The sequence below is a fragment of the Lissotriton helveticus genome, chromosome 10 (genome assembly GCF_964261635.1).
Source record: "Lissotriton helveticus chromosome 10, aLisHel1.1, whole genome shotgun sequence".
Taxonomy (NCBI): Eukaryota; Metazoa; Chordata; class Amphibia; order Caudata; family Salamandridae; genus Lissotriton; species Lissotriton helveticus.
The window spans coordinates 76,811,658-76,955,836 of record NC_136071.1 but is presented as its reverse complement, the minus strand read 5'-3'; positions in this window follow the sequence as shown (position 1 = coordinate 76,955,836).

The window sequence follows — 144,179 nt, the reverse complement described above, 5'->3', positions numbered from 1 at the left end:
CGAAATTGAGGGATTCTGACACTTTGCAACATTGGGGGGTGGTACACTGTCCCCAAACTGTATATCTACCCTGGGTTCACCTAGTGAACCGTCCGACTTGTCTGGTTTAGCTGACCTGTCACTGACCCAACGCACTCAATAGGTGACTGAAGATACAGAGCGCTGCGGAGCTCTCTGTCCGAATTTGACCATAGACTAAGGTTCTACTGAACCTTAAAGTGCTGGCGAAGCACTTTGCTGGGAGTTTGCTGACCCAATTGGGGTCTTGATCGATAGCTGCAGAGCGGGTGGAGCGCAGGCGTTGCTTCCGAACTGTGGGTTCCGGTCCTGTCCTGAAGAGGGTCCTGTCCTGAGGGTTTGCTGTCCTGTCCTGAGGGTCCTGTCCTGATTCCTATTCCGAGGGTATCCTGTCCTATCCTGGGTGTCCATTCTGCACCTGCTGTCCTTTGAGGGGTATCCTTCCTTGAGGGTTTCCTGTCCTTAACTGACCCGTGGCCAGGGTTTGGTTTCCACACCTTTCTAGGTAAATATTGCTCTGAACCTCTTGAAAATCTTGCACCTTCTGAATTTCTAACTTTTGCTTTAATAAAGTTCAACATTGCATATGTGATATTTTCCATGCCTTTCTGCAACTATTGAAAAGTCATTTATAATTTTTTCGCAAAGTTATTCCTATGCCTTCTCATTTGTTAGAAATTATATTTTGCATAGCAGTGTGTCATTTCCTGATATGGTCTAGAACTTCGTTGCCTAGATTGTTCAAAGGCCCCTTCACCTTAAGTGAAGCGTGTTATTCATTATAAGCTCTCCTATAGTCACCCACACTTAGCCTATCCCTGTTTAGATAATACTGACTTGCATAGTAATTTCTCGCTACATTTTATTAGTACCTTGATGATTACTCTGTCATTATTTCTTCATGCTTATGTGATTTACGTTATCTTGGTTATTGATTGCCTTATTTTACTGTACCTCATGCAAGAAAATATTGAACTTTAGATAAACATTTTAAAACTTCCAGTTGTCCGTGGTCATTTAAACAGTATTTGAATTATTATTGGTTGGGTTTGTATTTTGCTGCCTTTCCTTTACAGCTAGCTCCCTGATTCATTGTGGTCATTAGGCACCCGCATCGGCGGATGGTAAGTCGGGTGCACCGAAAATTGGTAGCAGGGAACACACACACACCAACCTGGTAGAGCTCGTGAAGTCACCTGATCGATGTATATGGTGATTTGAAAAGTATATGGGCCCTGAAGCCGGAAACGGCGAAAACTATTGGCCGGGTGGCCTCGCGCGCTCTATCAACACTACATGTGTTTTGAAATATTTAACTAGAATATCAAGTTTTATCTTCTCCGTGATAGCCAGTGCAAGTTGTCTAAAATAATTCACAAGGTTGACAAGTGAAAAATCTCTGAAATATCTGACTATAATGGCAACAAACTCTCATTTCTAAAGGATTTTACTAGGAGAGCAAGGGCTCAAATAATTTCAAATATTTAGCTAGGAAAATAAGTAACAAAAATTCTAAGATACTTGATTAGCGAAGCATCAGTGTAATGTTTCCCTTGCAGACCTAAGTAGGCTCCTACAGGTTTGGGGGATGCTTAAGCTCCCATCTGTAGTGTACCTGGCTTGATAGTCCGGGCTGGACTGTTCCCATTGGAGCAGGATCAAGTCTGATTTGCATATGCCTGGTCTCTATCTGGAGTGGCATGGTGGAGTGATAAACAATGCACTGTGATGTGGCCCAAGTGATGGCTGAGATTAATATATTCCTTTCACCACCTTGTTATCTGTCTCAGTAGACGCCCTAAGTGCGATGGGTAGGCCCGGACGCGGGTCCTGTGATTAACCACTTCCAGGCGCCGCGAATTTCGACGCACGTGGGGCGGTCTAGGGGGTGAGCGATGCGCTTTGGCGCTCATGACGGCCCCACACCACATGAGTCATGGGCGGCGTGTGCTCATGACAGCGTGGTTCCGTCATGACCACGCCCGCTCATTAATTAGCCTGCACAGGCGGGGAATTAGTGCCACGTGGGTGTAGCAGCAGCGGCATGACAGCTCCACGTCGTCATCAGCACACACCGTCCGTGGCTCATGACGGCGTGGAGCCGTGATGAGCACGCAATGGGTTAATGTGCTGTAAGACTGAATCTATAATTCACGGAAGAGGCTCAAGTAGGCTGAAACTGCTCTGGGTGTGTTTATATGCCTGTTTTGTGGAAACTGGACTGACGATGTGGGCTCCAGTGTTTAATTTGTAGAATAAAAAGTGCTGGGGCTCTCCGCAGGAGGCAGCGCTAACAGGAGAAGTGTGCTGGAGCAAACTGCCTCCCAAGAGCCCCGCCACTTATTAACCTGGAGAGGACTTGGCCTAATGGGAAGAGCTGCCGATATCGGAGCTGGAGAACCTGGTTCGAGTCTCGGGGTATCTCAACATCCTGTGAGTCGGGGGAAAGTCATGTGCGTTCTAAATAAGTGTATCCTTAACTGGTGGTAAAAGCACAGTTGCTGATTATTAGATGCCTGTGCTGAGCACCGGAAAGCACCGGCTCAAATTAAGCACTCAATAATTCCTATTGGAACAAAACCAAAACTGATTTGTATGTGCCTGGCTTCTGTCCTGATATGCAAAGTGGATGAAAAACGATAGCCGAGAGTCATTGCCATTGGCTAAGATTATGTATGCACTTCATCCCCTTGTTATTGGGTGCACCAGACCTCCTTGCAGTCTGAGCAGCAGCTGTGCAAGCTTCCTTTCCGCACATAAAAGACTGGTAGAGGACAGGCTTCAGCAGTACTAAAAACATGCCACTAGAAAAGGCAAGCTTCTGACAGCAGCCTGTCAAGCAGTCCTTCCAAACACACTACCGTAAACCTCTATTTATAAGCGCAGAGGCTTTGTGTGCGGAAACTGTGACGCCCTGAGAACAGGATACAATTAAGCCTCATGTTTTTTCCCTGAGCAGGCAAACGCGCTGCCATTTCCAAGTTAGGAGGCTGACAGCTTTAAACGAGCTTATAGTTCACTAAAAGCCTATCACACAGACAGTTCAAAAGTTTTAATTTCGCTAATTAGGTGAAAGTTTCTTCTCGTTACAAATGGGAGGACGGGGGTGTAGAGAATCTAATCATGGGTGGCAGTGAGCTCAAAAACCTCCCACCTCAGAGGAGCCCCCTTACCCCACACCACCCCCAACACTCCCCACCGCCCTCCCACACTCCAGCCCCTCCCCAACCCCAACGCAAGCCAGGAGGTAACAGGATAATGAGCCCTGATGATTTGCCTGTATGCAAATCCGCAGCTGCTGTTTCCTAATTAAAAAAATATCCATCCTGAAAAATCAATTGAATTGAGTGAATCAAGGAGGGGGAGTCTCACCGGGGGTGGGGGGCCAATCCCAAGGAATCTGCAATTACTGCGCCGCTCTTTGATGACTGCACCAAATTACACTCTTCTACCGAACTTCTGACCTCCCCGCTCCCAAGCAGAGATTTTCAAGGAGCATCTCATTAAAAGGGATTATGATATGATTTTCAGATATCTCCAACAGCAGCCTCATGAATATGCAAATGAGGTCAGTATGGGCTCCCGCCTCTCTTTGGATGCGGGTCCCAGATAGAGTTGATGGAGGAGATGACCATGGAATGTTGTGGAGCATGGGTGGTGCACCGGTGGTGGGGCATGGGTGGTGGCTCATATGTGGTGGCACATGGCTGGTGGCACTTGGGTCGTGGTGCTTTAGTGTGGGCGCATGTGTCGTGATGCTTGGGTGGTGGTGCTTTAGTGTTGATGCACCAGTTGTTGTGCTTGGGTGTTGGTGTATTAGTGGTGAAGCATCGGTCATGGGGATTGAGTGGTTGCACCAGGGTGGTGGCCCATGTGTGGCGGCGCATAGATGTTGGCGCTAGGGTGGTGGCACATGGGTGAAGGCACTGGGTCATTGTGCTTGGATGGTGGAGAATGGGTCGTGGCGCATTGGTTATGGTGCTTGGATGGTGGCGCATTCGTGGTGGTGCATGGGTTGTGGCCCAAGGGTTTTGGTGCTTGGGTGGTGGCGCATGGGTGGTGGCGCATTAATCATGGGGCTTGGGTGGTGGCACATTGGTTTTGGTGCATGGGTGGTGGTGCTTGGTTGGTGGTGCATGGGTCATGGCACATTGGTTACGGTGCTTAGGCCGTGGTGCTTGGGGCGTGTGCATGTGTTAGCCCTGCACAACCTCTAGCGTAAGGTGAGACCTCACAAGTGGAGTTATGTAATAGTCAGGTGGTCAGGTCCGTTCCCTAGAGAGATAAAATAAAGGTCAGAAATAGACTACTAATGAAGAGAGTCAATAATATAAACATTACTGGACTGAAGGAGATGATGGTGTTGTAATGCGGGTATGCGCATTCCTCAGTGGAATAAAATGATACAAGATCAAGCAAACATCAATGAGAGAATCACCAGTGGTAGCAATAGGGCATAAAAGGGACTGTTGCAGGAACATGTGTTGTTGATCTCAAACAGAATATTAATCCTCACATTTATCTCCCCTTTTTCATCACCTTTTTCCCCTCTCTTTCTTGGTTATCGAGTCCTCCGTGTACCTTTCTTATGCCCTCTCCCGATACCATCTCACTCTTGCCACCTTTTCACTTTTCGTCGTATGTTCTGTTCTTGCCCTCATCAGCCCTCCATCCTGACTTGCTCCATAGGACATAGCTATTTGTTTAGTTGGCATTTGTTTAATATTTTGTCATTTCTGTCTCATTGTGAAGTGATCACCCTTCTGTGTAGTTTTTCTCGGTAAAGAGTGCTTTTAAACTGGGGTAAAGGTGCTCTAGAAAAAAAAGCAAAATAAATATCATACGGTGGGGCACTTTCGGTGATAGAGAGGTACATGAATTTGGCTTCCTCCAAGCTCAAAGAGGTGTCAATGAAACTCAAAAGACACATGACACAAATAGTAAAACTGTGGCCAACAATTACCCAGTAGCGGCTGGCATCGGCCGAGCACTTTGCCAGGGCCGGTTTTGGTTCCCAGTCCGGCCCTGATTTCTAATTTTCCAGCCTGATTCATCCTACTGTTGCCAATGGGTGTCTCCCGCCCCCCCTTTTTCGTCCTGATGAAGACCCCAGGCTAAGGAACAATTAACCTTTATCTTACATAGGGATCGAAACATTGACGGTCCTTCACAACCTTTCAAGCACAGACAACAGAAATTAACTACTTGTGTCAGAATAATGCAATGTTTGTTTTGTATTGATTTGCCTTCACAAGGCAGGATAGGTTTCAGCGATCTTTGACGTATATATTGCACATTGCCTCTCCTTTTCTACAACCCTCACAAGCACACATTCCTTACTAAGCACTCTCTCCCCCTTCTTCGAGCACCGTTTTTAGAAATGTACAGACAATCATACTGTCCTCTATAATCATGACATGATTAGAGAATAAATTGCTTTTATTTGATTTGTCATGGTGATGCTCTAATTTCTTTTCGTGTAAAATTTATTCCACTGTGACTATTTTTTGCTGTACTTTACCCGGGTCCAGTGGTATTTCGGGTTAACCCATTGTTGTATAAACCCTAAACCCTATCAGCTGTGGGCATCTGAGAAATGTAAAATAGCTTACAAGCATTCATAGTGTCCATTAAAAAATGAAGTTACACCTTTGAATACCTCATCAATATGTAGTTAAGGTCCCCTCAAAACTATACATTTATGGTGGTGCAGAATTGCATGTCCAATTAAATCAGAAATGTCAGTTAAAGCATAGGATTTGGCTTGGGAGTACTGTAGATTAATAAAAATTATATGGTGGATTCTGAAGAGATTGAACATTCACATGTTAATGTTTCTAAATCATCCCGACTTGTGAGTCAATCAGGGAGCAGTAGTTTAAAGGTCTCTATAGACCAAGGCCATCTCCCATTTCTTCAAGAAACTGTGTTAATTGGCAAAATTTTACAGCCTTTTGGGATGACTAGTTCCAAGGGTGGTGCTAAAAATTCATTTAGACAGGTTTCTCTTAAGAACAACAGATCCCAAGCCTGTTCCTGCAACAGTTCCTGCATTTGCACACCATGGGCAGGAAGAAAGTGCACGTTTAGTAAACCAGCTCTCAGAGATTGGGGATTAGAATGTTTTATATTTCCCTTTCGATTATTCCATGTAATCAGGAAAAGTTTGGGTTTTAATGCATTCTAATGGAAAGAGTCACTAGCAAGTGATATATATTTAACATAAATCAACGGAGCAGCACTTGCAAAACTGATACTGTCGCAGTATAATGGATAGAGATGGAGGTCACTGGCTTGTATCCCCTGGAGTCAGAGAAGAGAGTGAGATTTTACCCCAAGATCTGTGTATGTGTTGCTATGATCACCATGCAAGACAGAATTGTGTGTATATGCCGACACAAAGCTCAGGTCCAGCATTGGGCACATTTGATATTGTTGGACGCTACTGTCTGTTAGGCATTTCCCAACCTGGTAATATCACCTTTCTTTAAATCTAAAAAGCAGGTTAATTGTTAGTATATTAACCCGTTTGCTCCTTCGAACGTTCAGCGCCAGTGCTGAACGTTCGAAGAAACGGGTGCAGCCGCGTCGGCCGTTGGACGTGCGCAGCACCAGGGAGGTAGCTCACGTGACGTCCAACGGCCGACGGCAGCAGCAAAGTTAAAACATAAACTCAGATTCCTGAAATGTAATCTGGGCGGTCACTTCATTTATGTATTGACACTTCCGAGTAGCCGTGCGCGCTATAAATGGAGGATAACATAACATAACATAACCCCTTCATCGTGGATCTCTTTGCCGCATAGGGGCCTTAAACATAAACTGCATTTTGTAGTATGTTTTGTAGTACTACAATAATGCTACTCACTAACCTACATGGAGAGGTCCCCACCTTCACCTCTCCTATCTGACCTGTGCAGTGATCTTCTCCCTGACTGAGGAGATCTCTGCACAAGTATGCCTATGTTTTGATAGAAAATGTGGAAGGGATAGGAAGAGTGGCTAGGTAATGGACACTGCATACTACTAAAAATTAAAGTATTTTGGGATGAGTAAGAAAGGGTTAGTGGAGGGCTAGTGATGGGTTTAGGGAGGGACATGCACCCATCCATAAAAGAGTAAGCATGTTACTATTCACAACCTACACTTAAGTTGCTAAAGCCAAAACCAAATAAAACTGTAGAGATACACTCCACATCAGGCCTGGAGTACGTCCAGCACTACACTAGGCCAACCACTGGTATTCCAACATCAAACCAAGGTACTTAAAATAAAACCCCATAGGAAATAATGTTACAATTAAATATTTAGAATTCTTAAACAATATATATATATACGTTTAATTAAATGATATATATCTTTAGAAATAATTTATTTATTTGAAGGTACTATAACAACCTTTTTTAAATTTACAAATACATTTAAGTTTAATAAAAATAATGAATTTCAATTAAGTGCATACATAACTTAATACTTTAAATACAAAATACATAAAATATCAACATTTTACTTTAGGTGTTTTTTCAATTAATTCTTTAAAAAAAAGTTATATTAATTTAATATATTTAAATTAATTACATTTTTTATTCAAAATTAGGTTTATAGTGATGTAGCATTTATTTTTTCTACTTTTAAACAAATATATAACATTAATTTATATTATTATTTATCTTAAAATATTTTGGCTAAATGTATATAAACTTTAAAGACGTTTTAAGCTTTTCCCTATACCATAGGGGGATCTTTGCCCTGGTGGTTTAAGCAGATGGAGACATGTAAGTATTCACTTCGTAGTAAATCTACATTTACCAATGGCTTAAAGAAGTAACTTTACTGCAAAGTGTAAGAGTAATCTTACGTTTGTAGATTAACTCACATATAAATTCACCTCATTAATAACATATTACAACATAATATGTTTGATAGGTTTTCTGGATTTCTCTCCAGAACTCACCCTAGGAATGAGTTTTCTAGACCCTACGCCTTAGGGCCAGATTATGAGTTCGCCCATCAATGGACCACCAAACTCTTGGTGCAGCAACTGTGGTGGTCCTACCACTGTATTGCAACTTTGGTGGTCGGACCGCCATTGGACCACCACAACCAGTAGGGAGCCATGTTCCCTGGCTGTGGCGTGGCGGTCAGGGGCTCACAATATGCTGGTGGTGCCACTGCGGCACCACCCACATACTACGAGTTTCCTGACCTCTAGCGGTCTCATGTAGGTTCTTACTCCATTAAATTGCTGGGGGTCAGAAAACAAAGGGGGCCCTACAGGGCCCCCTTTGCCCCATGCATTTTGGTGCATGCAGCGGGGCACATTTTGTGCCCCCCTGTGGGCTCGCACCTCCAGTTCCAGCATGACATGGACTTCACAGTCCATGCTGTGCTGAAACGCGCTGTGGCGGTCCCGCGGCAATGCAGCATTAAGGGTCACATTCAAGTCTTTTTCAGGCACCACCACCACCATGCTAGACCACGATTTCATTTGTAATCTGCAGGCGGCAGTCCTGTTTGGCTGTCCTGGAGCAGGGTGGCGGCATGGGGGCCCGCTCCAGGACCACCAAGCTCTTCATCGGGCTCTTAGTCTATGTGCAATATGAGACAGAGAACCTGGTTGACCGCAACCTCCCACAACCCACTGAACATTGCTTAAGTAAAGTGCTTATTAGGTAACAATCAGTCGCGTGAGACTCATCGAAGTAGTTAGTGGAACCCAAACTCTCTTTCATCATGAATAGACACATTTAAAAACACTAGGAAACTAGGAATATATTTTCAAGATTTATTATATTTAAAATCCTGCCTTATTGCACTAAATATGAACAGTATGACAATAAACAACATAGTGACAATGATATTTGATAATAAACGGAACAACATAAAATACTGTACCCTTACGGCTGTATTTTAGCAATTCTCATACAGCCAGATTCATGAAGCAAAATTGCGATCTCAATAGCTGCGAATTAGCTATTGCGATCGCAATTAACAGAAACGCAATTCATCATTTGAAAAACACAGTATTTGCGAGTTCGCCAAAAAGAATTTGCGAAATCGCAAAATAAATCGCAGAATTTAGGAGGAACCCCAATAGCGAATCGGAAATAGCGAGAACCCATAGATTCTGCGATTTAGTTAGCGAATCTGCAAAATATTCTCAAACGCTATTCATGAAAACTCGCAAATAGCGAAAAACCCGAAAATCGCTATTTGGGACCCGCAATTTAACCACATCGCTGCTACAGTAATTCCCCCCCTGTGCTGAACAACTCTGACTCCCATTGTTCATGACGAGCTCAGCTCATCATGAGCACACAAGCAGTGTACTGCATGACGAGCTGAGCTCGTCATGAGCATGGAAGGGGTTAAGGAGAACCAAAAGCAGGTGGTAACCATTAAGGGAAAAAAAACGCTAATGAGCCACAGGTGCAGTCCTGAACAAACACACTTAAGGAAACACAGTAGTAGCATGAGGACTCTCACAATGCCAGGACTCTACATGGTGGTCAGGCGGCGCAGGCTCCAGGCTGCAGCACGGAACAGACGCAGGATCGAGGAGAGAATATTCCACTTGCCGGTCACCCTGCTGGGCCAAACAAGGGAGCAAATTTACACAAAGTACCGCCTGAATGGGCCAATGATACTAAAGCTGATCCGGGACCTAGACCCCCTGATGCAGCACCAAACAAGGAGGACCATTGCCGTGCCTACACATGTCCAGGTCTTGTGCTGCCTGCACCTACTGGCCTCCGGAAGCTTCCAGGGGATAGTCTCTGTTGCAGGGGGGATATCCGAGAGCACCATGTCCCGCTGCCTAAAGAGTTTCCTTGAGGCAATGCTGAGCCGCCTTCACCACTACATCTCATTCCCGACCACCCAACAGGACTTGAATAACACCAAGCTACAGTTCTACAACGTTGCCCAATTCCCACAGGTCATTGGATGCATTGACTGTACCCACATCCACATCTGCCCACCTGCACAAACGGAGTACATGTACCGCAACCGCAAAAGCTACCACTCCCTCAATATCCAGATGGTGTGCAACACAAAGACTTACATCACGGACAAAGTGGCACAATATCCGGGGAGCACACATGACTCCTTCATATTCCGGCACAGCGGCATTCACACACGACTGGACAGGGGAGACTTTGGCGAAGGACACCTACTAGGTAAGTACAAATGCCCCCATATAATACACTGTGATCATGTAGCTGCGCAGAACATGCACTCACCCTCTGCTCCTTACATTCAGGTGACAGCGCCTACGGTGTCCGTGAGTACCTCCTCACCCCTTACCTCAACCCTGCAACATCACAGCAACGGCGTTAGAATGCAGCACACATCCGCACTAGGAATTGCATTGAGAGGACATTTGTGCTTTTGAAGAGCCGCTCCCGCATACTGCATAAGACTGGTGGGGCCCTCAAATACTTGCCTGAGGTCTGCTGTCGCATTGTTGCCGTGTGTGCAATACTCCACAACATCGCTACCAAGCGCAGGATACCTGTTGAGATATCTGGCAGTGAGTCGGAAGGGGACAACCGGCCACCTCCACATGCGCGTCATGCACGCGGGGAAAATCCAGCTGAAGGACACAGACGCCGCAACCAAATCACTAATAACTTTTTCTAGTCCACCCACTCCCCTCACCGAACACTTCACTCATGCATGACAATTGAAATAATGACATGAGTCTGATGTACTGTTATTGAATAAATATTATTGTTGTATTCACAATAATATTGCATTTTTTCAAAAGATACATTTTAGGTGTATTGCGTCATTCATCTCCTGATTTTTAGAGGGCATGCTTTTCTCATCAGCATGTCCCTGCATGATGAGCAAAAATGTCAATGGCGCCTACGGCCCGAGGCTCCAATTCGCCTCTCCACATCTTAATCCGAAATCGCCCGTGATGCCGCAGTAGGCCTGCTGCTGCGGCGGGGAACCCTAACCGGTGGCAAAGACAGGCTGCTGTGGCTAGATGTTCCCTCACTACCGTCCTCCTCTCCTGCCTGGCCGTGGCCAGTTGCCTGCAGAGCCTGAACTGCAGTGGTTGCCTGCTCAAGGGCCCGTGCCACGTCCTGGCAGCATTGGACCATCTGAATTTGCATGGCAAATGATCTTCGGGACATCTGTGATGTTGCGTTTCCAATGATATAATTTTGAGCGCGTGTACGCCGAGAGGCGTGTTAGGAGCTGGCGGTGGCGGCGCCGGGTGAGGTCCCACTGGGTCAGCATGGCCTCAGTGTTTGCCTCAACTGCTGTGGTCATGCGCTCCATCTGGTCGGACCGCTGGCCAACATTCCTGGCTGTATTATGCAGCTGCAGATGTATTGCTGCAAGGTGTCGTGCCTGTGTTGGTGGACGCGCAGCATGCTGCGCTCTATTGACAGACCCGGCACACGCACAGTCACACCCCTCCTGTCGACGCTTGGTGTAGTTTGGCGCCGCTCCCTGACCTGTCCGCTGGACTGGGTGCGCACAGTAGGTGTGCGTTGTGTTGGTGGCCTGGAGGCAGCGGGTGTTGGCGATGCCACTGGCATGGGTCTCACAGATGACGGTTGTGGAGCGCCTGTTGTCGCTGGCATTGCAGGTGGTGGTAAGGCTGCTGGCGCTGGTGTTGCAGGTGGTGGTTTAGCTGCTGGCGCTGGCGTTGCAGGTGGTGGTAAGGCTGCTGGCGCAGGTGCTCGGCCTGATGGCCCTGGTTTTGGGGTTGGATGTGCATCACCCTCAGAATCCCCAGGATTCTCGTCAATTTGCAGCCCCTCACTGTCGCTGCTGGTATCTTCAGCGCCACCTGTGATGTAAAGTGGACGTTGATTAATAACATGTATCTTGCACATGGAAGGTTGCTACATGCATGCAGGCTAGCATTCCCTGACTGACTGTTGGATTGACTCTATTAGGACGTATCTGGCTGTAAGGGGCTGAATGTAAATTGTGGTCAGACTACATGTCCCACAATGCATTATGGATTTTCTGGTGTGCATGGGCTGCATGACTGGGGTTTCTAATGGGTAGCTCTAGGGTCATGGCCATTGTTAGGGGACAGGGTCGCAGTCGCATGGCACTTACCATGGCTTTCTTGTGTGGGTCGGGAGGAGTCCAGCCGGGTTACCCCCACGCATGCCTCAGGTTGCAAGGTGTCCTCAACGTGGTCCTCCAATGGGGTGTTGGGAGGGAATGTTGGATCTCCCCCTCCTGTTGCAGCACGCTCAGCCAGCCTCTCGGCGATCTTCTCCTTGGCCCGACCTCGGAGGTTGTACCACCTCTTCTTGAGATCGTCGATTGATCGCTGGGTGACTCCAACAGAATTGACTTTTGTGCGGATGCGCGACCAAATTCGCCGTTTGTCGGCCTCTGGCACCCTCCTGGAGTCCTTCCCAAACAGTCTGTCATGATCTCGACTGACTCCCTCAATCAAATGTTCTAGCTCCTGTTCTGAGAATTTTATTTTTCTCTTTCTCCCAGTAGAACTGCTCCCTGCTGCATCCTGTGACATTGCTGCAGTGGGGTGTGTCCTGAATCAAAGCTGGAGGTGGTTTAGAGTGGAGCTCTGGGCAGTGCTGCTTCCAAATCAGCCTCAGTATTCAGAATGAGGGAGGGAACTGCCTACTTTCTGGTTGTGATGTCATCACTGTGCTCAAGATGCGACTTCCCGTGTTTGCGATCTGCTATTAGCGAGATCGCAATTTGCGATTTCGCTAGTAGCGAGATCGCAATTTCAACACGGAAATTGACCGATTTAGCGATTATTCTGCGATTTAGGGAAAATCGCAATCGGTGTTTGCGGCCGAATGCAAATCGCTATTTTTTATCGCATTATTTCATGAATCCCATTGTGCGAATTCTAAATTGCGATTCGGTATTTTTCGTAATTTAGAATACGCAGAAAATGGGTTTCATGAATCCTGGGGTTAATCATTAGCCCTATACTACGAGTTTCCTGACCTCTAGCGGTCTCATGTAGTTTCTTACTCCATTAAATTGCTGGGGGTCAGAAAACAAAGGGGGCCCTACAGAGCCCCCCTTGCCCCATGCATTTTGGTGCATGCAGCGGGGCACATGTTGTGCCCCCCCTGTGGGCTCGTACCTCCAGTTCCAGCATGGCATGGACTTCACAGCCTAACACCTCTCTTCTCCATTCTTTCAGCAAACTAAGCTGACCTTACCACCAAAGGGGGGCAACTAAAGTGTCATATAGGTGACCTACACCTGCATACCTTTTCTGACTCTCAGATGCAGTGAGCAACAAGGAGCCTGCTGCCGGCCTAGTCTCTCCTCCTCAGAGACCATCTTGTCCTCGAGCCGAGACAGAGTCAGTCCTCTCTGACGACTTGATGTGCCTTTCCTGTAGCCTTCAGCAAGGAAAGTTGTTAACAGCTATTGTGCAATCCTCAATCTGGACTCCCTGGATCAAAGTTCCTCTGTATCTAATAATGTATTTGTTCCAGTTTACATACTCTGTCTGCACATTGTTGAACATTTTCAGAATAGAAAATCAAAAACAAAACCCCTCTAGCATTTTACCTTCTTATATCTTGGGAAATATTGTTTACTGTTTCAAAACAATACAGCAAAATCAAAATATTAATTTGTATGAAGCCTTGTTCATTATCTAAAAACATTAAACATAAAAGTAATTCAAACCTAGTGAAAATAAACATGAATATAATCCGGTGAGCTGAATTATCACATTGCAATGACTCAAATACCTCAACAACATTGGCATTTTAAAATGTACACCTAAACACATATATTTCAAAAGGGATATACCTAAACCCAAAACTATATGCATTGATCATGTTGAATACACAGAAAAGCACTTTTGACATACTCAGAATAATACTATACACCTTTCCTATACACTATGAATGACCCTGTATACATTATATTATAAAGATAAGTTACTACCCCATCAGAACCTCATGGCATGGAGAAGCTTATAAAACATAGTCCCATGCTTAAACAAATCACAAGTGACTATATGCATGGAGGAGCTCCTGGGAACTAGCCGATCTGAAAAGACGTGACTTCCCCACCACGCCTAAGCATCCTGAATGTATGTCGTATCGCAAGGTGATAATTGTCGTGAATAACAAGACAGTCTCATTCTGGTTGATCGCATTGTTCCTCTATTCACGTGCTACATTTTTTCTGTGAATGGTGGTGCAATTGCATGACTGGTTTAATGGCATAATTTGAGGAATTTTGCATAACAATTGTAGCACGAAATTCCCAAATTTATGTGGATTACCCCGGGTCTTATACATTATTCAATAGGCTGTGCATGGTTTTTTTCAGACAGTAAGCAGTATATGCTTTTTTGGGCTACAGTCAAAATATGACCCTATTTCATTAGCCTCAATATTGCTCTTAAAGTTGCATTACTAAGCATCTTGAGTAACCCCAGGTAGCTTCCATTCACAAACCCCACTTTTGTCTGTTCCTAAGGGAGCAGGTGTTCAATTTGGACAGGTGCCTGCAGGTGGTGGATACCAACACTCGTTTTTGGGGAACAGGGCTTAGTTTTCATCATCAGAGTCTGACTAGAGTGAAAGATAAAAGGAGGACAAGAAGGAGGAATAAATGGAAAGGAAAATCATCGGAAAGGGGAAAAATATAGCTTAAAAAGAAGTTGCCGGAGTGAGATAACAAGATTGAAAGCGGAGGGTTGTAGAAGAAAAACGCATGATGTGGAACCAAGATTCATAGTCCTGGCATTCAGCATCCCAGTCACTCAGAAATGCTGGTGGCAGTATCATATTAACATCTTTGGGGCCTCTGAATATTTTTCTTTTACTTATGAAACACTGGGGCCCGGTTTCACAAAGGGCCTCCACACTTGTGACAGAGGCTTTGCAGTTGTACCAGAGGTCCTGCACTAGTTGTGCGACCTCCCTATTGCAGATACCCATTGTAGAGGTCCCACCACAAGTGCGCACCCCCTCCACAACTGCGGGGCCACCGCCACGAGTGGGGAGGCCCTTTGTAAATCGGGTCCTGGGTCCCTGACAGCTTGGCACTAGTAAACACTGTCATGGAAGCTGCCATTAGCTCCCAAGGGCAGCATTTTTCAGGTGTCTATGGCCTAAGACTTGAGTGGGTTTAGTTCATGGATGTCCTTTTAACACCACTATGAAAGAGAAAACACCCACTAGACCTATATTTCTTTTCGTATGCCTGCCAAGTGCTGTTGTCTGTTCACCAAATGAAATTGTGCCACATATACAATGCTTTTTTTTTACAAAAACTTTTTTTTTTTTTTTAAATATCTCATGTTTGTTTATCTTAAACAACACATATCATTAGGGAGTCTATAAGTACATTCTAACAATTCCTCCTATGTACTGGGACACAACCATTATATCACAGAGAGAGATATGTTTTTGTCATTTCTGTAAAAACAAAAATCAAGCAATGCAGAGATATCCCCCACATGACAGTCCACTCACTCTGACATGCATCCAGAAGAATAAACTACCATACTCAACTTTCATACCAAATCCCAGCATGCTGCACATACATTAGACAAACAACAACAGAAGAAGGTATTGGCTTTTTGTCCTTTGAGATGTTGTGCGCTGGGATCACTTTTCCAAAAACGGTCGGTCGCACATTTTGGCGTGGGCAAGAAAATCAACCAACCACGTTCTTCAAGACCACACAACATTAGAATTGCTTTCAAAGGTAGTAATATGGGGGAAATTAGTGTTTAAAAAATCCAGCTACTTAGTATGTACAATTCACCAAACTAGTATCTGGTAGGTGAGGCATTACCTCACTACTACTTTGGTAATGTAATACTCAGTGGTGCACGCTGTGAGGGTTGTTATACGTCTGATTCCTCAAATAAGTTCTTTCTTGGCCAAGCCTCCACAAATGATTTGAATTCTGTGATTGATGATATCCACACATATGTTTTTGTGGCCCAAGAAAGAACTTATTTGAGGAATCAGACGTATAACAACCCTCGCAGCGTGCAGCACTGAGTATACATTTACCAAAGTAGTAGTGCGGTAATGCCTCACCTACTAGATATTCGTTTGGCGGATTGCCATTACTAAATAGCTGGGTTTTTGAAATATTAATTTCCCCCATATTACAACATTTGGAAGCAATTGTATTGTTATTTGGTCCTGAAGAAGGTGGGTGGTCAATTTTCATGCCCACACCGAAACGTATGTTGACTGTTTTTCGAAAATTGATCCCAGTCCACAATTCAACAGACAAAAATACAATCTGTTCTTCCATTGTAGTTTGTCTAATGTATGTGCAGCATGCTGGGATTTGTATGACTTTTGAGTATGGTCGTTTATGGTTCTGGATGCATGTAAGAGCGAGTGGACTGTCATGTGGGGGATATCTCTGCATTGTTGCATTTTTGTTTTTATAGAAATGGCAAAAACATATCTCTCTTTGTGATATAATGGTTGTGTCACAGTACATGTAAGGAATTGTTTAAATGTACCTGTAGACTCTCTAATGATATGTGTTGTTTGAGATTAACAAATGAGATATTTTGGAAAATAGAATAAACTGTGTTTCTAAAAAAATATTGTATATGTAGCACAATTTCAAAACCAACTGCACTTGGCAGGCATATGAGAATAAATACATGTCTGGTGGGTATTTTCTTTTCATAGGGGTGTTTTTCCGCCCTCAGCCCGGACCTAAAAGTATTAATATGGGGGTACCTTTGTATATTATGCTTGTCCTTTTAACACAAGTTGTGTGTTGCAGCATACATTTATATTCTGAAGTCTATAGAGTTGATTTACTTAATAAGTGTTAATCACATAAATATTTAACAACTTAAATGCCAGTCCAGATCCATTTGATACACCAGATTTCAGTTGTCATCGGGATGATCAAAATAGTGCAGGGCATCTATGTAAAGAGCAGACAACAAGCTTTTCCAAGTATCTGGAGAACTATATATTATTTCGCATCACCAGTTCCTTTCTAATATTATATTGTCAAATTGGTGGTTATAGAAAGGATGTGTTTAATGTATTTTTCTACAGCACAAGTTTATGGAAATTTCTACCAAAAGTAGCATTTTTCCTTTGGTTATTCCTAAATAGCTAAGCGGGAAACCTTGCTCTTGGCTGTGGATAACAAAAGTGTCAATTGAATATATGGGGGTAATTTCCTGGACTCATCATCCATGAATGATTTAGCCCAGAGAGGGGTAAAATATCTTGAGTCATTATGACAGTGGCGTGTAGGAGACTTGTGGTTTCAGTGCTGAATGATGCATGCAGTCCCATTGTGGTGAATTACTGTTTTCAAGGCCAGACCCCCCCTACCCCTAGCTCTGTCTTTGTTAGCTTGCTGAATAGCATGTCTACCTCTCTTATAGCTGCAGCATCTAGGGTGATGGAGCAAAGAAGCAGAAGGGGCACAGTGACATCAGAACATGGTACAGTTTTGTGAAGAGGCTGCCTGCTCAGAATACATTTTGCGAGTTCCCTCTTGGGGGGGATTCTGTGTCGATTTGTAGTTTTTTTGGCGGGAGAGACAGGTGCACACATTTCTCATCATGAGGAAGACGAAAGGAAGGAAGAGGATGGAGAGGACATGAAGTGTAAAGGAAGCAGGGTTGAATATTTAAAGACAAGAAGGCAGATTTACATGCCCCTTGCGCCACCAGTTCACCACTTTTCGTGACGCAACGGCGGCATATTTCACTGCCCCACATTTACAAGGACAGGAAAAGCCACCCTGCGTAACTTTTCCTCTCCTTGTAAATATGATCCCTTTACATGCAACACTTTGGGTGAAAGGGGCGTTCCATGGGTTTTGCTGTGGGTGTTCCCACGCAACACCCATGGAACCTGACACATTTCCAGATTTACGAGAAATCGTAAACCTGGAAATGAGTCAGAATGCGTGCTGCATTCTACAGCACGCATTGAAAGAGGAAAATGCCTGTAGTGATTGTTTTTGTGCACAAAGGTGCCCCTTCTTGCACAAAAAAAATCTCTCCATGACGCAGGCATCCTTGCACCATGGTGCTAGGGTGGCTGTTCCCGTGCATGGCAGCTGTTTGTGCGCCAGTGCAGGGGAGAGCACAGGAATGCAACATATTATTGTAAATATGTCACATTGATGTGCTTTGAAAGTGCCACAGTGTGGTGCAGCCAAAGTGCATTTTCTTGTAAATCTGCCCCAAGATTTTTAGGGGAAGTGGAAGAGTGAGAGCACAGATAAAAAGAAAGAGAGGAGATGATAAATGAAAGTAGAAGAAAAAATAAAGGGAAGAAGAAGATAGGTGAGAAAAATGGGGAAGAGGCAGAGTGGAAGCTAAAAGGGTAGAGGGAAAGAGATGAGAGTATGCAGGAAAAAGGAAGTATGAGAAACTGGATTATTACTTGGGGTTAATGGTACTCCACCACAAGTAATAATGTCACTATTCTTGTTAGGTCAAATCAAGGTTTCACTGATTTAAACCTGATCTTTACCCGTCTTAGCCATGACACAGAGTAGACATGCTTAGCTTAAGAAAATGTGTCAAGCATTTAGAAGTAACAAAACAGTTATTCCATCTTTCACAGATGCAGCAGTGCTTTGCAGAGGGTACTGTTGGCTCCACATTTAAGCCAAGTGTCAACCTGAGGGAGGGGGAAACTCCTGGCCACTCCTTAGTCAATGGAGTAAAGGTTCACAGGAATGGACCTGCATACTTTTGCAGCACTTTCTGTTGGGTTTATTGTATACCACCCCACAGTATGTTCAGCAGTTTTCCTAACACCAACATGGCAAAATATTTCTTCTTTCCCGAAGTCCCTGTACCCACCAGAGGTTTGACTATGATACTGGTCAAACCCTCCCTTGTGGTTACTTCAAACCAGTTCTGGGGTGGCTTACCCTCCACCTGCGTTGGAGATAAACTGACTATGAAGACAAAAGGGAGAGGGACCTAGGTCTGACGTACATCTGTCAGTAACAGACTAGGTATCCTTTGAAGCACAGGAATGGGCTAGGCCCAGCCCCCGGGTCAGGGTCATCCTGCTCATGAAGGAAACCATTTCCGCAAACCTGTGCCCTTGGTCAACTGTCTGGGAGTGTAAGACATTGAGTCCCTGGTTGCGGGGACAAAACCCCACTCAGGTAGCAACTAAAATCTCTTTCACAGTGAAACACAAGCAAACCCCAAATTAACCTATGCTTAACCCTCTGGTAGCTTGGTGCAAAAACAGTCAGGCTTAACATAGAAGCAATGTCTTCAGTATTTACATAGCACTTCAAACAGTAATGATGTGAAACACAACACAAGAAAAATCCCACTTCAATTTAGATAACTAGAGTAAAATGAATAAATAATTTAAGACCTAACCAACGAAAATCTAATGAGTCGAACCGGAGATATACATTTTCAAAGATTTAAGTGAAAGTAGCGTCAGAAAGCACAAGGAGACAGGTGTGGTTATCGCACCAGACAAGGATAAACTCACAAGTTTACGCCGACTGCGAAGGAGCACAGGCCAGCTACCAGGACCCAGTTAGGCTTGCTGAACAAAAGTACCTTAAATTCTGTGTGCATCGATGCAGAGGTCAATGTCAAGGATGCGTTGCGGAGCTTTGATGCAAGACCCTGCATCGTCATTGTGGATGCCGTTGACGAGGGGCTTGCACAGCGAAGTGCTATGTCAAGATGCATCACACACCAGCTGGCTCTGAAGAAACGGCAGGACTTGCTATGCAGAGTCCTGCGTCATCATCAACGAGGAGCTTGCGATGCGAAGGCCTGCATTGAGGAAGCGTTGCTCAGTGGCAGTTCTTGGAATGCTACGGATGGTGATGGGAAGTCCGGCACTAGGGATGCATCATGCAGCGGTCCTTATACAGAGTTTAGTGAGGCAGCTCAGTGACACTGCGGCTCCCATGTGGAGTTTTTGTTAGGTCATGTGTCTCATTGTGATGGCTTCGCTGAGACCACAGTTGAGCTGACAGAGAACCTTCAGGCTAACTTCTAAGGGTCCTGGACTGGGGTGGAGCCATATGGGGGGGAGTCAGCTGGCAGAGTCCAGGTGGTGAGCTCAAGATTTTGGAATCTGTTTTGTCCCGGAAGCTTCTGATCAGGAAGCCAGCTAACTAGCCCTTGGAGTCACTCTGGTGGTCCTAGGCTCAAGATGTAGGTCCAGTCCTTTTCACTTAGGCAGGAGAGCCACATGGCAACAGAGCAGAAGAGCAGGGCAGCAAAGTGGCAGTCCTGCTTGCAGCAAGCAGCATGGCAGTCCTTCTGAGTCTTCCACTGGTCTAGATATATACTGAAAAGTTAGGGTCTGATGTCCAATATATATACCCGGTGCCCACTTTGAAGTAGGAGAAGCTTCTAGAGCATTCCACCCCCAGAGATGCTTGGAATCTCCGGCCTCTCTGCCCTGGCCCCAGGTTCTCTGGGGCCACAATAGAGTACTGTCAAACCCCTTTGTGAGAGTGCTCAGGAAGGGCCTTTGTGATGCGCAAGTGTGGTAGGGGGAAACTCCTTAACTCAGAGTGGCCCATTCTGCCAGTACCAGGTTTCTCTTTGTCTCACTGTCTGGGAGCATTAGACAAAGACTGACTGCCAGCTACACCTAATCATGTGACCCAAGATACAGGCAGCAGATTTGGGACATGAAAATGCCAACCTTCTAAAAGTGGAATTTTCAGAATTGTGAAAACAAATCTGACTTCACCATTGAAGGGGGCTTTTAGTTAGAATTCTTTAGACTGTAAACTTGATCTGTCTAACTACTTTCAATTGAAAGTTATCACTTATTAAATGTAAAAAGGTAACCCAATGTTTTCCTATGAGAGAGGTAGGCCTTACAGTAGTGAAAAACAAATTTAGGAGTTGTTCACTCCCAGCACAAGTAAAACTTAAAAGCACATATTTAACTTTTTAAATACACTGTACCCAGGGCCGGACTGGCTGTACCGGGCACTGGGCGTTTTACTGGTCATCCGGAAGAGTGGGGTGCAGTTTTGGACCAGTGATGGGGCGCTTTTGCTACTGGGGGCTGGTTTTTTCGACCCCTTATAACAAAAGTGCAGCTGCCGCATTTCTGTGTTTCCCACCAGCACCCCCTGCTCCCCCTACGTAATTGCAAGGGCTGGTTTGTAGTCTCAGTCTGGCCCTGACTGTACCCTACCCTCTGGCTGTTTAGGGCCTACCCTAGGTGTGACTGATATGTATCAAATGGAAGGTTTGGTCCTGGCAAAAGGTTTATTTTGCCAGGTCAAAATGGCAGTTTAAAACTGCAGTTACAGCAAACAAGTAGTCCCTAGTTGGCCTATAGATAAGGCAAAGAGAGATTCCTCAGTTAGATTAACATTGGGGTAGGGGGAAGGGAGGGGGAAGCCAATCGGCCAGGGGATGCCATCACCACATGAAAAATAAATCACAAAATATGAGGGAAAAATTTTAAAGACACACTTCAAAACACAAGGTGTATATATTTGCATACATTTTTAATACACAGTATACAAATATTGATATAAAATGTCAGTTAAAAAAAAACATAAAAATGTACAATGAAATGTACATGGGTACCACGCAATATTTTAAAAACACAAGAACACAATGATTGTCAACGCAGCGTTTCGGTTTCTAGGATTTGACCTTCATCAGGACAGGGTTTCTAAAAGAAGAAACATCTTATTAAGAAATTGATCTATTGCATATTGATCTGCATTTTATTCACATCTTCACATCATTTAAAGAAGGACCCACGTTATCAAACATAATTCACTGACAAGTACAGTGTCAAGATTTTCATTTAACATAGATGGGCACATTTCCGCCTCTTTTATTAAGCATGTGGTATGGACTTGGGGAGGGGGAGGGATAGCCAAATGGGCTGGGGTTTCTACGATTTGCACAAGCCCAGGGATTGGGGTAGCCCATCTTTACAGGATCTTTCGGTCAGTTTTTTGGAATTACTGGACCACGTGAGCGATTCTTAATTTCTTGTCACTATGGAGCCCGTTAGGATGGAATTGTACAAATACCTTGAAAAGGAGAAGACGAGATCCTCTCTGTTGGGTTCTATGATTGAGTTGTGACATCCAATGTTGTGGTGGCACGTTCTTTTGGGTGATATAGTGATTCTAAAAGATTATTAGAGAATTTGTAAATTATTCGTATGGAATCATCATGGGAATTGTTACTAAGACCTGAATGCATTGTGTACAGTTACCTTAATACATAGTATTCGTGGTGTAACCGTTAATTTTCACACCGATAGACTGGTTCGAATACGAACTCTATGGAGGCTACCTTCTTCAATTGGTAAGTCTCTATGAGGGTCCTGTACTCTGGAAAGACAGTACATTCAATATGTGAAATCTCTACTTATATAGTCAGAGTGTCTGATGGAAATGGTTTGGGCAGTTACCTTAAAATCAATTTGGTATTCTTGGTGTACGCTTAAATCTTAAAACACCACTGGGGTTGATGAAATGGGTCTCTTTAGAGGTTACTTTAATCAATTGGTAGCTCTCTGTGGGAGTCCTCGGGCGTCCTGTATAGTAGGAAAGGCAGTAAAATATTTCATATCCTTTGTTGGGAATACATAGGCATCTTAATAGTCCTGTGTTATTTTTGGTAGTTACCTTATGTCATTCGTAAGCAAGGTAGGGGAGAGCAGGTAGCCACCGTTTGTTCAATGTTCACTGGTCAGCTCTAGGAAAAATTTGATGGACCCTGTTTAATTTTTTATCCTCCATTACATTTTCATACGGGTAAAATCCTGGTTGATTAAATACTTACCCAGGTGCATCTAATTTTAATATATTCCTTAGAGTCATACTGTTGTACCGTCGCAGGGAATAACTTGCTGCGGGGGACTGTGTAATCTCCACGCTGGGTATGTTGTATCACCAGGCTAAAGAGAGAGGTGCATACTGTTAATTACCGCTTTTTAGAGGTGCTGGTGATCCCTACAAATTAGGTCTCTTTTTGGCGTCTTGATACTGCCCTATTTGTCATTGTAATTCCTCGCTTGCCATTCTTGGTAAGTGTTTTACAACTGTTTACACTGCTTTGCGGGTCCTGTTAGGTTAAGCCCAACATGGATTGTTTACTTTGCGTCAGGCTTCTAGAGGGAACATAACCCTTACTGCTTCAATTGATTCTGCTGTCACTTTAACTAGGGCGCTCATGCTAGCCTTGCTTTTAAAAGTTTTGCACTTTTTAGTTGCGCTTTATTTTGGGGCAGCTGATCAAAGCTTAAGATATCTAGCCTTCGCGGGATGACAAGTTTAACTCTATCGGCGTGATTGCTTACCTCATGAATGTAGTTCGGCCTCCCTGCTACCTCGCGTCTCTCTGGTCACGGATGCAGCAGTGCGGCAACAGGCTCTTTTTATATAATGCCGCGGTTGTTAAATCAGCCGGCGCTGGTTACAGCTAATTAATTGGCGCGCGATTTACGTCACGCCTAAAGCTACTAGAGTAGTTCAAAGTAAAGAACTACTCGTGTAGTTTGCACAGTTTTCCTCCATCCGGTACTGCCTCACTTCCTGTCAGGCTGGATAACCTGGCTTCCTATAGGGAAATGAATTCCCGCGCCCCTCCTTTCTGAGAAGAAGGAACTACTCGTGTAGTATGTATTTTCTCGCTTCCTGAGAGGAAGGCTCCCTTCCTATCGATATTAAAAGTCCAAAACGAGGACAATGCAACACGTGCTAATGTTTATTCTAGCTCTTTGGCCATATTTAATTCAACATTTTAGTTTCGGGGAAATTAAAGGAGTTATGCATTTTACCCAGATGGGCACAAATAACTACCCGAGTAGTCCTGGTTACAGCTAAATGCATAAGACGTTTACCTTCCTCATGTTTTAAAAGTCCAAAACGAGGGCAATGCAACACGTGCTGATGTTTATTCTAGCTCTTTGGCCATATTTAATTCAACATTTTAGTTTCGGGGAAATGAAAGGAGTTATGCATTTCACCCAGATGAGCACAAATACCTACCCGAGTAGTCCTGGTTACAGCTACATGCATAAGTCATTTACCTTCCTCATGTTATGTAGGGAGAATCTTATTTCAATAAATCATTATGGACTTACTCAGACGTTTCAGAAATTGCAAGTTATTGTTTCAATAAGTCATTATAGACTTACTCAAACGTTTCAGAAATTGCAGGTTGCTATATTTTGGCAACCCCTGGTGAGACTAGTGGTTAATCCGCCTATCTATTGTTTACACGTTGCGTGGTACTATATCCAGCGTGTGCCTTAGTCAAGGATTTTTAGCATACGATCTTGAACTACAGTTAGTGGCATGTGCCCAGTGTGTCACTTGAGTAAGAATGACTTAAAAAAGCATCTTGATGAAGCATAGTGGGCTGTCTGCAATACACAATTAATTAAATCAATAGTGCTATTTATAAATTCTTATTATAACCACTTTGCCTATGTCTAAAAGGCAAACAGAGTTGGTTCCTGTAGATTGATTATTCTGATCTCCTTGTGCACAGGAAACCGTGTGTGTGTCTGGGGGCAAAACTAAATTAAGATTCGCTCCCAGTCCTCTTTGTTATTTAGTCCCTCTTTCACTGTTTTAAATTTAGACATAAAGAATTGTTCTCTTTTCTTGCGTTTGGTATCAATGTCACCACCTCTGGCGTTCATGTGTATTAGTTCCAACACACACCAGGATAGGTCCTCTAGTCCATGGTTGGCTTCCTGCCAGTGTTCAGTCAGGGGTGCTCCTTTCTTTTTAGTTCTTATGGCAGACCTATGCTCATTTAGTCTCAGGCGAACCTCTCTAAAGGTTTCGCCGATGTAAGGCAAGTTGCAGGGACATTTGATAAGGTAAATTAAATTTTTAGACCTGCAGTTCATCATTGACTGTATTCTGTGGGAGTTTTTGTTTACATTTATACAGGCACCTTTGATTATTGACTTACAATTGCCACAGTTGCTACATGGAAAGGTCCCTGTTGGGAGAGGGGCATTATTAATGCTTAATTGTAGGTCAATTTTAGTTTCCCTGTAAGTGTGAACCAAGCTATTTCTTATTGTTTTGTTACGTCTAAACGCGAACATGGGTTTGGGAAATTTCTCTTTCTTATTGTTGGTCACTAAGTGCCAATTTCGGTTTATTATATTCTTTATTTTATTGCTCACAGTGCCTTAATTAGTCACAAAAATGAGTGGTTTCGATGCTTCGGTTATTTTTATTTTGTTCTGCAGGAGGTTGTCCCTGTTATAGTATTTTGCTCTTTTGTAGGCGTGTCTGATCATACGTTTCGGATAACCTCGATTAACAAATTTCTCAGTGAGAATGTTAGCGTGTTTATCGAAATCTTGCATTTTTGTGCAGTTTCGTCTGAGCCTAAGGAATTGGCCGAAAGGTATGTTGTCTTTCTGGCATGGGGGGTGGAAGCTATCATAATGCAGCATGGTATTGCGATCAGTTTTTTTAGTAAACAACTCAACTATTAATTTGTTCTCCTCGTTTTTAATCAAGATGTCTAAGAATTCGCACTGCTGTCTGTCATGATTAGAAGTGAATTTGAGGTTTCTGTCACCTAAGTTCAGCCATGAAATGAATTCTTCCAATGTTTCTACCGGGCCTGTCTATATGAAAAAAACATCATCTATATACCTAGACCAGTTAGATATATTCTCATAAAATGGTGCCATAGGGTTAAATATGTGAATATCCTCGAACCTGGCAACGTATAAGCATGCCAGGCTCGGCGCACATGTGGCTCCCATGCTGGTCCCTTTGATTTGTTTAAAGAAATCATTTTGAAACATAAAAATGTTGTTTTTCAATACTAGTGTGACACAGTCAACTATGAAGATTTCTTGTGCGTTGAGGTCCCTCTCGTGGCTGGTAAAAAGGCTTTCTATCATTTCGATAGTGCTGTCTTGGGGTATATTTGTATATAACGCCTCTATATCAAGGGTTACTAAAATTTGGGTGTCACTATTGAATGAAATTCCCTCAAGTTTCTGAATGATATCTCTTGTGTCCTTAACATAAGCTTTTTGGTTGGTGACATGGGGTTGGATAAAGATATCTGCGTATTGGCTTAACGGCTCTGTAAGGGAACCGATGCTAGAGACAATAGGCCTCATGGGTGGATTTCAAATATCTTTGTGGACTTTCGGTAACCCGTAGAGAGCCGGAATTACTGGGTTCTCATTAAAAAGGAATTTGTATTCTTCATTACAGATCACCTCATCTTCTAATGCTAGGTCTAGTGTTCTTTTGACTGTGGCTTTTAGTTGTGACCAGTCTTCTCTTTTGACCTGTTTATAGTGATCCTGATTGTTAAGTAGAGCATGCATTTTTACATTGTACTGTTCTGTTGACATTATCACAATGCTACCGCCTTTATCTGCGGGTTTCACAGTAAGTGTCTGGCAGTTCTGTAGGGTTTGTAGAGCCTGTCTTTCTTCCTTTTCCAAATTTAAATTAGTCCAATTATTTTGGTCTAAGAGATCCGAAATACCCTTCTCAACTACTATCTCAAAAGCTTCTATATCTTTGTTTATTTGACCTATATTAGGGGTCCATGAGGATTTTGGTTTCAGGCCAGATTTATTGGAAGAGGGTATTTTTTCTTTACCATCAAAGAAAGTTAATAATCTAACTTTCCTGAAAAAAGCCTGAAGATCCCTCTCTAAGTTGAACCTATCTACGGGGGATGCAATGGCAAAGCCTAATCCCTTTTCTAAAAGTTTTATTTCTATCTCTGTTAAAATGGTATCTGAAAGATTAATTACAGGTGCTTTTTTTAGGTTTCCCAAGTTTTCTGGCTCCTTGTCTGATACCGGTGGTTGTATTGAGGTCGAGGGATGTAGTTGCTCTTGCCTCTCGATCTCCCTCGGTTCTGGGAAAAATTTTGACGCTGCTCTAAAAAAGAGAGAGTGTCTCTAGATTGAATTCCAGTCATGTCCTTATCTTTTAGGGAGGAGTGTTGTCCGTTTTCAGTTGTTTCTGGTTCTGAGTCGGAGCTAGTATACGAGGTATCAAAGAACCTCACTTTTTTACGTTGAAAGTTTTGTCTTTGATTTTGTTGTCCTGGTTTGCGATACTGGGGATATTCCCGTGGTCGCTCGTAATAATCTTTCTGGAGATAGGGATACACATGTTCTGGATTGAATTTTTCTATATCTTTCTTCAATTTGTTACTCTTTTTGTTTATCAGGTAGTCCCTGTAGCCGTTAACATCATTTTGGATGTCCTCTAATTTTTTTCGGGCTTCTTCCAGACCAGTGCATTCTTCTAATTTTTTCTCTAGTTCTTTTAGTTCCTCCCTTTCTATAATTAGGATGTCGGTTGCCGTTTCAATTATTAACAGCATCCAGTCCCGACTACATCTGTTTGCTATAAGTGTCCAGTTTTTAATGAATTTTTGATTATTTATAAAGATCCCAGGTTCATTTGACACCTGGAGGCCTTTGGGGATGGTCCCGTGTCTACAGTAATCTATTAAAAAATCTGAGTGTAATTCTGTTCTTATTATCCTCTTTTTGTTGTTCCACAAGATACGCCATTCTTCCTCATCACTGTTGTTAGTATTGATAGTTGTTACATTTTTAATAGTGCTGTTTATGATCTTATTGAATTGATCCTCACTATAACTCAGTGTTTTCAGGCCTTCCATAGTGGCCTAAGGAGCAGGATTAGCTCTGAGGTATGTTACAAAACACCTCCCCGGTTAACAAACCGTGATAGACAAGAAAATGAAAAGGGAGGTCTCCTCACAATCCGTTAGGGGACGAGGAGAGACACAGTAGTTACAGCAAACAAGTAGTCCCTAGTTGGCCTATAGATAAGGCAAAGAGAGATTCCTCAGTTAGATTAACATTGGGGTAGGGGGAAGGGAGGGGGAAGCCAATCGGCCAGGGGATGCCATCACCACATGAAAAATAAATCACAAAATATGAGGGAAAAATTTTAAAGACACACTTCAAAACACAAGGTGTATATATTTGCATAAATTTTTAATACACAGTATACGAATATTGATATAAAATGTCAGCTTAAAAAAAACATAAAAATGTACAATGAAATGTACATGGGTACCACGCAATATTTTAAAAACACAAGAACACAATGAATGTCCATACCACATGCTTAACAAAAGAGGCGGAAATGTGCCCATCTATGTTAAATGAAAATCTTGACACTGTACTTGTCAGTGAATTATGTTTGATAACGTGGGTCCTTCTTTAAATGATGTGAAGATGTGAATAAAATGCAGATCAATATGCAATAGATCAATTTCTTAATAAGATGTTTCTTCTTTTAGAAACCCTGTCCTGATGAAGGTCAAATCCTAGAAACCGAAACGCTGCGTCGACAATCATTGTGTTCTTGTGTTTTTAAAATATTGCGTGGTACCCATGTACATTTCATTGTACATTTTTATGTTTTTTTTAAACTGACATTTTATATCAATATTTGTATACTGTGTATTAAAAATTTATGCAAATATATACACCTTGTGTTTTGAAGTGTGTCTTTAAAAGCTTCCCCCTCCCTTCCCCCTACCCCAATGTTAATCTAACTGAGGAATCTCTCTTTGCCTTATCTATAGGCCAACTAGGGACTACTTGTTTGCTGTAACTACTGTGTCTCTCCTCGTCCCCTAACGGATTGTGAGGAGACCTCCCTTTTCATTTTCTTGTCTATACACGGTTTGTTAACCGGGGAGGTGTTTTGTAACATACCTCAGAGCTAATCCTGCTCCTTAGGCCACTATGGAAGGCCTGAAAACACTGAGTTATAGTGAGGATCAATTCAATAAGATCATAAACAGCACTATTAAAAATGTAACAACTATCAATACTAACAACAGTGATGAGGAAGAATGGCGTATCTTGTGGAACAACAAAAAGAGGATAATAAGAACAGAATTACACTCAGATTTTTTAATAGATTACTGTAGACACGGGACCATCCCCAAAGGCCTCCAGGTGTCAAATGAACCTGGGATCTTTATAAATAATCAAAAATTCATTAAAAACTGGACACTTATAGCAAACAGATGTAGTCGGGACTGGATGCTGTTAATAATTGAAACGGCAACCGACATCCTAATTATAGAAAGGGAGGAACTAAAAGAACTAGAGAAAAAATTAGAAGAATGCACTGGTCTGGAAGAAGCCCGAAAAAAATTAGAGGACATCCAAAATGATGTTAACGGCTACAGGGACTACCTGATAAACAAAAAGAGTAACAAATTGAAGAAAGATATAGAAAAATTCAATCCAGAACATGTGTATCCCTATCTCCAGAAAGATTATTACGAGCGACCACGGGAATATCCCCAGTATCGCAAACCAGGACAACAAAATCAAAGACAAAACTTTCAACGTAAAAAAGTGAGGTTCTTTGATACCTCGTATACTAGCTCCGACTCAGAACCAGAAACAACTGAAAACGGACAACACTCCTCCCTAAAAGATAAGGACATGACTGGAATTCAATCTAGAGACACTCTCTCTTTTTTAGAGCAGCGTCAAAATTTTTCCCAGAACCGAGGGAGATCGAGAGGCAAGAGCAACTACATCCCTCGACCTCAATACAACCACCGGTATCAGACAAGGAGCCAGAAAACTTGGGAAACCTAAAAAAAGCACCTGTAATTAATCTTTCAGATACCATTTTAACAGAGATAGAAATAAAACTTTTAGAAAAGGGATTAGGCTTTGCCATTGCATCCCCCGTAGATAGGTTCAACTTAGAGAGGGATCTTCAGGCTTTTTTCAGGAAAGTTAGATTATTAACTTTCTTTGATGGTAAAGAAAAAATACCCTCTTCCAATAAATCTGGCCTGAAACCAAAATCCTCATGGACCCCTAATATAGGTCAAATAAACAAAGATATAGAAGCTTTTGAGATAGTAGTTGAGAAGGGTATTTCGGATCTCTTAGACCAAAATAATTGGACTAATTTAAATTTGGAAAAGGAAGAAAGACAGGCTCTACAAACCCTACAGAACTGCCAGACACTTACTGTGAAACCCGCAGATAAAGGCGGTAGCATTGTGATAATGTCAACAGAACAGTACAATGTAAAAATGCATGCTCTACTTAACAATCAGGATCACTATAAACAGGTCAAAAGAGAAGACTGGTCACAACTAAAAGCCACAGTCAAAAGAACACTAGACCTAGCATTAGAAGATGAGGTGATCTGTAATGAAGAATACAAATTCCTTTTTAATGAGAACCCAGTAATTCCGGCTCTCTACGGGTTACCGAAAGTCCACAAAGATATTCGAAATCCACCCATGAGGCCTATTGTCTCTAGCATCGGTTCCCTTACAGAGCCGTTAAGCCAATACGCAGATATCTTTCTCCAACCCCATGTCACCAACCAAAAAGCTTATGTTAAGGACACAAGAGATATCATTCAGAAACTTGAGGGAATTTCATTCAATAGTGACACCCAAATTTTAGTAACCCTTGATATAGAGGCGTTATATACAAATATACCCCAAGACAGCACTATCGAAATGATAGAAAGCCTTTTTACCAGCCACGAGAGGGACCTCAACGCACAAGAAATCTTCATAGTTGACTGTGTCACACTAGTATTGAAAAACAACATTTTTATGTTTCAAAATGATTTCTTTAAACAAATCAAAGGGACCAGCATGGGAGCCACATGTGCGCAGAGCCTGGCATGCTTATACGTTGCCAGGTTCGAGGATATTCATATATTTAACCCTATGGCACCATTTTATGAGAATATATCTAATTGGTCTAGGTATATAGATGATGTTTTTTTCATATGGACAGGCCCGGTAGAAACATTGGAAGAATTCATTTCATGGCTGAACTTAGGTGACAGCAACCTCAAATTCACTTCTAATCATGACAGACAGCAGTGCGAATTCTTAGACATCTTGATTAAAAACGAGGAGAACAAATTAATAGTTGAGTTGTTTACTAAAAAAACTGATCGCAATACCATGCTGCATTATGATAGCTTCCACCCCCCATGCCAGAAAGACAACATACCTTTCGGCCAATTCCTTAGGCTCAGACGAAACTGCACAAAAATGCAAGATTTCGATAAACACGCTAACATTCTCACTGAGAAATTTGTTAATCGAGGTTATCCGAAACGTATGATCAGACACGCCTACAAAAGAGCAAAATACTATAACAGGGACAACCTCCTGCAGAACAAAATAAAAATAACCGAAGCATCGAAACCACTCATTTTTGTGACTAATTACAGCACTGTGAGCAATAAAATAAAGAATATAATAAACCGAAATTGGCACTTAGTGACCAACAATAAGAAAGAGAAATTTCCCAAACCCATGTTCGCGTTTAGACGTAACAAAACAATAAGAAATAGCTTGGTTCACACTTACAGGGAAACTAAAATTGACCTACAATTAAGCATTAATAATGCCCCTCTCCCAACAGGGACCTTTCCATGTAGCAACTGTGGCAATTGTAAGTCAATAATCAAAGGTGCCTGTATACATGTAAACAAAAACTCCCACAGAATACAGTCAATGATGAACTGCAGGTCTAAAAATTTAATTTACCTTATCAAATGTCCCTGCAACTTGCCTTACATCGGCGAAACCTCTAGAGAGGTTCGCCTGAGACTAAATGAGCATAGGTCTGCCATAAGAACTAAAAAGAAAGGAGCACCCCTGACTGAACACTGGCAGGAAGCCAACCATGGACTAGAGGACCTATCCTGGTGTGTGTTGGAACTAATACACATGAACGCCAGAGGTGGTGACATTGATACCAAACGCAAGAAAAGAGAACAATTCTTTATGTCTAAATTTAAAACAGTGAAAGAGGGACTAAATAACAAAGAGGACTGGGAGCGAATCTTAATTTAGTTTTGCCCCCAGACACACACACGGTTTCCTGTGCACAAGGAGATCAGAATAATCAATCTACAGGAACCAACTCTGTTTGCCTTTTGGACATAGGCAAAGTGGTTATAATACGAATTTATAAATAGCACTATTGATTTAATTAATTGTGTATTGCAGACAGCCCACTATGCTTCATCAAGATGCTTTTTTAAGTCATTCTTACTCAAGTGACACACTGGGCACATGCCACTAACTGTAGTTCAAGATCGTATGCTAAAAATCCTTGACTAAGGCACACGCTGGATATAGTACCACGCAACGTGTAAACAATAGATAGGCGGATTAACAACTAGTCTCACCAGGGGTTGCCAAAATATAGCAACCTGCAATTTCTGAAACGTTTGAGTAAGTCTATAATGACTTATTGAAACAATAACTTGCAATTTCTGAAACGTCTGAGTAAGTCCATAATGATTTATTGAAATAAGATTCTCCCTACATAACATGAGGAAGGTAAATGACTTATGCATGTAGCTGTAACCAGGACTACTCGGGTAGGTATTTGTGCTCATCTGGGTGAAATGCATAACTCCTTTCATTTCCCCGAAACTAAAATGTTGAATTAAATATGGCCAAAGAGCTAGAATAAACATCAGCACGTGTTGCATTGCCCTCGTTTTGGACTTTTAAAACATGAGGAAGGTAAACGACTTATGCATTTAGCTGTAACCAGGACTACTCGGGTAGTTATTTGTGCCCATCTGGGTGAAATGCATAACTCCTTTCATTTCCCCGAAACTAAAATGTTGAATTAAATATGGCCAAAGAGCTAGAATAAACATTAGCACGTGTTGCATTGTCCTCGTTTTGGACTTTTAATATCGATAGGAAGGGAGCCTTCCTCTCAGGAAGCGAGAAAATACATACTACACGAGTAGTTCCTTCTTCTCAGAAAGGAGGGGCGCGGGAATTCATTTCCCTATAGGAAGCCAGGTTATCCAGCCTGACAGGAAGTGAGGCAGTACCGGATGGAGGAAAACTGTGCAAACTACACGAGTAGTTCTTTACTTTGAACTACTCTAGTAGCTTTAGGCGTGACGTAAATCGCGCGCCAATTAATTAGCTGTAACCAGCGCCGGCTGATTTAACAACCGCGGCATTATATAAAAAGAGCCTGTTGCCGCACTGCTGCATCCGTGACCAGAGAGACGCGAGGTAGCAGGGAGGCCGAACTACATTCATGAGGTAAGCAATCACGCCGATAGAGTTAAACTTGTCATCCCGCGAAGGCTAGATATCTTAAGCTTTGATCAGCTGCCCCAAAATAAAGCGCAACTAAAAAGTGCAAAACTTTTAAAAGCAAGGCTAGCATGAGCGCCCTAGTTAAAGTGACAGCAGAATCAATTGAAGCAGTAAGGGTTATGTTCCCTCTAGAAGCCTGACGCAAAGTAAACAATCCATGTTGGGCTTAACCTAACAGGACCCGCAAAGCAGTGTAAACAGTTGTAAAACACTTACCAAGAATGGCAAGCGAGGAATTACAATGACAAATAGGGCAGTATCAAGACGCCAAAAAGAGACCTAATTTGTAGGGATCACCAGCACCTCTAAAAAGCGGTAATTAACAGTATGCACCTCTCTCTTTAGCCTGGTGATACAACATACCCAGCGTGGAGATTACACAGTCCCCCGCAGCAAGTTATTCCCTGCGACGGTACAACAGTATGACTCTAAGGAATATATTAAAATTAGATGCACCTGGGTAAGTATTTAATCAACCAGGATTTTACCCGTATGAAAATGTAATGGAGGATAAAAAATTAAACAGGGGCCATCAAATTTTTCCTAGAGCTGACCAGTGAACATTGAACAAACGGTGGCTACCTGCTCTCCCCTACCTTGCTTACGAATGACATAAGGTAACTACCAAAAATAACACAGGACTATTAAGATGCCTATGTATTCCCAACAAAGGATATGAAATATTTTACTGCCTTTCCTACTATACAGGACGCCCGAGGACTCCCACAGAGAGCTACCAATTGATTAAAGTAACCTCTAAAGAGACCCATTTCATCAACCCCAGTGGTGTTTTAAGATTTAAGCGTACACCAAGAATACCAAATTGATTTTAAGGTAACTGCCCAAACCATTTCCATCAGACACTCTGACTATATAAGTAGAGATTTCACATATTGAATGTACTGTCTTTCCAGAGTACAGGACCCTCATAGAGACTTACCAATTGAAGAAGGTAGCCTCCATAGAGTTCGTATTCGAACCAGTCTATCGGTGTGAAAATTAACGGTTACACCACGAATACTATGTATTAAGGTAACTGTACACAATGCATTCAGGTCTTAGTAACAATTCCCATGATGATTCCGTACGAATAATTTACAAATTCTCTAATAATCTTTTAGAATCACTATATCACCCAAAAGAACGTGCCACCACAACATTGGATGTCACAACTCAATCATAGAACCCAACAGAGAGGATCTCGTCTTCTCCTTTTCAAGGTATTTGTACAATTCCATCCTAACGGGCTCCATAGTGACAAGAAATTAAGAATCGCTCACGTGGTCCAGTAATTCCAAAAAACTGACCGAAAGATCCTGTAAAGATGGGCTACCCCAATCCCTGGGCTTGTGCAAATCGTAGAAACCCCAGCCCATTTGGCTATCCCCCCCCCCCTCCCCAAGTCCATACCACATGATTAATAAAAGAGGCGGAAATGTGCCCATCTATGTTAAATGAAAATCTTGACACTGTACTTGTCAGTGAATTATGTTTGATAACGTGGGTCCTTCTTTAAATGATGTGAAGATGTGAATAAAATGCAGATCAATATGCAATAGATCAATTTCTTAATAAGATGTTTCTTCTTTTAGAAACCCTGTCCTGATGAAGGTCAAATCCTAGAAACCGAAACGCTGCGTCGACAATCATTGTGTTCTTGTGTTTTTAAAATATTGCGTGGTACCCATGTACATTTCATTGTACATTTTTATGTTTTTTTTAAACTGACATTTGATATCAATATTTGTATACTGTGTATTAAAAATTTATGCAAATATATACACCTTGTGTTTTGAAGTGTGTCTTTAAAATTTTTCCCTCATATTTTGTGATTTATTTTTCATGTGGTGATGGCATCCCCTGGCCGATTGGCTTCCCCCTCCCTTCCCCCTACCCCAATGTTAATCTAACTGAGGAATCTCTCTTTGCCTTATCTATAGGCCAACTAGGGACTACTTGTTTGCTGTAACTACTGTGTCTCTCCTCGTCCCCTAACGGATTGTGAGGAGACCTCCCTTTTCATTTTCTAGTTTAAAACTGCACACACAGGCTGAAATAGCTGACCGGAGACATGTTTGCAGGGCTACTTAAGTGGGTGGCAAAATAAATGTTGCAGGCCCACTAGTGGCCCACTAGTAACATTTATTTTACAGGCCCTGGGTACGTGTAGTAACCATTTTCAAGGGACTTACAAGTAAATCAAATATGCCAGTTGGTGTAAGAAAATGTAACCATGTTTAAAGAAGAGAGCACAACATGTTTAGCACTGGTTAGAGTCCTAATGGCCAACAACAAGAGGTTCAGAAAAAAAAAACGGTGAAGGGGAAAAGTCTGGGTCCTATAGAAAGGACCAAGTCCAACAGGGAGCAATTTTCATCTCACCGCAGGGAAGCCATCAACAGTTAGTTGATAGTGAACACTGGCAGAAAGGCTCATTTGGCTTAAGAAGGAAAATGACAACTTTTAAATTACTATTAAAATGGGTCCCTGAATTATTTTCCTAACTACTCTCAAACTGAAGTTAAGCATTGTGAGGTGTTATACATTAACCCAGTGCTTCCTTATGGAAGAACCAGCCTTGCCACAGTGAAAAGCAACTTTGTAGGTTTTTCACTGCCAGGACATGTAAAACATAATATATATATTTCATAGTTTGTAAGTAGCATGCACTCTGCCTTATGGGTGTTTTGGGCATAACTGAGGGAAGATTTATGAGTGTTAAAAAGGAATATTTACGCAAGGCAAAAGGTTTATTTTATCATTGTTGAATTGGCAGTTTTAGAACTGCACACTCAGGCTGCCTGGTCATGCCTCGAGACATACTTTGCCCTCTCTCTTTAATGGTAGCACAATATATCCTGCAATCCACTACTGAAGTTTAACTTAGAGGCCTTTATTACACATTGATACCACATACTTGGACATTATATGGGCTTTTAGGTGCGCTAAATATGTCAATCAGTAATGTAGCCACTTTCAACATGTTTTAGGAGCCAGAACACATGCACTGGGGCCTGGTTAGCAGTGTCCCTGTGTGCAGATTAAATAAAAACTCTACAGTTTAAAACTGCACAAAGGCTGCAATGGCAGGCCTGAGGCATGTTTGAAGCGTTACTTAACTGGGAGGCAAAATACGTGCTGCAGGCTCACTTGTGGCATTTAATTTACAGGCCCTGGGTATATAGTATACCTCTTTACTAGGGACTTGTAAGTAAATTAAATATGCCAATCAGATGTAAGCCAATGTTACCACGGTTAGCAGTGGTGAAGTGCATTAAACCCTGAGGCCTACAAAAACAAATTTAGCAAAACTGGAGCGGAGAAGATAAAAGGTTTAGGGGAAAGACCACCCTAAGGCTGACAGATCTAACAAGATCAATCAATGTTGAATACTTTCAGTGTGCAGAGCCAAGAAAAATGATGGTCTTTGAGAACTCTATATTTTTATATAAGTTGGTGTTGATATTGCAAGAGGAGTTTACGTTTTAAATAAGTGTTTGTGGGACATGCGCAATAAGAAAGATATGAGTAATATGTACTATGTAAATTGGGCGGGTAATAATTAGAATAAACAAAAAGATAGGGCAAATCATTAGGGAGTTGGGCAGACTTTGGGGAAATCGGTTGGGACAATGTGTGCTTTGAAAAGAATTGTAGCAAGTGTAAAATGATGTTCTGCATACCAATGTTACCACTACTGCGTGTGTGAAGCACCTAATGCCCAGCAATATCTGCATTCAATTAAGACTGCTGAAAGTGTGAATAGAAAGGGTATTTTGCAGGGCTGGGCAGAAGTTTTATCCCACACAAGTAGAATTACAGAATTTAGGACTTCATGTTATCCTTGTGATTCGAAGTTCCCGCCAAAATCCACCAATCACCGTGTGGCAGAATTTTGTTTGCATTTGGGTCATGCAATGGCAACAGAAACAGTGCGAAGCTTTAGAATGCAAACTGGTGAGCGTGAGATTTGGCATCCCCTAGAGCGATTTCCTGTTGCTAGGAAGACTTCCGGTGAGATTTTTCGAATGCTTGTGGTCACAAGCGGTCACAGTGAGAGGGCTGTGTTCCGAGTAGATTTTCTACTCAAGTATTAGCACAATTACCTCAAAAATAGTGTGATGCCATTCACACTGATTTTTAGTGCTACTGGCACTAACATTGGAGCACGAGCTGTGCAACATTTATTTTCTGGCCATTGGCGCAACTCTGCTGAATCTTGCTGAGTTTTTATGTAATGCCACTTGATTCTGCTGGTTGAAGTTCTGCCCAGGACTGGTATTTTGCCACTTTCTAAAGGACACAATTTTGAGAAATCATCCACTGTGCATCAGTGGATGATGAAGATGGGCATTGAAGGGAACACATGTTGATGGTGTCTGGTGAGGAGGTCTTCCACCAAACCTTTGACTACAGCTACCCTAAATGTTCATGAAGTGATGATGTTGATGAATTCAGGCTCACTATGTACATGGATCAATCAGAGTTCTGTATAGTGAACTAATCAGCCGAGGGGTATCCAGGCGCTAGCGTGATGTGAGTCTTTTTGAACATGTGTAACCACAGAATCCCAGAACGTGTCTAGAACGAAGGAACTAGAGGCACGGGGTACCAAGAGCTAGCGGCCTCCAACAATAATGTTTAACACAACGGAGCTGCTCCCAGCGGGAAAAGAGGGTTAAGTGCAAAATGTTTCTTAGTTGGTGAGTGTAGGCATCTCACAAAAAGTGTAGGACTGGTCTTACACACCACCTGGTGTCATGCTTCATCATTAACCAGTCCTTGCCCTCCAAAAACTTGGTTTGATTAAGGGAGGGCATACACCTGACGACAGGGATGCACTTCTAAACTAAGTGGGGGCCCAAAGAAAGAAAAGGTGAATTAAAAATCCATTACAGGTGTCACATTAACTTTAATATTGCTGGCACCTGTATTGTGTTCTAAAAACGTGGTCGGGATATAATTGTCCCCCACCGATATCAAAAGGTCGACATGTTTCTGCCAGGTGGTCCAGTAGGGTCCGTGGCATTCATCAGGACCTAGCTGTAAGTGAAAAGGGGGCTCCACTCTTACCAAGCTGTGGCAGGAGGGTATCCACTGTGTGGGGAGAAGAAGAACACACTTCACTGTGAGATGGCCTTGGAATCTAAAGCCCTAATAGATGGAACTCAAGGCCCCATAGGAGGGTGAAGGACCATGGACCCCTTTGGTCCAAAGCTAAATGTGACTTAAGATGCTCTCCACTGCTCCATCTCTGTGCGTCCTCCTCCTCTCCTCAATGTAGGGACCACGTTTTTGGAGGGCGAGGACTGGTCAATGATGAAGCATGACACCAGGTGGTGTGTGAGACCAGTGCTACACTTTTGTGAGATGCCTACACTCACGAACTAAGAAACATTTTGCACTTAACCCTCTTTTCCCGCTGGGAGCAGCTCCGTTGTGTTGAACAGTCTTTTTGAACAGCCATGTCCTGAGTCCGCTCATGAACTTGTCGAGGGATGTTGATGTTCATGGGTGGATGGGGAGGTCATTCCAGGCTTTGGCTGTGAGGTGGGAGAGGGAGCGACCTCTGGTTCGGGTGAGATGGATACATGGAACAGTGGCGAGGGCCAGGACGGCATCAGTTGTTCAGGTATTCTGGTCTGGTGTTGTGGAGGGCTCTGTAGGCATGCATGAGCAGCTTGAAGTGGCATTTCTTCTTGATGGGGAGCCCCTTGGAGGTGGGGGGGTGACGTGGGCCCGTTTGGACAGGTCCAGGACGAATCTTGCAGCTGGATGGTTTAGAGGTGATTGAGGAGGTGGGTGGTGGTTTCGGCATAGAGAAGGTTTCCGTAATCAAGCCTACTGGTGATTAGGGTGTGGGTGACGGTTCAACTGGTGTCGGTAGGGATCCATCTGAAGACTTTCCTTAGCATTTTAAGGGTGTTGAAACAGGTGGAGGCAGTTGAGTTGACCTGGCGTCTCATGGAGAGTTCGCTGTTGATGATGATTCTGAGGTTGCCTGCGTGAGTGGTGGGGATGGGTGAGGGTCCGAGGGCGGAGGGCCAGCAGGAGTCATCCCACAGTGAGGGGGGTCGTCGGATGAGGAGAACTTCTGTTTTGTGGGTGTTAAGTGGGAGGCAGTGGGCTCTCATCCAGTAGGTGACGTCAGTCATGGCGCTCTAGAATCTCGATCTGGTGGAGTCAGTGTCTTCGGTGAGGGAGAGTATGAGCTTTGTGTCTTTGGCGTAGGGGACTATGCTGAGACCGTGGCAACAGGCGATGGGGCCAGAGGGGTCATGTAGACTTTGAACAGTGTTGGGCTGAGTGAGGAGCCCTGGGGTATGCTGCAGATGATGCTTTTGGGGTTGATGGTGTACAGTGGGGGGGCAGGTTCTTATGGCGCGTCCAGTGAGAAAAGAGGATAGCAGCTGTACGGCATTGCCTTGGATGCCAAAGTGGTGGAGTCTTTGGATGGGGAGATGGTAGGAGACGGTGTTGAAAGACACTGACGGGTCGAGAAGGACCAGGGCTGCTGATTTACCGTGGTCTAGGATGTCTCTGATGTCATCTGTGGCAGCTATGAGGGTGGTGTCTGTGCTGTGGTTCTGAGCGGAAGCCAGTTTGGGAGGAGTCGAGCAGGTGGTGGATGCCAGGTACTCTGTGAGTTGGCAGTTGATGGCTTCCTCCAGTTGATATCAAGAGAGAAGTTCTTTGGAAACCACAGTGCAAGGGTGTCTGCGTTACGGACAGTATTGCAAGGGTGTCTGCGTTGGCACTAGGCAGCATGCAGTATGCCAGTAAAGGGAGAGATCAGAAATGTCTTTCTAGTTTCCTTACTGCGGCACATTTTGTGAAGGAATAGTAAAAGTGCCCAGGGGTGGTTTTTTATAAATGGGGGGGGTCATCAGTAAGCAGGAATAATCTGTTGATTAAAGCACAGATGTTGGGTTCGATAAGCTGTGGTACCGGCCTCCTGTGGATACAAGTCATCCTTTAATAGGGCTAATGTACTCGGGCAGGTTCCAAGCATAGACTCAATAAATGGATGAACGTCAGTCCAGTGACACAGAACAGTGGTTCGATACCAGGTACTAATTCAATTTGTGCTAAATTTCCATTAAAAAAAGGACTAATGCTGAAACATCTAGGCACACTCACGAGGAAACAGTCAATTCTAGAGTCAGAATGTTTATTTTCGGGGCTGGTGAACCACGTCTAAATGAACCTTAAATTAAATAAAGGCAGGGCCAGCTAGCAACAGACAATGCTCCTCCATCTTCAGAATGCGACTAAAATTCCATGACTATCGGATGTAACGTGACATGGCATTCTCGAACCATCCATCGAGTATGCTGACGCCACAGGAAGTGACTTCACTGAAATCAATTGTTCTCTTCAGACAAAAAAAAGTTATTTTCCTTTTTTTTTCAAAAACACAATGGGGCAGATCTACTAGGAAGTGCTGCAGCAAAGCACCACAAGCCCTTTGGCTGCGCCACGCTGCGGCACTTCCGAAGCACAGGGATGCAACATATTTACAAGAATATGTTGCATTACGTGCTACGTGCTGGCGCACAAACTGCAGCCCTGCGCCGGCGCAGGCACCCTTGCACCAAGGTGCAAGAATTCCTGCGTCATGGGGAGATTGTTTTTGTGCAGGAAGGAGCACCTTCCCCCACAAAAGCAATCACTAGAGGCATTTTACTCTTTCAATGTGTGCTGTAGAAAGCAGCACACTTTGAAAGAGGAAAAAACAATGAGAAATGAAAACATTTTCCTCGTTGTGCCTCGCTACGGCATTGACACGCATTTCCAAATTTACGATTCCTCGTAAATCTGCAAATGTGTCTTGTTCCATGGGTGTTGCATGGGAACACCCACAGAAACACCCATGGAACACCCCTTTCACACAAAGTGCTGCGTGTAAAGGGGCCATATTTACAAGGAGAGGAAAAGTCACGCAGGGTGGCTTTTGCTCTCCTTGTAAATATGGAGAAGTGAAATGCGCCTTCAGTACGTCACTAAAAGAGACGTACTGGTGGCGCAGGGGGCTTGTAAATCTGCCCCACTGTTGGCAATCCAAGGCTGTAGCATCCTACTAAATAGAGTCTGGCAGCGAGCAGGAGCCGGTCATACCAAAAAAGAGGTAGGTTTATTTTGAAGTTTCATACATTGATGTTGTTACATCACGAAAGTTGCAGGGTTCAATCTTTGCCTTTTCTCACTCATAAAGACTGTTTTTAACCGCCTGTTGTACAGTACTTTAAAAGCTGAGAAGTGAATGATAATTGGACTGTGTGGGAGCATAGTATGTGCATTCGTAAAAAGTTGTAAGACATTTCGAACCAATATTAAAAAAAAATCTTATTTTAAATTATTGCAGATCAGACTCCAAAACAATTGTGGCCAGCTGGAACATGCATGTCCACTATCTTTGTTACAAACCCCTGAAATATTTGGAGTTCTGAAATAGCATTACAAATGTCTCTCTCACATGCTAGGAGTGCTTTCCTGCTACCCTGGAACCGGCCCCAAAAGAAGCCATACATCTCTTTCCTCCATGTACCACACATGTATGTTCAAGAGTAAAGCTCACGACAGACTGAGGCTGAAAGCGCAGCTGAAAACCTGGGACAAAGATGGCAGAGTGAGGAAGATTGTTTGCAAATAATCAAAGCATTACTTGTCTCAGGGCCAGATGTATCAAAGGGTTTTACCCATTCTGTGTCTATGGGAACATGTGTTCATACATTACATATGGCCCTCATTCCTTAGTTATCTGAGGATATGTCAACATTTTATGGCATTCCCCCGTTAATTCTTCGATTCACCCTAAATTGAAAAATTGAAGAAACTGGTATGAAAGAGCCTCCCGGTAGTCAATCTTCAAGAACGCCCGGTCTGCTCACTGTGCACCAACAGCAGTTGCGGCTCGCAAAGGTGTAACTTTGTGGGGCAGCACGGCGGCGGTGGGTGGGGGGGGGGGGGTAGTGGAGTCCGACATATGACGGCAAAGGTGAACGTAAATAAATAAATAAATATCTGCTGTCGTATGTCGGATTCCACTACCCCCACCCAATCCAGCCCCGCCTCACCGCCCCACAGCAGTACCTTTGTAAGCCACCACTGAAGGATGCTTTGCACTCGATACTGACTAAGATTTCGGAGTGGTTGCCAAAGGAGAGTGATTTATGTCTTTAAGGGATTGTGCAATTGTATCTGGTTAAGTGGTCGTTAATTTTCATAAGCTCGTTTCTCAATGTAACAGTTTAACAAATCATGATCTGACCAGGAAATAGACAGATATTTTAAAATTCTGTGATCAATGAAATAAAAAAAAATAGAGGAATGGGCTGTCAAGTGCTTTGATTTGATAAGTCCTATGCAGTCCATAGTATCAATGATTCCTTGAGCACCAGCATTCACATGTTTATCCATGCCTCATTCTGCGTTAACCATTGAATTTCACATTGGGCACTAATGGCTGTTTGCACCTAAATCGATTGTCTAAATCCTGCTTAGATATATCTTGGACTGTGATATTTCCACAGGTAAATTTAGTCAGGTAGTAGTTTGAATGGCAGATAAATTTAACGAATCTCGATTTTGCAGATAAATTTAACGATTCTCGATTTTGCAACTTAGGACAAGGAGAACCATGTTTTTACCTTGTGGGTAAATCAAAAAACATGCTATTATCCTGATCTCCAAAACATGGATATAGCAGGTGTAAATACAGAGTGAAAATCCTCAAGGTGAGTATTGCGTTTTCTTCAAGTGTTTTTGACTTCCAATATTTGTTTGGGATATGGAATGAAGGATCACGGACATAATATCAATGCATACAATATTGATACACAAAACGTTTGGAAGAAAACATTGTTTACAAAAATATTGCCTTCCTATACTTAACTATTAAAACAACAATAATCGACGACATAAATCTTGTGTTTGAAAATTAAAATGTTAACTTAAATTGAAAACACAAATATCAGAAACAAAAATATCATCACCTTAGAATAAACATATGTCAAAAATATTGATTCACACAAAACCATTACAATAATATCACTAAAATAATTACAGTATCACTAATAAATATTAACGCAACCACTTTTTATGTTAAATAAGTATCTTAAACAAACATTAAATACAGTATATACACATGTATGAGTGAAAAACAAATTATATAACATCACCAAAATATTTATAATTTACCCCAATAAAAATAAAGTAGTAAATTGATAACTATCTATCTATATATATACATATATATATATATATATATATATATATATATATATATATATATATATATCCGATAGCAAATGCCCTTGAGCTTACAAAGGGCTCACAAGGATGACCTTACCATCCGGTCTGCGCGCCACGTAACTGTTTGCCTTTCATGTCTCCTTAATTTTACTCCATGCCCGACGCGTTTCGAGGCCAACTCCGCCTCGTAATCATGGGCTGCTGTATGTAGAAACCGAAGACTCACCGTTATATATGACAATACTTTTATTTATTGACAAGACGCCTACAATGGGCGTGGCTCTCAGGAGATGCAAAGAGCATAATGGTAACTGTGGTCTTTGTAACGGTGAGAAAGAAATCCATTGAGTAGGCTCAGTGTTCATACACAATTTATCGAATGCTTCATTAAAACCTTGAGTAGGTCGGAGTTCTTGAAAGGCAGCAGTAGTTCAATACAGGTCAGGTGAATACAGGACAGGTGAATGAAGCATTCGATAAATTGTGTATGAACACTGAGCCTACTCAATGGATTTACTTTCTCACCGTTACAAGGACCACAGTTACCATCATGCTCTTTGCATCTCCTGTGAGCCACGCCCATTGTAGGCGTCTTGTCAATAAATAAAAGTATTGTCATATATAACAGTGAGTCTTCGGTTCTACACACAGCAGCCCATGATTACGAGGCGGAGTTGGCCTCGAAACGCGTCGGGCATGGAGTAAAATTAAGGAGACATGAAAGGCAATCAGTTACGAGGCGCGCAGACCGGATGGTGAGGTCAGCCTTGTGAGCCCTCTGTAAGCTCAAGGGCATTTGCTATCGGATTATACACACGGCAGCTCTGGCCGTGGCAGAGGGGCTCCATTTCCAGCAAGCTGTTAAGGCGGGGAGAGGCTGTGGAGGGAAACCTTTTCTCTCCTCGAAGCATTGCTGAGCTGTATTGAACTACTGCTGCCTTTCAAGAACTCCGACCTACTCAAGGTTTTAATGAAGCATTCGATAAATTGTGTATGAACACTGAGCCTACTCAATGGGTTTACTTTCTCACCGTTACAAGGACCACAGTTACCATCATGCTCTTTGCATCTCCTGTGAGCCACGCCCATTGTAGGCGTCTTGTCAATAAATAAAAGTATTGTCATATATAACGGTGAGTCTTCGGTTTCTACACACAGCAGCCCATGATTACGAGGCGGAGTTGGCCTCGAAACGCATCGGGCATGGAGTAAAATTAAGGAGACATGAAAGGCAAACAGTTACGAGGCGCGCAGACCGGATGGTGAGGTCAGCCTTGTGAGCCCTCTGTAAGCTCAAGGGCATTTGCTATCAGATATATATATATATATATATATATATATATATATATATATATATATATATATATATATATATATATACTATAATATAATAAAGAGAGAGCCCAAACCTTTGAGGCGGGTAATCTCAGGAACCACAGCACCAATCACAACACCCAATACAGCTTTGTAAAGGGCAGTTGCAGCAGAAGGACATAGGCTATGCAGACGCCCACCATATACATTTAAAAGGTAAAAGAACCGTGCCAGCAAAGTAGTCCCTTGTGGGCGTGCCTGCGTTGTGCTGTGGGTGTGTGCTGGGGGCCTGACAAACGCTGGGGGAGCTTGGTACGTTCCGCCCTTCATGCCATGTCTCATATCGTGTGCTGTGGGCGTGTGCTGGGGGCGTGGGCGTGTGCGGGGCGCGGGATTACGGAAAAAAAGCGAGCGTTGTGCATAATATTTCATTGTATTTTCTTCCCAGGTTCTGAACATTCCAGCTCCGGGTGTCCACCCTGCTCCCTTTAAATACCCCTGCACCCCATATTCATAACCCACCCTTACTCCTTAAAATACCCCAACACCCTTAAACACTAACCCATCTTAACCCTATAAATATACCCTGTACCCCAAAACCCAAACCTATCCCTAAACCCTAAAAATACCCCTGGACCACAAAACCCAAACCTAGCCCTGAACGCTATAAATACCCCTGTACCTCAAAACCCAAACCTACCCCTGAACCCTAAAAATACCCCTGTACACGAAAACCCAAACCTAGCCCTGAACCCTAAAAATACCCCTGTACCCCAAACCCAAACCTACCCCTGAACCCTAAAATACCCCTCTACCCCAAAACCCAAACCTAGCCCTGACCCTTAAAATACCCCTGTACCCCAAAACCCAAATCTGCCCCTGAACCCTAAAAATACTCCTGTACCCCAAAACCCAAACCTACCCCTGAACCCTAAAAATAACCCTGTACCCCAAAACCCAAACCTACCCCTGAACCCTAAAACACCCCTGTTCCCCAAAACCCAAACCTAGCCCTGAACCCTAAAAATACCTCTGTACCCCAAAACCCAAACCTTGTCCTGAACCCTTAAAATACCCCTGTACCCCAAAACCCAAACCTAGCCCTGAACCCTAAAAATACCCCTGTACCCCAAAACCCAAACCTAGCCCTGAACCCTAAAATACCCCTATACCTAAAACCCAAACCAAGCCCTGAACCCTAAAAATACCCCTGTACCCCAAAACCCATATTTATCCCTAAACCCTAAAACTACCCCTGTACCCCATAACCCAAAACTATATCTCAACCCTTAAAATACCCAAACACCCCAAAACATATACCTCAGTACCCCAAAACATATACCCCTATACCCATACTTACCTTATCCAAACATTAAAAAAAACATGCTTTTACCATTCATGCATTTACAACGAATTTTGTTGTAAATGTATGCGTGGTAAAAGCATATAAAATGTAATGCCATGCGTTATAATGGCATTGCGGAGTCATGGTACTTTCGTAATGAAAGTATGCGGAGTGATGGTATGCGGAAAGAAAGTTGCGGAATAATGGGTGTTTACCCTCCCCCGGTAAGTACATTGGTGGCACGGCGGCCCACATCCCCAGCAACATACTCATATTTTTTCACCACCGATTTGAAAAATGCACAGGTCTCTCTCATTGATGTCCAGCACCGACATACACTTTTAGACACACCTCCCGCCACAAGTTCTAGAATTGCGAACTTTAGAGCTGGGGAGCTACGTTCGAATCTCGGCATCAGCTCAACATCCTGTGATTCCAGGCAAATCGCTTTGTCTCCCGGTGCCTACCACAAATGTATGTGTTCTTCTGTAATGTAAATTGTGCTCATGCCATGTTGTCGAGTTCGCGCTATATAATATTGCAAGGAAAAATAAAGTAGGGAAACTCGAGTTCACACACTACTGAACGCGCACTCTTTTTTTATTTTTATTTTTTTTAAAAACCTTTATTTGCAAGAGATAAATAGAAACAAAGATGTGCCTACAACCCTCTGGGCCGGCCGGTGCAACATCTCAAAACAACGTTAAGGTACACAGCTCATCAGCCGACAACCAGGGGTCCGGCAGCCATGGTGCATGACATCGATCAATCACAAAACGACAGGATATAAAAAGGTTTCATTTTTTAAAACAACTAAACAAACGAAGAAGAAAAAGACAAGGCTATGCCCGAATTGGTACGTCCGTTTCATAAGATGCGGGGCGAGTCAGACCTAAAACAATAGGGAATGACAGGAGAATCTACAGAGGATAAAAGAAAAAGGGAGGGGGGGAGAAGGGGGACCCAGCGCCAGCGGTCTAACAAAAATACAGCACGGGAAAGAGCCGAAACACACAGCTAAGGGGAACAAGGAGTATCAGGGGGATCAGTGAAAGGGGGGTCGCAGACATCCCCACGGAACGAGTTCCATTGGCCCCATATCCTACCCCATTTTTTGGGCCTGCCACGGGAGACATACACAATCTTTTCCTTGAACATGCACCAGTCCATACTATCTTCCCACCCGGAGACCGATGGAGCCCTCCGAGATCCCCACAATTGTGCAATGTCCCTCTTTGCAACCATGTTCCCCAGCGTCACCCATTGAATCTGAGCAACATTACAATCAGTCGGCTCCCATACATTCAAAAGACAACGCCGGGCTTCAGGCAGCAACTGAACAAGCGTAACTTCACTCATCACCGCATACACTCCATTCCAAAAAGATACAACCTCCGGACACTCCCATATAATATGGAGGAAGGTAGCAAGCATACCACAGCCCCGCCGACACAATCCATCCTCTGAAAAACCCATATGCATCAGTCTGGGACCCGTGACATAGACCCGGTGTAGAATTTTCAGCTGAACGAGTCGCAGACGCGCCGGAATCGCAACCTCCTTAGGAGAGGATATCGCGGCCTGCCAATCCTCATCATTCAGCTCCAGTCCGTCATCAGTCCAGGAAGTACGCAGATGAAGAAGCAAATCCGACCGAGTATTAATAAGCTTCTTATATATAAGAGAGATAGTGCTGTCCGGCACATGTCCGTCCAGCACCCTGTCTTCCAAGGGGGAGCTCTCCGGGATGGCAGACCCAGCCGGAAAAACCGACCCAATGGCATGACGAACCTGAAGGTACCGGAAAAACTCCGAATCAGTCAAACCATATTCCTGTTGCAATTCAGCAAAGGACTTAACCCTGTCCTTAACCCAGACGTCATCCAACTTACTGATCCCGATGAGGTCCCATCTATCAAACCCCTTCGAGGTCCACAACTCACCCAGCCTCTCCGCGGCAAACAGAGGGGTCGCTCTGGTCAGCCTATCTGTCCATCCGGTAGCCGCGGTCGTGCTGCCCCATACCCGCACCGCCACTCCAGTGGGTCCCGTCAAGTTCTTCCTAGCACCCCGAGAATAGAACGCCCTGTAATAATTTCCCCCAGGCAAGAGCCACCGGTCCATTTCGTAAGCAGGGTTCGGAACTGGACCATACATAGCATGATTCACAGCACTCAGTTGAGATGCCCAATAATACCGTCGTATATCAGGTAACGCAATGCCCCCATCGTACCAGGGTAACGTGAGCTTAGCCAACGCAATACGAGGCCGGCCAGCCCATACCAACTTCCTTTGGATGCCCTCAATTTCGCGGAAATAGCTAGCCGGCACTAGATCAAGTGTATTTTGCACAGCATATAAGAACCGGGGAAGAGACATCATTTTAAACAGGGCCGCCCATCCCAGGGGGGATAAGGGCAGATTACACCAAGCCGCGACGTCCGACCGAAGTCGGGCGAGTGGAGGCAACAGATTCCGATCATAGCGCAACACAGGGTCAAGTGAAATATAAATACCCAAATACTTAAAACCCTCGGTGCGGACCGGGATCGGGCACACTCGGGGCAAAGAGAGAGGGTCACCGGTAAGCGGGAAAATACAGGATTTGGGCCAATTGATAACCAACCCGGAGTTACGTCCAAAGGAATGCAGGACATCAAAGAGGACTCCCAATGACTTACGGGGGGACGTCAAATACAACAAAATGTCGTCGGCATATAATGAAACACGGTCTTTAAAATCAGGGGACCACCGAATACCCTTCAAGGAGGGTTCCCACCGGAGCCAGGCGGCCAGCGGCTCGAGCGCGAGGGCGAACAACAGCGGTGACAAAGGACATCCCTGCCGCGTGCCTCGCCCAAGAGTGAAGGGCCTTGAAGCTCTACCATTTACCACCACCTGTGCCAACGGTTGCTCATACAGGAGTTTAACCCATGCAATAAATTTCGGGCCAAAACCAAACTTGGCGAGAGTAGCCCACAAATATGGCCACTCAACCGTATCAAAAGCCATCGAAGCATCAAGAGAAACCAAGATGGCCGGCTCACCAAGAGATCCCGCCCTCGCTATGACGCCATGCAGTCGACGAAGATTGAGTGCAGTATTACGCTGGGGGATAAAACCGGACTGATCAGGGTGAACCAGTCCGCTAATCACCGTGGCTAGTCGGTTTGCCAGCAGTTTCGCCAATATCTTGGGTTCCGCGTTCAAAAGCGAAATCGGGCGATAAGAGGAACAGCACTCACGGGGTTTGCCGTCTTTATGAATGACCACAATAGAGGCCAGCCTCTGGTCTCTAGGAAGACAGCCGAGGTCACGCGACGCAGCAAACATACGCAGCAGATACGGCGCCATTTTATCCGGGCATAGTTTATACAGCTCGACCGGTATGCCGTTAGGGCCCGAAGCCTTTCCTGAACGAAGAGAGCGAATAGCGAGGGCGACCTCATCGATGGAGAAATCAGACTCCATTAAAACCCCGTCCGATTCCGCGATACTGGGCAGCTTAAGATCACGAAGGAGCAAGCGCGAGTCCTCCTCCGGCAAGCCCGAAACCGGCGCATACACAACCCGAAAGTGCTGGGCAAACACCTCAACTATATCAACCGGGTCCACGACTCGCACTCCATCAACTCTCTCAACCACAGGCACCACACGATTCAGTCTGTCTCGCTTATCCAGCCATGCGATCAACTTCCCCGCTTTGTCACCCACGTCGTACAGACGCCCCTGTTGCATACGATGCAGTGCCTCAGCCGAGGTAGTAACCAAGGCTCTGTAATCAGATTGCTTAAGAGCCAAAACATGCAGCGTCTCAGGCGTAACCTCAGCCTCCAACCGCTCCTCCAACACAGTAATCTCAGACTCCAATCTCACCACCTCTTCTTGTGTGCGTCGCTTCTTGTCAGCAATTAGGGATAAAGTCTGACCACGGATAACAGTTTTATAGGCCTCCCATAAGGAGACTGGGGAAGACACCGATCCCTCATTTTCAGCAAAATAAAAATTCATGCATTTGACCACCTCTGCTCTGATCTTAGGGTCCTGAAAATGCCATGGATTTATCGGGGCAATTCGGCCCCCATTCCCCAAACAGATATCCAAGTGGAGCCATATCGGGGAGTGGTCTGAGATCCCTCTAGCCAAGTGTTTAATTTCACGCACAGAGAGCAACTGCACCACCGGCACGAGGAAATAGTCAATTCTCGAGAGACTGCCATGTGCCCCCGAGTGGAAAGTGTACTGAAGCCGGCCAGGGTGCAGCTGCCTCCAGCAGTCGGCCAAACCAAAGGCATCGAAGAATTTCCCCAACCACAACTGCGAGGCAGGGAGGAGCCTGGGGGGGCTACGATCACTCTCTCCATTTGCCACAGAGTTAAAGTCCCCACCCAACACCAGTAAGCCATCGGGCAAACCAAGGACAACCTCACCCAGGTCGGTGAATGTGGTAGATTGCAGCCCAGGCGGGACATAAATAGACAGTATGGAAATCAATTTCCCCTCCCATCTCCCCGTAATGCCAGCATAGCGGCCCCTGTCATCCAATACCGTGCTATCTATCTCCAGGGGAAGGGAATTCCTGACCAGGATACCAACCCCTCTCGATCCCGAAGTAAAGCCGGAATGTGCCACCAAACGATAGCCTCTTCTGTCCAATGCATGACATGTATTACCCACCAAATGGGTCTCCTGAAGCAAGACCATATCCGGGGCGTGTCTCTTCAAATATTGTAGCACAATCCCACGTTTTATCCTGTCCCCAAGACCGTTAACATTCCAGCTCAACACCCTGAGTCCCCTACCCCCCATCCCGGAAGAAGACCGACCGCCCCTCCCATCCCGAAACAGACACAAGAAAGCAATTGTAAAGCAAAGCACAGCCTCGAAACCAACAAAGAGAAAAGAACCCCACCACCACCCCAAGGAACCCATCAAATTCAAACCCCCCTCCCTGCACCCCTGCGGTAGACCTAATAGCCACCCCAACTTGCAGTGTGCCTGTCGCCCCAGTGAACTAACCTACAGAAAGAGAGAAAAAGTCCCCAGAGGAGGAAGATCCCCGAACCCCCCCCACCCCCGGGCATTCACACAATGCTTGAAACAAAGTCTCTAAGCCACTGCAGCGGATGATGGCTCGCCGATGTAGACTCACTGCTCCTGGCCCTCCACGCCTCCCTCAGCGCCTCTCGAGTCCTCCGGGCCCTCATGATGCGTCGACAAAGTGTCCAACCATTCACTAACCACCTCAGGGCGGTCAAAGAAGAATGCACGATCAGCATGTTCGATTCTCAGGCGGGCCGGGAAGAGCATAGCATATTTCAGTCCCAGGTCCCTGAGTCGTCTTTTCACACCCGTAAAGCCCATCCTCTGCTTCTGAACTGCCTGAGTAAAGTCAGGGTAAAAACTAATTGAAACGTTCTCAAATTTAGTGGGCCCATTGGTGCGCGAAGCTTGCAGGATAGCGTCCCTATCACGGAAGTTGAAAAGTCTAGCAATTATAGGCCGCGGAGCAGCTCCCGACTTTGGCTTGCCACCCGGAACACGGTGGGCGCGCTCCACAGCGAAGAATTTACTGAGGCCTTTCGGCACCAGATGCTTCAACACGAGGTCCTCCACCAGGATATCAACAGGCATGTCGGCAGAAGTCTCCGGGACGCCCACAATGCGGACGTTATTGCGCCTGGCCCGGCCCTCGAAATCTTCCAACCGATTGGCAAACAGGTCACAAGTAGTCCTAAGATGGCGGACCGTGGTCTGAAGGTCCGAGACATCCGTGGTCAAACTAGCAGTCTTGAGATCGAGAGATTTGACACGCTCATTCGTTTTCCCAAGGTCCGCTCTGATGAGGGTGACATCAATCGCCACTGTATCAATCTTAGCCGCTAGAGTTTCATATTGCTGACCCATGGCGGATTGGACACTCGCAATAGCGCCCATAACGTCCTTCAACGTTGGCTCCTCGTCATCAGGAGCACCATCCCCAGCTTCTTCCAGGGCACCACTCAATCCGCCCGGGGAGCCCCTTGGTCGAGTAAATCGATCAATGGTCTGAGATTGGGTGACCCCCCCTCGGGATGAGCCTCTAGTGCCGCGCCTCTCAACGACTGTTCTGCCCGTCATGTCGTGGAAGGAGCTCCAACGGGAATTGTAGAATCAAGGCAAAGCGAACTCCGTCGTGGCAGGCTCTGAACTGCGAGTGGAAAAGGGCTGGCAGCGATAGCAGAATCGGAACTCGGATCTGGAAGTGAGCGTTCACAACAAAGAGAAGAAACGAAACCGAAAGTACACCAGGGGCAGCGGGCGTGGCTTATCCGCCGTTGTTGTTCGATTGCCACCTGGGTACCTCGGGGACTCAAGCCCCCGGCTGGCATACGATATAGGCCTCAAAGTTCAAAGCGCAGCAGGTCCAGTATCCGACGGCCAAATCGATTTCTGAAAAGAACGCTGGCATCAGCAGGGCATCAATAAAGAGCACCCATCGTCAAAATCAGGATCTTGCACAGGATAGTCGCGGGAGGCGGAAGGGGTATCGGGAGCCCTTAGCTCACGCGTCCATCTTAGAATCGCGCGAAGCTCCTCCCCCTGAACGCGCACTCTTAGTGCATCAGCAGTGCTCCGTGAATCGGAGCATTTCCCAGGCCTGTCACAGATAAGAAATGCTATCAAAACGAAATCCTACAAAACAATATACTACTGGCTGGCAGCAATTCATACCCGGATAACGTCGGGACGGGCTGCTAGTATATATATATATCGGCTCCAAAGATTTCCCCAAACAATTGAAGAAATGGTCGCACTTGCGTGGTAAGTTTGAAATCTTCTGTTTTATTTCACAGACACATGACGCGTTTCGGCATACACGCCATATATATTACCCAGTGGAAGTTACCACTGGGTAGGTATAGTTAGGTCAGCTGTTCCATAGGAAAATCATTATTGTGTTGTTAATAATTTTGGCCCCATTTGACAAATTACCACAAAACTTTCCAAAAAGGTACTACTTTTTGACTAGTTTGTGCATGGAAAGTTTTGGGGTTATCTGTCAAGTCAGAGCTGAGAAAAAAAAGGGTGGTCCCAGCACGCAAAATCCCCATGCATTTTCCATTTTTCCATAGACTTTTTTAGGCAGGGCTAAATTAAAACATGTTGAACAGAATGACACCAAATTTGGCAGGAAGCTAGATGTTGGTCCCCAGAATGTGCTTTTTGTGATTTTGTTTAAATCTGTTCATTAGTTTTCGAGAAATTAAGGTTAAAAATAATTGTATATCTGGAAAGTTGGGTCTGCGAGAGGCGAGAGAGACTCTTGCAGGAACGCCAGTTAAAAAATGTAGCGTTCTTATTGTCTCAGGGATTTTTATTTCCCTTGAGCCATCTCGCTCCTGTAGAAATCAGACTCCCGCTTGAATGAGACCTCTCATTGGCTGCAACATGAGACAAATTTTGCAGGCAGACAGGACTCAGGGACCTAGTCCCCTGTCGTAAAGTAAAAAATATGAAAACTAATATGACGGCCAGGTAGGGATACCCGGCCCCTAAGACTCCATAGGGGGACGCAGAAGTCCTCCTCCCCCAACCCCGGGGCCAAAAACAAAAAAAGTCAACAAAAATAGCCAGGGCCACATTGTTCAATTACAGGCTCCGAAGAGCCCACACTCAGTGCCATATTCAATAAGTGGAGGGGGGCCATTTGGTGCCGCCTAGGTGTTGCCTGCCTGTGCACTGCTATAATATGCCCCCATTTATTGTTGACAATGAGCACCAGTGTCCTGCATTGGCACCACTAAAGCCAAGGCGAGGTCTTTAAAGTGATTCATTTTCTTCTTTGCATTCATGTTCTTCACTGCCAGACCCTGCAGAAAAGACACCCTGAGCCTGATGTCTGACCTCTCTGCAGCTCTGCTGCCATGCCAAGGGGCCAGCCACCGACACTCTGATGTCATCCAATGAACACTTTATTTTACCAACTATTTTTGTAAAGAGAATTGCTATTTTCACCTTCACATCTATTTAGTCATATGGTTGATAGATTTATTTTTAAAATCCCAAAAGAGCACATTCAGGAAGATTCACTCATCTTGACCATGTAATGGTATCTAGTTAATATATTTTACAATATGTTTCTATAAAAATTATTTGCCTGTACAATAGTTTGTTTTATTTCTTGTCTGGCTTGAGTTGTGATTGCTGATTTCTTCTGGCTCCAGATCATCTGGGGGTGTTAAGCCTTGAGCTCGACCAAGCAGGCAAAAGTACAGCTGCGTGTACCTCTGCCATCCTTCAATCCACCGTTGCTTGTGAAGTTATAGTAATCAAAACATTTTCTGGTAAATTCTGGAAGATTTGTACTTTGTCTAGAAGTATGCAATATCTTGAATTTGCCTCACATGGTGCAGTTAACATTCACATCTCTCTGCATCCTTGTGCTTGGTGTAACAATTATGGGGTAACAGGTTGTAGGGAATTGTTCTGCGGCACCACAATTCATCACTGTTCTCCAATCCCACAAGCTTAAGGGGTCGGTGAAAGAAGATAACAAGGCTGAGTGGCTGGCATTGTGCTTCTTCTCTGCCACTCACTGCAGTAACCACAATAGCTGCCACCAGCCACATCACTTACTTTCCCATATCCAGGAAGTGCCTGGAAGGACCTCTTGGGATCAGGCAACAGAGAAGGAACTCAGAAATAGTCTGGAGCATATTTACAATAAAATGTCAGAGCGTGGAGCTGCGCCAAATTTGGCATTGCCACGACCTAACTTTTTCAAAACGAAGGGATGCGCCATATTCACAAGAATACGGTGCACCCATGTGTTTCCCGTAGCGCTGGTGGCAAAACAGCTGCCTAGCACCAGTGCAGGCCCCTGATCTCCATGTTACAAGAGCTCCTGCGCTACAGAGACGATTATTTATGTGCAGGAAGGAACACCTTCCTGCACATAAACAATCAATGATGGTGATTTGCTCCTTCTGTTGCAGCAAAATGCATCACACATGGAAAGAGAAAAAAGCAAGGAGAAATTAATAGTTCTCCCCATTGAGCCATGCTAGCACCTGGTATTCCAAGGCATTCTTTTTTGAAGCTGCCTCGGCCTTGTAAATTTGGGGCAGCGTCAAAAAGCAATGGGTGTTGCAGTGGAATGCCCACAGCAACCCCATTGCACGCCCCTTTGCCGTAGACTGCGGCGGAAAGGAGCATATTTACAAGGTAGTGTTAAGTCAAGCAAAGTGACTTAGCACCACCTTGTAAATATGGAAAATGGAGCTGCGCCACCAGAGCGACAAACAAAGTGTCGCTCCGGTGGCTGTGAGGGCTTGTAACTATACCCCCCTGTACGCGTCTGGTACTCCTTGCCCTGTTCTGCAATAAGAGTTTTACAGCCAAATTGTAAGCATTTAAAATCTTTTTTTTAAAACCACAGGAGCGAGGCATCAGGCGGTGCATTTTTGCGCAGCCCTAATATTATTCCTCCAATCACTGTTCCACCTCTGCCAGGGCCATCTTCATAGGCTTCCTAAAAACGATGAAGAACCTCTATTGACTGTAAACAGAAAGGATAATAATTACAGCATCACTCTCTGAGACAACCACCAGAACGGGAGAGCCGAGATGGGCAGTTTGTCAAGAGGGGTAAAACTCTTTGCACCTGCGAGGTTACAGGGAATATGAGCGGGCCAAGACATTCGCATACTTTTTGTCACTATATCTGATTAAGGAATGGCGTGGCTTAAACTTTGTCAAAATATGGGCTGTTTCTTTGTGCTTATATTATAAGGAAATGTACAAAATATTACTCAAACAAATGTTATGGAAGGGCTACTACAGAGGAAACTAATGTGCTATTTATCAGGGATCACAATCATCCCCCCAATGTCACAGAAATTGAAATAAGAGATGCTTTAGAAAGTATAAAGACTGCTAGCACACAAAGTGATAGACCATCAACACAAATCCTTAAAGAGGAACTGTTAAAAGTCCCAGCCCATGCTTCAGGTCAACTACCCTCTATTGACTCCCTAAAGACGCACTTCCACAACCCCACCCAACCCTACTACTTTTGAGGAAATTATTATTTCACCAGAAATGTCCATCGCACACAATAAAGACAAATTTATCCTTTTTGACAATGAAAGCAGTACAAACAGAATCATAATGTTTGCAACTGCAAGTAATTTAAGAAAAATCCAACAGTGTCCCCAATGGATGATGGATGGAACATTTAAACCATGCCCAAAACCTTTTTATCAACTATATTCCATCCACGGGTTATACCATAACTATAACATCCCTTTCATTTACTGTTTGCTACCAAACAAACAGCAAAACACTTACACAGAAATATTAAATGTTCTCAAAAATGAAATCAATAATTATTTTCCAGAAAAAATAATTATTGATTTCGAATTAGCTATGATTAATAGCATTTTGAAATTATTTCCCCACACAGCAATCCAGGGTTGCTACTATCATTTCAATCAGAGCATATGGAGACATCTCCAAAAATCAACTATTTTGTACTCAACAGATAGCACCTTTGCCTATCAAATTAAAAAATTGATAGCACTGGCCTACGTTCCTGTTACCGATGTAGCGGAACACTATAATTTATTAATTGACAGCACATATTACAAGAGGAATGAAGATAAACAAACCCCATTACTGGATTATTTCGAAGATACTTGGGTGGGAAGGTTGCACAGATCTGGACATCGACGCCAACCCAAATTCCAAATCCCTTGGTGGAATGTCTATTTTAGTACTTTAAACCAAGAGTCTAAAACCAACAACAGTGTAGAAGGGTGGCATAATGCTTTCCAAGCTACCACAAGCAGAACAAGACCCACATTCCATAACCTACTAGAAGCTTTGATAAAAGAACAAAGCTATCAAGAACTAAGAATGGAACAATCTGTGACCCAAATTGGTCCAAAACTAAGTAAACCAACTAAACAAATGTTCCGACTACTGCAAAGTCAAGTCACACTATACCCTACAACTAGAGGATTAGAATATCTGGCAATAATAGCTAAAACTCTACTATAAAAATGTCGACTAAATATACTAATATCTTCTTACAATAATGATACATATAACAATCATAAACATTTCTAAACAATTATAAATAAGACATATTTGTTTTACAAACTTATCAAAATTTTGCACATTATTTCTGAACAAATATGCAATATTTATAATTACATCACACATACACATTACATAAAGATCGACATTTCCCACCCAATAAATAGAAATATAAAAATAATTACAATTTCTGTAGATGAAAGAGACGTAATGAAGCAAAATACAATCCATACAATCCATTACAAAGTACGAAAAATCCAATATGGGAAACCATCACAAACCCGAAAATTATGAAAAAATAAAATAAACGCTCCAGGAAATCCCAAAAACAGTAGTGTGGACACTTTAGTATTTAAAGTGATATACACACAACTTTTAAAAAAACGGTGACGTATACCAATGTATCAATCCAATACAAAACCCTCAAAAATCCCGAAAAAAGGTTACAATTATTAAAATCCGCTCCTGGCAAACACGAAAAATAGGAGATACACGTAAAAATATAACCATAATAAGTCATACATTAGTATCTCCGAAAAAAAACACGCTTCCTTCCATGTAGTTTTCATGCGAGGAACCGGAACCTGTAAAAAAACATACATAACGAAACCCACCCACAAATAGCCCATAAAATTTGTAAATACACTCACAATTTACATTAACCATGTAAGAAGACATTTCCTAAAAATTCAAATAACACTAGAACTAAAACATACACGACGCATCTATAACGACGACATTACACCTAAACGCTACATTAACAAATCATACATACACACAAAAACACTACACAGTTCGAATATACCCTCAAACATTACCACTCAGTCATAAATGGTATATAAAATTTACCTTACCTCTCTCCACACGAAGCAGCTCCCAACCGCAAGCTTCTCCAGTCTTGAATGAAGCGCAATAACCTTACGCGGTAAAAAAGTAGTCCCCTTAAACCAATTTTGAAAAGGTATCATAGAAAATACAATGTTATAGTATAAAAATATAATACATACACATTGTTATTGTAACAAATTAATAAAGTAGACTCATTATAATTTAAACTGTTAAAAAAAATTTAATTTCTTTAATATTAATTAATATATATTAATTAATATATATTAATAATATTAAATAATTATGTAACACTTGAAATGATATATGTAAAAAATTTATTTTTGTGTACATTTATAGGAATAAGTTTGTGTTTGTTTATAACTAAACATTATTAATTGTTTTGTAAATAATTAATAATAATAAATAATATAACTTATTTATTATTATTAATATAAAAATTATAACCATTTACTATATAACTAATGCCCTTAAATAATGTATTTTTCTTTCTCTGAATGTATGTATTTCTGAAAAGAAAAGATAAATGTTTAAGTTTATTAATTAATAATAATAATAATAAATATATTTGTTATTATTTTTATTAATATTTTTTTTTATAATAATGTCTAAGTATTATAAAAGTATATAATAGCATAAATAATCTTTTACCAATACCAGATATTATTATTAAACATATTATTCCCCTTTACAGTTATAAAGTTAACAACATAATATATTTATATGTATAATTTAAAAACAACATTGTCAGAAATATGTGGAAAAAAAAATCTTAATTAGTATTTCCATATCTTGAGCAAATATAATAATTGTCATGTTACTTTATAAAAATTTATATATTAAAATTAAATATTTAATAATATTAATATATAATATTAACATTATTAAATATAAATGGAAGAAACAGAAAAATAACTTGAATTTTATTTATTTCAATATAAATACTTGTTACAGAAAGTGATTGATAATAATATTTTGTTTTGACATAAAAAATGTTGTGAAAAAATTTTGTGTGACAAATTAAAACATGTACATAAATGATAATGTGTTATTCTGCAAATACAACATTTCCAAAAATGTTTATGTTATATTTGATAGTGATTGTATTGTATTACACATGAAAAAATTGGAAAATTGTGATAAAGTTTTTTGAAAACATCCATTTTGCATTGTCTTGTAATATAATAACACACTAATGTAAAATTATATGCAAATGTGCTGGACACTGACCAATTAATAATTGCTATTCCTACTCCAGTCAAAGTATTATCAGAGAAGTTGCTGGACACTGACCAATTATTATTTACTATTCCTACTCAAGTGAAAGTAATATCTGGAAAGGTGCTGAAGACTGACCATGTATAAATTAGAATAGCTACTTTAGTATAATGTTATAGTGTAAAATGTGTCAAATATTTATATATATTTTATAAATATTATTAACATATATTAGTAGTATATTTTTTGCGGAGTATTTAAAAAAATTATTAGCATAAAAAAGAGCAACATTTTTTCACAAAAATCTTTCAATTATTTGTAATATTTATAAAAAAAATTCTCACACTTTATATACACAAAACAGACCCTGAACCCTAAAAATACCCCTTTACCCTAAAACTGAAAAGTGTCCATGAACTCAAAAATATACTCCTTTACCCAAGAACTGGAAACTGACCCTGAACCCTAAAAATACCCCTTTACCCAAAAACTGAAAACTGACCCTGAACCCAAAAAATTCTCCTTTACCCAAAAACTGAAAACTGACCCTGAGCCCTAAAAAATACCCCTTTACCCAAAAACTGAAAACTGACCCTGAACCCAAAAAAATCTCCTTTACCCCAAAATTCAAAACTGACCCTGAACCCTAAAAAATACCCCTTTATCCAAAAACCCCAAACTGACCCTGAACCCTAAAAATTCCCCTTTACCCAAAAACTAAAAACTGACCCTGAACCCAAAAAATACCCCTTTACCCAAGAACTGAAAACTGACCCTGAACCCAAAAATATACCCCTTGACCCAAAAACTGAAAACTGACCCTTACCCATTAAATATACCCCTTTACCCAAAAACCTAAAACTGACCCTGAACCTAAAAATATACCCCTTTACCCAAAAACTGAAAACTGACCCTGAACATTAATTATACCCCTTTCACCAAAAACTGAAAAGTGACCCTGAACCCAAAAATATACCCCTTTACCCAAAAACTGAAAACTGACCCTTACCCATTAAATATACCCCTTTACCCAAAAACTTAAAACTGACCCTGAACCTAAAAATATACCCCTTTACCCACAAACTTAAAACTGACCCTGAAGCTTAAATAAACTCCTTTACCCAAAAACTGAAAACTGACCCTGAACCTTAAATATACCCCTTTACCCACAAACTGAAAACTGACCCTGAACCCTAAAAATACCCCTTTACCCAAAAACTGAAAACTGACCCTGAACCTTAAATAAACCCCTTTACCCAAAAACTGAAAACTGACCCTGAACCTTAAATATACCCCTTTACCCACAAACAGAAAACTGACCCTGAACCCTAAAAATACCCCTTTACCCAAAAACTGAAAACTGACCCTGAACATTAATTATACCCCTTTCCCCAAAAACTGAAAAGTGACCCTGAACCTTAAATATACCCCTTTACCCACAAACTAAAAACTGACCCTGAACCCTAAATATACCCCTTTACCCAAAAACTGAAAACTGACCCTGAACCTTAAATATACCCCTTTACCCACAAACTGAAAACTGACCCTGAATTCTAAAAATACCCCTTTACCCTAAAACTGAAAACTGACCTTGAAACATAAAAATACCCCTTTACCTAAAGAGAGAAAACTGACCCTGAACACTAAAATTCCTCCTGTACCCAAATTTAATTAATATTATTTAATTAACTATTAATGATTAATTAACTATAATTAATAAGTTAATATATTAGCAAAATAGCTGTAATTAATTAAATATAATTATTTATAATATTTATTCCCAAACAAATATTTAATATTAACAATATATAGGGAAAAAAGTATTTATTAATAATTAAATCAAGTAATTAATATTAATTAATTACTATTTATTTACTAATGATAAATATGTACCAAATTATATGAATTAATTAACAAATTAATATTTAATCTTTACCAATTAAATGATAATTTAAATTCCTCACAAACATATCATAATGAATTATTTCTTTTTAATTACTCCCCACCCTTATCCCCTATTAACCCAACATCCCGCTCCTAAACATTAACTACAATTTATACCAATAACAAATATGAATTTTTTTTAGCACATTAGCTGTAATTATTTTCATGTAATTATTAATAAATTGTTCACCAATTATTTAATGAACTATAAAAAAATATCATATATATAACAATTACTCTAAATAATGTAATTAACTAATTAATATTAATTATTTACCAATTAATTACTAATACAAAATGTATACCAAATTATATTAATTAATTAACTAATTTATATTATTTATTTTCCAATTAACTAATTAATAATAATTAATTACCAATTAATTACAACATAAAATTTTATTACTAATTATATTAATTAATTCAATAAATAATATTATTTAATTTCCAATTAACTAATTAATAATAATTAATTACCAATTAATTACTACATAAAATTTTATTACCAATTATATTAATTAATTAAATAATTAATATGATTTATTTTCCAATGAACTAATTAATATTATTTAATTACCAATTAATTACTAATAAAAATTTTATAGAAATTTATATAAATTCATTAACTAATTAATATTAATTATTTCCCAATTAATTAAAATATAAAAATATTTACAAACATATATTAATTAATTAATTATTTTAAATTACTCCCCACCCTTATCCCCTATTAACCCAACATCCCGCTCCTAAACATTAACTACAATTTATATTACTATTACACTTTATTTATATTTTTTACCTTTTTTCAACATAATATCGATATTTTTTACTTTGACTATTAATCGATATTTTGTCATGTCGATATTTTTGAGTCGATATTTTTGGACTCGATATTTTATTATCATTATTGTAATCGATATTTTTAACAACGATATTTTTGTTCTCGATATTTTATTATATTCGATATTTTTTACTCGATATTTTGTCCATTCGATATTGTGGAGTCGATATTATGTCTATGCACCGTATTTATTATTACGGAAGTCTACAATGCTGTATACCTACTGAGAGATGGATGTTGTTGAGCAATGGTCTGATGTACTCATTACTGTTGTTTATGTCTTGTTTGAAATGCAAAAAAAAAAAAAACTCAACAGTTTAAAACTGCACACAGACTGCAATGAGACATGTTTGAAGCACTACTTAACTGGGTGACACAATAAGTGTTGCAGGCTCATTGATGGCATTTAAGTTACAGGACCTGGGTATATATATGGTATACCTCTTTACTAGGGACTTGTAAGGAAATTAAATATGCCAATCAGATGTAAGCCAATGTTATCATGGGTAGCCGTGGTGAAGTGCACTGAGCCCTAAGGCCTACAAAAACGAATTCAGCAAAACTGGAGCGGAGAAGGTAAAATGTTTAGGGAAAGATCACCCTAAGGCTGACAGGTCTATCAAGATCAATCAAGGTGGAATACTTTCAGTGTACAGAGCCAAGAAAAATGATGGTCTTTGAGAACTCTATATTGTTGTATAAGTTGGTGTTGATATTGCACAAGGAGTTTACGTTTTAAATAACTGTTTGTGGGATATGCGAAAGATATGAGTAATATGTACTATGTAAATTGGGTGGGTAATAATTCGAATAAACAAAAAGAGAGGGCAAATCATTAGGGAGTTGGGCAGACTTTGGGGAAATCGGTTGGGACAATGTGTGTTTTGAAAAGAATTGTAGCAAGTGTAAAATGATGTTCTGCATACCAATGTTACCACTACTGCGTGTGTGAAGCACCTAATGCCCAGCAATATCTGCATTCAATTAAGACTGCTGAAAGTGTGAATAGAAAGGGTATTTTGCAGGGCTGGGCAGAACTTTTATCCCACACAAGTGGAATTACAGAATTTAAGGACTTCATGTTACTCTTGTGATTCGAAGTTCCCGCCAAAGTCCACCAATCGCCGCGTGGCAGAATTTAGTTTGCATTTGGGTCATGCAATGGCAACAGAAACAGTGCGAAGCTTTAGAATGCAAACTAGTGAGCGTGAGATTTGGCATCCCCTAGAGCGTTTTCCTGTTGCCAAGAAGACTTCCGGTGAGATTTTTCGAATGCTTGTGGTCACAAGCGGTCACAGTGAGAGGGCTGTGTTCCGAGTAGATTTTATACTCAAGTATCAGCACAATTACCTGAAAAATAGCGTGATGACATTCCCGCTGATTTTTAGTGCTACTGGCACTAAAATTGGAGCGCGAGCTGTGCAACATCCATTTTCTGGCCATTGGCGCAACTCTGCTGAATCTTGCGGAGTTTTTATGTAACGCCACTTGATTCTGCAGGTGGAAGTTCTGCCCAGGACTGGTATTTTGCCACATTCTAAAGGACACCATTTTGAGAAATCATCCACTATGCATCAGTGGATGCTGAAGATGGGCATTGAAGGGAACACATGTTGATGGTGTCTGGTGAGGAGGTCTTCCACCAAACCTTTGACTACAGCTACCCTAAATGTTCATGAAGTGATGATGTTGATGAATTCAGGCTCACTATGTACATGGATCAATCAGAGTTCTGTATAGTGAACTAATCAGCCGAGGGGTATCCAGGCGCTAGCGTGATGTGAGTCTTTTTGAACATGTGTAACCACAGAATCCCAGAACGTGTCTAGAACGAAGGAACTAGAGGCACGGGGTACCAAGAGCTAGCGGCCTCCAACAATAATGTTTAACACAACGGAGCTGCTCCCAGCGGGAAAAGAGGGTTAAGTGCAAAATGTTTCTTAGTTGGTGAGTGTAGGCATCTCACAAAAAGTGTAGGACTGGTCTTACACACCACCTGGTGTCATGCTTCATCATTAACCAGTCCTTGCCCTCCAAAAACTTGGTTTGATTAAGGGAGGGCATACACCTGACGACAGGGATGCACTTCTAAACTAAGTGGGGGCCCAAAGAAAGAAAAGGTGAATTAAAAATCCATTACAGGTGTCACATTAACTTTAATATTGCTGGCACCTGTATTGTGTTCTAAAAACGTGGTCGGGATATAATTGTCCCCCACCGATATCAAAAGGTCGACATGTTTCTGCCAGGTGGTCCAGTAGGGTCCGTGGCATTCATCAGGACCTAGCTGTAAGTGAAAAGGGGGCTCCACTCTTACCAAGCTGTGGCAGGAGGGTATCCACTGTGTGGGGAGAAGAAGAACACACTTCACTGTGAGATGGCCTTGGAATCTAAAGCCCTAATAGATGGAACTCAAGGCCCCATAGGAGGGTGAAGGACCATGGACCCCTTTGGTCCAAAGCTAAATGTGACTTAAGATGCTCTCCACTGCTCCATCTCTGTGCGTCCTCCTCCTCTCCTCAATGTAGGGACCACGTTTTTGGAGGGCGAGGACTGGTCAATGATGAAGCATGACACCAGGTGGTGTGTGAGACCAGTGCTACACTTTTGTGAGATGCCTACAATCACGAACTAAGAAACATTTTGCACTTAACCCTCTTTTCCCGCTGGGAGCAGCTCCGTTGTGTTGAACAGTCTTTTTGAACAGCCATGTCCTGAGTCCGCTCATGAACTTGTCGAGGGATGTTGATGTTCATGGGTGGATGGGGAGGTCATTCCAGGCTTTGGCTGTGAGGTGGGAGAGGGAGCGACCTCTGGTTCGGGTGAGATGGATACATGGAACAGTGGCGAGGGCCAGGACGGCATCAGTTGTTCAGGTATTCTGGTCTGGTGTTGTGGAGGGCTCTGTAGGCATGCATGAGCAGCTTGAAGTGGCATTTCTTCTTGATGGGGAGCCCCTTGGAGGTGGGGGGGTGACGTGGGCCCGTTTGGACAGGTCCAGGACGAATCTTGCAGCTGGATGGTTTAGAGGTGATTGAGGAGGTGGGTGGTGGTTTCGGCATAGAGAAGGTTTCCGTAATCAAGCCTACTGGTGATTAGGGTGTGGGTGACGGTTCAACTGGTGTCGGTAGGGATCCATCTGAAGACTTTCCTTAGCATTTTAAGGGTGTTGAAACAGGTGGAGGCAGTTGAGTTGACCTGGCGTCTCATGGAGAGTTCGCTGTTGATGATGATTCTGAGGTTGCCTGCGTGAGTGGTGGGGATGGGTGAGGGTCCGAGGGCGGAGGGCCAGCAGGAGTCATCCCACAGTGAGGGGGGTCGTCGGATGAGGAGAACTTCTGTTTTGTGGGTGTTAAGTGGGAGGCAGTGGGCTCTCATCCAGTAGGTGACGTCAGTCATGGCGCTCTAGAATCTCGATCTGGTGGAGTCAGTGTCTTCGGTGAGGGAGAGTATGAGCTTTGTGTCTTTGGCGTAGGGGACTATGCTGAGACCGTGGCAACAGGCGATGGGGCCAGAGGGGTCATGTAGACTTTGAACAGTGTTGGGCTGAGTGAGGAGCCCTGGGGTATGCTGCAGATGATGCTTTTGGGGTTGATGGTGTACAGTGGGGGGGCAGGTTCTTATGGCGCGTCCAGTGAGAAAAGAGGATAGCAGCTGTACGGCATTGCCTTGGATGCCAAAGTGGTGGAGTCTTTGGATGGGGAGATGGTAGGAGACGGTGTTGAAAGACACTGACGGGTCGAGAAGGACCAGGGCTGCTGATTTACCGTGGTCTAGGATGTCTCTGATGTCATCTGTGGCAGCTATGAGGGTGGTGTCTGTGCTGTGGTTCTGAGCGGAAGCCAGTTTGGGAGGAGTCGAGCAGGTGGTGGATGCCAGGTACTCTGTGAGTTGGCAGTTGATGGCTTCCTCCAGTTGATATCAAGAGAGAAGTTCTTTGGAAACCACAGTGCAAGGGTGTCTGCGTTACGGACAGTATTGCAAGGGTGTCTGCGTTGGCACTAGGCAGCATGCAGTATGCCAGTAAAGGGAGAGATCAGAAATGTCTTTCTAGTTTCCTTACTGCGGCACATTTTGTGAAGGAATAGTAAAAGTGCCCAGGGGTGGTTTTTTATAAATGGGGGGGGTCATCAGTAAGCAGGAATAATCTGTTGATTAAAGCACAGATGTTGGGTTCGATAAGCTGTGGTACCGGCCTCCTGTGGATACAAGTCATCCTTTAATAGGGCTAATGTACTCGGGCAGGTTCCAAGCATAGACTCAATAAATGGATGAACGTCAGTCCAGTGACACAGAACAGTGGTTCGATACCAGGTACTAATTCAATTTGTGCTAAATTTCCATTAAAAAAAGGACTAATGCTGAAACATCTAGGCACACTCACGAGGAAACAGTCAATTCTAGAGTCAGAATGTTTATTTTCGGGGCTGGTGAACCACGTCTAAATGAACCTTAAATTAAATAAAGGCAGGGCCAGCTAGCAACAGACAATGCTCCTCCATCTTCAGAATGCGACTAAAATTCCATGACTATCGGATGTAACGTGACATGGCATTCTCGAACCATCCATCGAGTATGCTGACGCCACAGGAAGTGACTTCACTGAAATCAATTGTTCTCTTCAGACAAAAAAAAGTTCACCTGACCTGTATTGAACTACTGCTGCCTTTCAAGAACTCCGACCTACTCAAGGTTTTAATGAAGCATTCGATAAATTGTGTATGAACACTGAGCCTACTCAATGGGTTTACTTTCTCACCGTTACAAGGACCACAGTTACCATCATGCTCTTTGCATCTCCTGTGAGCCACGCCCATTGTAGGCGTCTTGTCAATAAATAAAAGTATTGTCATATATAACGGTGAGTCTTCGGTTTCTACACACAGCAGCCCATGATTACGAGGCGGAGTTGGCCTCGAAACGCATCGGGCATGGAGTAAAATTAAGGAGACATGAAAGGCAAACAGTTACGAGGCGCGCAGACCGGATGGTGAGGTCAGCCTTGTGAGCCCTCTGTAAGCTCAAGGGCATTTGCTATCAGATATATATATATATATATATATATATATATATATATATATATATATATATACTATAATATAATAAAGAGAGAGCCCAAACCTTTGAGGCGGGTAATCTCAGGAACCACAGCACCAATCACAACACCCAATACAGCTTTGTAAAGGGCAGTTGCAGCAGAAGGACATAGGCTATGCAGACGCCCACCATATACATTTAAAAGGTAAAAGAACCGTGCCAGCAAAGTAGTCCCTTGTGGGCGTGCCTGCGTTGTGCTGTGGGTGTGTGCTGGGGGCCTGACAAACGCTGGGGGAGCTTGGTACGTTCCGCCCTTCATGCCATGTCTCATATCGTGTGCTGTGGGCGTGTGCTGGGGGCGTGGGCGTGTGCGGGGCGCGGGATTACGGAAAAAAAGCGAGCGTTGTGCATAATATTTCATTGTATTTTCTTCCCAGGTTCTGAACATTCCAGCTCCGGGTGTCCACCCTGCTCCCTTTAAATACCCCTGCACCCCATATTCATAACCCACCCTTACTCCTTAAAATACCCCAACACCCTTAAACACTAACCCATCTTAACCCTATAAATATACCCTGTACCCCAAAACCCAAACCTATCCCTAAACCCTAAAAATACCCCTGGACCACAAAACCCAAACCTAGCCCTGAACGCTATAAATACCCCTGTACCTCAAAACCCAAACCTACCCCTGAACCCTAAAAATACCCCTGTACACGAAAACCCAAACCTAGCCCTGAACCCTAAAAATACCCCTGTACCCCAAAACCCAAACCTACCCCTGAACCCTAAAATACCCCTCTACCCCAAAACCCAAACCTAGCCCTGACCCTTAAAATACCCCTGTACCCCAAAACCCAAATCTGCCCCTGAACCCTAAAAATACTCCTGTACCCCAAAACCCAAACCTACCCCTGAACCCTAAAAATAACCCTGTACCCCAAAACCCAAACCTACCCCTGAACCCTAAAACACCCCTGTTCCCCAAAACCCAAACCTAGCCCTGAACCCTAAAAATACCTCTGTACCCCAAAACCCAAACCTTGTCCTGAACCCTTAAAATACCCCTGTACCCCAAAACCCAAACCTAGCCCTGAACCCTAAAAATACCCCTGTACCCCAAAACCCAAACCTAGCCCTGAACCCTAAAATACCCCTATACCTAAAACCCAAACCAAGCCCTGAACCCTAAAAATACCCCTGTACCCCAAAACCCATACTTATCCCTAAACCCTAAAACTACCCCTGTACCCCATAACCCAAAACTATATCTCAACCCTTAAAATACCCAAACACCCCAAAACATATACCTCAGTACCCCAAAACATATACCCCTATACCCATACTTACCTTATCCAAACATTAAAAAAAACATGCTTTTACCATTCATGCATTTACAACGAATTTTGTTGTAAATGTATGCGTGGTAAAAGCATATAAAATGTAATGCCATGCGTTATAATGGCATTGCGGAGTCATGGTACTTTCGTAATGAAAGTATGCGGAGTGATGGTATGCGGAAAGAAAGTTGCGGAATAATGGGTGTTTACCCTCCCCCGGTAAGTACATTGGTGGCACGGCGGCCCACATCCCCAGCAACATACTCATATTTTTTCACCACCGATTTGAAAAATGCACAGGTCTCTCTCATTGATGTCCAGCACCGACATACACTTTTAGACACACCTCCCGCCACAAGTTCTAGAATTGCGAACTTTAGAGCTGGGGAGCTACGTTCGAATCTCGGCATCAGCTCAACATCCTGTGATTCCAGGCAAATCGCTTTGTCTCCCGGTGCCTACCACAAATGTATGTGTTCTTCTGTAATGTAAATTGTGCTCATGCCATGTTGTCGAGTTCGCGCTATATAATATTGCAAGGAAAAATAAAGTAGGGAAACTCGAGTTCACACACTACTGAACGCGCACTCTTTTTTTATTTTTATTTTTTTTAAAAACCTTTATTTGCAAGAGATAAATAGAAACAAAGATGTGCCTACAACCCTCTGGGCCGGCCGGTGCAACATCTCAAAACAACGTTAAGGTACACAGCTCATCAGCCGACAACCAGGGGTCCGGCAGCCATGGTGCATGACATCGATCAATCACAAAACGACAGGATATAAAAAGGTTTCATTTTTTAAAACAACTAAACAAACGAAGAAGAAAAAGACAAGGCTATGCCCGAATTGGTACGTCCGTTTCATAAGATGCGGGGCGAGTCAGACCTAAAACAATAGGGAAAGACAGGAGAATCTACAGAGGATAAAAGAAAAAGGGAGGGGGGGAGAAGGGGGACCCAGCGCCAGCGGTCTAACAAAAATACAGCACGGGAAAGAGCCGAAACACACAGCTAAAGGGAACAAGGAGTATCAGGGGGATCAGTGAAAGGGGGGTCGCAGACATCCCCACGGAACGAGTTCCATTGGCCCCATATCCTACCCCATTTTTTGGGCCTGCCACGGGAGACATACACAATCTTTTCCTTGAACATGCACCAGTCCATACTATCTTCCCACCCGGAGACCGATGGAGCCCTCCGAGATCCCCACAATTGTGCAATGTCCCTCTTTGCAACCATGTTCCCCAGCGTCACCCATTGAATCTGAGCAACATTACAATCAGTCGGCTCCCATACATTCAAAAGACAACGCCGGGCTTCAGGCAGCAACTGAACAAGCGTAACTTCACTCATCACCGCATACACTCCATTCCAAAAAGATACAACCTCCGGACACTCCCATATAATATGGAGGAAGGTAGCAAGCATACCACAGCCCCGCCGACACAATCCATCCTCTGAAAAACCCATATGCATCAGTCTGGGACCCGTGACATAGACCCGGTGTAGAATTTTCAGCTGAACGAGTCGCAGACGCGCCGGAATCGCAACCTCCTTAGGAGAGGATATCGCGGCCTGCCAATCCTCATCATTCAGCTCCAGTCCGTCATCAGTCCAGGAAGTACGCAGATGAAGAAGCAAATCCGACCGAGTATTAATAAGCTTCTTATATATAAGAGAGATAGTGCTGTCCGGCACATGTCCGTCCAGCACCCTGTCTTCCAAGGGGGAGCTCTCCGGGATGGCAGACCCAGCCGGAAAAACCGACCCAATGGCATGACGAACCTGAAGGTACCGGAAAAACTCCGAATCAGTCAAACCATATTCCTGTTGCAATTCAGCAAAGGACTTAACCCTGTCCTTAACCCAGAGGTCATCCAACTTACTGATCCCGATGAGGTCCCATCTATCAAACCCCTTCGAGGTCCACAACTCACCCAGCCTCTCCGCGGCAAACAGAGGGGTCGCTCTGGTCAGCCTATCTGTCCATCCGGTAGCCGCGGTCGTGCTGCCCCATACCCGCACCGCCACTCCAGTGGGTCCCGTCAAGTTCTTCCTAGCACCCCGAGAATAGAACGCCCTGTAATAATTTCCCCCGGGCAAGAGCCACCGGTCCATTTCGTAAGCAGGGTTCGGAACTGGACCATACATAGCATGATTCACAGCACTCAGTTGAGATGCCCAATAATACCGTCGTATATCAGGTAACGCAATGCCCCCATCGTACCAGGGTAACGTGAGCTTAGCCAACGCAATACGAGGCCGGCCAGCCCATACCAACTTCCTTTGGATGCCCTCAATTTCGCGGAAATAGCTAGCCGGCACTAGATCAAGTGTATTTTGCACAGCATATAAGAACCGGGGAAGAGACATCATTTTAAACAGGGCCGCCCATCCCAGGGGGGATAAGGGCAGATTACACCAAGCCGCGACGTCCGACCGAAGTCGGGCGAGTGGAGGCAACAGATTCCGATCATAGCGCAACACAGGGTCAAGTGAAATATAAATACCCAAATACTTAAAACCCTCGGTGCGGACCGGGATCGGGCACACTCGGGGCAAAGAGAGAGGGTCACCGGTAAGCGGGAAAATACAGGATTTGGGCCAATTGATAACCAACCCGGAGTTACGTCCAAAGGAACGCAGGACATCAAAGAGGACTCCCAATGACTTACGGGGGGACGTCAAATACAACAAAATGTCGTCGGCATATAATGAAACACGGTCTTTAAAATCAGGGGACCACCGAATACCCTTCAAGGAGGGTTCCCACCGGAGCCAGGCGGCCAGCGGCTCGAGCGCGAGGGCGAACAACAGCGGTGACAAAGGACATCCCTGCCGCGTGCCTCGCCCAAGAGTGAAGGGCCTTGAAGCTCTACCATTTACCACCACCTGTGCCAACGGTTGCTCATACAGGAGTTTAACCCATGCAATAAATTTCGGGCCAAAACCAAACTTGGCGAGAGTAGCCCACAAATATGGCCACTCAACCGTATCAAAAGCCATCGAAGCATCAAGAGAAACCAAGATGGCCGGCTCACCAAGAGATCCCGCCCTCGCTATGACGCCATGCAGTCGACGAAGATTGAGTGCAGTATTACGCTGGGGGATAAAACCGGACTGATCAGGGTGAACCAGTCCGCTAATCAACGTGGCTAGTCGGTTTGCCAGCAGTTTCGCCAATATCTTGGGTTCCGCGTTCAAAAGCGAAATCGGGCGATAAGAGGAACAGCACTCACGGGGTTTGCCGTCTTTATGAATGACCACAATAGAGGCCAGCCTCTGGTCTCTAGGAAGACAGCCGAGGTCACGCGACGCAGCAAACATACGCAGCAGATACGGCGCCATTTTATCCAGGCATAGTTTATACAGCTCGACCGGTATGCCGTTAGGGCCCGAAGCCTTTCCTGAACGAAGAGAGCGAATAGCGAGGGCGACCTCATCGATGGAGAAATCAGACTCCATTAAAACCCCGTCCGATTCCGCGAGACTGGGCAGCTCAAGATCACGAAGGAGCAAGCGCGAGTCCTCCTCCGGCAAGCCCGAAACCGGCGCATACACAACCCGAAAGTGCTGGGCAAACACCTCAACTATATCAACCGGGTCCACGACTCGCACTCCATCAACTCTCTCAACCACAGGCACCACACGATTCAGTCTGTCTCGCTTATCCAGCCATGCGATCAACTTCCCCGCTTTGTCACCCACGTCGTACAGACGCCCCTGTTGCATACGATGCAGTGCCTCAGCCGAGGTAGTAACCAAGGCTCTGTAATCAGATTGCTTAAGAGCCAAAACATGCAGCGTCTCAGGCGTAACCTCAGCCTCCAACCGCTCCTCCAACACAGTAATCTCAGACTCCAATCTCACCACCTCTTCTTGTGTGCGTCGCTTCTTGTCAGCAATTAGGGATAAAGTCTGACCACGGATAACAGTTTTATAGGCCTCCCATAAGGAGACTGGGGAAGACACCGATCCCTCATTTTCAGCAAAATAAAAATTCATGCATTTGACCACCTCTGCTCTGATCTTAGGGTCCTGAAAATGCCATGGATTTATCGGGGCAATTCGGCCCCCATTCCCCAAACAGATATCCAAGTGGAGCCATATCGGGGAGTGGTCTGAGATCCCTCTAGCCAAGTGTTTAATTTCACGCACAGAGAGCAACTGCACCACCGGCACGAGGAAATAGTCAATTCTCGAGAGACTGCCATGTGCCCCCGAGTGGAAAGTGTACTGAAGCCGGCCAGGGTGCAGCTGCCTCCAGCAGTCGGCCAAACCAAAGGCATCGAAGAATTTCCCCAACCACAACTGCGAGGCAGGGAGGAGCCTGGGGGGGCTACGATCACTCTCTCCATTTGCCACAGAGTTAAAGTCCCCACCCAACACCAGTAAGCCATCGGGCAAACCAAGGACAACCTCACCCAGGTCGGTGAATGTGGTAGATTGCAGCCCAGGCGGGACATAAATAGACAGTATGGAAATCAATTTCCCCTCCCATCTCCCCGTAATGCCAGCATAGCGGCCCCTGTCATCCAATACCGTGCTATCTATCTCCAGGGGAAGGGAATTCCTGACCAGGATACCAACCCCTCTCGATCCCGAAGTAAAGCCGGAATGTGCCACCAAACGATAGCCTCTTCTGTCCAATGCATGACATGTATTACCCACCAAATGGGTCTCCTGAAGCAAGACCATATCCGGGGCGTGTCTCTTCAAATATTGTAGCACAATCCCACGTTTTATCCTGTCCCCAAGACCGTTAACATTCCAGCTCAACACCCTGAGTCCCCTACCCCCCATCCCGGAAGAAGACCGACCGCCCCTCCCATCCCGAAACAGACACAAGAAAGCAATTGTAAAGCAAAGCACAGCCTCGAAACCAACAAAGAGAAAAGAACCCCACCACCACCCCAAGGAACCCATCAAATTCAAACCCCCCTCCCTGCACCCCTGCGGTAGACCTAATAGCCACCCCAACTTGCAGTGTGCCTGTCGCCCCAGTGAACTAACCTACAGAAAGAGAGAAAAAGTCCCCAGAGGAGGAAGATCCCCGAACCCCCCCCACCCCCGGGCATTCACACAATGCTTGAAACAAAGTCTCTAAGCCACTGCAGCGGATGATGGCTCGCCGATGTAGACTCACTGCTCCTGGCCCTCCACGCCTCCCTCAGCGCCTCTCGAGTCCTCCGGGCCCTCATGATGCGTCGACAAAGTGTCCAACCATTCACTAACCACCTCAGGGCGGTCAAAGAAGAATGCACGATCAGCATGTTCGATTCTCAGGCGGGCCGGGAAGAGCATAGCATATTTCAGTCCCAGGTCCCTGAGTCGTCTTTTCACACCCGTAAAGCCCATCCTCTGCTTCTGAACTGCCTGAGTAAAGTCAGGGTAAAAACTAATTGAAACGTTCTCAAATTTAGTGGGCCCATTGGTGCGCGAAGCTTGCAGGATAGCGTCCCTATCACGGAAGTTGAAAAGTCTAGCAATTATAGGCCGCGGAGCAGCTCCCGACTTTGGCTTGCCACCCGGAACACGGTGGGCGCGCTCCACAGCGAAGAATTTACTGAGGCCTTTCGGCACCAGATGCTTCAACACGAGGTCCTCCACCAGGATATCAACAGGCATGTCGGCAGAAGTCTCCGGGACGCCCACAATGCGGACGTTATTGCGCCTGGCCCGGCCCTCGAAATCTTTCAACCGATTGGCAAACAGGTCACAAGTAGTCCTAAGATGGCGGACCGTGGTCTGAAGGTCCGAGACATCCGTGGTCAAACTAGCAGTCTTGAGATCGAGAGATTTGACACGCTCATTCGTTTTCCCAAGGTCCGCTCTGATGAGGGTGACATCAATCGCCACTGTATCAATCTTAGCCGCTAGAGTTTCATATTGCTGACCCATGGCGGATTGGACACTCGCAATAGCGCCCATAACGTCCTTCAACGTTGGCTCCTCGTCATCAGGAGCACCATCCCCAGCTTCTTCCAGGGCACCACTCAATCCGCCCGGGGAGCCCCTTGGTCGAGTAAATCGATCAATGGTCTGAGATTGGGTGACCCCCCCTCGGGATGAGCCTCTAGTGCCGCGCCTCTCAACGACTGTTCTGCCCGTCATGTCGTGGAAGGAGCTCCAACGGGAATTGTAGAATCAAGGCAAAGCGAACTCCGTCGTGGCAGGCTCTGAACTGCGAGTGGAAAAGGGCTGGCAGCGATAGCAGAATCGGAACTCGGATCTGGAAGTGAGCGTTCACAACAAAGAGAAGAAACGAAACCGAAAGTACACCAGGGGCAGCGGGCGTGGCTTATCCGCCGTTGTTGTTCGATTGCCACCTGGGTACCTCGGGGACTCAAGCCCCCGGCTGGCATACGATATAGGCCTCAAAGTTCAAAGCGCAGCAGGTCCAGTATCCGACGGCCAAATCGATTTCTGAAAAGAACGCTGGCATCAGCAGGGCATCAATAAAGAGCACCCATCGTCAAAATCAGGATCTTGCACAGGATAGTCGCGGGAGGCGGAAGGGGTATCGGGAGCCCTTAGCTCACGCGTCCATCTTAGAATCGCGCGAAGCTCCTCCCCCTGAACGCGCACTCTTAGTGCATCAGCAGTGCTCCGTGAATCGGAGCATTTCCCAGGCCTGTCACAGATAAGAAATGCTATCAAAACGAAATCCTACAAAACAATATACTACTGGCTGGCAGCAATTCATACCCGGATAACGTCGGGACGGGCTGCTAGTATATATATATATCGGCTCCAAAGATTTCCCCAAACAATTGAAGAAATGGTCGCACTTGCGTGGTAAGTTTGAAATCTTCTGTTTTATTTCACAGACACATGACGCGTTTCGGCATACACGCCATATATATTACCCAGTGGAAGTTACCACTGGGTAGGTATAGTTAGGTCAGCTGTTCCATAGGAAAATCATTATTGTGTTGTTAATAATTTTGGCCCCATTTGACAAATTACCACAAAACTTTCCAAAAAGGTACTACTTTTTGACTAGTTTGTGCATGGAAAGTTTTGGGGTTATCTGTCAAGTCAGAGCTGAGAAAAAAAAGGGTGGTCCCAGCACGCAAAATCCCCATGCATTTTCCATTTTTCCATAGACTTTTTTAGGCAGGGCTAAATTAAAACATGTTGAACAGAATGACACCAAATTTGGCAGGAAGCTAGATGTTGGTCCCCAGAATGTGCTTTTTGTGATTTTGTTTAAATCTGTTCATTAGTTTTCGAGAAATTAAGGTTAAAAATAATTGTATATCTGGAAAGTTGGGTCTGCGAGAGGCGAGAGAGACTCTTGCAGGAACGCCAGTTAAAAAATGTAGCGTTCTTATTGTCTCAGGGATTTTTATTTCCCTTGAGCCATCTCGCTCCTGTAGAAATCAGACTCCCGCTTGAATGAGACCTCTCATTGGCTGCAACATGAGACAAATTTTGCAGGCAGACAGGACTCAGGGACCTAGTCCCCTGTCGTAAAGTAAAAAATATGAAAACTAATATGACGGCCAGGTAGGGATACCCGGCCCCTAAGACTCCATAGGGGGACGCAGAAGTCCTCCTCCCCCAACCCCGGGGCCAAAAACAAAAAAAGTCAACAAAAATAGCCAGGGCCACATTGTTCAATTACAGGCTCCGAAGAGCCCACACTCAGTGCCATATGCAATAAGTGGAGGGGGGCCATTTGGTGCCGCCTAGGTGTTGCCTGCCTGTGCACTGCTATAATATGCCCCCATTTATTGTTGACAATGAGCACCAGTGTCCTGCATTGGCACCACTAAAGCCAAGGCGAGGTCTTTAAAGTGATTCATTTTCTTCTTTGCATTCATGTTCTTCACTGCCAGACCCTGCAGAAAAGACACCCTGAGCCTGATGTCTGACCTCTCTGCAGCTCTGCTGCCATGCCAAGGGGCCAGCCACCGACACTCTGATGTCATCCAATGAACACTTTATTTTACCAACTATTTTTGTAAAGAGAATTGCTATTTTCACCTTCACATCTATTTAGTCATATGGTTGATAGATTTATTTTTAAAATCCCAAAAGAGCACATTCAGGAAGATTCACTCATCTTGACCATGTAATGGTATCTAGTTAATATATTTTACAATATGTTTCTATAAAAATTATTTGCCTGTACAATAGTTTGTTTTATTTCTTGTCTGGCTTGAGTTGTGATTGCTGATTTCTTCTGGCTCCAGATCATCTGGGGGTGTTAAGCCTTGAGCTCGACCAAGCAGGCAAAAGTACAGCTGCGTGTACCTCTGCCATCCTTCAATCCACCGTTGCTTGTGAAGTTATAGTAATCAAAACATTTTCTGGTAAATTCTGGAAGATTTGTACTTTGTCTAGAAGTATGCAATATCTTGAATTTGCCTCACATGGTGCAGTTAACATTCACATCTCTCTGCATCCTTGTGCTTGGTGTAACAATTATGGGGTAACAGGTTGTAGGGAATTGTTCTGCGGCACCACAATTCATCACTGTTCTCCAATCCCACAAGCTTAAGGGGTCGGTGAAAGAAGATAACAAGGCTGAGTGGCTGGCATTGTGCTTCTTCTCTGCCACTCACTGCAGTAACCACAATAGCTGCCACCAGCCACATCACTTACTTTCCCATATCCAGGAAGTGCCTGGAAGGACCTCTTGGGATCAGGCAACAGAGAAGGAACTCAGAAATAGTCTGGAGCATATTTACAATAAAATGTCAGAGCGTGGAGCTGCGCCAAATTTGGCATTGCCACGACCTAACTTTTTCAAAACGAAGGGATGCGCCATATTCACAAGAATACGGTGCACCCATGTGTTTCCCGTAGCGCTGGTGGCAAAACAGCTGCCTAGCACCAGTGCAGGCCCCTGATCTCCATGTTACAAGAGCTCCTGCGCTACAGAGACGATTATTTATGTGCAGGAAGGAACACCTTCCTGCACATAAACAATCAATGATGGTGATTTGCTCCTTCTGTTGCAGCAAAATGCATCACACATGGAAAGAGAAAAAAGCAAGGAGAAATTAATAGTTCTCCCCATTGAGCCATGCTAGCACCTGGTATTCCAAGGCATTCTTTTTTGAAGCTGCCTCGGCCTTGTAAATTTGGGGCAGCGTCAAAAAGCAATGGGTGTTGCAGTGGAATGCCCACAGCAACCCCATTGCACGCCCCTTTGCCGTAGACTGCGGCGGAAAGGAGCATATTTACAAGGTAGTGTTAAGTCAAGCAAAGTGACTTAGCACCACCTTGTAAATATGGAAAATGGAGCTGCGCCACCAGAGCGACAAACAAAGTGTCGCTCCGGTGGCTGTGAGGGCTTGTAACTATACCCCCCTGTACGCGTCTGGTACTCCTTGCCCTGTTCTGCAATAAGAGTTTTACAGCCAAATTGTAAGCATTTAAAATCTTTTTTTTAAAACCACAGGAGCGAGGCATCAGGCGGTGCATTTTTGCGCAGCCCTAATATTATTCCTCCAATCACTGTTCCACCTCTGCCAGGGCCATCTTCATAGGCTTCCTAAAAACGATGAAGAACCTCTATTGACTGTAAACAGAAAGGATAATAATTACAGCATCACTCTCTGAGACAACCACCAGAACGGGAGAGCCGAGATGGGCAGTTTGTCAAGAGGGGTAAAACTCTTTGCACCTGCGAGGTTACAGGGAATATGAGCGGGCCAAGACATTCGCATACTTTTTGTCACTATATCTGATTAAGGAATGGCGCGGCTTAAACTTTGTCAAAATATGGGCTGTTTCTTTGTGCTTATATTATAAGGAAATGTACAAAATATTACTCAAACAAATGTTATGGAAGGGCTACTACAGAGGAAACTAATGTGCTATTTATCAGGGATCACAATCATCCCCCCAATGTCACAGAAATTGAAATAAGAGATGCTTTAGAAAGTATAAAGACTGCTAGCACACAAAGTGATAGACCATCAACACAAATCCTTAAAGAGGAACTGTTAAAAGTCCCAGCCCATGCTTCAGGTCAACTACCCTCTATTGACTCCCTAAAGACGCACTTCCACAAACCCACCCAACCCTACTACTTTTGAGGAAATTATTATTTCACCAGAAATGTCCATCGCACACAATAAAGACAAATTTATCCTTTTTGACAATGAAAGCAGTACAAACAGAATCATAATGTTTGCAACTGCAAGTAATTTAAGAAAAATCCAACAGTGTCCCCAATGGATGATGGATGGAACATTTAAACCATGCCCAAAACCTTTTTATCAACTATATTCCATCCACGGGTTATACCATAACTATAACATCCCTTTCATTTACTGTTTGCTACCAAACAAACAGCAAAACACTTACACAGAAATATTAAATGTTCTCAAAAATGAAATCAATAATTATTTTCCAGAAAAAATAATTATTGATTTCGAATTAGCTATGATTAATAGCATTTTGAAATTATTTCCCCACACAGCAATCCAGGGTTGCTACTATCATTTCAATCAGAGCATATGGAGACATCTCCAAAAATCAACTTTAAGTATTTTGTACTCAACAGATAGCACCTTTGCCTATCAAATTAAAAAATTGATAGCACTGGCCTACGTTCCTGTTACCGATGTAGCGGAACACTATAATTTATTAATTGACAGCACATATTACAAGAGGAATGAAGATAAACAAACCCCATTACTGGATTATTTCGAAGATACTTGGGTGGGAAGGTTGCACAGATCTGGACATCGACGCCAACCCAAATTCCAAATCCCTTGGTGGAATGTCTATTTTAGTACTTTAAACCAAGAGTCTAAAACCAACAACAGTGTAGAAGGGTGGCAAAATGCTTTCCAAGCTACCACAAGCAGAACAAGACCCACATTCCATAACCTACTAGAAGCTTTGATAAAAGAACAAAGCTATCAAGAACTAAGAATGGAACAATCTGTGACCCAAATTGGTCCAAAACTAAGTAAACCAACTAAACAAATGTTCCGACTACTGCAAAGTCAAGTCACACTATACCCTACAACTAGAGGATTAGAATATCTGGCAATAATAGCTAAAACTCTACTATAAAAATGTCGACTAAATATACTAATATCTTCTTACAATAATGATACATATAACAATCATAAACATTTCTAAACAATTATAAATAAGATATATTTGTTTTACAAACTTATCAAAATTTTGCACATTATTTCTGAACAAATATGCAATATTTATAATTACATCACACATACACATTACATAAAGATCGACATTTCCCACCCAATAAATAGAAATATAAAAATAATTACAATTTCTGTAGATGAAAGAGACGTAATGAAGCAAAATACAATCCATACAATCCATTACAAAGTACGAAAAATCCAATATGGGAAACCATCAAAAACCCGAAAATTATGAAAAAATAAAATAAACGCTCCAGGAAATCCCAAAAACAGTAGTGTGGACACTTTAGTATTTAAAGTGATATACACACAACTTTTAAAAAAACGGTGACGTATACCAATGTATCAATCCAATACAAAACCCTCAAAAATCCCGAAAAAAGGTTACAATTATTAAAATCCGCTCCTGGCAAACACGAAAAATAGGAGATACACGTAAAAATATAACCATAATAAGTCATACATTAGTATCTCCGAAAAAAAACACGCTTCCTTCCATGTAGTTTTCATGCGAGGAACCGGAACCTGTAAAAAAACATACATAACGAAACCCACCCACAAATAGCCCATAAAATTTGTAAATACACTCACAATTTACATTAACCATGTAAGAAGACATTTCCTAAAAATTCAAATAACACTAGAACTAAAACATACACGACGCATCTATAACGACGACATTACACCTAAACGCTACATTAACAAATCATACATACACACAAAAACACTACACAGTTCGAATATACCCTCAAACATTACCACTCAGTCATAAATGGTATATAAAATTTACCTTACCTCTCTCCACACGAAGCAGCTCCCAACCGCAAGCTTCTCCAGTCTTGAATGAAGCGCAATAACCTTACGCGGTAAAAAAGTAGTCCCCTTAAACCAATTTTGAAAAGGTATCATAGAAAATACAATGTTATAGTATAAAAATATAATACATACACATTGTTATTGTAACAAATTAATAAAGTAGACTCATTATAATTTAAACTGTTAAAAAAAATTTAATTTCTTTAATATTAATTAATATATATTAATTAATATATATTAATAATATTAAATAATTATGTAACACTTGAAATGATATATGTAAAAAATTTATTTTTGTGTACATTTATAGGAATAAGTTTGTGTTTGTTTATAACTAAACATTATTAATTGTTTTGTAAATAATTAATAATAATAAATAATATAACTTATTTATTATTATTAATATAAAAATTATAACCATTTACTATATAACTAATGCCCTTAAATAATGTATTTTTCTTTCTCTGAATGTATGTATTTCTGAAAAGAAAAGATAAATGTTTAAGTTTATTAATTAATAATAATAATAATAAATATATTTGTTATTATTTTTATTAATATTTTTTTTTATAATAATGTCTAAGTATTATAAAAGTATATAATAGCATAAATAATCTTTTACCAATACCAGATATTATTATTAAACATATTATTCCCCTTTACAGTTATAAAGTTAACAACATAATATATTTATATGTATAATTTAAAAACAACATTGTCAGAAATATGTGGAAAAAAAAATCTTAATTAGTATTTCCATATCTTGAGCAAATATAATAATTGTCATGTTACTTTATAAAAATTTATATATTAAAATTAAATATTTAATAATATTAATATATAATATTAACATTATTAAATATAAATGGAAGAAACAGAAAAATAACTTGAATTTTATTTATTTCAATATAAATACTTGTTACAGAAAGTGATTGATAATAATATTTTGTTTTGACATAAAAAATGTTGTGAAAAAATTTTGTGTGACAAATTAAAACATGTACATAAATGATAATGTGTTATTCTGCAAATACAACATTTCCAAAAATGTTTATGTTATATTTGATAGTGATTGTATTGTATTACACATGAAAAAATTGGAAAATTGTGATAAAGTTTTTTGAAAACATCCATTTTGCATTGTCTTGTAATATAATAACACACTAATGTAAAATTATATGCAAATGTGCTGGACACTGACCAATTAATAATTGCTATTCCTACTCCAGTCAAAGTATTATCAGAGAAGTTGCTGGACACTGACCAATTATTATTTACTATTCCTACTCAAGTGAAAGTAATATCTGGAAAGGTGCTGAAGACTGACCATGTATAAATTAGAATAGCTACTTTAGTATAATGTTATAGTGTAAAATGTGTCAAATATTTATATATATTTTATAAATATTATTAACATATATTAGTAGTATATTTTTTGCGGAGTATTTAAAAAAATTATTAGCATAAAAAAGAGCAACATTTTTTCACAAAAATCTTTCAATTATTTGTAATATTTATAAAAAAAATTCTCACACTTTATATACACAAAACAGACCCTGAACCCTAAAAATACCCCTTTACCCTAAAACTGAAAAGTGTCCATGAACTCAAAAATATACTCCTTTACCCAAGAACTGGAAACTGACCCTGAACCCTAAAAATACCCCTTTACCCAAAAACTGAAAACTGACCCTGAACCCAAAAAATTCTCCTTTACCCAAAAACTGAAAACTGACCCTGAGCCCTAAAAAATACCCCTTTACCCAAAAACTGAAAACTGACCCTGAACCCAAAAAAATCTCCTTTACCCCAAAATTCAAAACTGACCCTGAACCCTAAAAAATACCCCTTTATCCAAAAACCCCAAACTGACCCTGAACCCTAAAAATTCCCCTTTACCCAAAAACTAAAAACTGACCCTGAACCCAAAAAATACCCCTTTACCCAAGAACTGAAAACTGACCCTGAACCCAAAAATATACCCCTTGACCCAAAAACTGAAAACTGACCCTTACCCATTAAATATACCCCTTTACCCAAAAACCTAAAACTGACCCTGAACCTAAAAATATACCCCTTTACCCAAAAACTGAAAACTGACCCTGAACATTAATTATACCCCTTTCACCAAAAACTGAAAAGTGACCCTGAACCCAAAAATATACCCCTTTACCCAAAAACTGAAAACTGACCCTTACCCATTAAATATACCCCTTTACCCAAAAACTTAAAACTGACCCTGAACCTAAAAATATACCCCTTTACCCACAAACTTAAAACTGACCCTGAAGCTTAAATAAACTCCTTTACCCAAAAACTGAAAACTGACCCTGAACCTTAAATATACCCCTTTACCCACAAACTGAAAACTAACCCTGAACCCTAAAAATACCCCTTTACCCAAAAACTGAAAACTGACCCTGAACCTTAAATAAACCCCTTTACCCAAAAACTGAAAACTGACCCTGAACCTTAAATATACCCCTTTACCCACAAACAGAAAACTGACCCTGAACCCTAAAAATACCCCTTTACCCAAAAACTGAAAACTGACCCTGAACATTAATTATACCCCTTTCCCCAAAAACTGAAAAGTGACCCTGAACCTTAAATATACCCCTTTACCCACAAACTAAAAACTGACCCTGAACCCTAAATATACCCCTTTACCCAAAAACTGAAAACTGACCCTGAACCTTAAATATACCCCTTTACCCACAAACTGAAAACTGACCCTGAATTCTAAAAATACCCCTTTACCCTAAAACTGAAAACTGACCTTGAAACATAAAAATACCCCTTTACCTAAAGAGAGAAAACTGACCCTGAACACTAAAATTCCTCCTGTACCCAAATTTAATTAATATTATTTAATTAACTATTAATGATTAATTAACTATAATTAATAAGTTAATATATTAGCAAAATAGCTGTAATTAATTAAATATAATTATTTATAATATTTATTCCCAAACAAATATTTAATATTAACAATATATAGGGAAAAAAGTATTTATTAATAATTAAATCAAGTAATTAATATTAATTAATTACTATTTATTTACTAATGATAAATATGTACCAAATTATATGAATTAATTAACAAATTAATATTTAATCTTTACCAATTAAATGATAATTTAAATTTCTCACAAACATATCATAATGAATAATTTCTTTTTAATTACTCCCCACCCTTATCCCCTATTAACCCAACATCCCGCTCCTAAACATTAACTACAATTTATACCAATAACAAAAAAGAATTTTTTTTAGCACATTAGCTGTAATTATTTTCATGTAATTATTAATAAATTGTTCACCAATTATTTAATGAACTATAAAAAAATATCATATATATAACAATTACTCTAAATAATGTAATTAACTAATTAATATTAATTATTTACCAATTAATTACTAATACAAAATGTATACCAAATTATATTAATTAATTAACTAATTTATATTATTTATTTTCCAATTAACTAATTAATAATAATTAATTACCAATTAATTACTACATAAAATTTTATTACTAATTATATTAATTAATTAAATAAATAATATTATTTAATTTCCAATTAACTAATTAATAATAATTAATTACCAATTAATTACTACATAAAATTTTATTACCAATTATATTAATTAATTAAATAATTAATATGATTTATTTTCCAATGAACTAATTAATATTATTTAATTACCAATTAATTACTAATAAAAATTTTATAGAAATTTATATAAATTCATTAACTAATTAATATTAATTATTTCCCAATTAATTAAAATATAAAAATATTTACAAACATATATTAATTAATTAATTATTTTAAATTACTCCCCACCCTTATCCCCTATTAACCCAACATCCCGCTCCTAAACATTAACTACAATTTATATTACTATTACACTTTATTTATATTTTTTACCTTTTTTCAACATAATATCGATATTTTTTACTTTGACTATTAATCGATATTTTGTCATGTCGATATTTTTGAGTCGATATTTTTGGACTCGATATTTTATTATCATTATTGTAATCGATATTTTTAACAACGATATTTTTGTTCTCGATATTTTATTATATTCGATATTTTTTACTCGATATTTTGTCCATTCGATATTGTGGAGTCGATATTATGTCTATGCACCGTATTTATTATTACGGAAGTCTACAATGCTGTATACCTACTGAGAGATGGATGTTGTTGAGCAATGGTCTGATGTACTCATTACTGTTGTTTATGTCTTGTTTGAAATGCAAAAAAAAAAAAACTCAACAGTTTAAAACTGCACACAGACTGCAATGAGACATGTTTGAAGCACTACTTAACTGGGTGACACAATAAGTGTTGCAGGCTCATTGGTGGCATTTAAGTTACAGGACCTGGGTATATATATGGTATACCTCTTTACTAGGGACTTGTAAGGAAATTAAATATGCCAATCAGATGTAAGCCAATGTTATCATGGGTAGCCGTGGTGAAGTGCACTGAGCCCTAAGGCCTACAAAAACGAATTCAGCAAAACTGGAGCGGAGAAGGTAAAATGTTTAGGGAAAGATCACCCTAAGGCTGACAGGTCTATCAAGATCAATCAAGGTGGAATACTTTCAGTGTACAGAGCCAAGAAAAATGATGGTCTTTGAGAACTCTATATTGTTGTATAAGTTGTTGTTGATATTGCACAAGGAGTTTACGTTTTAAATAACTGTTTGTGGGATATGCGAAAGATATGAGTAATATGTACTATGTAAATTGGGTGGGTAATAATTCGAATAAACAAAAAGAGAGGGCAAATCATTAGGGAGTTGGGCAGACTTTGGGGAAATCGGTTGGGACAATGTGTGTTTTGAAAAGAATTGTAGCAAGTGTAAAATGATGTCCTGCATACCAATGTTACCACTACTGCGTGTGTGAAGCACCTAATGCCCAGCAATATCTGCATTCAATTAAGACTGCTGAAAGTGTGAATAGAAAGGGTATTTTGCAGGGCTGGGCAGAACTTTTATCCCACACAAGTGGAATTACAGAATTTAAGGACTTCATGTTACTCTTGTGATTCGAAGTTCCCGCCAAAGTCCACCAATCGCCGCGTGGCAGAATTTAGTTTGCATTTGGGTCATGCAATGGCAACAGAAACAGTGCGAAGCTTTAGAATGCAAACTAGTGAGCGTGAGATTTGGCATCCCCTAGAGCGTTTTCCTGTTGCCAAGAAGACTTCCGGTGAGATTTTTCGAATGCTTGTGGTCACAAGCGGTCACAGTGAGAGGGCTGTGTTCCGAGTAGATTTTATACTCAAGTATCAGCACAATTACCTGAAAAATAGCGTGATGACATTCCCGCTGATTTTTAGTGCTACTGGCACTAAAATTGGAGCGCGAGCTGTGCAACATCCATTTTCTGGCCATTGGCGCAACTCTGCTGAATCTTGCGGAGTTTTTATGTAACGCCACTTGATTCTGCAGGTGGAAGTTCTGCCCAGGACTGGTATTTTGCCACATTCTAAAGGACACCATTTTGAGAAATCATCCACTATGCATCAGTGGATGCTGAAGATGGGCATTGAAGGGAACACGTGTTGATGGTGTCTGGTGAGGAGGTCTTCCACCAAACCTTTGACTACAGCTACCCTAAATGTTCATGAAGTGATGATGTTGATGAATTCATGCTCACTATGTACATGGATCAATCAGAGTTCTGTATAGTGAACTAATCACCCGAGGGGTATCCAAGCGCTAGCGTGATGTGAGTCTTTTTGAACATGTGTAATCACAGAATCCCAGAACGTGTCTAGAACGAGGGAACTAGAGGCACGGGGTACCAAGAGCTAGCGGCCTCCAACAATAATGTTTAACACAACGGAGCTGCTCCCAGCGGGAAAAGAGGGTTAAGTGCAAAATGTTTCTTAGTTCGTGAGTGTAGGCATCTCACAAAAAGTGTAGGACTGGTCTCACACACCACCTGGTGTCATGCTTCATCATTAACCAGTCCTCGCCCTCCAAAAACTTGGTTTGATGGAGGGCGGGCATACACCTGACGACAGGGATGCACTTCTAAACTAAGTGGGGGCCCAAAGAAAGAAAAGGTGAATTAAAAATCCATTAGCGGTGTCACATTAACTTTATTATTGCTGGCACCTGTATTGTGTTCTAAAAACATGGTCGGGGATATAATTGTCCCCCCACCGATATCAAAAGGTCGACATGTTTCTGCCAGGTGGTCCAGTAGGGTCCGTGGCATTCATCAGGACCTAGCTGTAAGTGAAAAGGGGGCTCCACTCTTACCAAGCTGTGGTAGGAGGGTATCCACTGTGTGGGGTGAAGAAGAACACACTCCACTGCGAGATGGCCTTGGAATCTAAAGCCCTAATAGATGGAACTCAAGGCCCCATAGGAGGGTGAATGACCATGGACCCCTTTGGTCCAGAGCTAAATGTGACTTAAGATGCTCTCCACTGCTCCATCTCTGTGCGTCCTCCTCCTCTCCTCAATGTAGGGACCAAGTTTTTGGAGGTCGAGGACTGGTCAATGATGAAGCATGACACCAGGTGGTGTGTGAGACCAGTTCAACACTTTTTGTGAGATGCCTACACTCACAAACTAAGAAACATTTTGAACTTAACCCTCTTTTCCCGCTGGGAGCAGCTCCATTGTGTTAAACAGTCTTTTTGAACAGCCAAGTCCTGAGTCCGCTCATGAACTTGTCGTGGGATGTTGATGTTCATGGGTGGATGGGGAGGTCATTCCAGGCTTTGGCTGTGAGGTGGGAGAGGGAGCGACCTCTGGTTTGGGTGAGATGGATACATGGAACAGTGGCGAGGGCCCGGACGGCATCAGTTGTTCTGGCATTCTGGTCTGGTGTTGTGGAGGGCTCTGTAGGCATGCATGAGCAGCTTGAAGTGGCATTTCTTCTTGATGGGGAGCCCCTTGGAGGTGGGGGGTGACGTGGGCCCGTTTGGACAGGTCCAGGACGAATCTTGCAGCTGGATGGTTTAGAGGTGATTGAGGAGGTGGGTGGTGGTTTCGGCATAGAGAAGGTTTCCGTAATCAAGCCTACTGGTGATTAGGGTGTGGGTGACGGTTCAACTGGTGTCGGTAGGGATCCATCTGAAGACTTTCCTTAGCATTTTAAGGGTGTTGAAACAGGTGGAGGCAGTTGAGTTGACCTGGCGTCTCATGGAGAGTTCGCTGTTGATGATGATTCTGAGGTTGCCTGCATGAGTGGTGGAGATGGGTGAGGGTTCGAGGGCGGAGGGCCAGCAGGAGTCATCCCACAGTGAGGGGGGTCATCGGAAGAGGAGAACTTCTGTTTTGTGGGTGTTAAGTTGGAGGCAGTGGGCTCTCATCCAGTAGGCGACGTCAGTCATGGCGCTCTAGAATCTCGATCTGGTGGAGTGAGTGTCTTCGGTGAGGGAGAGTATGAGCTTTGTGTCTTTGGCGTAGGGGACTATGCTGAGACCGTGGCAACAGGCGATGGGGCCAGAGGGGTCATGTAGACTTTGAACAGTGTTGGGCTGAGTGAGGAGCCCTGGGGTATGCTGCAGATGATGCTTTTGGGGTTGATGGTGTACAGTGGGGGGGCAGGTTCTTAGGGCGCGTCCAGTGAGAAAAGAGGATAGCAGCTGTACGGCATTGCCTTGGATGCCAAAGTGGTGGAGTCTTTGGATGGGGAGATGGTAGGAGACGGTGTTGAAAGACACTGACGGGTCGAGAAGGATCAGGGCTGCTGATTTACCGTGGTCTAGGATGTCTCTGATGTCATCTGTGGCAGCTATGAGGGTGGTTTCTGTGCTGGGGTTTGGAGCGGAAGCCAGTTTGGGAGGAGTCGAGCAGGTGGTTGGACTCCAGGTACTCTGTGAGTTGGCAGTTGACGGGCTTCCTCCAGTTGATGTCAAGAGAGAAGTTCTTTGGAAACCACAGGGCAAGGGTGCCTGCGTTATGGACAGGATTGCAAGGGTTTCTGCGTTGGCACTAGGCAGCACGCAGTACGCTAGTGAAGGGAGAGAGCAGAAATGTCTTTCTAGTTTCCTTACTGCGGCACATTTTGTGTAAGAATAGTAAAAGTACCCAGGGGTGTTTTTTTATAAATGGGGGGCTCATCAATAAGCAGGAATAATCTGTTGATTGAAGCACAGATGTTGGGTTCGATAAGCTGTGGTACCGGCCTCCTGTGGCTACAAGTCATCCTTTAATAGGGCTAATGTACTCGGGCAGGTTCCAAGCATAGACTCAATAAATGGATGAACGTCAGTCCAGTGATACAGAACAGTGGTTCGATACCAGGTACTAATTCAATTTGTGCTAAATTTCCATTAAAAAAGGACTAATGCTGAAACATCTAGGCACACTCACGAGGAAACAGTCAATTCTAGAGTCAGAATGTTTATTTTCGGGGCTGGTGAACCACGTTTACATTAACCTTAAATTAAATAAAGGCAGGGCCAGCTAGCAACAGACAATGCTCCTCCATCTTCAGAATGCGACTAAAAGTCCATGACTATCGGATGTAACGTGACATGGCATTCTCGAACCATCCATCGAATATACTGACACCTAAGGGAGTGACTTCACTGAAATCAGTTGTTCTCTTCAGACAAATAAATGTTATTTTTGGTTTTTTTCAAAAACACAATGGGGCAGATCTACTAGGAAGTGCCGCAGCAAAGCACCGCAAGCCCTTTGGCTGCGCCACGCTGCCGCACTTCCGAAGCACAGGGATGCAACATATTTACAAGAATATGTTGCATTACGTGCTTCCCCCTGCGCTGGCGCACAAACTGCAGCCCTGTGCCGGCGCAGGCACCCTTGCACCAAGGTGCAAGGATTCCTGCGTCATGGGGAGATTGTTTTTGTGCAGGAAGGAGCACCTTCCCCCACAAAAGCAATTCGATAAATTGTGTATGAACACTGAGCCTACTCAATGGATTTACTTTCTCACCGTTACAAGGACCACAGTTACCATCATGCTCTTTGCATCTCCTGTGAGCCACGCCCATTGTAGGCGTCTTGTCAATAAATAAGTATTGTCATATATAACGGTGAGTCTTCGGTTTCTACACACAGCAGCCCATGATTACGAGGCGGAGTTGGCCTCGAAACGCGGCGGGCATGGAGTAAAATTAAGGAGACATGAAAGGCAATCAGTTATGAGGCGCGCAGACCGGATGGTGAGGTCAGCCTTGTGAGCCCTCTGTAAGCTCAAGGGCATTTGCTATCAGATATATATATATATATATATATATATATATATATATATATATATATATACTATAATATAATAAAGAGAGAGCCCAAACCTTTGAGGCGGGTAATCTCAGGAACCACAGCACCAATCACAACACCCAATACAGCGTTGTAAAGGGCAGTTGCAGCAGAAGGACATAGGCTATGCAGACGCCCACCATATACATTTAAAAGGTAAAAGAACCGTGCCAGCAAAGTAGTCCCTTGTGGGCGTGCCTGCGTTGTGCTGTGGGTGTGTGCTGGGGGCCTGACAAACGCTGGGGGAGCTTGGTACGTTCCGCCCTTCATGCCATGTCTCATATCGTGTGCTGTGGGCGTGTGCTGGGGGCGTGGGCGTGTGCGGGGCGCGGGATTACGGAAAAAAGCGAGCGTTGTGCATAATATTTCATTGTATTTTCTTCCCAGGTTCTGAACATTCCAGCTCCGGGTGTCCACCCTGCTCCCTTTAAATACCCCTGCACCCCATATTCATAACCCACCCTTACTCCTTAAAATACCCCAACACCCTTAAACACTAACCCATCTTAACCCTATAAATATACCCTGTACCCCAAAACCCAAACCTATCCCTAAACCCTAAAAATACCCCTGGACCACAAAACCCAAACCTAGCCCTGAACGCTATAAATACCCCTGTACCTCAAAACCCAAACCTACCCCTGAACCCTAAAAATACCCCTGTACATGAAAACCCAAACCTAGCCCTGAACCCTAAAAATACCCCTGTACCCCAAAACCCAAACCTAGCCCTGACCCTTAAAATACCCCTGTACCCCAAAACCCAAACCTGCCCCTGAACCCTAAAAATACTCCTGTACCCCAAAACCCAAACCTACCCCTGAACCCTAAAAATAACCCTGTACCCCAAAACCCAAACCTACCCCTGAACCCTAAAACACCCCTGTTCCCCAAAACCCAAACCTAGCCCTGAACCCTAAAAATACCTCTGTACCCCAAAACCCAAACCTTGTCCTGAACCCTTAAAATACCCCTGTACCCCAAAACCCAAACCTAGCCCTGAACCCTAAAAATACCCCTGTACCCCAAAACCCAAACCTAGCCCTGAACCCTAAAATACCCCTATACCTAAAACCCAAACCAAGCCCTGAAACCTAAAAATACCCCTGTACCCCAAAACCCATACTTATCCCTAAACCCTAAAACTACCCCTGTACCCCATAACCCAAAACTATATCTCAACCCTTAAAATACCCAAACACCCCAAAACATATACCTCAGTACCCCAAAACATATACCCCTATACCCATACTTACCTTATCCAAACATTAAAAAAAACATGCTTTTACCATTCATGCATTTACAACGAATTTTGTTGTAAATGTATGCGTGGTAAAAGCATATAAAATGTAATGCCATGCGTTATAATGGCATTGCGGAGTCATGGTACTTTCGTAATGAAAGTATGCGGAGTGATGGTATGCGGAAAGAAAGTTGCGGAATAATGGGTGTTTACCCCCCCCCCCGGTAAGTACATTGGTGGCACGGCGGCCCACATCCCCAGCAACATACTCATATTTTTTCACCACCGATTTGAAAAATGCACAGGTCTCTCTCATTGATGTCCAGCACCGACATACACTTTTAGACACACCTCCCGCCACAAGTTCTAGAATTGCGAACTTTAGAGCTGGGGAGCTACGTTCGAATCTCGGCATCAGCTCAACATCCTGTGATTCCAGGCAAATCGCTTTGTCTCCCGGTGCCTACCACAAATGTATGTGTTCTTCTGTAATGTAAATTGTGCTCATGCCATGTTGTCGAGTTCGCGCTATATAATATTGCAAGGAAAAATAAAGTAGGGAAACTCGAGTTCACACACTACTGAACGCGCACTCTTTTTTTTTTTTTTAAAACCTTTATTTGCAAGAGATAAATGGAAACAAAGATGTGCCTACAACCCTCTGGGCCGGCCGGTGCAACATCTCAAAACAACGTTAAGGTACACAGCTCATCAGCCGACAACCAGGGGTCCGGCAGCCATGGTGCATGACATCCATCAATCACAAAACGACAGGATATAAAAAGGTTTCATTTTTTAAAACAACTAAACAAACGAAGAAGAAAAAGACAAGGCTATGCCCGAATTGGTACGTCCGTTTCATAAGATGCGGGGCGAGTCAGACCTAAAAAATAGGGAAAGACAGGAGAATCTACAGAGGATAAAAGAAAAAGGGAGGGGGGGAGAGGGGGGAGAGGGGGGACCCAGCGCCAGCGGTCTAACAAAAATACAGCACGGGAAAGAGCCGAAACACACAGCTAAGGGGAACAAGGAGTATCAGGGGGATCAGTGAAAGGGGGGTCGCAGACATCCCCACGGAACGAGTTCCATTGGCCCCATATCCTACCCCATTTTTTGGGCCTGCCACGGGAGACATACACAATCTTTTCCTTGAACATTCACCAGTCCATACTATCTTCCCACCCGGAGACCGATGGAGCCCTCCGAGACCCCCACAATTGTGCAATGTCCCTCTTTGCAACCATGTTCCCCAGCGTCACCCATTGAATCTGAGCAACATTACAATCAGTCGGCTCCCATACATTCAAAAGACAACGCCGGGCTTCAGGCAGCAACTGAACAAGCGTAACTTCACTCATCACCGCATACACTCCATTCCAAAAAGATACAACCTCCGGACACTCCCATATAATATGGAGGAAGGTAGCAAGCATACCACAGCCCCGCCGACACAATCCATCCTCTGAAAAACCCATATGCATCAGTCTGGGACCCGTGACATAGACCCGGTGTAGAATTTTCAGCTGAACGAGTCGCAGACGCGCCGGAATCGCAACCTCCTTAGGAGAGGATATCGCGGCCTGCCAATCCTCATCATCCAGCTCCAGTCCGTCATCAGTCCAGGAAGTACGCAGATGAAGAAGCAAATCCGACCGAGTATTAATAAGCTTCTTATATATAAGAGAGATAGTGCTGTCCGGCACATGTCCGTCCAGCACCCTGTCTTCCAAGGGGGAGCTCTCAGGGATGGCAGACCCAGCCGGAAAAACCGACCCAATGGCATGACGAACCTGAAGGTACCGGAAAAACTCCGAATCAGTCAAACCATATTCCTGTTGCAATTCAGCAAAGGACTTAACCCTGTCCTTAACCCAGAGGTCATCCAACTTACTGATCCCGATGAGGTCCCATCTATCAAACCCCTTCGAGGTCCACAACTCACCTAGCCTCTCCGCGGCAAACAGAGGGGTCGCTCTGGTCAGCCTATCTGTCCATCCGGTAGCCGCGGTCGCGCTGCCCCATACCCGCACCGCCACTCCAGTGGGTCCCGTCAAGTTCTTCCTAGCACCCCGAGAATAGAACGCCCGGTAATAATTTCGCCCGGGCAAGAGCCACCGGTCCATTTCGTAAGCAGGGTTCGGAACTGGACCATACATAGCATGATTCACAGCACTCAGTTGAGATGCCCAATAATACCGTTGTATATCAGGTAACGCAATGCCCCCATCGTACCAGGGTAACGTGAGCTTAGCCAACGCAATACGAGGCCGGCCAGCCCATACCAACTTCCTTTGGAGGCCCTCAATTTCGCGGAAATAGCTAGCCGGCACTAGATCAAGTGTATTTTGCACAGCATATAAGAACCGGGGAAGAGACATCATTTTAAACAGGGCCGCCCGTCCCAGGGGGGATAAGGGCAGATTACACCAAGCCGCGACGTCCGACCGAAGTCGGGCGAGTGGAGGCAACAGATTCCGATCATAGCGCAACACAGGGTCAAGTGAAATATAAATACCCAAATACTTAAAACCCTCGGTGCGGACCGGGATCGGGCACACTCGGGGCAAAGAGAGAGGGTCACCGGTAAGCGGGAAAATACAGGATTTGGGCCAATTGATAACCAACCCGGAGTTACGTCCAAAGGAACGCAGGACATCAAAGAGGACTCCCAATGACTTACGGGGGGACGTCAAATACAACAAAATGTCGTCTGCATATAATGAAACACGGTCTTCAAAATCAGGGGACCACCGAATACCCTTCAAGGAGGGTTCCCACCGGAGCCAGGCGGCCAGCGGCTCGAGCGCGAGGGCGAACAACAGCGGTGACAAAGGACATCCCTGCCGCGTGCCTCGCCCAAGAGTGAAGGGCCTTGAAGCTCTACCATTTACCACCACCTGCGCCAACGGTTGCTCATACAGGAGTTTAACCCATGCAATAAATTTCGGGCCAAAACCAAACTTGGCGAGAGTAGCCCACAAATATGGCCACTCAACCGTATCAAAAGCCATCGAAGCATCAAGAGAAACCAAGATGGCCGGCTCACCAAGAGATCCCGCCCTCGCTATGATGCCATGCAGTCGACGAAGATTGAGTGCAGTATTACGCTGGGGGATAAAACCGGACTGATCAGGGTGAACCAGTCCGCTAATCACCGTGGCTAGTCGGTTTGCCAGTAGTTTCGCCAATATCTTGGGTTCCGCGTTCAAAAGCGAAATCGGGCGATAAGAGGAACAGCACTCACGGGGTTTGCCGTCTTTATGAATGACCACAATAGAGGCCAGCCTCTGGTCTCTAGGAAGACAGCCGAGGTCACGCGACGCCGCAAACATACGCAGCAGATACAGCGCCATTTTATCCGGGCATAGCTTATACAGCTCGACCGGTATGCCGTTAGGGCCCGAAGCCTTTCCTGAACGAAGAGAGCAAATAGCGAGCGCGACCTCATCGATGGAGAAATCAGACTCCATTAAAACCCCGTCCGATTCCGCGAGACTGGGCAGCTCAAGATCACGAAGGAGCAAGCGCGAGTCCTCCTCCGGCAAGCCCGAAACCGGCGCATACACAACCCGAAAGTGCTGGGCAAACACCTCAACTATATCAACCGGGTCCACGACTCGCACTCCATCAACTCTCTCAACCACAGGCACCACACGATTCAGTCTGTCTCGCTTATCCAGCCATGCGATCAACTTCCCCGCTTTGTCACCCACGTCGTACAGACGCCCCTGTTGCATACGATGCAGTGCCTCAGCCGAGGTAGTAACCAAGGCTCTGTAATCAGATTGCTTAGGAGCCAAAACATGCAGCGTCTCAGGCGTAACCTCAGCCTCCAACCGCTCCTCCAACACAGTAATCTCAGACTCCAATCTCACCACCTCTTCTTGTGTGCGTCGCTTCTTGTCAGCAATTAGGGATAAAGTCTGACCACGGATAACAGTTTTATAGGCCTCCCATAAGGAGACTGGGGAAGACACCGATTCCTCATTTTCAGCAAAATAAAAATTCATGCATTTGACCACCTCTGCTCTGATCTTAGGGTTCTGAAAATGCCATGGATTTATCGGGGCAATTCGGCCCCCATTCCCCAAACAGATATCCAAGTGGAGCCATATCGGGGAGTGGTCTGAGATCCCTGTAGCCAAGTGTTTAATTTCACGCACAGAGAGCAACTGCACCACCGGCACGAGGAAATAGTCAATTCTCGAGAGACTGCCATGTGCCCCCGAGTGGAAAGTGTACTGAAGCCGGCCAGGGTGCAGCTGCCTCCAGCAGTCGGCTAAACCAAAGGCATCGAAGAATTTCCCCAACCACAACTGCGAGGCAGGGAGGAGCCTGGGGGGGCTACGATCACTCTCTCCATTTACCACAGAGTTAAAGTCCCCACCCAACACCAGTAAGCCATCGGGCAAACCAAGGACAACCTCACCCAGGTCGGTGAATGTGGTAGATTGCAGCCCAGGCGGGACATAAATAGACAGTATGGAAATCAATTTCCCCTCCCATCTCCCCGTAATGCCAGCATAGCGGCCCCTGTCATCCAATACCGTGCTATCTATCTCCAGGGGAAGGGAATTCCTGACCAGGATACCAACCCCTCTCGATCCCGAAGTAAAGCCGGAATGTGCCACCAAACGATAGCCTCTTCTGTCCAATGCATGACATGTATTACCCACCAAATGGGTCTCCTGAAGCAAGACCACATCCGGGGCGTGTCTCTTCAAATATTGTAGCACAATCCCACGTTTTATCCTGTCCCCAAGACCGTTAACATTCCAGCTCAACACCCTGAGTCCCCTAACCCCCATCCCGGAAGAAGACCGACCGCCCCTCCCATCCCGAAACAGACACAAGAAAGCAATTGTAAAGCAAAGCACAGCCTCGAAACCAACAAAGAGAAAAGAACCCCACCACCACCCCCAAGGAACCCATCAAATTCAAACCCCCCTCCCTGCACCCCTGCGGTGGACCTAATAGCCACCCCAACTTGCAGTGTGCCTGTCGCCCCAGTGAACTAACCTACAGAAAGAGAAAAAAAGTCCCCAGAGGAGGAAGATCCCCGAACCCCCCCACCCCCGGGCATTCACACAATGCTTGAAACAAAGTCTCTAAGCCACTGCAGCGGATGATGGCTCGCCGATGTAGACTCACTGCTCCTGGCCCTCCACGCCTCCCTCAGCGCCTCTCGAGTCCTCCGGGCCCTCATGATGCGTCGACAAAGTGTCCAACCATTCACTAACCACCTCAGGGCGGTCAAAGAAGAATGCACGATCAGCATGTTCGATTCTCAGGCGGGCCGGGAAGAGCATAGCATATTTCAGTCCCAGGTCCCTGAGTCGTCTTTTCACACCCGTAAAGCCCATCCTCTGCTTCTGAACTGCCTGAGTAAAGTCAGGGTAAAAACTAATTGAAACGTTCTCAAATTTAGTGGGCCCATTGGTGCGCGAAGCTTGCAGGATAGCGTCCCTATCACGGAAGTTGAAAAGTCTAGCAATTATAGGCCGCGGAGCGGCTCCCGACTTTGGCTTGCCACCCGGAACATGGTGGGCGCGCTCCACAGCGAAGAATTTACTGAGGCCTTTTGGCACCAGATGCTTCAACACGAGGTCCTCCACCAGGATATCAACAGGCATGTCGGCAGAAGTCTCCGGGACGCCCACAATGCGGACGTTATTGCGCCTGGCCCGGCCCTCGAAATCTTCCAACCGATTGGCAAACAGGTCACAAGTAGTCCTAAGATGGCGGACCGTGGTCTGAAGGTCCGAGACATCCGTGGTCAACCTAGCAGTCTTGAGATCGAGAGATTTGACACGCTCATTTGTTTTCCCAAGGTCCGCTCTGATGAGGGTGACATCAATCGCCACTGTATCAATCTTAGCCGCTAGAGTTTCATATTGCTGACCCATGGCGGATTGGACACTCGCAATAGCGCCCATAACGTCCTTCAACGTTGGCTCCTCGTCATCAGGAGCACCATCCCCAGCTTCTTCCAGGGCACCACTCAATCCGCCCGGGGAGCCCCTTGGTCGAGTAAATCGATCAATGGTCTGAGATTGGGTGACCCCCCCTCGGGACGAGCCTCTAGTGCCGCGCCTCTCAACGACTGTTCTGCCCGTCATGTCGTGGAAGGAGCTCCAACGGGAATTGTAGAATCAAGGCAAAGCGAACTCCGTCGTGGCAGGCTCTGAACTGCGAGTGGAAAAGGGCTGGCAGCGATAGCAGAATCGGAACTCGGATCTGGAAGTGAGCGTTCACAACAAAGAGAAGAAACGAAACCGAAAGTACACCAGGGGCAGCGGGCGTGGCTTATCCGCCGTTGTTGTTCGATTGCCACCTGGGTACCTCGGGGACTCAAGCCCCCGGCTGGCATACGATATAGGCCTCAAAGTTCAAAGCGCAGCAGGTCCAGTATCCGACGGCCAAATCGATTTCTGAAAAGAACGCTGGCATCAGCAGGGCATCAATAAAGAGCACCCATCGTCAAAATCAGGATCTTGCACAGGATAGTCGCGGGAGGCGGAAGGGGTATCGGGAGCCCTTAGCTCACGCGTCCATCTTGGAATCGCGCGAAGCTCCTCCCCCTGAACGCGCACTCTTAGTGCATCAGCAGTGCTCTGTGAATCGGAGCGTTTCCCAGGCCTGTCACAGATAAGAAATGCTATCAAAACGAAATCCTACAAAACAATATACTACTGGCTGGCAGCAATTCATACCCGGATAACGTCGGGACGGGCTGCTAGTATATATATATATCAGCTCCAAAGATTTCCCCAAACAATTGAAGAAATGGTCGCACTTGCGTGGTAAGTTTGAAATCTTCTGTTTTATTTCACAGACACATGACGCGTTTCGGCATACACGCCATATATATTACCCAGTGGAAGTTACCACTGGGTAGTTATAGTTAGGTCAGCTGTTCCATAGGAAAATCATTATTGTGTTGTTAATAATGTTGGCCCCATTTGACAAATTACCACAAAACTTTCCAAAAAGGTACTACTTTTTGACTAGTTTGTGCATGGAAAGTTTTGGGGTTATCTGTCAAGTCAGAGCTGAGAAAAAAAGGATGGTCCCAGCACGCAAAATCCCCATGCATTTTCCATTTTTCCATAGACTTTTTTAGGCAGGGCTAAATTAAAACATGTTGAACAGAATGACACCAAATTTGGCAGGAAGCTAGATGTTGGTCCCCAGAATGTGCTTTTTGTGATTTTGTTTCAATCTGTTCATTAGTTTTCGAGAAATTAAGGTTAAAAATAATTGTATATCTGGAAAGTTGGGTCTGCGAGAGGCGAGAGAGACTCTTGCAGGAACGCCAGTTAAAAAATGTAGCGTTCTTATTGTCTCAGGGATTTTTATTTCCCTTGAGCCATCTCGCTCCTGTAGAAATCAGACTCCCGCTTGAATGAGACCTCTCATTGGCTGCAACATGAGACAAATTTTGCAGGCAGACAGGACTCAGGGACCTAGTCCCCTGTCGTAAAGTAAAAAAAAAATGAAAACTAATATGACAGCCAGATAGGGATATCCAGCCCCTAAGACTCCATAGGGGGGTCGCAGAAGTCCTCCTCCCCCAACCCCGGGGCCAAAAACAAAAAAAGTCAACAAAAATAGCCAGGGCCACATTGTTCAATTACAGGCTCCGAAGAGCCCACACTCAGTGCCATATTCAATAAGTGGAGGGGGGCCATTTGGTGCCGCCTAGGTGTTGCCTGCCTGTGCACTGCTATAATATGCCCCCATTTATTGTTGACAATGAGCACCAGTGTCCTGCATTGGCACCACTAAAGCCAAGGCGAGGTCTTTAAAGTGATTCATTTTCTTCTTTGCATTCATGTTCTTCACTGCCAGACCCTGCAGAAGAGACACCCTGAGCCTGATGGCTGACCTCTCTGCAGCTCTGCTGCCATGCCAAGGGGCCAGCCACCGACACTCTGATGTCATCCAATGAACACTTTATTTTACCAAATATTTTTGTAAAGAGAATTGCTATTTTCACCTTCACATCTATTTAGTCATATGGTTGATAGATTTATTTTTAAAATCCCAAAAGAGCACATTCAGGAAGATTCACTCATCTTGACCATGTAATGGTATCTAGTTAATATATTTTACAATATGTTTCTATAAAAATTATTTGCCTGTACAATAGTTTGTTTTATTTCTTGTCTGGCTTGAGTTGTGATTGCTGATTTCTACTGGCCCTAGCTCATCTGGGGGTGTTAGGCCTTGAGCTCGGCCAAGATGTTAAAAGTACAGCTGCGTGTACATCTGCCATCCTTCAATCCACTGTTGCTTGTAAAGTTGTAGGTAATTGAAGCATTTTCTGGTAAATTCTGGAAGATTTGTACTTTGTCTAGAAGTATGCAATATCCTGAATTTGCCTCACATGGTGCAGTTAACATTCACATCTCTCTGCATCCTTGTGCTTGGTGTAACAATTATGGAGTAACAGGTTGTAGGGAATTGTTCTACGGCACCACAATTCATCACTGTTCTCCAATCCCACAAGCTTAAGGGGTCGGTGAAAGAAGATAACAAGGCTGAGTGGCTGGCATTGTGCTTCTTCTCTGCCACTCACTGCAGTAACCACAATAGCTGCCACCAGCCACATCACTTACTTTCCCATATCCAGGAAGTGCCTGGAAGGACCTCTTGGGATCAGGCAACAGAGAAGGAACTCAGAAATAGTCTGGAGCATATTTACAATAAAATGTCAGAGCGTGGAGCTGCGCCAAATTTGGCATTGCCACGACCTAACATTTTCAAAACGAAGGGATGCGCCATATTCACAAGAATACGGTGCACCCATGTGTTTTCCATAGCGCTGGTGGCAAAACAGCTGCCTAGCACCAGTGCAGGCCCCTGATCTCCATGTTACAAGAGCTCCTGCGCTACAGAGACGATTATTTATGTGCAGGAAGGAACACCTTCCTGCACATAAACAATCAATAATGGTGATTTGCTCCTTCTGTTGCAGCAAAATGCATCACACATGGAAAGAGCAAAAAGCAAGGAGAAATTAATAGTTCTCCCCATTGAGCCATACTAGCGCCTGGTATTCCAAGGCATTCTTTTTTTAAGCTGCCTCGGCCTTGTAAATCTGGGGCAGCGTCAAAAAGCAATGGGTGTTGCAGTGGAATGCCCACAGCAACCCCATTGCATGCCCCTTTGCCGTAGACTGCGGCCGAAAGGAGCATATTTACAAGGTAGTGTTAAGTCAAGCAAAGTGACTTAGCACAACCTTGTAAATAGGGAAAATGGCGCCGCGCCACCAGAGCGACAAACAAAGTGTCGCTCCGGTGGCTGTGAGGGATTGTAACTATACCCCCCTGTACGCGTCTGGTACTCCTGGCCCTGTTCTGCAATAAGAGTTTTACAGCCAAATTGTAAGCATTTAAAATCTTTTTTTTAAAACCACAGGAGCGAGGCATCAGGCGGTGCATTTTTGCGCAGCCCTAATATCATTCCTCCAATCACTGTTGCACCTCTGCCAGGGCCATCTTCATAGGCTTCCTAAAAACGATGAAGAACCTCTATTGACTGTAAACAGAAAGGATAATAATTACAGCATCACTCTCTGAGACAACCACCAGAACGGGAGAGCCGAGATGGGCAGTTTGTCAAGAGGGGTAAAACTCTTTGCACCTGCGAGGTTACAGGGAATATGAGCGGGCCAAGACATTCGCATACTTTTTGTCACTATATCTGATTAAGGAATGGCGCGGCTTAAACTTTGTCAAAATATGGGCTGTTTCTTTGTGCTTATATTATATGGAAATGTACAAAATATTACTCAAACAAATGTTATGGAAGGGCTACTACAGAGGAAACTAATGTGCTATTTATCAGGGAACACAATCATCCCCCAATGTCACAGACATTGAAATAAGAGATTCTTTAGAAAGTATAAAGACTGCTAGCACACAAAGTGATAGACCAACAACACAAATCCTTAAAGAGGAACTGTTAAAAGTCCCAGCCCATGCTTCAGGTCAACTACCCTCTATTGACTCCCTAAAACGCACAATTGCATACACTAAAAGACGCACTTCCACAACCCCACCCAACCCTACTACTTTTGAGGAAATTATTATTTCACCAGAAATGTCCATCACACACAATAAAGACAAATTTATCCTTTTTGACAATGAAAGCAGTACAAACAGAATCATAATGTTTGCAACTGCAAGTAATGTAAGAAAAATCCAACAGTGTCCCCAATGGATGATGGATGGAACATTTAAACCATGCCCAAAACCTTTTTATCAACTATATTCCATCCACGGGTTATACCATAACTATAACATCCCTTTCATTTACTGTTTGCTACCAAACAAACAGCAAAACACTTACACAGAAATATTAAATGTTCTCAAAAATGAAATCAATAATTATTTTCCAGAAAAAATAATTATTGATTTCGAATTAGCTATGATTAATAGCATTTTGAAATTATTTCCCCACACAGCAATCCAGGGTTGCTACTATCATTTCAATCAGAGCATATGGAGACATCTCCAAAAATCAACTTTAAGTATTTTGTACTCAACAGATAGCACCTTTGCCTATCAAATTAAAAAATTGATAGCACTGGCCTACGTTCCTGTTACCGATGTAGCGGAACACTATAATTTATTAATTGACAGCACATATTACAAGAGGAATGAAGATAAACTACCCCCATTACTGGATTATTTCGAAGATACTTGGGTGGGAAGGTTGCACAGATCTGGACATCGACGCCAACCCAAATTCCAAATCCCTTGGTGGAATGTCTATCTTAGTACTTTAAACCAAGAGTCTAAAACCAACAACAGTGTAGAAGGGTGGCATAATGCTTTCCAAGCTACCACAAGCAGAACAAGACCCACATTCCATAACCTACTAGAAGCTTTGATAAAAGAACAAAGCTATCAAGAACTAAGAATGGAACAATCTGTGACCCAAATTGGTCCAAAACTAAGTAAACCAACTAAACAAATGTTCCAACTACTGCAAAGTCAAGTCACACTATACCCTACAACTAGAGGATTAGAATATCTGGCAATAATAGCTAAAACTCTACTATAAAAATGTCGACTAAATATACTAATATCTTCTTACAATAATGATACATATAACAATCATAAACATTTCTAAACAATTATAAATAAGACATATTTGTTTTACAAACTTAATCAAAATTTTGCACATTATTTCTGAACAAATATGCAATATTTATAATTACATCACACATACACATTACATAAAGATCGACATTTCCCACCCAATAAATAGAAATATAAAAATAATTACAATTTCTGTAGATGAAAGAGACGTAATGAAGCAAAATACAATCCATACAATCCATTACAAAGTACGAAAAATCCAATATGGGAAACCATCAAAAACCCGAAAATTATGAAAAAATAAAATAAACGCTCCAGGAAATCCCGAAAACAGTAGTGTGGACACTTTAGTATTTAAAGTGATATACACACAACTTTAAAAAAAACGGTGACGTATACCAATGTATCAATCCAATACAAAACCCTCAAAAATCCCGAAAAAAGGTTAAAATTATTAAAATCCGCTCCTGGCAAACACGAAAAATAGGAGATACACGTAAAAATATAACCATAATAAGTCATACATTAGTATCTCCGAAAAAAAACACGCTTCCTTCCATGTAGTTTTCATGCGAGGAACCGGAACCTGTAAAAAAACATACATAACGAAACCCACCCACAAATAGCCCATAATATTTGTAAATACACTCACAATTAACATTAACCATGTAAGAAGACATTTCCTAACAATTCAAATAACACTAGAACTAAAACATACACGACGCATCTATAACGACGACATTACACCTAAACGCTACATTAACAAATCATACATACACACAAAAACACTACACAGTTCGAATATACCCTCAAACATTACCACTCAGTCATAAATGGTATATAAAATTTACCTTACCTCTCTCCACACGAAGCAACTCCCAACCGCGAGCTTCTCCAGTCTTGAATGAAGCGCAATAACCTTACGCGGTAAAAAAGTAGTCCCCTTAAACCAATTTTAAAAAGGTATCATAGAAAATACAATGTTATAGTATAAAAATATAATACATACACATTGTTATTGTAACAAATTAATAAAGTAGACTCATTATAATTTAAACTGTTAAAAAAAATTACATTTCTTTAATATGAATTAATATATATTAATTAATATATATTAATAATATTAAATAATTATGTAACACTTGAAATGATATATGTAAAAAATGTATTTTTGTGTACATTTATAGGAATAAGTTTGTGTTTGTTTATAACTAAACATTATTAATTGTTTTGTAAATAATTAATAATAATAAATAATATAACTTATTTATTATTATTAATATAAAAATTATAACCATTTACTATATAAATAATGCCCTTAAATAATGTATTTTTATTTCTCTGAATGTATGTATTTCTGAAAAGAAAAGATAAATGTTTAAGTTTATTAATTAATAATAATAATAATAAATATATTTGTTATTATTTTTAATAATTAAATTTTTTTTATAATAATGTCTAAGTATTATAAAAGTATATAATAGCATAAATAATCTTTTACCAATACCAGATATTATTATTAAACATATTATTCCCCTTTACAGTTATAAAGTTAACAACATAATATATTTATATGTATAATTTAAAAACAACATTGTCAGAAATATGTGAAAAAAAAATTCTTAATTAGTATTTCCATATCTTGAGCAAATATAATAATTGTCATGTTACTTTATAAAAATTTATATATTAAAATTAAATATTTAATAATATTAATATATAATATTAACATTATTAAATATAAATGGAAGAAACAGAAAAATAACTTGAATTTTATTTATTTCAATATAAATACTTGTTACAGAAAGTGATTGATAATATTATTTTGTTTTGACATAAAAAATGTTGTGAAAAAATGTTGTGACAAATTAAAACATGTACATAAATGATAATGTGTTATTCTGCAAATACAACATTTCCAAAAATGTTTATGTTATATTTGATAGTGATTGTATTGTATTACACATGAAAAAATTGGAAAATTGTGATAAAGTTTTTTGAAAACATCCATTTTGCATTGTCTTGTAATATAATAACACACTAATGTAAAATTATATGCAAATGTGCTGGACACTGACCAATTAATAATTGCTATTCCTACTCCAGTCAAAGTATTATCAGAGAAGTTGCTGGACACTGACCAATTATTATTTACTATTCCTACTCAAGTGAAAGTAATATCTGGAAAGGTGCTGAAGACTGACCATGTATGAATTAGAATAGCTACTTTAGTATAATGTTATAGTGTAAAATTTGTCAAATATTTATATATATTTTATAAATATTATTAACATATATTAGTAGTATATTTTTTGCTGAGTATTTCAAAAAATTATTATTAGCATAAAAAAGAGCAACATTTTTTCACAAAAATCTTTCAATTATTTGTAATATTTATAAAAAAATTCTCACACTTTATATACACAAAACAGACCCTGAACCCTAAAAATACCCCTTTACCCTAAAACTGAAAAGTGTCCATGAACTCAAAAATATACTCCTTTACCCAAGTACTGGAAACTGACCCTGAACCCTAAAAATACCCCTTTACCCAAAAACTGAAAACTGACCCTGAACCCAAAAAATTCTCCTTTACCCAAAAACTGAAAACTGACCCTGAGCCCTAAACAATACCCCTTTACCCAAAAACTGAAAACTGACCCTGAACCCAAAAAAATCTCCTTTACCCAAAAATTGAAAACTGACCCTGAACCCTAAAAAATACCCCTTGATCCAAAAACCCAAAACTGACCCTGAACCCTAAAAATTCCCCTTTACCCAAAAACTAAAAACTGACCCTGAACCCAAAAAATACCCCTTTACCCAAGAACTGAAAACTGACCCTGAACCCAAAAATATACCCCTTGACCCAAAAACTGAAAACTGACCCTTACCCATTAAATATACCCCTTTACCCAAAAACTTAAAACTGACCCTGAACCTAAAAATATACCCCTTTACCCAAAAACTGAAAACTGACCCTGAACCCTAAAAATACCCCTTTACCCAAAAACTGAAAACTGACCCTGAACATTAATTATACCCCTTTCACCAAAAACTGAAAAGTGACCCTGTACCCAAAAATATACCCCTTTACCCAAAAACTGAAAACTGACCCTTACCCATTAAATATACCCCTTTACCCAAAAACTTAAAACTGACCCTGAACCTAAAAATATACCCCTTTACCCACAAACTTAAAACTGACCCTGAAGCTTAAATAAACTCCTTTACCCAAAAACTGAAAACTGACCTTGAACCTTAAATATACCCCTTTACCCACAAACTGAAAACTGACCCTGAACCCTAAAAATACCCCTTTACCCCAAAACTGAAAACTGACCCTGAACCTTAAATATACCCCTTTACCCACAAACAGAAAACTGACCCTGAACCCTAAAAATACCCCTTTACCCAAAAACTGAAAACTGACCCTGAACATTAATTATACCCCTTTCCCCAAAAACTGAAAAGTGACCCTGAACCTTAAATATACCCCTTTACCCACAAACTAAAAACTGACCCTGAACCCTAAATGTACCCCTTTACCCAAAAACTGAAAACTGACCCTGAACCTTAAATATACCCCTTTACCCACAAACTGAAAACTGACCCTGAATTCTAAAAATACCCCTTTACCCTAAAACTGAAAACTGACCTTGAAACATAAAAATACCCCTTTGCCTAAAGAGAGAAAACTGACCCTGTACACTAAAATTCCTCCTGTACCCAAATTTAATTAATATTATTTAATTAACTATTAATGATTAATTAAATATAATTAATAAGTTAATATATTAGCAAAATAGCTGTAATTAATAAAATATAATTATTTATAATATTTATTCCCAAACAAATATTTAATAATAACAATATATGGGGGGGAAATTATTTATTAATAATTAAATAAAGTAATTAATATTAATTAATTACTATTTATTTACTAATGATAAATATGTACCAAATTATATGAATTAATTAACAAATTAATATTTAATCTTTACCAATTAAATGATAATTTAAATTTCTCACAAACATATCATAATTAATTATTTCTTTTTAATTACTCCCCACCCTTATCCCCTATTAACCCAACATCCCGCTCCTAAACATTAACTACAATTTATACCAATAACAAATATGATTTTTTTTAGCACATTAATTATTAATTATTAATTATTTTCATGTAATTATTAATACATTTTTCACCAATTATTTAATGAACTATAACAAAATATTATATATATAACAATTACTCTAAATAATGTAATTAACTAATTAATATTAATTATTTACCAATTAATTACTAATACAAAATGTATACCAAATTATATTAATTAATTAACTAATTTATATTATTTATTTTCCAATTAACTAATTAATAATAATTAATTACCAATTAATTACTACATAAAATTTTATTACCAATTATATTAATTAATTAAATAAATAATATTATTTAATTTCCAATTAACTAATTAATAATAATTAATTACCAATTAATTACTACATAAAATTTTATTACCAATTATATTAATTAATTAAATAATTAAAATGATTTATTTTCCAATTAACTAATTAATATTATTTAATTACCAATTAATTACTAATAAAAATTTTATAGAAATTTATATAAATTAATTAACTAATTAATATTAATTATTTCCCAATTAATTAAAATATAAAAATATGTACAAACATATATTAATTAATAAATTATTTTAAATTACTCCCCACCCTTATCCCCTATTAACCCAACATCCCGCTCCTAAACATTAACTACAATTTATATTACTATTACACTTTATTTATATTTTTTACCTTTTTTCAACATAATATCGATATTTTTTACTTAGACTATTAATCGATATTTTGTCATGTCGATATTTTTGAGTCGATATTTTTGGACTCGATATTTTATTATCATTATTGTAATCGATATTTTTAACAACGATATTTTTGTTCTCGATATTTTATTATATTCGATATTTTTTACTCGATATTTTGTCCATTCGATATTGTGGAGCCGATATTATGTCTGTGCACCGTATTTATTATTACGGAAGTCTACAATGCTGTATACCTACTGAGAGATGGATGTTGTTGAGCAATGGTCTGATGTACTCATTACTGTTGTTTATGTCTTGTTTGAAATGCAAAAAAAAAAAAACTCAACAGTTTAAAACTGCACTCCGACTGCAATGAGACATGTTTGAAGCACTACTTAACTGGGTGACACAATAAGTGTTGCAGGCTCATTGGTGGCATTTAAGTTACAGGACCTGGGTATATATATGGTATACCTCTTTACTAGGGACTTGTAAGGAAATTAAATATGTCAATCAGATGTAAGCCAATGTTATCATGGGTAGCCGTGGTGAAGTGCACTGAGCCCTAAGGCCTACAAAAACGAATTCAGCAAAACTGGAGCGGAGAAGGTAAAATGTTTAGGGAAAGATCACCCTAAGGCTGACAGGTCTATCAAGATCAATCAAGGTGGAATACTTTCAGTGTGCAGAGCCAAGAAAAATGATGGTCTTTGAGAACTCTATATTGTTGTATAAGTTGGTGTTGATATTGCACAAGGAGTTTACGTTTTAAATAACTGTTTGTGGGATATGCGAAAGATATGAGTAATATGTACTATGTAAATTGGGTGGGTAATAATTCGAATAAACAAAAAGAGAGGGCAAACCATTAGGGAGTTGGGCAGACTTTGGGGAAATCGGTTGGGACAATGTGTGTTTTGAAAAGAATTGTAGCAAGTGTAAAATGATGTTCTGCATACCAATGTTACCACTACTGCGTGTGTGAAGCACCTAATGCCCAGCAATATCTGCATTCAATTAAGACTGCTGAAAGTGTGAATAGAAAGGGTATTTTGCAGGGCTGGGCAGAACTTTTATCCCACACAAGTGGAATTACAGAATTTAAGGACTTCATGTTACTCTTGTGATTCGAAGTTCCCGCCAAAATCCACCAATCGCCGCGTGGCAGAATTTAGTTTGCATTTGGGTCATGCAATGGCAACAGAAACAGTGCGAAGCTTTAGAATGCAAACTGGTGAGCGTGAGATTTGGCATCCCCTAGAGCGTTTTCCTGTTGCCAAGAAGACTTCCGGGGAGATTTTTCGAATGCTTGTGGTCACAAGCGGTCACAGTGAGAGGGCTGTGTTCCGAGTAGATTTTATACTCAAGTATCAGCACAATTACCTGAAAAATAGCGTGATGACATTCCCGCTGATTTTTAGTGCTACTGGCACTAAAATTGGAGCGCGAGCTGTGCAACATCCATTTTCTGGCCATTGGCGCAACTCTGCTGAATCTTGCTGAGTTTTTATGTAACGCCACTTGATTCTGCAGGTGGAAGTTCTGCCCAGGACTGGTATTTTGCCACATTCTAAAGGACACCATTTTGAGAAATCATCCACTATGCATCAGTGGATGCTGAAGATGGGCATTGAAGGGAACACGTGTTGATGGTGTCTGGTGAGGAGGTCTTCCACCAAACCTTTGACTACAGCTACCCTAAATGTTCATGAAGTGATGATGTTGATGAATTCATGCTCACTATGTACATGGATCAATCAGAGTTCTGTATAGTGAACTAATCACCCGAGGGGTATCCAAGCGCTAGCGTGATGTGAGTCTTTTTGAACATGTGTAATCACAGAATCCCAGAACGTGTCTAGAACGAGGGAACTAGAGGCACGGGGTACCAAGAGCTAGCGGCCTCCAACAATAATGTTTAACACAACGGAGCTGCTCCCAGCGGGAAAAGAGGGTTAAGTGCAAAATGTTTCTTAGTTCGTGAGTGTAGGCATCTCACAAAAAGTGTAGGACTGGTCTCACACACCACCTGGTGTCATGCTTCATCATTAACCAGTCCTCGCCCTCCAAAAACTTGGTTTGATGGAGGGCGGGCATACACCTGACGACAGGGATGCACTTCTAAACTAAGTGGGGGCCCAAAGAAAGAAAAGGTGAATTAAAAATCCATTAGCGGTGTCACATTAACTTTATTATTGCTGGCACCTGTATTGTGTCCTAAAAACATGGTCGGGGATATAATTGTCCCCCCACCGATATCAAAAGGTCGACATGTTTCTGCCAGGTGGTCCAGTAGGGTCCGTGGCATTCATCAGGACCTAGCTGTAAGTGAAAAGGGGGCTCCACTCTTACCAAGCTGTGGTAGGAGGGTATCCACTGTGTGGGGTGAAGAAGAACACACTCCACTGCGAGATGGCCTTGGAATCTAAAGCCCTAATAGATGGAACTCAAGGCCCCATAGGAGGGTGAATGACCATGGACCCCTTTGGTCCAGAGCTAAATGTGACTTGAGATGCTCTCCACTGCTCTACCTCTGTGCGTCCTCCTCCTCTCCTCAATGTAGGGACCAAGTTTTTGGAGGTCGAGGACTGGTCAATGATGAAGCATGACACCAGGTGGTGTGTGAGACCAGTGCAACACTTTTTGTGAGATGCCTACACTCACAAACTAAGAAACATTTTGAACTTAACCCTCTTTTCCCGCTGGGAGCAGCTCCATTGTGTTAAACAGTCTTTTTGAACAGCCAAGTCCTGAGTCCGCTCATGAACTTGTCGTGGGATGTTGATGTTCATGGGTGGATGGGGAGGTCATTCCAGGCTTTGGCTGTGAGGTGGGAGAGGGAGCGACCTCTGGTTTGGGTGAGATGGATACATGGAACAGTGGCGAGGGCCCGGACGGCATCAGTTGTTCTGGTATTCTGGTCTGGTGTTGTGGAGGGCTCTGTAGGCATGCATGAGCAGCTTGAGTGGCATTTCTTCTTGATGGGGAGCCCCTTGGAGGTGGGGGGTGACGTGGGCCCATTTGGACAGGTCCAGGACAAATCTTGCAGCTGGATGGTTTAGAGGTGATTGAGGAGGTGGGTGGTGGTTTCGGCATAGAGAAGGTTTCCGTAATCAAGCCTACTGGTGATTAGGGTGTGGGTGACGGTTCAACTGGTGTCGGTAGGGATCCATCTGAAGACTTTCCTTAGCATTTTAAGGGTGTTGAAACAGGTGGAGGCAGTTGAGTTGACCTGGCGTCTCATGGAGAGTTCGCTGTTGATGATGATTCTGAGGTTGCCTGCATGAGTGGTGGAGATGGGTGAGGGTTCGAGGGCGGAGGGCTAGCAGGAGTCATCCCACAGTGAGGGGGGTCGTCGGAAGAGGAGAACTTCTGTTTTGTGGGTGTTAAGTTGGAGGCAGTGGGCTCTCATCCAGTAGGCGACGTCAGTCATGGCGCTCTAGAATCTCGATCTGGTGGAGTCAGTGTCTTCGGTGAGGGAGAGTATGAGCTTTGTGTCTTTGGCGTAGGGGACTATGCTGAGACTGTGGCAACAGGCGATGGGGCCAGAGGGGTCATGTAGACTTTGAACAGTGTTGGGCTCAGTGAGGAGCCCTGGGGTATGCTGCAGATGATGCTTTTGGGGTTGATGGTGTACAGTGGGGGGGCAGGTTCTTAGTGAGAAAAGAGGATAGCAGCTGTACGGCATTGCCTTGGATGCCAAAGTGGTGGAGTCTTTGGATGGGGAGATGGTAGGAGACGGTGTTGAAAGACACTGACGGGTCGAGAAGGATCAGGGCTGCTGATTTACCGTGGTCTAGGATGTCTCTGATGTCATCTGTGGCAGCTATGAGGGTGGTTTCTGTGCTGTGGTTTGGAGCGGAAGCCAGTTTGGGAGGAGTCGAGCAGGTGGTTGGACTCCAGGTACTGTGTGAGTTGGCAGTTGATGGCTTTCTCCAGTTGATGTGAAGAGATAACTTATTTGGAAACCACAGTGCAAGGGTGTCTGCGTTACGGACAGGATTGCAAGGGTGTCTGCGTTGGCACTAGGCAGCATGCAGTATGCCAGTGAAGGGAGAGAGCAGAAATGTCTTTCTAGTTTCCTTACTGCGGCATATTTTGTGAAAGAATAGTAAAAGTGCTCAGGGGTGGTTTTTTATAAATGGGGGGGTCATCAGTAAGCAGGAATAATTTGTTGATTAAACACAGATGGTGGGTTCGATAAGCTGTGGTACCGGCCTCCTGTGGATACAAGTCATCCTTTAATAGGGCTAATGTACTCGGGCACGTTCCAAGCATAGACTCAATAAATGGATGAACGTCAGTGCAGTGATACAGAACAGTGGTTCGATACCAGGTACTAATTCAATTTGTGCTAAATTTCCATTAAAAAAAGGACTAATGCTTTAACATCTAGGCACACTCACGAGGAAACAGTCAATTCTAGAGTCAGAATGTTTATTTTCGGGGCTGGTGAACCACGTTTAAATTAACCTTAAATTAAATAAAGGCAGGTCCAGCTAGCAACAGACAATGCTCCTCCATCTTCAGAATGCCACTAAAAGTCCATGGGCGTCATTTATGAAAAGTGACGCATCGCTGCGTGAAAACAGCGATGCATCACTTTTCACTGCGCTCTCCCTGCGACATGATTGATGCGTCATATTTATAATATGACGCATCATGTCGCAAGGAGTTACAGATACGTCAGTATTTCTGACGTATCTGTAGGCGCAAAAGTGACGCATTGCTGGAGTGTGTCACAAAAGTGACACAACTCCAGCAATGCTTCCTTTCACCTGGGGAAAGCCCCATGTGAAAGGGCTTGCGTCAGTCTTACGCCTGCTGTGAGGCAGGCGCAAGATTTTGACGCAACAGCGTCCTAAAAGTGACGCAGTGAAATCTCATAGATTTCACTGCGTCACTATTACGAGGCTTTTTGCGGGTGAACGCCCCCTCTGCATACATTATACCAGGTATAATGTACCGCAGGGGTTTACAAAGTGACGCATCTGCTGAGATGCGTCACTTTGTAAATAGTGCGCATCAGGAGGCATGTTTTACGCCGCTGATGTGTCACAAAAAGTGACGCATCGGAAGCGCAAAACTGACGCAAGGCCTCATAAATGAGGCCCCATGACTATCGGATGTAACGTGACATGGCATTCTCGAACCATCCATCTAGTATACTGACACCTAAGGAAGTGACTTCACTAAAATCAATTGTTCTCTTCAGACCAAAAAAATGTTATTTTCGTTTTTTTTTCAAAAACACAATGGGGCAGATCTACTACGAAGTGCCGCATCAAACCACCGCAAGCCCTTTGGCTGCGCCACGCTGCGGCACTTCCGAAGCACAGGAATGTAACATATTTACACAAATATGTTTCATTCCTGTGCATCCCCCTGCGCTGGCGCACAAACTGCAGCCATGCGCCGGCGCATGCACCCTTGCACCATGGTGCAAGGATTCCTGCGTCATGGGAAGATTGTTTTTGTGCAGGAAGGAGCACCTTCCTCAACAAAAGCAATCACTAGAGGATTTTTCCTCTTTCAATGCGTGCTGTAGAATGCAGCACACTTTGAAAGAGGAAAAAACAAGGAGAAATGAAAACATTTTCCTCGTTGTGCCTCGCTATGACATTGACACGCATTTCCAGGTTTACGATTCCTCGTAAATCTGGAAATGTGTCTTGTTCCATGGGTGTTGCGTGGGAACACCCACAGAAACACCCATGGTACGCCCCTTTCACGCAAAGTGCTGCGTGTGAAGGGGCCGCCTTTACAAGGAGAGGAAAAGCCACGCAGGGTGGCTTTTCCTCTCCTTGGAAATATGGAGAAGTGAAATGCGCCTTCAGTACGTCACTAAAAGAGACGTACTGGTGGCGCAGGGGGCGTGTAAATCTGCCCCACTGTTGGCAACTCAAGGTTGTAGCATCCTGATAAACAGAGTCTGGCAGCGAGCAGGAGCCCGTCATACCAAAAAAGAGGTAGGTTTATTTTGAAGTTTCATACATTGCTGTTGTTACATCACGAAAGTTGCAGAGTTTACTCTTTGCCCTTTCTCACTTATAAAGACTGTTTTTAACCACCTGTTGTACAGTAATTTAAAAGCTGGGAAGTGAATGATAATTGGACTGTGTGGGAGCATGCAGTGTGCTTTCGTTTTAAGACATTTCGAACCAGTATTTAAAAAAAAAAAAATCTTATTTTAAAATATGGCGGACCAGCCTCCAAAACAATTGTGGGCATCCAGAACATGTCCACTATCTTTGGTACAAATCCCAGAAATATTCTGAATTCTGGAATAGCATTACAAATGTCTCTCCCACATGTTGGGAGTACTTTCCTGCTACCCTGGAACCGGCCCCAAAAGAAGCCATACATCTCTTTGCTCCATGGACCACACATGTATGTCCAAGAGTGAAGCTCATGACAGACTGAGGCTGAAAGCGCAGCTGAAGACCTGGGACAAAGATGGCAGAATCAGAGTGAGGAAGATCGTTCGCAAATAATCAAAGCGTTACTTGTCTCAGGGCCAGATTTATCAAAGGGTTTTACCAATTCTGTGTCTATGGGAACATGTGTTCATACATATGGCACTCATTCCTTAGTTATCTGAGGATATGTCAACATTTTATGGCATTCCCCCGTTAATTCTTCGATTCACCCTAAATTGAAAAATTGAAGAAACTGGTATGAAAGAGACTCCTGGGAGTCAATCTTCAAGAACGCACGGTCTGCTCACTGTGCACCAATAGCAGTGGCGGCTCGCAAAGGTGTAACTTTGTGGGGCGGTACGGCGGGGCTGGGTGGGGGGGTAGCGGAGTCCGACATATGACGGCAAAGGTGAACGTAAATAAATAAATAAATAAATATCTGCTGTCGTATGTCTGTTATATTTGCACCTAAATCGATTGTCTAAATCCTGCTCAGATATATCTTGGACTGTGATATTTCCACAGGTAAATTTAGTCAGGTAGTAGTTTGAATGGCAGATAAATTTAGCGATTCTCTGTTTTGCAACTTAGGACAATCAGAGCCATGTTTTTACCTTGTGGTTAAATACAAAAACATGCTATTATCCTAATCTGCAGAGCATGGATATAGCAGGTATAAATACAGAGTGGAAATCCTCAAGGTGAGTATTGCGTTTTCTTCAAGTGTTTTTGTCTTCCAATATTTGTGTGGGATATGGAATGAGGGATCACTGACATAATATCAATGCATACAATATTGATACACAAAACTTTAGGAAAAAAAACATTGTTTACAAAAATATTGCCTTCCTCTACTTAACTACTAAAACAACAAATATCGACGACATAAATCTTGTGTTAGAAAATGAAAATGTTTACTTAAATCGAAAACACAAATATCAGAAACAAAAATATCATCACCTTAGAATAAACATATGTCAAAAATATTGATCCACACAAAACCATTACAATAATATCACTAAAATAATTACAGTATCACTAATAAATATAAACGCAACCACTTTTTATGTTAAATAATTATCTTAAACAACCATTAAATACAGTATATACACATGTATGAGTGAAAAACAAATTATATAACATCACCAAAATATTTATAATTTACCCCAATACCCCAATAAAATAAAGTAGTAAATTGATAACTATCTATATATATATATATATATATATATATATATATATATATATATATATTTGTATCCAAGGTATTGGTTGCTCCATCGCCCGCCAGGACGTCCAGAAAGTAATGAAGCAGTGTTCTGGTATTTTACCTGACCTCGGGCAATATATCTAACAGACATGCCCCTGCGGCTATGAACATTTGGACTAACAGGCTAAGGCGTGTGGGGACTCGAGGGAGCGCCTTGTTTAAAACTTTTCAAGACTGCACACTAAAGGTTCCTTTCTTCGTTAGCCACACAGACGCTCCAAACCATTGTGTTCAAACTCCACTACGTACCTACCTGGAATCCTGTACTGCATTCTGGGGGTTGCAGTTCCATGTCACACATGGAAGTGCAACAGGTGCGTGATTTACGATCATGGGGGCGGAGCCGCTCTCGTTATCATGAGGAGGCGGCAGGCTTGAACATTCAGCGAGAACTGGAAGTGCGTGCAATACATCTTGGGTGCTGATGAAGGCATAAATTGCCGAAATGCATTCGCCATCAAAAAGAGAATAAAGTGCTTCCAAAGGATCCCCCCGTGTGGCTGCTGTTTTCTTCCTGTGGAGAAATTTGTTTTATTCAATATGCGTCGGCCAGAGACGCGGTTACAGCAGCCCTGCCTTCCAAAGCGGCGAGGAGATCACTGGCAAACAGCTTCGGCACATTGTTTTTTGTATCCAAGGTATTGGTTGCTCCATCGCCCGCCAAGACGTCCAGAAAGTAATCAAGCAGTGTTCTGGTATTTTACCTGACCTCGGGCAATATGTCTAACAGACATGCCCCTGCGGCTATGAACATTTGGACTAACAGGCTAAGGCGTGTGGGGACTCGAGGGAGCGCCTTGTTTAAAACTTTTCAAGACTGCACACTAAAGGTTCCTTTCTTCGTTAGCCACACAGACGCTCCAAACCATTGTGTTCGAACTCCACTACGTACCTACCTGGAATCCTGTACTGCATTCTGGGGGTTGCACTTCCATGTCACACATGGAAGTACAACAGGTGCGTGATTTACGATCATGGGGGCGGAGCCGCTCTCGTTATCATGAGGAGGCGGCAGGCTTGAACATTCAGCGAGAACTGGAAGTGCGTGCAATACGTCTTGGGAGCTGATGAAGGCATAAATTGCCGAAATGCATTCGCCATCAAAAAGAGAATAAAGTGCTTCCAAAGGATCCCCCCGTGTGGCTGCTGTTTTCTTCCTGTGGAGAAATTTGTTTTATATATATATATATATATATATATATATATATATGTATATATATATATATATATATCCAGAACTGGTTGCCTGCAGGAAAGAGAGCCACCAAACAGGTCCAAAATAACCACATTTATTATTTGTTGCAGGTAGCACGCGGGAAACAAAGGCAGGTTTTCACCAAATAAAGTCCAGCATAGTCTGACGCGTTTGGTGTTCGGTGAACACTTCCTCAAAGACGCTGGATGCTGGGTGCAGTCACGGTGAATCATGCAGCATTACTTAAGTGTTCCCAGACCACCTCTCCAGTGGGTGTGGCCTCAGCAAGGCCCGATGGTCCATGTAGTGCTGCGTCCTACTCAAGTGAGAGCCGTCACTGTACCTGGCAATGTTCAAAAATAAAACCCCAGTCGGTTGCGAAGTTCTTGCTGATGCCCCCATAGCTATTCTTATCCTTCAACAAGTGGGGACCTGTTTCCATCACGGCGGGGTCATGTGGCGCTGTCGCTGGGGTGCTTACAGCACCAGGGCACTCGGTGCGGCTCAGGCAAGCCGCCAAAATATCCAGAACTGGTTGCCTGCAGGAAAGAGAGCCACCAAACAGGTCCAAAATAACCACATTTATTATTTGTTGCAGGTAGCACGCGGGAAACAAAGGCAGGTTTTCACCAAATAAAGTCCAGCATAGTCTGACGCGTTTCGTGTTCGGTGAACACTTCCTCAAAGACGCTGGATGCTGGGTGCAGTCACGGTGAATCATGCAGCATTACTTAAGTGTTCCCAGACCACCTCCCCAGTGGGTGTGGCCTCAGCAAGGCCCGATGGTCCATGTAGTGCTGCGTCCTACTCAAGTGAGAGCCGTCACTGTACCTGTACCACGGAGACGCCTAACAACGCCACCGATTTGGGAGCAAGGAGCGTTTGTTGGGGATAATGGACAGCTGCGGAGTTGTGATGTGACTCTGCATACCCCACTGTGGTCTCACCTCTTCATCAACAGTGTGCTCCAAGGCAGACCACTCACTGAAGGAGGACAGGACATTACACTACAGGTACCATGAAGCCCTGCGACCGGCCACGCCCACCTGGGCGGGTACTTGTGCCGTGGTTTTGCCTAAATAATGCCTGCCTTGAAGCTCGAGTCTGAAGAAGTAGCAATACGAAACGCGTCAGGCTGACTTTTCATTGAATTTGCTGTTTTCGCATCCATTTCGCAAGCTGCGCTCCTGACAAAGAATTAAAAGCTGAAACCTTTACCTTGCTGGTGGACCCCTCTTTCTTCCAGACAAACTTAGTTTTGGATATATATATATATATATATAAATATATAGGTTCCAAAGATTTCCCCAAACAATTTAAGAAATGGTCGCACTCGCGTGGTAAGTTTGAAATCTTCTGTTTTATTTCACAGAAACAGGACGCGTTTTGGCATACACGCCATATATATTACCCAGTGGAAGTTACCACTGGGTAGTTATAGTTAGGTCAGCTGTTCCATAGGAAAATCATTTTTGTGTTGTTAATAATTTTGGCCCCATTTGAAAAATTACCACAAAACTTTCCAAAAAGGTACTACTTTTTGATGAGTTTGTGCATGGAAAGTTTGGGGTTATCTGTCAAATCAGAGCTGAGAAAAAAGGGTGGTCCCAGCACGCAAAATCCCCATGCATTTTCCATTTTTCCATAGATTTTTTTAGGCAGGGCTAAACTAAAACATGCTGAACAGAATGACACCCAATTGGGCAGGAAGCTAGATGTTGGTCCCCAGAATGTGCTTTTTGTGATTTTGTTTAAATCTGTTCATTAGTTTTCGAGAAATTAAGGTTACAAATAATTGTATTTCTTAAAAATTGGGTCTGCGAGAGGCTGGAGAGACTCTCGCAGGAGCGCCAGTTAAAAAATGTAGCGTTCTTACTGTCTCATGGATTTTTATCTCCCTTGAGCCATCTCGCTCCTGTGGGAATCAGACTCCCACTTGAATGAGAGCTCTCATTGGCTGCCAGCGAAATGAGAAAAATGTTGCAGGCAGCCATTACAGGACTCAGGGACCTAGTCCCCTGTCGTAAAGAAAAAAAAATAAAACTAACATAAGAAGGCCAGGTAGGACTACACGGCCCCTAGGACTTCATGGAGGGACTGAGAAGAGACACCCTGAGCCTGATGTCTGACCTCTCTGCAGCTCTGGTGCCATGCCAAGGAGCCTGCCACCGACACTCTGATGTCATCCAATGAACACATCATTTTACCAACTATTTTTGTAAAGAGATTTGCTATTTACACCTTCACATCTATTTAGTCATATGGTTGATAGATTTATTTTTTAATCCCAAAAGAGAACATTCAGGAATTTCAAGATTCACTCATCTTGACCATGTAATGGTATCTAGTTAATATATTTTACAATATTTTTCATTTGCCTGTACATTTCTTGTCTAGCTTTAGTTGTGATTGCTGATTTCTACTGGCCCTAGATCATCTGGGGGTGTTAAGCCTTGAGCTCGGCCAAGCTGTTAAAGGTACAGCTGCGTGTACATCTGCCATCCTTCAATCCACTGTTGCTTGTGAAGTTGTAGGTAATTGAAGCATTTTCTGGTAAATTCTGGAAGATTTGTAATTTGTCTAGAAGTATGCAATATCCTGAATTTGCCTCACATGGTGCAGCTAACATTCACATCTCTCTGCATCCTTGTGCTTGGTGTAACAATTATAGGGTATCAGGTTGTAGGGAATTGTTCTGGGGCATCACAATTCATCACTGTTCTCCAATCCCACAAGCTTAAGGGATCAGTGAAAGAAGATAACAAGGCTGAGTGGCGGGTATTGTGTTTCTTCTCTGCCACTCACTGCAGTAACCACAACACCTGCTCCCAGCCACATCACTTACTTTCCCATATCCAGGAAGTGCCTGGAAGGACCTCTTGGGATCAGGCAACAGAGAAGGAACTCGGAAATAGTCTGGAGCATATTTACAAAAAAATGTCAGAGCGTGGAGCTGCGCCAAATTGCCAAGCCCTATCATTTTCAAAACAAAGGAATGCGCCATACTCACAAGAATACGGTGCACTCCTGTGTTTCCCCTAGCGCTGGTGGCAAAACAGCTGCCTAGCACCAGTGCAGGCACCTGATCGCCATGTTACAAGGGTGCCTGCGCTGCAGAGGCGATTATTTATGTGCAGGAAGGAACACCCTCCTGCACTCAATCAATGATGGTGATTTGGTCCTTCTGTTGCTGCAAAATGCATCACACATGGAAAGAGCAAAAAGCGAGGAGAAATTAATAGTTCTCCCCGTTGTGCCATTCTAGCACCTGGTATACCAAGGCATTCTTTTTTGCACTGCCGTAGCCTTGTAAATCTGCAGCAGCGTCAAAAAGCAATGGGTGTTGCAGTGGAATGCCCACAGCAACACCATTGGGCGCCCCTTTGCCGTAGACTGCGGCAGAAAGGGGCCTATTTACAAAGTGGCGTTAAGTCACGTAAAGTGACTTAGCACCACCTTGTAAATATGGAAAATGGTGCTGTGCAACCAGAGCAACAAAAAAAGTGTTGTTCCGGGGGCTGTGAGGGATTGTAACTATACCCCTCTGTACGCGTCTGGTCCTCCTGGCCCTGTTCTGCATTAAGAGTTTTACCACCAAATTGTAAGCATTTAAAAAAAATATATGCCTTGTATTTAGAACACCTGGTAAATTTTTTATGCGAGGCAGCAGGCGGTGCATTTTTGGGCTGCCCTAATATCATTCCTCTAATCACTGTTCCACCTCTGCCAGTGCCATCCTCATAAGGGGGCAGATTTATTTATTTATTTTATTTATTTTGAAAGTTTTATAGAGCGCGGACAAGACCCTTACGGGTATCAGAGCGCTTAACATATAGTAAAGTTCTTTATACATCAGTTAAGCAAGTTGAACAAGTATACATAACGTCATATAGTAGTGAAGCGGTAAAGTAAAACAAATAGGCAATCCAGTTGAGTCTGGTGAAGGATAGAAATGATGATTATAAACTCTAAATGGGCCATTGTCAAAGTAAGGAATATTAACGCAGGTGCTTATGGTCTCAAAATTTCTTTAGATTATGTTCAGGAGAATTTTGCGATGAGAATCACTTTTACTTCCTTTTTAAAAGATGCAGAAGAAGAGTTAAGTCTGGTTTCTGGGGGTAGGGCATTCCAGATCCTGGGCGCCATCCCTGAGAAGGATCGTTTGTAGGTTTTCTTCTTGTTGAATCTTTGCGGTTTCAGAAGTAGACTTTCCACACTTCTTGAGGATCGTATCCCACCAGAAATCGTCAGTTTCTGTGTCAGATAGCTGGGTGCCTTGTGATGCAGGGCTTTGTGCGTCATACACGCTATTTTCAAATGAATTCTGGCATCCAGTGGAAGCCAATTAAAGGATTTTAGGTCTGGGGAGATGTGGGCTCTTCTTTTAGATCCAGTGATGAGTCTCGCAGCAGCATTTATTGAAGCTCTTAAAGGTGCAGTTGTGACTTTCAGAAGGCCACACAGAGAGACACTTGCATACTCTACTCTGGGAATAACTAGAGCTTGAACTGCCTGCTTGAAGTCATTGGCTGGAAGGAAGGGTTTCAGTTTCCTCAGTGTGTTTATTGCTAATATGCTTTTGCATATTGAGGTTACTGTCAATGGTTATTCCCAGGGATTTCGCAGACTCCACAATAGTTGGTTAAACGTTGAGTGCCGTGAAAGTGACTCAGTGCGTGCTGCAAGTCATTTGGCTGCGCCGCAGTGAGTCACTTTCAAAGCACAGGGATGCAACATATTTACAACAATATGTTGCATCTCTGTGCTTCCACCTGCGCTGGCGCACATACTGCTGCCATGTGCCGGCGCAGGCACCCTTGCCTGCGTCGTGGGGAGATTGTTTTTATTCAGGAAGGGGAAAACAGCATTGTTTCAATGATTGTTTATGTGCAGGAAGGGCAGCCTTCCTGAACAAAAACAATCATTAGAGGTTATTTTCTCTTTCTATGTGTGCTGCAAAATGCAGCACGCATAGAAACAGGAAAAAAACGAGGAGAATTTAATACATTCTTCCTTATTGCGCCTCCCTACGCCTTCCCAGACGAGGCTTAGCAATAACACGCATTTCCAGATTTACGAGGAATCGTAAATCTGGAAATGTGTCGTGTTCAATGGGTGTTGCGTGTGAACACCCACAGCAACTCCCATGGAACGCCCCCTTCAATCAAAGTGCTGCATGTAATGGAGCCATATTTACAAGGACAGGAAAAGTCACGCAGGGTGGCTTTTCCTGACCTTGTAAATATGGAGCAGTATAATGCGCCACCGGTTCGTCACAAAAAGTGACTCACTGGTGTCGCAAGGGTCTTGTAAATCTGCCTCAAGCTTCCTAAAAACGATGACGAACCTCTATTGACTGTAAACAGAAAGGACCATATTTAGAGCATCGCTTTCTTAGCCAACCACCAGAACATGAGAGCAGAGATGAGCAATTTGTCAAGAGGGGCAAAACTCTTTACGCCTGCTACGTTAAAGGAAATATGAGCGGGTCCACACATTCGCATACGTTTTGTCACTATATGCAATATGTCTGATTAATGAAGGGCGCGGCTTAAACTTTGTCAAAATATGGTCTGTTTCTTTGTGCTTATATTATATCTTTTAGGCATTTAAACAGAAGGGAAGTGATGTCCCATAAGTGTATTTTTGGAGGGATCATATGTGATATTTTAAGCCTTTATAGGTTCACAACATTTATAATAGTAAGTATCAGCCCCAGGCAAGAGTAAAAAGCCAGTGCTTCAAAGAGGCAATCGAGAAGTTTACTCTGCATATTATATCATACAAAACAGGAGACTGGAAGAAGCTCCTTTTGATAACATTAGCCTATTCTGTGCCCACTGTCAAGGTTTTACTCCTTACAACTCAGGGTTTTACACACAGCAGAAAAGAGAGTGAGACAAATGTTTTTTTAATTTATTCCTAAAATGGCAATAGTTGTACCCTGGCTTGAACATCATCAGCCTGGACCTGTTTGCCTGTCTCCATCTCTTCGTAGATTTCACCTCTGAGATAGGGCATTCTTTGACATCACGTGAGGCATATGACTATACCAGGGCTGCATCCACTCCTTGTTTTCAAGATATCCGTATTCGATAAACTAATATAAAGGGGCTGATTCCGATTCGGTAAAATCCAGTCCGAATTGCCGTTTTTCCCATACGATTCGTACGCAGAACCATACTCGTACGTTCGATGTAGTACGATGTGTACTCAATGCAGTGCTCCGTACGAATCGTACAAAAGACCTTACGATTCAAGAAACCTTTCGGATCGCACTCGGAACACGAAGTACGCAATGTTCGTACGGATCAAGGCAGCTTTTTACGAACCACCAAGTACGATTCGTCAGTACGACACTCCGTACAACTCTTTCTCTACGGGACTTTAAAACATCCGTAAAAGCACATTTCGACTCTAAATGCGTGCGACATGGTTTCCCCGGGGTACGTGAGTGCACCCCATGATCGCAGGGGTACGGTGCGAACTGGTACGGTGCATCGGGGTATGGAGCGTAGGGGTACAGTACATCGGGGTACAGTACATCGGGGTACGGTGCATAGGTGTACATAGCGTAGGTGTACGGTGTGTAGGTGTACAGTGCGTAGGGGTGCAGAGCATAGGGGTAGGGTGCGTACCCCTATTATCGCAGGGGTATGGTGCGTATGTGTATGTGTGGTTCTCTGTACGAATTGCTCATTCGCCGCTTTCCGTACAAATCGCGTTCTCGATCCCCGGTCCGGATCGTACTTGGCGGGTCGTACGGCATGTTTACGAATCGTACAGTTCACTCTGCGGCTCTATGTCATACGGATTTAACCTCGTTTGTCAAACGGTTTGCAGACATTCGTACGTATTCTTTTCCTACGGATCATACTACGCGATTCGTACGGTTTTGTACGCTTCGTACGGAAACGGCTACGAATACGGATTGTCGTACAGATTGCTTTCCCGAATCGGAATCGACCCCAAAATGTGTCTAATTGATAATTCTTTGCACAACCACTAGTGATCTTCAAATTGTGGCATGGACAATCATGTGCCCAACAGAGTGCCTGGTGTATGAAAAGACAGACATCTTTGTCAGCATTGTGACGACACCTGAACGTTTGTACAGCCAATGGCCTTTAAAATGTAACCTTGCAAAGAAGTATCAGAGCTAATTTCTTCTAATGACCTATTCTTATTGGAAACTGTGAGAAATTGGATTGCTGGTTGAGGGGTGTGTGAGCCCTTCTCAGGCAAAAGCCACAATCCTTGTAAGTGTGAATCACAAGCAGTCACTAAATTAACCTATGCTTAACCCTTTAGTAGTTTGGCACAAAGCAGTTAGTCATCACATAGAGGCAAAGTATTTATACAGCACACAAACAGTAATAATGTGAAAACAATATACTAGAAAAACCCCACCCCAATTTAGAAACATAGAGTAAAATGTAATAAATTATTTGACACCAAAAACGAAAAACATCCAATCAATAAAACCCACGATTTGCAATTTCAAAGATTTAGGGTAATTATAGCATCTAAAAGCACAAAGTGCCACTCACGGTTATCTGGTTGTGCGAGGCGGGGGAAAGTTTCAAGTTCAGGCCACCAGCAATTGAGCGTAAGCAGTGGCGACCCGTGCAGGTAAGCGCGGTGAGGCTGTAGGGTGGGGGCGGGGCTGGGGTGAGGGGGTGAAACTGACAAACGACGGGATAGGGAATGTGAAATAAATAAATAAATAAAACCACTTACCTTGCACTCACACTTACCATTCCCTATGCCATCGTTTTTCACTTTCACCCCTGCCCCGACCCAATGCCCCACAGCACTTGGCAGCATGGGCTGCCACTGAGCGCAAGCCGGATACAGGGGCCAGTTTAGTTCTGCTGAAAAAGATATATTTTAAAGTCCAGCACAAAGAATTCCGTTAACAGTGGAGGAGGCCCGTGAGGACTAAGGAGAGCATTGTTGCAGTAGCGAGAAGAGCAAGCCTGAAGTCATGGACAGTCGTTGCTGTAGCGTGAAGATTCTGTCTGGCGTCACAGATGGTTGTTGCTGAAGCTTCATGTTGGCATTCACCGCAAGCTGTCTATGATGTGGCTCGAAGGGCAGATTGTACGTTGCCAGTCATCACTGGCAGTCGCTAAAGTACGGAGTTGGATTCAGCAGAGATTTATGTTGGTGAGTGACGCAAGCAGCAAGATCTTGGCGCAAAAGAGCCTGTTCACAGTTGCGAACAGCTTAAAAGCTTCATGATTTCCCCATTTGTTTGTAGGAGCTCAACTGATGCCACACCAAAGATCCAGGACAGGAGGGTCACGTCTTTGGGATCAGCAACTCACTCCAGCAGAGGCCAGCGGCGTGACTCAGGCAGACCCAGCACAGCAGGTCAGCTGGGCAGTTACAGGGGGGCCTCTGTAGCTTGTTGTTTCTTGGTAGCTGAGAACCAGAGGTCAATCAGCTGACCCTTGGAATCACTTCAGTCTGGGATGAAGGGTGGAGGTCCAGTCCTGGACAGCATGCCAGGCCTCAAGCAGCAGGGTAACCCTCTGGCAGCAGGGCAGTCCTTCGTTTGTGGTAGTGTAGTGAAAAGTGGGTCTGAGTGACCCCTTTTTGTACCTTGTGCCCACTTTGGAGAGGAAGATACTTCTGGAGTCCACCCCCTAAAAAAGTGTTTGGAATTTCCTACCACCCTGTCCTAGTCCCAGTCTGTCTGCAGGCACAATCGGCTAATGGGAATTCCTTTGTGTGTGAGCCTAGGCAGTGTCTCTGAAGTACAAGTGTTACAGGTGATAGCTCCACTCTCACATCAAGTCAGAATGGCCCATCCAGGCACCACCCAGACTCTCTATTGTGTTGCTGTCTGGGAAGAATGCACAAGGATCAACTGCCAACTGCATGTAGTCATGTGACCCAGGAGCAATCTGCAGGCATCAAATGGTTAGGGCAAGCAACGGCCAATTTCTAAACACAGCATTTTCAGAATTCTGATTTAAAATCTGACTTGAAAGAGGGTTTTAGATTATACTTCTTCAGACACCACTCATGACATTCCTACCTGCTTCCAAACAAAGGTTTTCACTTATTAAATGTAATAAGGCAACCCAATGTTATCCTACGGAAGAGGTAGGCCTTGCTATATAAATACATGAATTTGAGAGCTTTTCACTACCAGGACATGTAAAACTAAACATCATTTGATCAGATCAACTTGTTAAATACAATTCACCCTGCTCTGTGGGGTGTTTAGGGTCTACCCTAGGGTTGACTTACATGTATCAAAAAGGGAGGGTAAGCCTGGCAAAAAGGTTTATTTAAATGGGCTGCTGACACCCTGAGTGCTACAAGTCCACTTAGCACTGGTTAGCAGTCTTAAAGTGGGCAGAGTCCTAAAGCTAACAAAAGCTAACAAGACAGGAGGGGTGAAGGAAAACATTTGGGGGTGACCCTACAAAGAAATCCATATCCAACAGAAACCATTTTCTCGTTATAACCTTAAACACACACTTGGGATTAAACATTAGTATGAAGAAGAAAGCCATTAACTACAATGATAGAGTGCACTAAATTAATTATTTAAATATGGTATCATAAAAAAATAACAAAAAAGGTCCCCACAAAGTTGTTGTCAACCACAGCTCCAAGATTTCAAGTTTAAAAGTTATCATGTGTATTCTACTGATCAATTTCTTTACGTAAATGTAAGATGTTGCCATAGTCTCTCCACTGAAGATGTTTCGCCTCAGAATATGAAATGCACATTGTATGACAAACCCAGTGGTTACAATTATACATTATCTTCTTTAATGCTAAACCTTCAGCATACGAATTCAGAAAAAAATCATCATAGAGTCCAAGCATTTGACTAATTAAACCAAATAACATTTCATGATAAGTGGCTCATTCTTATCACTTCCATGTAAGTAGCTAGAAATCTATATTTTCTTTGGAAAATGGCACTTGGATCCATGCTAAAATTAAACATAGCTGCATAACAAGTTACTAACAAGCTAAAGTTCTGAAGTGGTGATAAACTGGCCTTCTTGGCCTCTTCACAGAGCTCAACCGACACAAGGTTTTAATAAAACAGTAGATTGTACACTTCCATACCTACTGCATAGAGGATCCCCCATGAGTCATTGAAGCTAAAACAAAAATGACAAAGCAGGGAGGAAACAGTTGAATTAATAAAAATTCTGCATTTATAGACAGAGCATTGAGATGACCAGGAATTTTTCGGGGCTGTGAAACTGTAAGTGTTTGCTCTTGTAAGATTTTAGCAAATTTATTGGAACGTTTGTAACATTTGTAAGTTGTCTTTATAGAACAATTTGCAGGATAATTTATTTATTCATAGATTTTTCAAAATAGTAAAAAATAAAAACATGAAATATTCTGCTGTATATTATCTGATTTATTTTTATTTTTCACATTCTCAGTGAGTATCAGACATCATTTCTCACAGGATTTGTTGACACCATCAAACAGACCACCCACTTTGAGAGTAGGACTTTGCTATAGTCACTTGGTTCCTCATCTCTTAATTTGAATTTTATGAGTACTCAATCAAAAGCGAAATTGGAAGTTTAGCAAACAAATTCTTTTTTGACAGAGTGGCTTGGCTTTTATTTTGGAGACTATGGGCCTTATTACAAGTATGAGGGCCTCACCGCCAAACTGCGGCGGTGGCGGTCTAAAGAAGACTGCTGGCTCGACGGTCTTACACCCGCCGTATTCTGATGTTACTAATGGGCTAGCTGTCTCTTAGTGTCAGTGTCCTGACAGAGTGACGTTTCGCTGCTCGAAAGATAGGTAGATACAACATGTGTATATGTCGTAATATATATGTTGGTCATGTGCACTGCATGTTTTGTTGTATGTTAAATATAAGGAACTGTTACAAAGCACTATAAAGGAGAAGTGATGGTGAAGCCTACCTTTGCATACGGCCATAGTCTCTCCACTTAAAATGTTTCTCCTCAGAATATGATATGCACATTGTATGACAAACCCAGAGGTTACTATTATACATTATCTTCTTTAATGCCAAGCCTTCAGCATATGAATTCAGAGAAAAATCATAGAGTCCAAGCATTTGACTAATTAAAGCAAACAGCATTTCATGATAAGTGGCTTATTCTCATCACTTCCATGTAAGTAGCTAAAAATCTATATTTTCTTGGGAAAATGGCCCTTGGATCCATGCTAAAATTAAACATAGCTGCATAAAAAGTTACTAACAAGCTAAAGTTCTGAAGTGGTGATAAGCTGGCCTTCTTGGCCTCTTCATAGACCTCAACCGAGACAATATTTTACACTTTCATACCTACTGGATAGAGGAGCACCCATGAGTCATTGAAGCTAAAACAGAAATGACAAAGTTGGGAGGAAACAGTTGAATGAATAAAAATTCTGCATTTATGGGATTGAGATGACCAGGAATTTTTCTGGGTTGTGAAACTGTAAGTCTTTTCTTCTGTAAAATTTCAGCAAATTTATTGGAACTTTTCCTGAAATTTGCATGTTGTCTTTCTAGAAAATTTGGGAGGATAAATTATTTATCCATAGATTTTTCAACAGTAAAAAATAAAAACATTAAATATTCTGTTGTAGATTATCTGTAAAAAAATTGGATTTTTCACATTCTCAAGTGAGTATCTGACATAATTTCTCACAGAATTTGCTGGCACCATCAAACAGACCACCCAGTTTGAGAGTAGGACATTGCTATAGTCACTTGGTTCACCATCTCCTAATTTCAATGTAATGAGTACTCAATCAAAGCCAACTTGGAAGTTTAGCAAAAAAAATCATTTATGACAGAGTGGCATTTATTTTGGAGACTATGGGCCTGATTACAAGTGTGGCGGTCTCACTGACGAAATGTCGCGGTCTCAAGAAGACCTCCAACTCGATGGTCTTACACCAGCCGAATTCGATGTTACTAATGGGCTAGCGGTTTCTTGGCGTTGATGTTCTGACAGAGTGACGTTTCGCTGCTGGAAAGATAGGTAAATATAACATGTGTATATCTGAACCACATGTATATGCTGTGTATGTGTCCCAATGTATACGTAGGTCATGTGTACTGTATGTTTTGTTGCATGATAAATATAAGGAACTGTTACAATGCAATATATAGGAGAAGTGATGGTGAAGCCTACCTTTGCATCCGGCGACAACGGTGTTGCAGAGCATCGTGTTCTGGTGGCAGCAGCACAGGATGGACTTGGACAATGGCATCCGACACAGATTCCGAAGTGGGACCCCAAGAAAAGGTGAGTTTTCATCTCTTTTTGTGCCTGTCTGCTGACTTGCACATGGCGGTTTCTCAACCAGGAAAAGGTTGATGGAAAGGTAGATCATAATCTAGATGGCAGGAACCTTGGCGGGATTGCACCCAAATCCTGCCTCTGGCTTTACCACCATTGATACGGTAGCAGGAGTATTTGTGGTGGAGGCGGTCCTGCGGCAGGCTTGTAGCCGAGTTTCCATCACGATCATAGTCAGGGAGTCGGATCACCAAGGCAGCGGGTGGGAAGACGGCTGCTTGGGGGGGCCTTTCTACCAGACTCGTAATTAAGCTGTATACCTCTTTCTAAAATCTGTGTTAATTATTGAATCTAGTGATTTATAGATGAAGGAGAAGGTGCTTGTAAAGTATGGGACTATCTTCAAAACAAAACAGCCCTGCTCATGGTCAGAAATTAGTAACATTAATTGTTGGGTATATGTTGATGGGGTTGCTCTTCAGGCTTTAGCAGGCCTTATGGATATTCCTAATAAGTGCTGAATGATTTTAATTACATGCTGTGTGGAAGCAGCAAAGTCCTAGAGTCATACATTCGAAACTGATGGTGCGGGTGGGGATTGCAATGCAGCAACAGCATTTGAGTGCATTGAGTGCCTTCCTAATACATGTAATCATAACAGTGTACGTGCTTAAAAAAGCAGAGATGATACCTCTTACCAGAGAAGGAAGAAGCAAGTGAAAAATGCACATGATATTTTAGATAAACATCTGCATAGACTGACAAGAAAAGGTAATTGTATGGGCTATTGCACCTTCCACAAGCACATGCAGGGCCCACAGGTATGCAGCTGACCGGTGAATCCATTAAAATTGGACTGATAGAAGAATAGTCGTTCTCCTTTGAGATTGATCAGGATGTGACAAAAGATAGGGAAGTAAGCAATAACTATGAGGGGAGCGCAAAGCTGTAACCCTCACATAATTCTTTTAAAGTCTACTTAACATATGCAAGGTTTGCAATGTTCCTGGGGCCTTGTTTTTTGTATGGCAGAATCTATTCTGTCTGTCAGGGTGGCATAGGACATTATGTCTACCACCTTGAAGGACAGAGCATTGCCATCTTTAGAGATCCCTATTGGCTCAGCGGTGACCTCTGTACCTTCAGAGGAACCACCGTGGGGGGAGGGGGTTAATATTTACATTTTGCAGATTGTCACTGCTAGGTTTTCTTGGCAATGACGGACAGAACAAAAAAGATATCAGACCATGAGCTCTAAATAGAGTGGGTAGTGGGATGACCTTATGCTGATCCCTAGCACTCTGATGGAAACCGGATGGTCTATTCAACTCTAAATAGAGTGAGAGTTTGGCGAACAGGGTACATCGTCATATTTTTGATCACATACCCGGTCCATCACCTTATATACAATTTTGAGAATGAGTACTCCTGTCCAGGATGGTGTCTCCTTTTTTCACACCTTGGTTTACAGCAGATTGTAAGTCTGTCTTTTAAGTTTCGTTTACTTACACACTGTGTTTTGGTACAATTTGTACATGTGAACAAGGCCATGCCAATGGCGGAAATGTCTTGTTGCAGTAAAGCCTGACCCAAGCTAACTTGAATGAGTGTTTTATTCTCTTTCTCCTTGATATATATATAAACACACACACTCACTATTTATGTCCTGATTTCTGTGGTGACGGTCTAGCTTGTTGCGGGCCGGAACCGGAAGAGCGCTTGCGGAAGCGGAAGGCGGCCATCTTAGTGGGCGCCGACCGCAACAGTGTTCAGCGGTGTTTCCCGGCGCTCCGGGTATTAATAAAGGAAATTGCAACTTAAGCACGGTGTGGACAACGATAATTTCAGTCCTCCACAGTGGCGACGAGGTGCTTCCCGCGGCGGCTCTTGGAAACACGGAGACTGCCGGGGTGCCGAGGCTCACGCAACGGGCGTTCCCGCCGATGCGAGGGAAGCCCATCCCTACCCGGGGCGCGGCAGAGGAAGGCGAGGTGCCGGTCACGCCTGAATTCCCTCCTGAGATGCAGATAGCCCGAAGGGGGCCACCGTAGCAGATACCCACAGACTGCACATCAAACCGGCTCCCACATCCAGGCAGTGGTGGCAGCGTGACACGTGTCCCCCTCACCATAGGCTCCATAGCCCATACACAAGGGTGGGGGAAGTGCATTACAACACGCACCACAGAGAGAAGATACAACCGTGCTGCTCAACCGGTGAATCCAGGCACACTACCTCGCAGCGGGCGCTATTTACAAGCTGGCGGAGCAACAAGTCCGTAGATGACGGTCGGAAAGTGACGGGGGCGCAGGGTCACGTCCCCAAAGAGACACAGCCACGGCGTCAGGGAGTGCGACAACGGGAGGAAGCGAGGAAGCGGACCCAGACCAACGCCAAACTCCTGGCAGCCCACCCAACCGCGACAACACAGTCCCAGCAAACCCCAACTTGGTCAAGAAAATGGCGGCGCCATCCACATCGCTCACACAGATGGTACCATTTTTTCCATCCAGAGGGGAACCAGCGATGCCCTGGGAGGATTGGAAGAGATACTTCCAGAACTATCTGGAGGCGCTCGAAGAGGAGAGTGGAGCGGCTTATTCAAGTAAGCGAAGGTTGAAAATACTGTTGCACAACTTGGGGCCGGAAGGCATCAGGGTGTTCGATACCATCGTCAAAGGGCAAAGAGACGACAACGATGATGATGTTTTCAGCCACGTTATTTCAGACCTGGATGCGCACTACAGACCCGTGGTGTGCGGGGCAATTGACAGGCACAGTTTTTTCCACACTAAGCAGGGAGTGGGTGAGACTGTGGACGAATATGTAGCTGCGCTTCAAAAACTGGCCCTCACATGCAAATTTGGTCCTCTCCACGATGAATTCGTCAGAGATCAAATCATCATGCACACAACGAGCACGCACGTCCAAGAGAAGCTGTGGGTGAATGGTGATGCGCCCTTGAAGGAGGTGTGGGCCATGGTGAAAAAGGCGGAGATGTCAAAACGGTGTGCGCAAGTGGCCAGGAAGGACGTTGGGGGAACTCAAACAGTTTGCAGAATCATGACGAACCAGAGAGGCGAGAAGACCAAGCAAAAGGAGACGGCAAGGTATCAAGACAACAGGAAAGGTCCACAACCGTCTGGAGGGACTGCGCAGAAGGCAGGCAGAGGTGGCAGGCCAAGTTGTTACCGATGTGGGAGCACAGCACATTTGGGGAACGACAAGGCGTGTCCTGCATTTAGAGCGAAATGTGCATACTGCAATACCTTCGGTCACTATGAGAAGGTATGCCGTCGCAAACCAAGAGGAGCCACAGTCAGGTATGTGGATCAGGAGCAACAGGATGAGGAAGCGAGCCGAACGGATGAAGACGACCAACAAGAGTTTCTATACATTGATGCCCAAATACAAGACGTGGGAGGCACGGAGTCGGACAAACCCAGATTGGACATGCAGATAGGTGGAGTGCCGATAGAAATGATTGCGGACAGTGGAGCACCCATCTCCATAATACGACAACAGGTGTGGGACAAGGAATTCAAAGCAAAAGTGCAGGAAGAGCTACGCCCTATGGACTTGCTGCCAGTCACATATACGGGGCAGAGGATTCCGATGTTAGGATATTGCCCTTTGTTGTTTGAGTTCAGGGGCCGGCAAGCCATGTGTAAGCTGTACGTGGCAGAGAAAGGACCGTCGGTACTCAGTTGAAAGGACCAGGGAGCGTTAGGGATACAACTCAACCCTGGAGGAGTGGAGAAGATTCTATTGATGGACATGGAACAGAGCTGCGACACCGAAGCATGGCGCAGAGAGTACCCCAAAGTGTTCGAAGGACACAGAGGAGAACTAAACAAATTCCAACACCTCATTAAATTAAAGGAGGGAGCCATGCCAGTCGTGCATAAAGTGAGAAACATTCCACTCAGATGTCGAGAAGCGGTCCAAGCAGAACTAGACAGACTGGAGAGAAGCGGAGTCATACAAGCCATAGAGAGCTCGGAGTGGCTCTCGCCCCTCGTGGTGGCCCAGAAACCCAATGGGAAGGTGCGGCTATGCATCGATCTGAGGGAATTGAACAAAAATGTCCTAGTCGACAAACTTCCTCTTCCCCGCATCAACAAGATGTTGGCAAAAACGAAAGGCAACAAGTGGTTCTCCACGCTAGACTTATCTTCAGCGTACCACCAGGGGAAACTTCATCCCTCGTGCAGCCACCTCACTTCTTTCATCACCCCGTTCGGCTGTTACAAGTTCGTGAGAATGCCATTCGGTTTGGCGTCAGCAGCGGCGGTGTTCCAAAACCTGATGCATAGACTTTTCAGAAAAATGGGTGGCGTTCAGTTCTTCCAAGATGACATCCTGATCATGGGTACGTCTAAACAAGATCACAACGAAAAATTGCATAAGGTGCTAAGCACACTGCAGGCAAACGGATTAACGGCAGAGTGGTCCAAGTGCAAGCTGGGTGTGCCATCAGTGACGTACCTCGGTCATGAGGTGAGTGAGAGAGGTATAGAGCCAAAGAGGGCCAACATGCAAGCAATCGTGGAAGCGCCAGTCCCAGAGAGAAAGGAGGACGTCAGATCATTCCTGGGGATGGCGGAGTACTATAGTAAATTTATTCCCAACTTTGCCACGAAAACTCATTGCATGCGACAACTTCTGAAGGAGAGAAATGGTTTCCAATGGCGGGAGGCAGAACAGGAAGAATTTGCTAAACTTAAGCAAGAACTCAGTACGACGATTCCGCTGACAGGATTTGATCCTGATGTCTACTCCATTCTCACCACGGATGCCAGTGAGAAAGGCCTTAGGGCTGTACTGATGCAGAAGTCAGAGAAGGGAGAGATGTCAACCATCATTTTTGCTTCGAGGTCCTTGGCGCCGAACGAAGAAAAGTTCAGCGTCATTGAGAAAGAGATGCTGGCAGTGGTGTGGGGAATGGAGAGATTCAGACAATATCTGTGGGGAGCCAAATTTCTCGTGAGAACTGATCACAAACTGTTGGTAAAGGTGTTGACATCATGTGGCCACGCCCACGCAACTCCCAGGATAGCCAAAATGACATTGAGACTGTTGGACTTCGTGTATGAGGTGGAGCACATACCGGGGCCACAAAACAAAGTGGCCGACTTCTTGAGCCGGGCGGCAGCAAAAGAAGGAACTGAAATACAAGAGACCCCCAAATGGGATGAGTATGTGGTGGCCACCGTTCAGGACATGGAAGTGATAAGTGCCCAGGAGTGGGAAGAGGCATACAAAGTGGACGAGGATCTGGAAGCAATAAAAGGGTATGTCGTCCATGGATGGCCTGAGAAGAGACATCTCAGAGAAACACTACGAAGATACTGGGAAGTGCGCGACGAGATGTCACTGGGAGAGAATCCGGTGTTCCTGCTAAGGGGCGACAAGGTAGCGCCTCCCCAAGGGGTGATAGACCATTTACTAGCATTGCTGCATGAAGGCCATCAGGGAATCACAAAGACCAAAGCACTAGCTAGACAGATGTACTGGTGGCCAGCCATCCACTCCCAGGTAGAGAGGTATGTGAGACAATGTGAGTCATGCGCAAGGGCAGACAAATCCCAAAGTGTAATGATACCTCCATTGGGACGATTTCCGATTCCTGAAGGACCCTGGGAGATGGTGTCCGCCGACATCATGGGACCCATTCTAAACAGGGAAGCTATGCAAAAATATGTGGTAGTGTTGATTGACAAGTACTCCAAATGGCCGGAGATTGATGTACAGGAAGTCATGGACACGGAAGCCGTCATATCATTCCTCAGAAATGCGTTCATCAAGGAAGGTATCCCGAAAGTAATTGTTTGTGACAATGGACCATAGTTCACGTCCACGAAATGGGAAGCGTTTGTGGCAAGGAATGGCATTGAGGTGAAACACACGCCAGTATACCATCCCTCAGGAAATGGGCAAGTGGAACGTTTTAACAGGGTGATCATGGGCACCATTCAGGCGGCCATCAATGATGGACTGGACTGGGAAAAGGAGTTACCAAAAATGTTGTGGGCCTACCGAATCACTCCAGGCAGCACAGGATACAGCCCGTTTAAGGTGCTACGCGGAAGGGAACCCTTCACAAAGGACAATGCGGTGTGGAGGAAGATGGTTGTGCAGAGCAAATGGTCTCCTGCGGTGGTCAAGAGAAACCTGGAAAGGGCGCAAGAAACTTATACAGAACATTTCAACAGAAGACATGGCGTCCAAGGAGTGACATTGGATAAAGGCGACTGGGTAAGAGTGAAGATACCCACGCTCAAAAGAAAAGGTGAAAGCAAGTTCACCCCACCCCTACAAGTGCTAGAACCCTATGCCAGATCTGCACTGCTAAGCGATGGCAAAGTGTGGTCGCAGGGCAGGATGGCTAAGTGCAGCAAGATTTTGGATTGGGGAACAGATGGAGCAGAGAAAGTAGAAGATGTGGGGACGAGCGAGGAAGGATGTGATGGACAGATGAGTGAGCAGGTAGAAGATGGCATGCAGCAAGTGGAAGATGGAACGGGAAGTGAGCACGTGGAAGGCCGAGGATCTCAAATGGAGAAAAGTGAAGACGGAAGAGATAAAGGCACTGGGGAGACCACCGTGATGGCAAGGAGCGTGGAATGGAAGTCAGAAGGACAAAGCAAAGAACAAAGCGATGGAGTGAAGGTAACGAGAGCTGGAAGAAGGGTGAGAATTCCGGAGAAGTTCAAGGACTTTGAGATGGACAAATGAATTGTTTTGTTTTCTATGTTATGCAAAGGGGGGAGATATGTGGTGACGGTCTAGCTTGTTGCGGGCCGGAACCGGAAGAGCGCTAGCGGAAGCGGAAGGCGGCCATCTTAGTTGGCGCCGACCGCAACAGTGTTCAGCGGTGTTTCCCGGCGCCCCGGGTATTAATAAAGGAAATTGCAACTTAAGCACGGTGTGGACAACGATAATTTCAGTCCTCCACAATTTCGAGTTTCACAGTTCATAACCAAGTGGTAAATCTGTGGCTGCACCGTGCTGTTAAATATTAACCACTTCAGTGCAGCGCGAATTCTGCTGCTGTGCTGGGAAGAGGTGGGGCGCTGCAGCCAGGGCGACTGACATTGAACGCTGGGGCTCATGGTTCGATCCCCGGCACTGGCGGCAGGTCAGCCCAGCACCATGTGACTCTGAGCAATAGCTTGCTTAATCTTCCCGACGGCCCTCAGCGCCGCGATGCCTCCGGGTCGCTGTGCGCTTTACAAATACTGGATTTACATTTACATTCCAATCCTGGGCGTGGCTTGGACGGCCCCCGGCCATTGTTCGCACACACCCACCATGACTCATGACAGCCGGGGCGCATGGAAGAGGTTAGGCCCCATCAAGTTGGGAATTACAGTGTGGCACTGGATTTCCCAGTCGTAAAACCACATAGAAGTCGAAATTCTGGGGCGTTTATGTGGCAATTGTAGGCTTCTGCTTCCAGGTGTGGTAGAGGGATAGAGTGATGTGGAAAGTAGGGCAAGGAAGTGAAAGGTAAGCTCTGGCGGGGAGCGTTGCATGCTCCCCCAGCACACAAAAAAAATGAGAATGAGGTTTGACTACTGCTGCAGCCAACACTGCATGTGATATTATTTTTTTGAGTTGTCCGGTATTATGACACCCAGTAAAACTGGTTGCAGAAAAGTGGCCCACTCTGAATTAAGTAGTGTGGAGCACCATTCTGTACTTCCGCTCCCCTTGCCTCATAACCAGGGCCATGGAGGGCTTGATGTTTGTTCAACCTTCTTTCACATTTTGCTTCAGCATACAGTATGGGGCAGCGGTTGAACCCACTTCATATGTTGGCTGTCTGGAACTGTGAATGGTGGCCTTTTGCCATATAATATGTGCACATCCACCCAAAAAGAAGTGCACCTCAGTACCAGGGCTGAAACTTTATTTTTCCATTGCTTGCTTCTTGCTATTCTGTGTCCTTTTTGAATTTTTAGTCGCCCTTACATACTTACATATGTTCTCTGATTAAAGTAGTTTAAAATATATAGCAGTATTTCTTTGGGCTAATAAGAATCATATTTTTGATTTGGCAAAGGCTTGTTTTTTTGTATTTATGTGGCATATGCTTGCAATAAAAAAATCAGATGTGAAGACACAGGATGTGAACTTGGATACTAATGCATTTCTAACCATATTTGCATTGTGTTTTTTATTATTCACACACAATCTTGATAATAAAACATAAAAAGGAATCATAACAATTAAAATATATGAGACCTGCAAAAGCAATGTGAGGCCCTGGAGAGGACTGAGTGACAGCTCTCGCATACATTCTTCTATAGAGTACAAATTACGCTAAATGGAGAGGGAAGAGGACAGTAAGGATGTTAACCCTTGATGGAAGGATATTTCAATTATACAAAATTAATTATATGGTTTGAGACAGTGAGAGAAAATAACCTATGTCAATATCCCCTGGAGAATTGTTTCTTTGGAACATCAAATAGTGTAAGCACTTAAACAGTACTATGGGGCCTATTACGATGGCGGATTTCCCGCATCCACCAGGCCGGCGGAAGCCACCGCCGGCCCGGAGGATGCGGGAAATCCGCCGCGGAGCCTTGAAAGACCCACCGCCATATTAGGATGGCTGGTGGGTCTTACAATCTGCCCTCCGCTTTTCCGCCGCGGGCGGATTCCGCCCGCAGCGGAAAAGCATTAACATGGCTGGCGGTGTCTATCAGACACCGCCATCCATATTATGATGGAGTACAAAGTATGCTTTTCCGCGGCTGCTTTTCCGCCGTGGAAAAGCATACGGAGCTTCACTTCGGGGGCCCGTTGCGGGCCCCCTGGGTGAAGGGGGGGGTGGGGGTGCACATGAGGGGTACCTATGGTACCCCCCTGCATTTGCGTGGACAAAGCGGCAGGCACCGCGCGGTGCCTGCTGCTTTGTGCATTTGTGCTTTGTGCTTTGAAGCTGCACCCGCCGCAATGTTAAAGATTGAGGATGTGACCGCCAGGGTGGCGGTCACATCCTAATTGCACAGGAGGGAACTCCGCAGGCAATGCGGAGGTTCCCTCCTACGCTATGGTGGCGGATGGACTCAGGTCCGTCGGCCATCATAATCGGCCCCTTAATTTGTAAAAGAAATAAGTGCCAGGGCTCTGGTCAAGAGGCCACTGCAGCCTGCACCACACTTGCCCCTCCCATGATGATAGTAACAACACAATTAATAACCATCACACTCATACAAGTGTGAGAATTCAGACTATTCCATGCCCCCAATGCTACAAGAATGGCTTGGACGGCAGGTAATAGTAAGTTTCTCTTTATATTGAATTAACAATTAACTGTTGTTGAGGTCATCTATAAATTAGCCAGACAACGCCACCTTGGGGCAGACTTGCATGGGCGCCAGTGTTGACAATTAAGTGCCGGTGCAGAGCACCGGAAACCACTGGCTCAAATTAAGCACTGCACTTAAAAGTGTGTGCTTAATACTAGATCCATGTAAGTCAATTTTTTTTATACAGGGAAAACAGTGCTAATCTGAGACCCTCTGTGCACTAGAATAAAATGTCTACTTTATATTATAATCCAAAGAAGGGTCAATATGCTACTCATTACTCCAAACGTGCCAGTTTGCCCAGATGTGCCAGTGGGGGGATGGCTATCCATAAGATCAGATGCTGTCATAATGTAATTTTAATAAATCACAGCACACATTGCCATGCCTATTTCCACAGTGCCGCATGTGTAAGGCTCCATTGCTATCACATTTTCACCAATCTGGTATTATGGTCACCACATTCTTTCTAATTTCCAGTTTGCCCTGTATATAAACCCCCAGTCCCAGGCCAGTCTCAACAGTTCAGACTAGAACCTTTCCTGGTACCAGGTATGTGGAAATTCTAAGGCACATAGGACCAGATGTACAACCTGCCAAATAGCGCCTCGAAAATTGTGTTGCATTTGCGACTCACAATATTCGAGGCGCTATTTGGCATGTACAACAGTATGTTTAACACTGTTTGCGATTCCCAATGGGGGTCGCAGATTGCCCAGCTCATGAATATAAATGAGCCTCTCCCAATTTGCGAGCCCATGGGGAATTACAGGCCCTCACCAGGGATGGTGACCTGCTGGCCTCAGCAGACCACCATGTCTGGGACTGCTTTAAAATAAAGCAGCTTTTTCTTTTTTTTAAAGGCAGCCTGTTTTCTTTAAAGAAAAACGGGATGCATTTGGAAAAGAAAAAATGAAACATTTTTGTTTAATTTTTTAAGGGCAAGCACCACTGCTTGCCCTTATAAAATGATATTTCATGCCTTTGCAAAGGGGAAGGGGTCCCCAGGGGACCCCTTCCCCTTTGCAAAGGCATGAAATATCATTTTATAAGGGGACCCCTTCATTTTATAAGGGGACCCCTTCCCATTTGCAAATGCATTACCACCTACTTGAAGTAGGTGGTAATTTGTGAGTATTTTGCAACCGCAATTGCGGTTGCAAAACATTGGTTAGCTTTGCGGTCACTATTAGAAAGGGAACACCCCTTCCTAATAGCAAGTTGCAAAACAGTATTTTGTGAGTGGCAATTTATTTGTGACTCGCAAAATACTGTTTGTACATGGGCCCATGCATTTTAGCATGCGCAAACGGCCTAAGAGCTGATTGTGCATGCTAAAAAGCGCCCTACATCTGGCCCATAGTCATGTGTGAGGCGTGCTTTGTATGTACTGTTGAGGTTAAAAAACACTGCTTCTGCCGACCCAACCCATGAAAATGTCTGGGGAGAAACAGAATCACCTCGTACACATAGCATCAGCGATCCAAAGAGCAAGGAGCACCACAAGAAAATGTAAGAGAACCGTTCTGCAAAGACAAGTTGCACATACAAGAACTAACAGCTGGTAAATTCAAAGAATGAATTAACAAGCATTGGCTGTGCCAATAGGTCTGGCTGATAAATGCACTATCAAGCTAGAACAAAAAATCCATATGTACGTTAATGACTGCCCCCTCCTATATGTGCTGCTTCCAGAATAAAACACCATAAATTACCGAGTTATCTAAGACACTATATTAGCATTTCGATGGCATATGTGTGCCCCTGAAAATTCAAGCTCAGGCAGCTGGAAACATGAACAGAATGATCACAGCTTTGGAGGGCAAGCACTTTTTTTGTGGAAGCGCACAACTTCTGCCCAATCAGAACATGTACTCTTGGCTCCCAACATGTGGGTGGAGCCAAAGCCCCTCTCCTGATGGTCCTCACATAATTGTCTGCTGACAGTTGTGATGCCAAGCCATAAAAAGGCTGACACCTTGGGTGTCCCTAAAGGCCACCTACACAGAGTTGGCACACCATTACAAAAAGCTTGCCTATTACACATGGCCAAATAGGTAGTTAAAAGATCCACTCCTTAAATAGGATAGCAGATCGAGAAAATCTCTAAAGGGATCCCTTTAAAGCAGTTCTCTTTTATGACATCCATGTGTCTCCTTATATGCTGAATATGATGTCACATGAAGAGCACTTTACATTTATTGGACCAGGAACATGTTACAAACTACCCATATCCAAAAATAATGGGGTCTTTGGAAGAATGCCAAATTTCCTGCCATGTGGTGGCAGCTGAGTCCCCGCTCACACTTTGTTACTATGCCTTTTCATAGTGAAGTCTAGAAAAGGAATTTACGACATATCATAAAGGATTTGGGTATTGCAAGGGGAGAGGAATTTAGGAATTTCCTCCTTTGTGAACAAAGTAGTGACATAATAGAAAGGATTACTGATTACTTTTACCTGAAAGTGAGATGGTGTTTGAATATCATAACCAAAATATCATCTAACAGAAATATTATGTTCTAAATACCATTTGCACAATAGTGCCACATTAGAGTTCATAAAACTAAAACAATTCCGCAAAGGACAGTATTTCTGTATACAATATTCTGACACACAACCAGAAAAAGAGATCTGATGTCTGCTGATCCTCCAACAGCCATCCAGTGTAAACATCTTTAAATATTTCCATGGAGAGGTTTGGTATACAAACCCCAACAGCTAATAGCAAGACATAGGCAGCCTAAAAGGACCTTGTTTCACTGAAGAATGAAGTCTCCAACTGGAGATGGTGACACTAGGTCAATAGACATCTGGGTCTGTCAACACAAACCACTTGAAAAGGGCCTTCTGGGGAGTAGTGTCACATTGCTTCTCAAAAAGCACAACTGACAAAATCAGATAAAGCAACATTTGATGGTGATTGTTGGCACTATGAGACTGGGAGAACAGCATTGTTTTCCTCTGCATCAGACAGACCCTTTAAATGTTTCCACTATCACTAGATGTTATCATGGGATAACTATGACCCCCAATTGGTAACGTGATTTTGCAAATAAATGCACAGCTAAAATCACCCTCAAAAGAGTTTTTCACAGGCTCCTGGATACTCTGTGAATTTGACTTTAAAATACTTCTTATACATGATTTTAAGCATACTTCTCCCTTTTTATTTAACTAAAACCTCTTTAGTTTACTAGCCTATCCACCTTTATTTGTCTGGACTGCTCGCCCAATCCTTTTTACATTTTATATAGTTTTCAAGTTATAATATGCATAACATGTTGTCAACAGCATTAATAAAGAATTGAACTGAATTGGATTAAACTAAGATCCTACTTATCAGATCTCACTTGCCCTTTCACAGAGGCTTGACAAGATAAAGAGTGGGGTGTTTGGTGTTATGGGGTAAAGCTTGATGGATGTTGTGCGATGTCATCTTGTTTGTGGTCAGGCAATTTGTCAAAGCACAGGTGCCTGCGAAGACTTAAAAAATTGAGTAATTTATCTGCTTTTGTTGGCAGCATAGAAGAGGATTGGCTGGATGCTCCCAGCAGAGGAGAGACAGGATGAGGAGAAGGGCAGGGGGCTCAGGACGGAGGTCCTGCCACAGTTACATGTAGCCTTGTAAATGTGTGCATTTACTATATGTATATATATGGGGGGCCACAGTAAAGCCGGAGGGCTCGGAGTCCGTGGTGAGCCCTGGCTGAAGCGCTTGCGCACCTTGCTCTGATATATATATATATATATATATATATATATATATATATATATATATATATATATATATATATATATATATATATATATATATATATATATATATATATATAGAGGCTCGCGTGTCGAAGAACACATGTCACACTCGCGGGGCTGCTTTGAACAAGGCTTTATTCCACACACAATGAGCTTGGATAGCTTGGTGTAACGGGAGAGTTCATTAGAATCCTGTTTCGTCGAAAAGTTCCCTGACGCGTTTCGAAGGCGGCTGCCTTCTTCCTCAGAGGGTGACGATATCATTCACAGGTGAGCAGCAGGACGGGCCTTATTATACGATAATGGCACGCCCCTGGATGCGGCGGTGCCTCATGGTCCTTGTAGTCCTGCTCATTATCTTTGTCGCATATGGCGCTGTCTCCCACATAACCAACAGTGCGGGAAAAAGTCTCGCTCAGAAGCCCCTCGCCAGCCAGGCAGCATCTCAGTCTATGAGCAGGAAAGTGGTGAATACCGTCGATCCAACAAGCTGTATGCTCGCCCTATCTGGACTCTTCCCTCGATGATTCCTGGCGGTGCTTAGCGCAATGCAGTAGCCCTGCGACGCTCCGTTTGCCCATCAAGGCGCTGGCACTCTTCGTGGCGGGTGCGGTAGGGAAGGTGATGGGACCTTCCTAAAATAGAGGCTCGCGTGTCGAAGAACACATGTCACACTCGTGGGGCTGCTTTGAACAAGGCTTTATTCCACACACAATGAGCTTGGATAGCTTGGTGTAACGGGAGAGTTCATTAGAATCCTGTTTCGTCGAAAAGTTCCCTGACGCGTTTCGAAGGCGGCTGCCTTCTTCCTCAGAGGGTGACGATATCATTCACAGGTGAGCAGCAGGACGGGCCTTATTATACGATAATGGCACGCCCCAGGATGCGGCGGTGCCTCATGGTCCTTGTAGTCCTGCTCATTATCTTTGTCGCATATGGCGCTGTCTCCCACATAACCAACAGTGCGGGAAAAAGTCTCGCTCAGAAGCCCCTCGCCAGCCAGGCAGCATCTCAGTCTATGAGCAGGAAAGTGGTGAATACCGTCGATCCAACAAGCTGTATGCTCGCCCTATCTGGACTCTTCCCTCGATGATTCCTGGCGGTGCTTAGCGCAATGCAGTAGCCCTGAGACGCTCCGTTTGCCCATCAAGGCGCTGGCACTCTTCGTGGCGGGTGCGGTAGGGAAGGTGATGGGACCGTCCTAAAATAGAGGCTCGCGTGTCGAAGAACACATACATAATATACATACATACATACATACATATATATATATATATATATATATATATATATATATATATATATATATATATATATATTACCTACTGGCGATAGCCAGTAGGTATATATAGTTAAGACCTAGCTACCATAGGAAATCCGCAACATTCTATTGGGAATAACTTTGGCGCCGGTTGAGGAATTTGCGTGTAATTTTCCAAAATTTTGTCCAGCTCCGCTGCGCTCCTTTCCTGAAAGTTTCGGGGAGATTTGTGAAGTGGGGGCTGAGAAAAAAGGGGGTCCCAAAACGTGTTTTACCCATGTTAATTTCCATAGGACGTTCTGACAAGGCTACAGCCCGAACCGCTGAACGGATTTACACCAAACTTGGCAAAATTGTAGGGACTGGTACGCAGAAGTGCCTTTGCTATATTTGGTGAAAATTGCTCCAGTGGTTTTTATGAAAATTAACTTCAAAAACACATATATATCTGGGCGGAGCCTAACCACACATCTCATCGTGAGATCTGATTGGCTGTCAGCACTTCATCCAAGAAGTGTTGGCAGCCATCTTGGGACCAATATACATGAGAGCACCTCATTAAAAAGCATTGTAGTTAATAGAGGGTTTTAGGACTTTAGTTACAATATAAATCATTTGTTGATGGTACCTTACTCATTTTAGGAATTGTGGTGTGTTCTAAGGTGATTTTACTATGTGAAAAAGCCTTCTGCTGGGATATCATGAATGTTTGAATGAAAACTATTATCTCATACTTTTCACACAGTGGTTTGGAAGGGGATCTATAAGCTAAACTGAAAGCATATTTTCTGTAAATTCACATTATCTTTCTCAGTCATGTGAGAAGGAAGTCTGACATTCTCAGTAAAACATGTACATCCAACAAGGACAGAGACTGTCAGTTGATTCCTTTGTGTTCTACTGCAGCCTAGAGTGTTCTAAAGAACAACTAGAGTGCTAACAGTCCTACTTATTACAAAGGTATGGCACACCTGAAGCCATCTTGATTGGAATAAAGTGGTAACTCTTAAAACATTTAATTTAAAAAGGAACAAAATGAGGGGGTATATTTTGCCAAAGAAAGTATGATTAGTGCTGCAGAAAGAAAAATTAGGGCACATTTTGAGTGACTTCCCAAATCCTCTTCTATTTCAATAAAAAATTCTGACATGCAGTCTCCCAAGATGGCCACCAGAGACAAAAGAGCCCAAATGTAGCCCAAATATCACCAAGATGTAGCCCAAGTATAGCCCATTGACAGAATGTCCCAGAGTGTTCTAAAGAACAACTAGAGCGCTAACAGTCTTACGTATGACAAACGTATGGCACACCAGAAGCCATCTTGATTGGAATGAAGTGGTAAGTCTGAAAACATTTAATTTAAAAAGGAACAAAATGAGGGGGTTCATTTTGCCATAGAAAGTAGGATTAGCAGCAGACTTCTCTGGTGAGCAGTAGCTTTACTACAGTGATCTAATGAGCAACTAGAGTGCTAACATTCAGAATTCATGGCAAATGTGTGACACATCTGAATGCCTTCTTGATGGAACCAAAGTAAACAAGCATTGAAAATGCAATAGATCTCGCCCTCGTTTAAGGTAAAGCCATTCTGTTTGTAATGAGGTGGCTTTTTAGCTTTGCTTTTATTAGTGTTTTTAAAACTTTCATGTAAATAACATGCTTATGTATGCATATATGTATATGTATGCATGCATTTATATTTGTATTTATATAGATATGCAGATTATATATGTTTATATATGTATGTATATATATATATATATATATACACATACATAAATGCATATGCATATATATGCATATATATATGTGTATATGTGTGCGTGTAGAGAGAGGTAGAGAGGTAGAGGTAGAGAGGTAGAGGTAGAGAGGTAGAAACTAGTAGAGAAAGAAGTAGAGAGA